At 41.7% G+C, this 123,489-nt stretch overlaps 6 protein-coding genes across 8 annotated transcripts in view; 3 read left to right on the forward strand and 3 right to left on the reverse strand.

The window, feature by feature from the left end:
- The window catches only part of LOC133650354 (uncharacterized), a 13,222-nt gene extending 11,555 nt beyond the window's left edge, over nt 1-1,667 (forward strand). Inside the window, exon 1 of the mRNA XM_062047503.1 lies at nt 1-1,667. This exon is cut by the window's left edge and continues 11,555 nt beyond it. The gene's annotated coding sequence lies outside the window, so the exon portion shown is untranslated.
- A 7,792-nt stretch (nt 1,668-9,459) lies between these two features.
- grm7 (glutamate metabotropic receptor 7) lies at nt 9,460-30,509 on the reverse strand. Its single transcript, XM_062047534.1, has 9 exons — nt 29,339-30,509; nt 27,135-27,351; nt 26,612-26,747; nt 26,381-26,535; nt 26,000-26,137; nt 25,591-25,791; nt 23,665-23,804; nt 10,416-11,351; nt 9,460-10,320 (listed from the first exon to the last, which is right to left on the reverse strand). Exons 1-9 carry the CDS (start codon nt 29,828-29,830, stop codon nt 9,919-9,921), a joined length of 2,817 nt encoding a protein of 938 aa, XP_061903518.1. The 5' UTR covers nt 29,831-30,509; the 3' UTR covers nt 9,460-9,918.
- A 2,053-nt stretch (nt 30,510-32,562) lies between these two features.
- Nucleotides 32,563-107,024, reverse strand: LOC133650363 (E3 ubiquitin-protein ligase RNF123). 2 transcript variants are annotated; one of them, XM_062047513.1, is made up of 41 exons: nt 106,888-107,024; nt 102,095-102,211; nt 101,933-102,017; nt 90,873-90,952; nt 90,687-90,784; nt 90,557-90,611; nt 89,304-89,389; nt 89,136-89,222; nt 88,998-89,065; nt 88,765-88,890; nt 88,562-88,676; nt 88,382-88,486; nt 88,124-88,249; nt 82,643-82,735; nt 82,498-82,573; nt 82,311-82,426; nt 81,870-81,969; nt 80,494-80,555; nt 79,998-80,069; nt 79,737-79,857; nt 74,669-74,770; nt 73,556-73,656; nt 70,087-70,279; nt 69,716-69,861; nt 66,816-66,899; nt 65,710-65,817; nt 65,466-65,643; nt 65,300-65,374; nt 65,021-65,108; nt 64,860-64,947; nt 64,702-64,786; nt 64,008-64,034; nt 63,332-63,471; nt 63,154-63,210; nt 62,897-63,028; nt 62,672-62,747; nt 62,490-62,574; nt 40,509-40,732; nt 36,412-36,506; nt 32,909-32,994; nt 32,563-32,825 (listed from the first exon to the last, which is right to left on the reverse strand). In XM_062047513.1, the coding sequence occupies exons 2-41, from the start codon at nt 102,174-102,176 to the stop codon at nt 32,726-32,728; spliced, it is 4,023 nt and encodes a 1,340-aa protein (XP_061903497.1). In that variant the 5' UTR covers nt 102,177-102,211; nt 106,888-107,024; the 3' UTR covers nt 32,563-32,725. The 2 variants fall into 2 exon arrangements, with proteins under 2 accessions (XP_061903497.1, XP_061903505.1); XM_062047521.1 differs by lacking the exon at nt 64,008-64,034.
- amigo3 (adhesion molecule with Ig-like domain 3) lies at nt 47,175-55,077 on the forward strand. 2 transcript variants are annotated; one of them, XM_062063168.1, is made up of 3 exons: nt 47,175-47,366; nt 47,474-49,141; nt 54,566-55,077. In XM_062063168.1, exons 2-3 carry the CDS (start codon nt 47,768-47,770, stop codon nt 54,644-54,646), a joined length of 1,455 nt encoding a protein of 484 aa, XP_061919152.1. In that variant the 5' UTR covers nt 47,175-47,366; nt 47,474-47,767; the 3' UTR covers nt 54,647-55,077. The 2 variants fall into 2 exon arrangements, with proteins under 2 accessions (XP_061919152.1, XP_061919062.1); XM_062063078.1 differs by lacking the exon at nt 54,566-55,077 and having other exon boundaries at nt 47,474-49,694.
- Nucleotides 107,025-110,797: 3,773 nt separating the features above from the next.
- Nucleotides 110,798-115,697, forward strand: aldh4a1 (aldehyde dehydrogenase 4 family, member A1). Its single transcript, XM_062063293.1, has 15 exons — nt 110,798-111,151; nt 112,036-112,129; nt 112,205-112,297; nt 112,413-112,460; nt 112,520-112,675; nt 113,557-113,706; nt 113,771-113,845; nt 113,910-114,097; nt 114,161-114,234; nt 114,291-114,487; nt 114,555-114,602; nt 114,667-114,819; nt 114,885-115,006; nt 115,070-115,188; nt 115,252-115,697. Exons 1-15 carry the CDS (start codon nt 111,111-111,113, stop codon nt 115,362-115,364), a joined length of 1,671 nt encoding a protein of 556 aa, XP_061919277.1. The 5' UTR covers nt 110,798-111,110; the 3' UTR covers nt 115,365-115,697.
- A 2,546-nt stretch (nt 115,698-118,243) lies between these two features.
- On the reverse strand, nt 118,244-121,406 carry LOC133650380 (protein phosphatase 1 regulatory subunit 15B-like). The gene is made up of 2 exons (XM_062047547.1): nt 119,235-121,406; nt 118,244-118,997 (listed from the first exon to the last, which is right to left on the reverse strand). Exon 1 carries the CDS (start codon nt 119,888-119,890, stop codon nt 119,399-119,401), a length of 492 nt encoding a protein of 163 aa, XP_061903531.1. The 5' UTR covers nt 119,891-121,406; the 3' UTR covers nt 118,244-118,997; nt 119,235-119,398.
- Between the last annotated feature and the right edge of the window lie 2,083 nt (nt 121,407-123,489).

Here is a 123,489-nt window from a genome sequence, read left to right on the forward strand (position 1 = left end):
TGTGGGAGCACAAACCGTTCTTACCAGCAGCAGACAGCAGCAGCAGACAGCAGCAAACCACAGCAGACAACAGCAACAGCAGGAGAACATCTGACACAATATCACTGCAATAATCCTTGGTATGTTTCATTCACCCTGCAAATTCGTTAATAAGTATGTATAAACTGGATTTCCGACGGGACCTCACTTCATATACAATGTTTGCTACTGCGTAGGATCACTCCCTCAAACCTGTTGAGTAATGACAATAAATTGGAACATTTGAAGGTGAAGATTGCCATTACAAACGTAACATATTATGGTAAGAGTCATTCATATAACTATAACATATAGAACATGCTATATACGTTTACCAAACAATCTGTCACTCCTAATCGCTAAATCCGATGAAATCTTATATTATTATTATATTATTTGATATTTTATGGTAATGTGTTAATACTTTCACACATAAGTCGCTCCTGAGTATAAGTCGCACCCCAGGCCAAACTTTGAAAAAAACTGCGATTTATAGTCCGAAAAATACAGTATTTGTGGGGGTTACGTTTCAAAACCCACAAGGGATGGTGCAGAATCCAAAATAAATTGTATCCTCTAATATGTGATAGTATTTATTCTATAATATGCCACTTACAGTTTTCAAATGCATTTTAAATTCAGTATTGGACATAGTCTGGACTGTATACAAATTCTTATTTTGAAAATGTAATTTTGTTTACAGATTATATGCAATCTGTTTTTGAAGTTCCCAAATTTTGAGTGTACATAAATGAAGGTGTGTGTTGCTGAGCCCGACCTGGACATAATCTGGACTGGACCTGGTTTTAAGAACCCTTTAAACAATCTAATTTCATTGACAACCAGGTCTGGTGAAGATAAGGTCCTTTTTAAAAAAAAATTCATAAAATAAAATAAGATAAATACATTAAAAACATTTTCTTGAATAAAAAAGAAAGTAAAACAATATAAAAACAGTTACATAGAAACTAGTAATTAATGAAAATGAGTAAAATTAACTGTTAAAGGTCAGTGCTATTAGTGGACCAGCAGCACGCACAATCATGTGTGCTTACGGACTGTATCCCTGCAGACTGTATTGATATATATTGAAATTAGGGACGGCGTGGCGAAGTTGGTAGAGTGGCTGTGCCAGCAATCAGATGGTTGCTGGTTACTGGGGTTCAATCCCCACCTTCTATCATCCTAGTCAAGTCCGTTGTGTCCTTGGGCAAGACACTTCACCCTTTGCCTCTGATGGCTGCTGGTTAGCGCCTTGCATGGCAGCTCCCGCCATCAGTGTGTGAATGTGTGTGTGAATGGGTGAATGTGGAAATACTGTCAAAGCGCTTTGAGTACCTTGAAGGTAGAAAAGCGCTATACAAGTATAACCCATTTATCATTATCATTTATATATAAAGTAGGAACCAGAATATTAATAACAGAAAGAAACAACCCTTTTGTGTGAATGAGTGTGAATGGGGGAGGGAGGTTTTTTGGGTTGGTGCACTAATTGTAAGTGTATCTTGTGTTTTTTATGTTGATTTAATAAAAAATAAAATTCCGTATTGTATTTCAAAAAAACGTCTTGTCAGAGCTTTTTCGTGCTGGAAAATGTTGAGTGAATTCTAACTACAGCACTCTTCTTTCCCTTCACATAGCGCCATCAAACCACTTTAAATTGAAGCTACTATAAAAAATGATTTACAATTTACAGCAGTGCAAAGGAATGCGTGAATATGCGGAGGAGCGAATGCCAAACCTCAAATATGTAGGCCTGTGATCTACTGTATTCACTGTGGAGCTCAGTTCAATGTATTATAAACATGTAATTATTCTCAGAATTATCTGAAATAAAAGTATGCAATGTTTATTTGTTGTTATGGAACCAAATAATGAAGTTATTGATAGCAATAATGTAGCAAAAAAAGTTGAATGTCATGTCATGTAATGACCAGTTGGCAGCAGTCATTGTTCGTGTCAGCGGTCACCTGGGATCAAAAATCTAATTCTGAAACTGGATGTGAAATACCTGGTTGGAAACCTAACAAACTATTGAGTATAAACCTGAAATCTGTATTGATTTACCCTAAGATGGGAAATAATGTTGGGTTTCACAACAGCTGATCTGAGTTTGTTCAATCAGACTTGAGTCTGTTGATTTGAGTTAAAACTACAATAAAAAAGCCATGATCAATAAAGCGCTGATTTTAGGTTTCACTATAGCAACCGGGGACAGAAAAGGCCTTTTATCTTCAGCTGGAATGGAAACGTGTTAATGTGTGTTTGTAGTGTGTATGAACACTTTTTTTTTTTTTTTTTTAAGAAACAAAATAATAAATAAAATAATATTGGACTGAAAAATACTTCTAGAGTCAATGCAAAAGTTTGAATGCAGTAGTTTTATTAATTTAACATTTCATCATATTTTCTTATTGGAACTCATTTTAATTTAGGTGCAATCCCACCAGTGAAAAACACATGTAGAGGCATCTGAAAATCTTTTAAAATTGTATGTATGTATGTATATATATGTATGTATATATATATATATATATATATATATATATATATATATGTATGTATATATATATGAATGTGAATATATGTGTGTGTGTGTGTGTATTTATATGTATATATATTTCCACTTACTTTTGTTAACATTTTCTATTAGTTGTGCACTCACTTTTGTTTACATTTTCATTTAGTAGTGCACTTTAGTTGGTAGTGTACTTTTGTTTACATTTTCATTCAGTAGTGCACTTTATTTGTAGCGTACACTTGTTTTTAAAGTTTCAATTAGTAGTCTAATCTTGTTTATATTTTTATCAGTAGTGTACTTCTGCTTACATTTTCATTTAGTAGTGTATTTTTATCAAATTTTACCTCCGTGTATTGATTATTGTTAAAATGTTCTCTTCGGTGTACTCACTTTTGTTTACATGTTCACTTAGTAGTGCACTTGTGTTTTCATTTTCAATTAGTAGTGTAGTCTTGTTGACATGGCTAGTGTACTTTCTACATTTTCAAGTGTACTCACTTCTGTTGCCAGTACATGAATGAAAGTGTGTACAGTGGACTTATTTTCAGAGTACAGTAAATGTAACTTTTATGCAACCTGCACACTATCAACTCATTTCTTCATTGTTGTCTTATAATAAAATTTATTTTATGAAATATGAGTGGCATACTATACTCTTGTGAGGTACTGTAGCTACTTATGAGAGAGAGTAACTTGTATTGACTCTGTGTGTTTGTGTGTGAGAGAGCGAAAACAACAACAACACACGAGAGTTGTTATCAAAAGTAACAAATATATTTGATCCATTCTCTGACAAGATCACAGGAAAGGCATTAAAGGTCATGGTCCCACCACAACATTGTGCACAAAAGCAGCGAGCAACACAAACACACGCATGCACACAACAAACACAAACGTATGCACTTGTGGTCTTCATGAGGACGTCCAACAAAGAGTAAATAAAATAAATCATGCAGCATCAGGTAACATGGTCTGCAGAGGTCACAAATGAAGACATGCATGATTTTTCCACGATTTTACAACACTGGAGACAAGGGCTGTGCTTCAATTAGCACACTTCCATACTTACACCTAGCATTTTGAATGCATAAGGATTTTTTTTTTTTTAACAGATATACCGTACTTAGACAAGTGAAAAACACTTAATTGAGTCACACTTTGTGAACACCCTCACTACAACTCAGTGAGCAACCACAACTCTCATGACTATTGAGCTTGTTAGCTTCCCTTGTTGCAAGCGAACGATGGCCAATTCAAGCGAAAAGGGGAGTGTTATAGCAGCTGGAACTAACCCATGCATTTTAGGAGGTGGGTTGAACGCCCCCTGAAGGAGTCACACACAGGAAACAAAGTACAAACCCCGTTTCCATATGAGTTGGGAAATTGTGTTAGATGTAAATATAAACGGAATACAATGATTTGCAAATCCTTTTCAACCCATATTCAGTTGAATATGCTACAAAGACAAGATATTTGATGTTCAAACTCATAACCTTTTTTTTTTTTTTGCAAATAATAATTAACTTAGAATTTCATGGCTGCAACACGTGCCAAAGTAGTTGGGAAAGGGCATGTTCACCACTGTGTTACATGGCCTTTCCTTTTAACAACACTCACGTTTGGGAACTGAGGAGACACATTTTTTAAGCTTCTCAGGTGGAATTCTTTCCCATTCTTGCTTGATGTACAGCTTAAGTTGTTCAACAGACCGGGGGTCTCCGTTGTGGTATTTTAGGCTTCATAATGCGCCAAACATTTTCAATGGGAGACAGGTCTGGACTACAGGCAGGCCAGTCTAGTACCCGCACTCTTTTACTATGAAGCCACATTGATGTAACACGTGGCTTGGCATTGTCTTGCTGAAATAAGCAGGGGCGTCCATGGTAACGTTGCTTGGACGCCAACATATGTTGCTCCAAAACCTGTATGTACCTTTCAGCATTAATGGCGCCTTCACAGATGTGTAAGTTACCCATGTCTTGGGCACTAATACACCCCCATACCATCACAGATGCTGGCTTTTCAACTTTGCGCCTATAACAATTCGGATGGTTCTTTTCCTCTTTGGTCCGGAGGACACGACGTCCACAGTTTCCAAAAAAAATTTGAAATGTGGACTCGTCAGACCACAGAACACTTTTCCACTTTGTATCAGTCCATCTTAGATGAGCTCAGGCCCAGCGAAGCCGACGGCGTTTCTGGGTGTTGTTGATAAACGGTTTTCGCCTTGCATAGGAGAGTTTTAACTTGCACTTACAGATGTAGCGACCAACTGTAGTTACTGACAGTGGGTTTCTGAAGTGTTCCTGAGCCCATGTGGTGATATCCTTTACACACTGATGTCGCTTGTTGATGCAGTACAGCCTGAGGGATCGAAGGTCACAGGCTTAGCTGCTTACGTGCAGTGATTTCTCCAGATTGTCTTAACCCTTTGATGATATTACGGACCGTAGATGGTGAAATCCCTAAATTCCTTGCAATAGCTGGTTGAGAAAGGTTTTTCTTAAACTGTTCAACAATTTGCTCACGTATTTGTTGACAAAATGTTGACCCTCGCCCCATCCTTGTTTGTGAATGACTGAGCATTTCATGGAATCTACTTTTATACCCAATCATGGCACCCACCTGTTCCCAATTTGCCTGTTCACCTGTGGGATGTTCCAAATAAGTGTTTGATGAGCATTCCTCAACTTTATCAGTATTTATTGCCACCTTTCCCAACTTCTTTGTCACGTGTTGCTGGCATCAAATTCTAAAGTTAATGATTATTTGCACAAAAAAAAATGTTTATCAGTTTGAACATCAAATATGTTGTCTTTGTAGCATATTCAACTAAATATGGGTTGAAAATGATTCGTAAATCATTGTATTCCGTTCATATTTACATGTAACACAATTTCCCAACTCATATGGAAACGGGGTATGTACTAAAAGCTGACTAATCACAGCCTTTATGCCATGTGAAGTTTTGAGGTTGACGCCACGCTACACAAGAAGGTTTGCAAGGAGAGAAGCTAGACGGTGAGTGAAAGTGACACAGGCAAATACAACACTATAACAGTAAAGCGTATTAAAGGGTCAAAATGCGTTTGCAGGTCGACACTCATAACGCCATAAATTATGGGGAATGCAAGAATCGCCCGTGTAGAGACTAACTTGAGTAGTCGCAATTCATCGTTGAAAAAGAGATAGGAAACAGACACGGTAAATATTGTGATGGTCATTTACACTACACCGTGAACGTGTGCACACTCAGGAGCTACAGTGTGACTTATTGAAGTGTGCTGACAGAAGGAAGTATTCCATTTGAGACACAGCCTGAGTGAAGGACATCATAGAATAACACATCTCACAAATGAAACACATGCTGCAAGTCTGAAGCAAACCAAACCAATATTCCTTCTTTGAAATAAATAGCCCTTAAATTGCTTTTTGTTTTTCATTTCTGACTTAACAAGCAGCTTGGAGGTGGTGGCAAGAAATTCTTTCAAAGGGAGGAAAAAAGCCCCGCCCACCACAGTGAGCATTCAGCCTGTCCTAGCTGTAACTGCAATCATGTATCACCTCAAAGAAGTCTCGCCCATATTTGGTCATGTGTCTACATTCGTCTACTGGATTTGTTTCTCTTGAAGTAAAAGTAAACAACAAAGCAATCATTCTTGTAGAAGACAAATGCTCAAACGACAACATAGCATGCTGACCAGCTGACTTTCATTCCCACTTCGGAATGTTTGTTGACTTATGTCAGACTTGGAGATGGTCCATATTTTAATGGGTGGTAAGCAATGGCTTCATTCCAAAAAAAAAAAAAAAGTTGACAAGAAGTTTGGAACCTTTCAGATCAAACTGTCTGTACCTGGACGTCAGAGTGAGACATCGCCGAAAAAAGCTTCCCCCCCCCCCTTCTCACAAAAGCAACAAGCTGATGGAAGATGGTGTCAGGTCAAGTCACCTGCTGACACACAAACGCGGTCATGGATGAGAGGTCATGTGATGCTAGAAGAAAAAATAAACAAGAATAAAAGCTGTCTTACCTGTCACAACAGAGGAAATTAGCCTGCCAAGAGAGGAAAAAGCACATTTAGTCAGGTGATTGTTTCAATTCTATTTCTACTTTCATACACTTGAACGCATCACAGATGACAAAACATGTAAACCAATTTCTATTTTCATCCACTTCATTGCATCACCGACGACAAAACAGGTAAACTAATTTCTATTTTCAAACTCTTGAATGCCTCATCAGAGACAAAACAAGTACACTCATTTATTTTTTCATACACCTGAATGCATCACCAAGGACAAAACATGTCAACTCAATTCTTTTTTCATACACGTGAACGCATCACTTACGAAAAAACATGTAAACTATTTTTTAATTATACACTTGAACGCATCACAGATGACAAAACATGGATACTTATTTTTATTTTGAAACACTTGAACATATCACTGGCGACAAAACATGTAAATATCTATTTTCATGCACTTGAACGCATCACTCACAGCAAAACTTGTACACTAATTTCCATTTTCATACACTTTAACGCATCACAGAACACAACATTTTAACTAATTTGTATTTTTTACACACTTGAACACATCGCTTATGACAAAAAATGTAAACTCATTTCTATTTTCATCACCGAAAACGAAACATTTAAACACATCACCGACCAAAAAACATGTAAGCTATTTTCTATTTTCATACACCTGAATGCATCACGACAAAACATGTAAACTGATTTTCATTAGACACTTGAACGCATCACCGATGACAGAACATGCAAACCAAGTTCTATTTTCATCCGCTTGATTGCATCACCGACAACAAAACAGGTAAACTAATATCTATTTTCAAACACTTAAATGCATCCTCAGAAACAAAACAAGTACACCAATTTCTTATTTCATACACCTGAACGCATCACCAAGGACAAAACATGTAAACTAAATTCTATTTTCAAACACTTGAATGCATCATCAGAGACAAAACAAGTACACTAATTTATTTTTTCATACACCTGAATGCATCACCAAGGACAAAACATGTAAACTCAATTCTTTTTTTCATACACGTGAACGCATCACTTACGAAAAAACATGTAAACTATTTTTTAATTATACACTTGAACGCATCACCGAGGACAAAACATGGATACTCATTATTATTTTGAAACACTTGACTGGCGACAAAACATGTAAATATCTATTTTCATACACTTGAACGCATCACAGAACACAACATTTTAACAAATTTGTATTTTTTTACACACTTGAACACATCGCTTATGACAAAAAATGTAAACTAATTTATTTTTTCATCACCGAAGACAAAACATTTAAACACATCACCGACAAAAAACCATGAAAGCTATTTTCTATTTTCATACACCTGAATGCATCACGACAAAACATGTAAACTAATTTTCATTAGACACATGAACGCATCACCGATGACAAAACATGTAAACCAAGTTCTATTTTCATCCACTTGATTGCATCACCGACAACAAAACAGGTAAACTAATATCTATTTTCAAACACTTAAATGCATCCTCAGAGACAAAACAAGTACACCAACTTCTTATTTCATACACCTGAACGCATCACCAAGGACAAAACATGTAAACTAAATTCCATTTTCAAACACTTGAACGCAGAATGTAAGCACATTTTTATTTTCATCCTGAGTTGGCCCTGCGATGAGGTGGCTACTTGTCCAGGGTGTACCCCACCTTCCATCCGAATGCAGCTGGGATAGGCTTTGGCCCCCCCCCCTCGACGCAGAGAGGGATGGATGGACATTCAAACATATCACTTCCGTGTAAACATGTAGACTAATTTATTTTAAAATATTTGAATGCATTACCAATGACAAACCATGGAAACTAGTTTCTCCTTTAATCAGTGGCGGGCCGTGGGTTTCCCACCTAGGCTTTCAGTGATGTCTTCCTTAGTCTGACTTCAATAAATACCTCAAAATACAATCATTTATGCCGCCACATGTCCATGGCTTGAAAAATACTATACAGAAACACACTTGCACACTACTGGCCATTGAATCACCTCAATTTGTCACTACAAAACGGGCTATTTTTTGGCGCATTTAAAAATCAATAAACCCGCATCGCACGTGGTACTGTCAAAACTAAAATAATTGTAAAAAAAAACATTTTGAATGTGAAAAAATATATCTGAACAATTTGTAAAACCATTGGTACCGCTCGTAGTTTGTTGATTATTGATTCGAGTGGAAGTGGCGGGAAAACCATTTCACCGCCAGAACAGCTTAACTCATTTCCGGGGTTGGTCAACCTCGTTTCACAAGATGTAGTTTCTCTTTAAACACCCTTCTTGAAAATGCCCTTGCAAATATATATCTGCCACCTAATCAACGATTTGCTCTGCTTCTTTGTTGGTTAAAAAAGTGAGTACCGCTGATTTCTCCGCTGGCCGGGCATGGCTCCGGTGCCAATTTATGCTTTCATAAATCACAACTTTTGATTGGATACTTGGGAGTGACAAGTGAGTATCCAATCACAGTCATGTTCAACGTAAGGCTACCTTGATGGGCTACTGTCAAAAAGTTGTGATCGGATCAGCTATCGCAACTGTCTGTTAACTGAATGTCCTCCGTTTGTTAAACTGCACAGCCGCCGCTAACGTTGGTTCAGAAGGCCTCCGGCAGAATTCACACAGCGCTGGTAACAAGCTAGCTGAATTCTGATTGGATAAAACCTGTAACTTAAAAACAGCAACACTGGAGCCTAATATGATATACATAGAATATGATGAATACTTTTATATATTTATGAAGAGTAAATAAAAAATAAAATGAACAACACACCACTGCCTTTAATACACTTGAACGGATCACCGACGACAAAACATGTAAACAAACTTATTTTTTCATACACTTGAACGCATCTATTACGACAAAACACGCAAACTAATTTATTTTATAGACAAGAACGCATCACCGATTACATAACATGTAAACTCATTTATTTTTTCATACACTTGAACGCATCACTAATGACAAAAATGTAAACTAATTTCTATTATACACTTGAACATATCATCGATGAAAAAATGTGTAAATATAAATGATTGACACGCATTGTTTGCATGAAGCCAACCATTTACATACTCACGTTTGAGCGCCATTGCTAACATTAAAGAGCTAGTAGCTAACTTGGACCCGGTTGTCCCAAGTGTGGTCCGGGGGCTATTTTCTGCCAAAAGCTTGATTTCTATTGTCTCTCGACATATTGTAAAAAATAAAACAAAGTTATTATTATTATTATATATGAAACTAATTTGTCTAAGTCAAAGCTAAAATGTGGATAATTTGTTCAGATAATTTAGCAGGGTTTTCATCCACTGTATTGGATTACTTTGAGCATCCTTAATTTACAAAATGTATCGAAGTGGTTCATTGCATCTTTACATTTTTCTGTACGTGGCCGTGTCGGAGAAAGTTTGGACACTCCATGTGTATGAAGCGTACACTTAAGAGGGCGTGACTCACTGCTGGCGTCCACGTTGTGGCACAGTTGAGTCTTGGCCTCGCCGTTGGGTCGCTCGCTGACCTTGTGAGCCAATCTTGAAGTTGCGGCGGCCGCCGTCACCACCGCCTTAAAGGACCGCCTCCTCTGGGTTACGTTGAGTTCCGGGTGGAAGATGATGACGTACACCTTGGGAAGAAAGAGCATTCCCAACGCCACCGAGGCGCTGAGGCTCATGGAGATGGTCAGAGCAGTTGTCTGGATGTGAAGCTGGAGGGCCGCAAACAATCGTTTTCTCAAAGGTTTGTAGTAAGCTAACTAGATAAATGCGTTGTCGTCTCAAGTGTGCCGGAGCTGCGACTCACCTTGTGGGCAGATCGCGGCGTTCCGAAGAAAATAGGAATGAAGGCGAGCCAGACGATGCAAGTGGTGTAGACAGTGAAGCTGATGGCTTTGGCTTCGTGGACGGCGTCATGCAGGCGGCGCGTCTTGATGGAGTAGGCCGCGCACACAACCATCAGCAGGATGGCGTAGCCCAGCGTGCAGATGGTCTGCAGGTCGCCCATGTCACACTTCAACACGCCACGCGCCAAACCCGGCTCCACGCTTTTCCGCTGGTCGTAGTCGACCAGGGCGCGGGATGGGGCGGCGGCGATCCAGAGCAGCGTGGCCAGCAGCTGGACGGCGACGAGGCCGCAGACCACGGCGAGCTGGGAAGCGGGACTGACGAGGCGGGGTGTCGCCACCGACACCTTGCTCCTTCCGGAGATAGCGTGGATGCGGTGTGTTTTGGCGAGCATGACGGCGTAGCTGATGCACATTCCCAGCCCCAAAAATATGCGCCTGAGCGAGCACACACCCGCGTCCGGCTTGGCGATCATTGGGAAAGTAACAACGTAGGACAGGAATATCCCCGTCAGGAGCATGTAGCTCAGCTCGCGGCCGGACGCACGAACCACGGCCGTGTGGTTGTAACGCAAGTAGGCGGCCGTGACAGCCAGCGTGGCAGCGATGCCCAGGATGGCGAGGAAGACGGGCACGAGCGCCCACGGGGAGCCCCATTCCAAGTGGATGACAGGGATGGGCTGACAGGAAGTGCGGTTAGCGTCGGGTCGCATGTTGAAGGCGCACAGCTTGCATGTGAACTCGTCGTGTCGATACTGGTAACCGTCGCAGCGCTCGCAGTGCCAGCAGCAGGCCACGCCCTTCGCCGCCTTCTTCCTCTCGCCCACCCGACACGGAAGGCTGCACACAGACGAAGGAACATCCTGTTTGCCGCGCCCCCATCGCATGTCCTCCACCTGCAGACAAAAAGCATGTCAGTTCGTCGTCGCTGTGCTTACGGTTGGTATATAGTGCCTGTTGCTACGGCAACATAACATTAATAATAAGGAAAGGTGTCATCAAATGAAACATGGGAGCAACCCTCAAACATGCTTGGCGGAGGATCTTCACTCGGTCAATTGTGAAAAGGATTCCCTGCTTCAACTAATAACAATAATAATAATAATAATGACAAAGATAATAAGGATAATAATAATAATAAGTGTACATGTCATTATAGGTGAGCCATTTTCCAAATTAAGTTGCTAATCTCACATGAAGAACATCCTCATCCACTCCCATCATTCCCACAAGTGGCAGATGGGATACGATTGGGATAATCCCACTTTTCCTCATTTCATCTGTTTTCATTCACTTGACTTGTGTGTACATAGCGTAGCATTTAGCAGCTAACAGACACAGTCATCAATATATGGAGCATGTAGCATAGCATTTAGCGGCTAACAGACACAGTGTTCAATCTATGGAGAATGTAGCATTTAGCAGCTAAAATACACAGTCATCAATATAATGGAGCATGTTGCAGTTTTTTCTTGCCCTGATGTGGGGTCTGAGCCGAGGATGTCGTTGGGGCTCGTGCAGCCCTTTGAGACACTTGTGATTAAGGGCTTTATAAATAAAATTTGATTGATTGATTGCATAGGATTTAGCATCTAACAGACACAATTATCAATATATGGAGCATGTAGCATAGTCTTAGCAGCTAACAGACACGGTCATCAATATAATTGAGCATATAGAATAGCATTTAGAAGCTAACCGACAGAGTGATCAATATAAGGAGCATGTAGTATAGCATTTAGCAGCTTGGCCTTAGCAGCTAACAAACACAGTTATCAATATATGGCGCATATTGCTTGGTTTTCAATGATGTAACATCCGGCTCACGTCCCACTCAATAAATATGCGTGGTGGTCAAGCCAGTGTCTGTTCTTAATGGGTACTAGGCGCCATTTAGCCTTTTTCAAAGAAAAATTCCCTATGCGTGCGTTGTTTTTGGCCGTACGAACTGTTTAAATCTCAGAAAGGATAAAAGTTTTTCAGAGTTCCTCGAAAGAGGTCTGGAAGTGGAAGTGGTGGGCCCCCCTGAGGGCTGTAAGGGCCCCCGTCCAACTGAGTTCACAAATCAATTCTTGTAGGAGGTTCATCAATCAATCAATCAATGTTTATTTATATAGCCCTAAATCACAAGTGTCTCAAAGGGCTGTACAAGCCACAACGACATCCTCGGTACAGAGCCCACATACGGGCAAGGAAAAACTCGCCACAGTGGGACGTCGGTGAATGACTATGAGAAACCTTGGAGAGGACCGCATATGTGGGTAACCCCCCCCCCCCCCCCCCCTCTAGGGGAGACCGAAAGCAATGGATGTCGAGTGGGTCTGACATAACATTGTGAAAGTCCAGTCCACAGTGGATCCAACACATCAGCGGGAGTCCAGTCCACAGCGGGGCCAACAGGAAACCATCCCGAGCGGAGATGGGTCAGCAGCGCAGAGATGTCCCCAACCGATGCACAGGCTAGTGGTCCACCCGGGGTCCCGACTCTGGACAGCCAGCACTTCATCCATGGCCACCGGACCTATGCAACTCCCCCTCGCAAGGGACAGGGGAGAAGAGAAGAGAAGAAAAGAAACGGCAGATCAACTGGTCTAAAAAAGGGGGGTCTATTTAAAGGCTAGATTATACAAATGAGTTTTAAGATGGGACTTAAATGCTTCTACTGAGGTAGCATCTCTAACTGTTACCGGGAGGGCATTCCAGAGTACTGGAGCCCGAATAGAAAACGCTCTATAGCCCGCAGACTTTTTTTTGGCTCTGGGAATCACTAATAAGCCGGAGTTCTTTGAACGCAGATTTCTTGTCGGGACATATGGTACAATACAATCGGCGAGATAGGCTGGAGCTAAACCGTGTAGTATTTTATACGTAAGTAGTAAAACCTTAAAGTCGCATCTTAAGTGCACAGGAAGCCAGTGCAAGTGAGCCAGTATAGGCGTAATATGATCAAACTTTCTTGTTTTTGTCAAAAGCCTTGCAGCCGCATTTTGTACCAACTGTAATCTTTTAATGCTAGACATAGGGAGACCCGAAAATAATACCTTACAGTAATCGAGACGAGACGTAACGAACGCATGAATAATGATCTCAGCGTCGCTAGCGGACAAGATGGAACAAATTTTAGCGATATTACGGAGATGAAAGAAGGCCGTTTTAGTAACACTCTTAATGTGTGACTCAAACGAGAGCGTTGGGTCGAAGATAATACCCAGATTCTTTACAGAGTCGCCTTGTTTAATTGTTTGGTTGTCAAATGTTAAGGTGGTATTATTAAATAGATGTTGGTGTCTAGCAGGACCGATAATCAGCATTTCCGTTTTCTTAGCGTTGAGTTGCAAAAAGTTAGCGGACATCCATTGTTTAATTTCATTAAGACACGCCTCCAGCTGACTACAGTCTGGCGTGTTGGTCAGTTTTAGGGGCATGTAGAGTTGAGTGTCATCAGCATAACAGTGAAAGCTAACACCGTACTTGCGTATGATGTCACCCTGCGGCAGCATGTAAATACTAAAGAGTGCAGGGCCAAGAACCGAACACTGGGGAACTCCGCACGTTACCTTGACATAGTCCGAGGTCACATTGTTATGGGAGACGCACTGCATCCTGTCAGTAAGATAAGAGTTAAACCAAGACAAGGCTAAGTCTGACATACCAATACGTGTTTTGATACGCTCTAATAAAATATTATGATCGACGGTATCGAAAGCGGCGCTAAGATCAAGAAGCAGCAACATAGATGACGCATCAGAATCCATCGTTAGCAATAGATCATTAGTCATTTTTGCGAGGGCTGTCTCCGTAGAGTGACTTGCCCTGAAACCGGATTGAAAAGGTTCACAGAGATTGTTAGTCACTAAGTGTTCATTTAGCTGCTGTGCAACAATTTTTTCGAGAATTTTGGAAATAAACGGAAGGTGGGAGACCGGTCGGTAGTTTACCATGAGGTCAGGATCGAGGTTAGGTCTTTTGAGCAGAGGATGAATAACCGCTTTTTTGAATGCTAGGGGAACAGTGCCGGTGGAAAGTGATAAGTTTATAATATTTAACACTGATGGACCTAATAATACAAACAGTTCCTTGATAAGTTTCCCAGGAAGTGGGTCAAGTAAACATGTTGTTTGTTTTATCCCACTTACACGCTGTAATAATTCCTCTAATGTTATTTCATCAAAAATAGAGAGACTATTTTGGAGGGCAGTGTCCGTCGTATATACAGTCGTATTTGTGTTAATAGAACCCAGTTGTAGCTGGGATGCGTTGTCTTTAATCTCCTTTCTAATGAGTTCAATTTTCTTATTAAAGAAATTCATAAAATCATCTGCCGAGTGGGTGGAGCTACTGGGAGGAGTCCCTTGTTGGGTTAGCGATGCTACTGTACTAAACAGAAATTTAGGATCGTTTTTGTTGAGGCGGATGAGATTTGAGTAGTATTTAGCTTTAGCTAAGGTAAGCATGCGTTTATAAGTTATTAAACTATCACTCCATGCTTGATGGAAAACCTCAAGTTTAGTCGCGCGCCATTTGCGTTCCAGTTTTCTACATGATAATTTATGAGCTCTAATTTCTTCTGTAAACCATGGGGTGCGCCTTTTAGGGGCCCTTTTTTGCTTTAGCGGTGCTATACTATCAATAATTTCGCGCAAGGCATCGTCAAAGTTGTTAGTGAGGTTATCAATAGAGCCGACATAATTTGGGAATGGTGCCATTACCGAAGGCAGTAGGTCAGCAAGAGTCATCGTTGTGGCAGCATTAATGTTGCGGCCGCTATAGCAGTTATTATTATTATTAGCTTGTTGACAATGAGTCAAAACTTCAAATTTTATAAGGTAATGATCGGACATTACTTTAGTACAGGGGTCACCAACCTTTTTGAAACCAAGGGCTACTTCTTGGGTACTGATTAATGCGAAGGGCTACCAGTTAGATACACACTTAAATAAATTGCCAGAAGTAGCCAATTTGCTCATTTTACCTTTAACTCTGTTATAATTAATGATATTTATCTTTGTGGAAACACTGATCATCTTAATGATTTCTCACAATAAATATATATAGAAACAGATAAATATCAATATGCAACACTTTATTTTTATATTTTCTCTAAGTGCACATTTTTCAAATTGAACATTTTCAAATGATCACTTCTAAGACAGTCTTGTGAAATCACAATATCCCATTTTAACTAGCTAGCCACTAACATTTTTTAACAAATCATGAATTACTTTGCACCATGTTTGTACAAATAATAACTCATGTAAAATACAAAAGTAAACTCTCAAATTTTTAAATCATGTCACACTTTGAACTGGACACCAAATCTGTTATCTGTTTCTTTGTCAGTTAGTGGGAAGCCTGGCATTGCATGCTGTTAACTAGTGTGTTGTACTCTGGTGTGTAACTTGACACTGCAACTCTGAGTGAGTCTTGCAGATGTGCATCAGTGAGGCGTGTTCTGTGTTTGTTCTTGATGAAGTTCATGTCAGAAAAGGCTGATTCACAAAGATAAGATTTTTCCTCATTGTTTGCGGAACCTTCTTAATCTTTTGGACATATTTTCACAGCAATCTGGCCTTAAGCTTAATTATGATAAATGTAAAATGTTAAGGATCGGAAATCTAAAGAGAACGTCCTTTCGAATGGAATGCAAAGTGCCTGTTTTGTGGAGAGATGGACCAGTTAACATACTTGGTGTTGTTGTCCCAGAAAATCTGGAAGATCTAGGCTCAGTAAATTATGATAATCGACTAAGAAAGCTGGACAAAATTATGCAATTATGGAAAGGGAAATCCCTAACCTTGTATGGTAAAATGTCTATTGCCAACTCGTTAATTATTCCTCAATTTATTTATTTGTTTTTGTCATTACCAGCTCCATCACAAAACTTTTTTAAGATTTATGAGCGGAGGGTCTTCGATTTTGTCTGGAACGGCAAACCAGAAAAGATTAAAAGAAAGGTTTTGTACAAAGAGTATGAATATGGGGGCCTGAAACTTCTCAACCTTGAAGCTATGTGTCTGTCTTTAAAAGCATCAATTGTTCCAAAGATGTATTTAAACATTGAGTGGTACACAAATGTCCTGTTGGACAAAAAACATGTCAAAATAAATTGTATCCTTTTTTACAAGTGATCCCCTCCCAGAGAGTCTGCTGGGAAACATGGCGGGGTTCATAAAGGAAACAATCCACTCATAGTGGTGTTTTCAATTTTATGTGCCAGAAAAAAGAGACGATATTTTGCAGCAGTTAATATGGATGAACTATAATATTGTAATAGATGGAAAGCCTTTCTTTTGGAAAAATATGTTTGAAAGAGGAATCATTTTTGTCAATGATATTATCAATGAGAATGGTAAAATTATGAAGTATGATGAATTTAGAGCTATGTATGGTGATGCTTGCTCAAGCTTTTCATTTTATCAACTAACTGGAGTAATTGGGAAAAGATGGAAACAAATAATTAATTATGGAACTACTAAATTATTAGTTTGTAAACCTCTAATAAGAAATTCTAGTTGGCAAAAAGGAAGTAAAATAAATAGAAAAATATATAATTTTTATTTAATAAAGAAATCTTTGAAGGCTGCCTCATACAACACAAATGGAAAATGGGAGGACTTTTTTGACTGCCCGTTGCCATGGGATGCCATATTCAAACTAATCTATAAAACCACTATCGATGTGCAAAATCGTTATTTTCAAATTAAAATTATTTATAACTTCTTACCCACAGGGAAAATGTTAAAATTATGGAATATGACAGAGTCAGATGATTGCCGATTTTGTTGTCAGGAACCTGAATCCACCCTGCATTTGTTTTGGTATTGTCATATTGTGTCTTTGTTTTGGGTGGAAGTTGAAAAAAATGTGTTTAAGGATTGGTTTGTTTATGAAGCTTAATGTGGTTTCTGTTATTTTAGGAGAGTTCATTGACAATCATGATTTAGTCAATTTAATTATAGTACTCGGTAAAATGTTTATTTTTAAGGCCAAAAACAGATATTCACTTAGTATTACTTTCTTTAAAACATTTATTCAGTATTTTCTAACTTTAGAAAGTTACATGGTTGAAAACGATAATGATGCCAAAAAACATTTAAAAAAAGATGAGAAGTCCTCAAAGGCTTATTTTGAAAGTATAATTATGTTTATAGATTATATGATATCTGTTGTTGTGTTCCCTAATTTGAGTGACCTGGACATAATCTGGACTGTACATAAATGCTTATTTTGAAAATGTAATTTTGTTTATAAATTATATGCAATCTGTTGTGTTCCCTAATTTTTTTCTGTGTACATGAATGAAGGTGTGTGTTGCTGAGTCCTACTTGGACATTATCTGGACTGGGCCTGGTTTAAAAAACCCTTTAAACAAATCTAATTTCATTGACAACCTGGTCTGTTGAAGATAAGGCCCTTTTTTAAAAAATAAAATAAAATAAGATAAATAAATAAAAAACATTTTCTTGGATAAAAAAGAAAGTAAAACAATATAAAAATAATTACATAAAAAATAGTAATTAATGAAAATGTTAGTGGACCAGCAGCCTATACAATCATGTGTGCTTCAGGGACTGTGTCCCTTGCAGATGTGTTGTCTATGTTGTGGGAACCAGAATATTGGTAGCAGAAAGAAATAACCCCTTTTGTGTGAGTGGGTGTGGATGAGTGTGCATGGGGGAGGTTGTTTGGGTTGATGCACTGATTGAAAGTGTATCTTGTGTTTTTTCTATGTAGATTTAATTCAAAAAAAAAAAAAAAAAAAAAAAAAAAATTTTTTTTTTTTTTAATTTTTAAATTTTATTTTTTTTAGAACAGGCCCGCGGGCGACTCATCTGGTCCTTACGGGCGACCTGTTGCCCGCGGGCACCACGTTGGTGACCCCTGCTTTAGTATATGGAAGTATCATAACTTTGGAGGTGGTGACACCCCTGACAAGCACTAGATCTATTGTATTACCGTTGCGATGCGTGGGTTCATGTATTATTTGTGTAAGACCACAGCTATCAATTATGGTTTGGAGCGCCACGCACTGAGGGTCCGATGGGGTATTCATATGGATATTAAAGTCCCCCATTATGATTATATTGTCGGCGTGCGTCACTAGATCAGCAACGAACTCTGAGAATTCACTGATAAAGTCCGAAAAGGGCCCAGGGGGGCGGTAGATAACAGCCAGGTCGAGAGGTAGCGGTGTGACAGACCTCATAGTAAGCACCTCAAACGATTTATATTTATTATTTAGGTTAGGGTGAGGTTGAAATTTTCATTGTATATTAGTGCGACACCCCCTCCCCTTTTAAGAGGACGGGCAACATGCGCATTCGTTCTGAAACTGGACGACGGGCCCATGTTGGACTGCGCCCACCGGACCCTAATTATGCAAACCTTCTTCTGCCAAGTGCAGGCGAGGCTTCTCTGCGATCCTATATAGGCAAGAGGATTTCAATTTTTCCCGACTTCACCCTGACTATGGCTCGGAAGCAAGCAGCCTTTGCTGCGGTGAAGAAGAGGCTTCATCCATGTCCCAGCGTGAGGTCTGGTCTTCTCTTTCCTGCGACGTTGCGGATCACTTTATCCAACGGCAAGACTCACAGATTCGATGATCCAACAAAGACAGCGGACTTTGTCGACAAAAATAATAAAATGGGAGTTGCCCAAGATTTGATCTAGGAGGCATTTTGGAGCTAAAGGACTACATTTAGGGGCGGCATGAAAGTATACATACAGCAACATACATTATCAAGTTTGGTGATGTAGAAAAGTTACAATCAAATCAAATGAGCTTCATGGCATGGCCTCTTAACTTCATGTGAGTGATTATGATTGACGACACCTGTTGACTTCTCTGAGCCCATTTAAATAGGGCTCGTGTGATGCAGTCATTACACTCGGTGCTAAAGGAATGGCTAGATCAGGCTAGAATTAAGGTTTTAGAATGGCCTTCCCAAAGTCCTGACATAAACATGTGGGCAATGCTGAAGAAACAAGTGCATGTCAAAAAACCAATGAATGTAGCTTAACTGCACCAATTTTGTCAAAGAGGAGTGGTCAAAAATTCAACCAGAAGTTTGCCAGAAGCTTGTGGGTGGCTACCAAAAGCGCATTATTGCAGTGAAACTTGCCAAGGGACATGTAACCAAATATTAACATTGCTGTATGTATACTTTTGACCCAGCAGACTTGGTCACATTTTCAGTAGACTCATAATAAATTCATAAAAGAACCAAACTTCATGAATGTTTTTTGTGACAAACAAGTATGTGCTCCAATCAATCTATCACAAAAAAATAAGAGTTGTAGAAATTATTGGAAACTCAAGACAGCCATGACATTATGTCCTTCACAAGTGTATGTAAACTTTTGACCATGACTGTATGTAATGTAGTGACAGGCACATTTATAATAACAATTAATATTTTCGTAGTTTGATCCTTTTAAGCATACGCAGCACATTAATTTAAAAAACGCATCTGTCCAGGTGAGATACATGATTTATGATCTAAAATTAATTACAGGGAGCAAGGAAGCGAGAAAGCAGCAGGCCACTCGATGATGTAAAAATAGGCACAGCTAGTGATCACATCGCCACTATAAATAGTTTGTCTGCGTTAGCGCTTATAATAACAATATCACTAATACTTGGTTAAAGTTCAAATCACAAAATGTAAATGGAGTATTGTTGGCAGTTGGATGGCGGTTTTTGAACGGTTATTTATTGGATTTTATGGGTGAAATAGAGGAGCTCCCATTAGATTCGCTGTAAGTGGACTTTTAATTACAAGTTAGAATGCATTAAAAAAAAATGTCATTGTGTCTTTCATAATGATTCTGAACGATAGGCAAAATTCCCAAAAAAGTGCAGTTTTCCCTTTAACTGTTGGCTCGATCCCCATCTTGATCGCTCATTACACAAAACTAAAAACCGCTATGGTAATTCAGCTGCGATGAGGTGGCGACTTGTCCAGGGTGTACCCCGCCTTCCGCTCAGCACCCCCGCGACTCCAAAAGGGACAAGCGGTAGAAAATGGATGGGGATGGATGGTAATTCCGTCTTTTATGGAATATTTTTCTGTTTCAGATGTCTGGCGCTTTTTTAATCCCTCTAGAAGGCAATATTCCTTCTTCTAACGTTCATCATAATTAAAACCCGCTTAGACTAATTTGAAGTTGAAAATAAATTACTTTCATCTATATCTATTTTCAAATATGATGCAATTGTTATCTCAGATCATGCTTCAATTTCAATGGATTTACTCTTTAAAAATCTGACAACCACACGTCTAAATATATGATTACTTTTAAATGAGGACTATGTGGATTTTGTTTCACGTCAAAATAGGTTTTTTTGTGCTCTTGAACAAGGCCGGGATGTCGGCCTCTGTATTCTGAGAGGCGTTGAAGGCATACATTAAGGGGGAGATAATATCCTCTGCAAGTTATAAGAAAAAACTCAGGAAGAATAAATTGCCTCGTGTGACACAATCTGTTAGATAAATTTTGTACTCCACCTCTCAAAACCCAGCCACTTATAAGGAAAGGCTCTCTTTACAGACAGAACTGGATGTCCTCGTGACAGACCTTGCTACTGAACAAATTCTCCATTCAAGATCTCACTTTTATGAACATGGCGATAAAGCTAAAAAACTATTAGCTCATCAATTACGCCAGATATCAGCATCCCATTATATTTTGCAGATTCAACCCGATTCAGGTATAGTTACGGATGATCTTGAGATCAATAATGTATTTAGGAATTTCTATGTGTCCCAATACTCATCTTCTCTTTTTAGCTAGCCCCTTTATTAATGGACATGTACAATGAATCGTTTGAATCTAGCTGCCTCCTGCAAACGCTCAACCAAGCTTCAATTCCTCGCCTATTTAAAAAAGGCAAGGACCCTTTGTGTACACTTCGTATCGCCCTATTAGTCTGCTAAATGTGGACTTTAAATTATTATACAAACTTCTAGCTTTATGTCTGAATACTATTCTTCCTTCTATTATTAATGCAGATTAAACCAGGTTCATTCGGAACAGGCGCTCCTTTTCTAATCGTCTTTTCAATATATTGTATGATGTGCCTGCTCTTAACACTGAAGAGGCAGTGATATCTATGGATGCTGAAAAGGCATTTGACAGAGTAGAGTGGAATTATCTATTTTATGTCCTGTCCTGGTTTTATTTCATGGATTAAAGCTCCTATATTCATCTCCTGAGGCCTCAGTCAGGACAAATAATGTTCAATTAGAATATTCAGTGGCCTAGTGGAGATCGGTGGGTTGTGAGTACGAACCCCAGCCGACTCATACCAAAGACTATAAAAATGGGACCCATTACCTCCCTGCTTGGCACTCAGCATCAAGGGTTGGAATTGGGGGCTAAATCACCAAAAATGATTCCCGGGCGCGGCCGCTGCTGCCCACTGCTGCCCACTGCTGCCCACTGCTCCCCACTGTTCCCCTCACCTCCCATGGGGTGAACAAGGGGATGGGTCAAATGCAGAGGACAAATTTCACCACACCTATTGTGTGTGTGACAATCATTGGTACTTTAACTTGAACTTAATTTTTGCAATCACTGTTCCACACGGCAGGGCTGCCCCCTGAGCCTATTGCTTTTTGCAATGCGTTTTGTACCAACCCGCTTATTACAGACATATGTAGACACAATGTGCAGGTGAATGTCTCTCTCTACGCAGATGACCTCCTTTTATATGTTTCGGACATGTCCACCTCGGTCTTGACTGCCTTGAGTACTCTCCAGATTTTTGGACATGTGTCTCGCTACATATTGAACTTGGGTTAAAGTGAAATATATCCTATAAATTCTGCTGCTAAGAAATATCCTTTCACAATTTTCCCTTTAAAATCTCCTCGCAAAGTTTCATAAACTTGGCGGGTGTCCAGGTCACACATACACTGGCAGAGTTTAGTAAAGCCAACTTTGCTCCATTGTTGTCCAGAATCCAGAGAGATTTTGATTGCTGGTCCTTAATATATCTAGAGTGGCTCTTGTCAACTCCATTAAAAATGAATGTACTTATGCATTTTTAAAATTTGTTCCAGTGTATATCACTTTTTCTCCCTCAGTCCTTCTTTCGTAAATTAAATGGTCAGATTTTAGACTTCATTTGGAATAAAAAGACTCAGAGATTTTGTAAACAATATTTACAGAGACCCAAATCGTCGGGAGGATTGGCATTACCAAACTTTATGTTTTTCTACTTGGCCACCGACATTAGAATTCTTAAATATTGGCTGCAATATGAAGCACTTGATTCCCCTCCATTATGGCTGGTTATGGAAGCTAACTGACATTAGCTAACATAACATTTAGCAGCCAACAAACACAGCTATCAAAATGTGGAGTACTAAGTGTAGCATTTAGCCACTAACAGAAAGAGTCATTAGTATGAAGCACATGCATTATAGCATTTAGCAGCTAACAGACACAGTTATCAATATGTGGAGTATAAAGCGTAACATTTAGCCGCTAACAGAAAGAGTCATCAACATGTAGAGCATGTAATGTAGCATTTAGCTGCTAACAGACCCAGTGGTCATTAGGTGGTGGATGTAGCATAGCATTTAGCAGCTAACAGTTACCAATATCAAAATATGGAGTTTATAGCATAGTATTTAGCAGCTAACAGACAAAGTCATAATATGTGGAGCACATAGTATAGCATTTAGCAGCTGACCAACACGGTTATCTACAGTTGATAGGGTTGTTTTTTTTTCCTCATTCCTGTGAGAATCCTGTGTGGGACTGAAGCATTAAGGAGTGGGCCTATCTAGGACTAGCTGCTGTGTGCTCAAACAACCACCAGGTGGCATCTGTGCGCAGATAATACTGTATCATCTCTTTCTCTTTCGAACTTACCAGGTCTCAACAGGTGTGGAGTACATTCTTCACATATTTTTCACTCACGCTTTAATTAAGGGCTGAAGCAAAAGCTAACCCAGACCCACTGTATGTGTGTAGCACGCAGTGTATCAATTAGCAGCTAACATTCAGAGTTATCAATTTTTGGAGGATGAATCGTAGCATTTAGCCGTCAACAGAAATAGTTGTCAACATGTATTGCATGTAGTGTAGCATTTAGCTGCAAACAGACACAGTGGTCATTATGTGATGGATGTAGCGTAGCATTTAGCAGCTTACCGATGTGTTGTCAGGACTCTCAGAAGTTTTAGATGAAAAACTCACGTTGAGCTGCAGAGTTTCTGTCCACTGTCCTATGACACGGTATCCTGGCCCGTTGACGTCGTTCCACTGGTACTGGAAGATGTCGTAGTGTCCCGGGGCGTCGCCGTTATGATTGAATGTGACTGAAGTACCTGCACTTCCTGTATGTGAAAGAATACAATAAATATGTTCTATAAGCCACTTTTGACATTGTTATTAACAGTGTTGGTGACGTTACTGTAACGCCGTTACTTTCGGCTGTAAATAGTAATCTAACGCGTTATTTTTTATATCCAGTAACTCAGTTACCGTTACTACATGATGTGTTACTGCGTTATTTTACGTTATTTTTTATGTAGTATCGGCTAGAAACTGAGAAGATCTGAGTGTTTTATTGGAGCGCTGCAGAAGAGGCGACGGAGAAGAGGCAACGGAGAAGAGGCAACGGAGAAGAGGCGCGCTCTGTGTGTGTGTGGGAGGGGGCGTGTCTGTGTTTACATCATGGCGGAGCCAGAAGTCGAGTTTCTTAACATGGAGATATTCTCACTAATTTTCTTTTGTCGACCACAAAGAAAAGAACATTTTAGTTAAATGTAAGTTGTGTCTTGGATCAAAGATCCTATCCTAGCAATTCAAATCTGCTGAAACAGCTACAAAAGCAACATGCTTCGACGAAGCTAGTAAAGAGAGACACGCTTCACCTCCTAAGCAACAGCGGCTGGATTTTAACGAGGCACTGCTAGCCAAGACAACAGTGAAAGAGCCATTGCAGCGTGTGTGCTAGAAGACATGCAGGCTATTTCTACAGTGGAGTCCCCCTGCTTTCAGGCAGCTAATGAGCATGATACCGGGTGTCAAATGGCACCTGCACAGTGAGTACATAAAAATGGAAAGCGAGCTAAAGAAAACACTCCAAACTCTGCCTTTGCTCATCATTCAGCACTGAAGGTACACACACTCTGTCAATTCTCTTATATACTGTTGCTCTTTCATTCTAGACTTCTAGAGTGTTTGATTATCACATCACTCTAAATGTATAGACTATAAAGTTCACAAACATAAAGAGGGATGCTAGTGGGCCAGGCCAATCTTTCCTTATCTCTAAACTAAAACTGGGGAAATGTGTAGAGTGTTCTGGGCTTCAGACATGATTTTATTTCAGAATTCCTTGAGAGAAAAAAACGCCTGGTTAGGCTTTGTGTATGTAGTGTGTGCCTTCCTTGGTTTACAGCTATGTTGTTATTGTGCTGTTTGTTACTTATGTATGTTATGTTGCAGCTATTTAAAATAGTTTTGTCAATTTGTTCTGGCCCAAAATAAATTGGCCCTTTGAAACATATCTTTGTCTTTGTGTGTTGTATGTAGACCACATTGCTTAGCAGAGTTCAGTGATGCAAATGCATGTCAAGTTGATCAACACATTATATTATTCTCCAGTGCAATAACAGTACTTAAATGAAGGCTGAAAGGGCATTAAAGGGGGCCTTAAAAGAATAAAAAAATATACTGTATATAAGTAACTAAATAGTTACTTTTCACAGTAACGCATTACTTTTTGGTGTAAGTAACTGAGTTAGTAACTCAGTTACTTTTTCAATTAAGTAACTAGTAAATGTAACTAGTTACTGGTTTTCAGTAACTAACCCAACACTGGTTATTAATAACACAATCTTAAAAAAAAAAAAAAAATGCACACTTTGAATTCATCGCTGTTGTTTTGACTTTTAGAAGTGTGGTTTGTGAATTTTTCATGTAAAATACGCACACGACTGTGTGTCATGCTACGAGTGGATGCATTTTATTAGCAGGGTGACGTAATTGTGATCTAGCAAACATTATGATGATTATGATGAATACAAAATGTATGGATTTGTACTGCTTTTAACTTGATTATTTCTACCTCGCATGTTACAGTCCCACTAATCTGGTGACAAGATGGCGGCTCACCGTTGAATTTGACAGCGCGGATGTACTTAAGCAGCTTCTTGCCGCCAGCCATCTCCATATTGGGACAGATGGCGGAGTTCGGGGGGCAAAGGTCAGCATGCATGTTGTGCAGCGCGTAGGCCATGGCGTACACGGCATCCATCACAAACTGCACTTTGGCCTCCTGCTCGTACCTGGAGTCCATGCCGATCCGCTCCTGACCTGAGAGACGTTTGGATCAGAACACATCAACCCCACCTTTGTATTACAGATGGCCACAGTTTGACCCTGGAACAGATTATTTACAAGACCTTCTAAGGCAGGAGTGTACAAACGTATTGCAGCGTGGGCCACAGACAAAAAAAATGAAGGATGAGGTCGTGCATTAAAAATGCAGACGCAGTCACAAACGTAGGATGTGCGTGCTCACCCGTGCACTTCCTGGCGGCGTGCCGTTGTGTGGGCGTGTTGGTCAGCTGACAGTGGAAGTTCTCCTCCCAGAACTCAGCAAACCAAACGTTTCTGCGGTTGTTCTCCAACGTGCGTGACATGAAGTATGCGTCAAAGCCTGCAATGTGCACACACACACACACACACACACACACACACACACACACACACACACACACACACACACACACACACACACACACACACACACACACACACACACACACACACACACTTGTTGAAACCATTTGCTGCTGATGTTGTTGCCATGGCAACCTCATCCCAGGAATAGGGTTATTCCCAGGCGGAAGACCAAATGAAAGCATCCATCCATTGATCTATTGATTGATTGGCATGTTACCTTTGATAGTGGCTCTTTTGGGCAAGATGGTGATGGCGCCGGCGGCGGTGTCTTCCAGCTGATGGACGGGAGCATTATTAGCGCCCCAGCTGTCGGAGCCGATCCACAGGAAGTGATCCACCTGCTGCGCCCGCTTGCTGGCACTCAGGACGCCTCTGGAACAAATACACATACACGCACACAGTGAGTCATGCGTTTGCACATATTGTCACATGACCTCCACGCGAGTACCTGATGTCATCATCAGAAGCGAAGAGGATGACGGCACGGGCGGCGGGCGTGTCCAGCAGGAGGCGGATGACTTTGTCAAAGAAGGATGTCGTGGGGTGGTGTGGAATCTTCACAGACTGAGCCACGCACGTTCCACCTGAGGACCAAAGGTATGCTAAAGTTAAAGTCGGCCAAAGACATCATCAGACCACGTGACTCATGCACAGTTAGCCGTCAATCACTTCGCTTGTTGGAGGTTCTTCCGCACCAAACTCCTTCAAGCATGTGAGGATCTAGAGCTGTGTCCCAATACTTTTTGTAAACAGTCAAATTAATAGGAACATGCGTATGTGTGATGAATGACAAGGTCAGTTTTGTCCAATCAGTCAGCGTCTTACTAAAACGTGTTGCAAGGTGTGGTCAAGGTGGTTGCCATGGCGACCCCATCGGCATATCAATCCCTTCAACTGCCAGCCAGGTTTTACCTTGAAAGAATGCCATTCTTGGCGAAACCGAAAGGTCGGACGTTAATGACAGATCTCACCTGCGTCTCTCGAAAGCTGCAGGAAGGCGTCCACGCCCCTTTCGCCGTAGCTGCCCTCCGACGCCACCGTGGACACGTACGTCCATCCGAGCGCCTTGAGAATGTCCAGCATGGCCTGAGCTTGAAAGCCGTCGGGGGGAACCACGCGAGAGAAGAAGTCGTAACGCCGCTCGTCGCTCAGCTCAGAAGCCGTCGACGCGTAGCTAATCTGTGGAATCTGAGCGTGAACACAACAATTGAAAACATTTTTTAAATATTTTTCTTTTTATTGATCATATTAGCTGACATCTAGTCACACAAGGAATATACTGAGAACCAATGATACTAACTGTGCTGACAACAACGCTAACAACTGTAGGTTTAGGATATGGGACGATGCTAACAGTAATGCTAACAATGCTAACATGACTAAAGGGATAAGCCCTGTCAAAGTAGGGCTAGGATATAGGACGATGCTAAGAGTGCTAACAATAATGCTAACATGACTAAAAGGACAAACTCTGTCAAAGTAGGGTTAGGATATGGGATGATGCTAACAGTAATGCTAACAAGACTAAAGGGACAAGCCCTGTCAAAGTAGGGTTAGGATATAGGATGATGCTAAGAGTGCTAACAATAATGCTGACATGACTAAAGGGACAAATGCTGTCAAAGTAGGGTTAGGATATGTGATGATGCTAACAGTGCTAACTATAATGCTGACATGACTAAAGAGACAAATGCTGTCAAAGTAGGGTTAGGATATGTGATGATGCTAACAGTGCTAATTATAATGCTGACATGACTAAATGGACGAATGTCTCAAAGTAGGGTTAGGATATGTGATGATGCTAACAGTGCTAACTATAATGCTGACATGACTAAAGGGACAAACTCTGTCAAAGTAGGGTTAGGATATGTGATGATGCTAACAATAATGCTAACATGATTAAAGGGACAAACGCTGTCAAAGTAGGGTTAGGATATGTGATGATGCTAACAATAATGCTAACATGACTAAAGGGACAAATGTTGTCAAAGTAGAGTTAGGATATGTGATGATGCTAACAATAATGCTAACATGACTAAAGAGACAAATGTTGTCAAAGTAGGGTTAGGATATGGGATGATGCTAACAGTGCTAACAATACTACTAACATGACTATCTAACATGACTTGTGCGCCTTACGCCCGAATGCAGCTGAGATAGCTAGGCTACACCCCCTGCGACCCCAAAAAAGGGACAAGCGGTAGAAAATGGATGGATGGATGACTAAAGGGACAAACGATGTTCATCTTAGAATTGATTTTAAAACCTTGCTGTTTGTTTTTAAAGCTTTACATGGACTGGCACCTCAGTATATCTCGGACCTCATCCAAATTTATAATCCTGCGCGCGCTCTGAGGTCCGAGAGCCAGCTCCAGCTCGTAGTGCCCAAGACCAGACTCAAAACCAGGGGAGACAGGGCCTTCTCTGTGGTCGGCCCTATGCTCTGGAACACCTCTGCCCCTCCATGTTCAAACTGCTCCCACAGTTGAGTGTTTTAAGTCTCGTCTTAAGACCCACGTTTATTCTCTGGCTTTTAACACTACGTGAGTTGTGTTGTCCTCTGTGTTTTTAAAATTTTGATTTCTATTCACTGTTTTAATTGGTTTTACCCTTTAAAATCATTTTTAATCGTATTTATTTTATATTGTTTTTATATGTGTTTATTTTTTGTTTTTATTCAGTCATTGGTGGAGCTAAGGATAATATTTGAATATTGTTTTTAATATTGTTGTGCAGCACTTTGGAAACATTTTGTTGTTTAAATGTGCTATATAAATAAAGTGGATTGGATTGGATTGGAAAGTAGGGTTAGGATATGTGACGGTGCTAACGGTGCTGGCAATAAAGCTAACAATGCTAACATGGGACAAGGGCTGTTTAAAAAAGGATATACTTTTTTAAATGTATACCACAATGGGGAAATTACATTGTTGTCATGAAGTTAGGATATGGATTGGATAAAGGTTAAATTTGGGTTTTCACTTTAAATAATGAATTATTCATTGTGCGTGTTAGCGCTAAGTACATGCTAACTATAAATGCTAACTATACAAGCTAACCATGTAAGCTAATGACACCTGCTGTCTCGTGAGAGCACTCAACACAGGCCCCGCCCACCCTGCTGACGTGACGTGGAGCCGGTCAACAGGTGGGCGGGAAGCGAAGGGGGCGTTACCTGGAAGAGCCGCAGAATGTTGGCCACCATGATGGACACGGCGCTGGCGGACGCGCCCACCACGCCCGCCACCTTCTCCGCCTCCACGAACACGGGCGCGTCCCCGTCGGTGCAGCGCACGTCCGACGTGTCCGTCTGCACGAGCGCTTGCACGAACGTCAGGGACTGCTCGAGCGCGTGCGTGTCCCGCGAGCATGTGTCGAGCACGCGCGCGCCCAGCGTGATGTTGGGCAGCAGGCGCTCGTCGCCGTTTATGACGTCGAGCGCGTACATCATGGCCTCCAGGCGCTGGATGCCGGTCTCCTTCTTCAGGTCCCCGCAGGGGGGACCGCCGGGCACCCCCTTGGCGTGCACGGGGAACAGCCCCCCGAGCGTGACATCACCCTCCACGCGGATGGAATGTGGCGCCAAGAACTCCTGGCAGCGTGCCAGCTGCACGCACGTGTGCACGAGCCACATGAAGCTGAGGGGCGTGGGTTCCGGGCTGCCCATGACTGGACCCCAAACCCCCCAACCCCCTGAACCAGCTGCGGAGTCCAAACCACTCAGGATACTTGGCGCCACTTCATCCTTATCAATTTGACAAGTAAAAAGCAAGAAAGGGAAAAAAACAAAAAAAACCGCCAAATGTTCGCGGGTTCTGCGCTCAGCGGAGGGCACTGCTGCGCGAGTGTGCGCCAGGGTGCTGCGGCTGCCGCACGCTCGCCCACATTGCGGGTCAGTGCGTGTGAGCGCGAGAAAAGGAGACGTGCACGCTGGCGACGAAGGAGCAGTGAGGGAATGGCGGGAGATTCCGCGCTCCGTCAGGCTCTCACGGCGCGCTCCCAATGGAGGGAGGAGAGGGGGCGTCCAGCTGACTGTTGTCGTGAATGAGGAGCTCTGCAGCAACCACCTGTCACCTCCTTTATCTTAACAGTCCGACACAATAATGACGTCATCGGTCCGATTTGTACTGTTTAGGTCTTTGGCAACAATCTATGTATTTTGTGTAAATGATGAAGGGCGTGGCCTAAGGGGACAAATGCCTTGCCCACATTATATACAGGTGTCCAGTTACTAAGACATCAGTGTTTTATTTCACAAATAATGTCCAAGGTGAGGACAAATGAAGTCCACCAACACTCAAGTGGAAAGGTCAAGAAAGAAGTGGGCGGAGTTATGTGATGGAGACAACACGACATCAACACCCCCCCGCCCCCCACTCAGCAGGTTTCTGTGGCGAAGACGACGACAACGGAGGTATAGATGACAACAAAAGGAATCAACAATTTGATCAATAACAAAAACATTGTTGACATAAGTGGGAAACAAGTTGTTGACACGTTAGCGCGAGAGCGGATTGGGAATTGCTTCACCCTGCAACTTGTTGCCATGGCAACGCTGCATCCTGGACTTCGGTAGTTAGCATTGATGGTTATCTCTAAAGCCGGTCGCTCGAGTCATACCAAAGACTTTAAAAATGGGACCATTACCTCCCTGCTTGACACTCAGCATCAAGGGTTGGAATTGGGGGTTAAATCACCAAAAATGATTCCGCTGCTGCACCACTGCTCCCCTCACCTCCCAGGGGGGTGAACAAGGGGATGGGTCAAATGCAGAGGACAAATTTCACCATACCTAGTGTGTGTGTGACAATCATTGGTACTTTAACTTAGTGTGTCTACGTGTGCACGTGTGCCAATTAGTTATTAATCAGAATATTAATCGCCGTGACGAGTGTGAATGTCAGCACGCAGACACTGCGCGTTTAAATGTCATGTTGGTGGAAGTTCGTAAGAAGGTTGTCATGGGGAAGTAAATGATCCTTTCAAAAAAAGTTTAGTTTTAAGGTGTTTTTTTTCTCTCAACCAAATTGCGGCTGGCGTCCAGGAGGTGGCAGCCGCGGCATGCGACGACAATGTCCACAACTAGTCAGTTTTATGGACTTAAAAAATTAAATCCTTCAGTATGACGTCATGTGACAACACAAAAACATATTTCGTCTGCCAACATTCATGTCATTTTGGCAGTGTTTTGTAGTCAGATGTGACCTTTGCCACGTACCACCTGACCTGTGTGCAGTGTGGGTCCATGATGACAAAAAATGGGTTGCTTGTTTGGGATAAATAATTTAATGCTCTCATGCACGCTCACACACACTAAAACAGTAAACATCACGCCCACACACACTTTATATGTACGTACCATGCACACACTCCAGTATGTAACTTCTATGACATTAAACGCTGAATTGTGTGCAACAAAAGTTGTCTGTGATTCCATCCATCCATCCATCTTCTTCCGCTTATCCGAGGTCGGGTCGCGGGGGCAGCAGCCTAAGCAGGGAAGCCCAGACTTCCCTCTCCCCAGCCACTTCGTCTAGCTCTTCCCGGGGGATCCCGAGGCGTTCCCAGGCCAGCCGGGAGACATAGTCTTCCCAACGTGTCCTGGGTCTTCCCCGTGGCCTCCTACCGGTCGGACGTGCCCTAAACACCTCCCTAGGGAGGCGTTCGGGTGGCATCCTGACCAGATGCCCGAACCACCTCATCTGGCTCCTCTCGATGTGGAGGAGCAGTGGCTTTACTTTGAGCTCCTCCCGGATGACAGAGCTTCTCACCCTATCTCTAAGGGAGAGACCCGCCACCCGGCGGAGGAAACTCATTTCGGCCGCTTGTACCCGTGATCTTGTCCTTTCGGTCATAACCCAAAGCTCATGACCATAGGTGAGGATGGGAACGTAGATCGACCGGTAAATTGAGAGCTTTGCCTTGCGGCTCAGCTCCTTCTTCACCACAACGGACCGATACAGCGCCCGCATTACTGAAGACGCCGCACCGATCCGCCTGTCTATCTCACGAACCACTCTTCCCTCACTCGTGAACAAGACTCCGAGGTACTTGAACTCCTCCACTTGGGGCAAGATCTCCTCCCCAACCCGGAGATGGCACTCCACCCTTTTCCGCAGGTTGAGTAAAAATGTGTCTCTCCAGTGAGGAGCATATTTGATCCTGGACGGAAACCATGTGTAATTTGTGTGTAAGGTAAGACAACTTAGCTAGATGTATAATTATCGTATTTAACGTTAATTTCAGCCTCTGTATAATCAATTAATTTTAAAAAATCCCATAGTGCATGATTATGTGAGCCCTTCAGTATGCAAACAGGATACCATCCTGCACTGTGCCTGATGTTGTGCATTATCTCACATGACACTTTACAGCCAGGTGGGGGCGCTGTTCTCCCAGTGACGGTGCAGTTCGTTTATTTAAAGGTTATAAGCTATACTGTTTTACGAGCGACGATAATTTTTCTTGAATTCAGAGCATCATAACACTGGTGTGAGAAACAAAACTAACAAAAAACAATGTTTGTGTAAACCGAAACTATGCATGTGTGTTTGTGTGTATGTTAGGAGGAGGTGGGCTTGCAGTAGTCGTCCACTGCAGTGATGGTGGCCTTGCAGAAGAAACAGTCCTTGTTGTTCATCAGGTGTTGGTTGATACAGGCTCTACACAACCACAAAACACAAGGTCAATCCCAGCATGCACTGGAACACCAACAAGATCAAACCAAGTTAAGTTTTGGACTGACTTGCAGGACTTGTGTGAGCAAGGTTTGAAGATGGCCGAGATGGAGTGAGCGTAGCAGATGGGGCAAAGGTCGTCCTCGCTGGTGGGCTGAGAGCAAAATGAGAAAAAAGCGTGTGTCTTATACCGAACATGCTTAAATGTCACACATGGAGCAGCAAGATTTTTTTTCACAACGGTTTCTGCGGCAACACAAGCAGTTGTCGAAAAGCAAACAGTTGCGCGAATGGCCGACAGCTTTTCAAACAGCATGAAGATTTACGATAAGCCGCAGATGGCGTCGGGTCCTGGTATGCCACCATAAACGTTTTGTCAGGATTTTATGATCAATGAATGCCAACGACCAGACCCACGTGAGCAGTTCAGCTAATGCAGAAACGCACGTGCCAGGAACTGTGGGCCTTTTCACAGAGTCGGTGCCATTTGCGTAAAATGTAAAAATGCATGATAAAATAAATTTAAAATATATGTTTTATGTCGCAAATTTACTAAATACAAGTCAAAAGATAAATTCAAACTACATTGATACATACATTCAGTCGTGGTCAAAAGTTTACATACACTTGTAAAGAACATAATGTCATGGCTGTCTTGAGTTTCCAATAATTTCTACAACTCTTATTTTTCTTGTGATAGAGTGATTGGAGCACATACTTGTTGGTCACAAAAAACATTCATGAAGTTTGGTTCTTTTAGGAATTTATCATGGGTCTACTGAAAATGTGACTACATCTGCTGGGTCAAAAGTATACATACAGCAATGTTAACATTTGGTTACATGTCCCTTGGCAAGTTTCACTGCAATAAGGCGCTTTTGTTAGCCATCCACAAGCTTCTGGTTGAATTTTTGACCACTCGTCTTGACAAAATTGGTGCAGTTCAGCTAAATGTGTTGGTTTTCTGACATGGACTTGTTTCTTCAGCATTGTCCACACGTTTAAGTCAGGACTTTGGGAAGGCCATTCTAAAACCTTAATTCCAGCCTGATTTAGCCATTCCTTTACCACCATCCTTTGACATGTGTTTGGGGTCATTGTCCTTTTGGAACACCCAACTGCGCCCAAGACCCAACCTGCGGGCGGATGATTTTAGGTTGTCCTGAAGAATTTGGAGGTAATCCTCTTTTTTCATTGTCCCATTTACTCTCTGTAAAGCACCAGTTCCATTGGCAGCAAAACAGGCTCAGAAGCATTATACTACCACCACCATGCATGACGGAAGGGATGGTGTTCCTGGGAATAAAGGCCTCACATTTTCTCCTCCAGACATATTGCTGGATATTGTGGACAAACAGCTGCAATTTGTTTCATCTGACATCACATGGACAAAGATAAGACCTTCTGGAGGAAAGTTCTGTGGTCAGATGAAACAAAAATTGAGCTGTTTGGCCACAAGCACGGTGGTGGTAGTATTATGTTGTGGGCCAAATTTAGCTGAACTGCACCAATTTTGTCAAGAGGAGTGGTCAAAAATTCAACCAGAAGCTTGCCAGAAGCTTGTGGATGGCTACCAAAAGCACCTTATTGCAGTGAAACTTGCCAAGGGACATGTAACCAAATATTAACATTGCTGTATGTATACTTTTGACCCAGCAGATTTGGTCACATTTTCAGTAGACCCATAATAAATTAACAACAGAACCAAACTTCATTAATGTTTTTGTGACCAACAAGTATGTGCTCCAATCACTCTAACACAAAAAAATAAGAGTTGTAGAAATGTTTGGAAACTCAAGACAGCCATGACATTATGTTCTGTACAGCCCTTTGAGACACTTGTGATTTAGGGCTATATAAATAAACATTGATTGATTTACAGGTGTATGTAAACTTTTGACCACGATTGTATACATACACATTTATATATATATATATACCTGTATACACACATATACGTATATGTACACACAGACACACACACACACACACGGCCGACTTAAAAGAACACATTTTTAAAACTAAATTTTTTAGGGCATATCCATGGAACCAGAAGGAGCTTTTCTAACCTGTAACCTGCTTTGAAAAAGTTTAATTAGAATTATTATACCAAATAATACATTGCTGGAATCAGTTTGAATTGATAATCGATTCTGAATCGAATAGTCACCGCAGGAATGGGAATCGGATCGAATCGTTAGGTGTCCAAAGATTCCCACCCCTAATATCTACACAATAATTAGTATTTTTATATTCTTCTTCTTGTTGACTATTAGCAGGACAACCTTTGATAGATATAAGATGACTTCAACATTTTATCGATGCCATTTGGTGCTGCGTACACATGGCTATGAAAGACTATAGTTACAAATATATATATATTAATAAGCCTTATATTTCGATTATGCCCACCTTGCTATATAACGGTGTTTACAGTGCATTTGGAAAGTATTCACAGCACTTCACTTTTTCCACATTTTGTTATGTCACAGACTTATTCCAAAATGGAATTTACATTATACACACAAAACCCCATAAAGACAATATGAACATTTTTATTTGTTTTAAAGTTGCAAATGTAATAAAAATAAACTAAGAAATCATATGTAGTACATAGTATTCACCGCCTTTGATCAATACTTTGTTGAAGCACCTTTGGCATAAATTACAGCCTGAAGTCTTTTTGAATACAATGCCACAAACTTGGCACACCAATCTTTGGGCAGTTTCGCCCATTCCTTTTCATCCAGGATGTCTCTGTACATTTCTGCTTTTATATTTCCCCTTATCCTGACTAGTCTCCCAGTTCCTGCCGCTGAAAACCATCCCCATAGCATGATGCTGCCACTACCATGCTTCACTGTAGGGATGGTATTGGCCTGGTGATGTGCGGTGCCTGATTTCTTCCAAACATGACGCCTGGCATTCACGTTAAAGAGTTCAATCTTTCAATCCAGATCATTTTGTTTCTCATGGTCTGAGAGTCTTTCATGTGCATTTTGGCAAACTTTTTACTAAGAAATGGCTTCCGTCTGATCACTCTACTATACAGGTCTGACTGGTGGATTGCTGTAGAGATGGTTGTCCTTCTGGAAGGTTCTTCCCTTTCCACAGATGGATGCTGTAGCTCTGACAAAGTGACCATCGGGTTTTTAGTCACCTCCATGACTGCATAGAGGACTGAGAGAAAATGCCCAAAGATATGTGGGCCAAACTTGTGGCATCATATTTAAAAAGACTGTGAATACCCCATAATGATGATTACGTTTCACAAATTTGAAAAAAAAATCACATTGCTATTATTTGGTATCATTTGTAGAATTTTGAAGACAAAAATGGAATTATTAAATTTTGGAATAAATCTGTAACATAACAAAATGTGGGGAAAAGTGAAGCACTGTCAATATCTTCCGGATGCACTGCATTTCCTTAAGCCACAACATCCCCCATTGTACAAAATCATCAGATAAATGACATTTAACGAGCATTCAACTTCACAATATAGTACCGATAAGCGCACTGTGATTCTGCAGCTGTTATTAACAGCAAAAGATGTGATAACATCACTGACCGCTGTGCTGGCCGCAGCCTGCTGGGATTCTTTGGTGAGGAATGCCAACATGAGCTCAACCTTTTGCTTCTCCTCCTTGCTGATGTAGTCACTGTCTGTTGGGGGCAAAGCACAAACATGAGCTCAAGCGACTGCTAACAAGAAACTATTAAATCACTCTGACTCCTTGGAAAACAAGACATCATTGTTGGTTTGCCAGAAAAGCGACCTCTGCAGGACGATGAGGATAATGATGCTATTATAGGAAGAGGACGTGTGAGTGACCCAAACGACTAGACGCTTCTTCAACAAAGATTATTGGCCGAAATTTGGTGTTGCGATCCCAGAAATGATCACAAAGGGGAAATGGGGCACTTTTAACATGTTTGACATAGCTTGTGGCTCTTATGCATATACCTGTCAACATTTCAATATCAGAATATGGGAGATTTCACAGAAAAATGAGTGGAGAAAGAGGGATTTTCAATGTCATCACAAACCACTGTTTAATCAACCAAAAAAATTATAATTATAATTCATGGCCTAGACGGGACTCACACTTACGTCACTTATAGGCGGATAAATAAAGGCTATTCTATTCTATCCTATCATAAAATATGCTGATTGTTCAGTCAGGTATGTCTGAAATCTGGACCAAATACAAACAAGATGGGAAGGTTGTAAAAGGCAAGCATAGTGGTAGAACAAGGAAAACATCAAAGGGTCAAGACCGAAAACTTCAAGCATTATGTCTTGAAAACAGAAAATGCATAGCAAAACAAATAAAGAACAAATTGGCGGGAACTGTAGTCGCCACCTGTGACCGATCTGTAAGAAAGCACCTCAAGGAAATGGGATTTAAATTCAGAAAAAAGCTCAACAAAAGCAGTCAATGATCTCTAACAAAAAAAACAATGTTCCAATGGGCTAAAGAAAAGCAATTGTGGACTATCCATGACTGAATGGAAGTCCTATTCAGTTATGAATCTTGAATCTGCATTGGGCAAAGTGATGATGTTTCAACTTTTGTTTGGTTGCTTTCTAATTAGATTTATGAAGACGACTGCCTGAAGAAAACATGCATTTCCACAGTAATTGATGATATGGGAATGTATGTCAAGTAATGGCACTGGGGATATGGCTGTCTTTACATCTTCAATACATACAAAAGTTTACATTGACATTTTGGACACTTTTCCTATTTCATCAATCTAAAGGATGTTTGGGGATGATGGACATCATTTTTATAGATACTAATGCATCTTTCCATAAAGCAAAAACTGTTGATTTTCCTTGAAGAAAGATAAATAAAGTCGATTTAATGGCCGGAAAAAAGTCTGGATCTCAACACAATTGAAAATATGTGATGGAAATTGAAGAAATTCATGACAAGACTGTAACCTGCAAAGCTTACTTAAAGTTGGAGCAAGATCGATGAAGAGTACTGTTTGTCATTCATTATGTCCATGCCTCAGAGACTGCAAGATGTTATAAAGGCAAGAGATGATGAAACAAAATACTTAGTGGTGTGATGTAGTGTTTTTGTTTTTCATGATTACATAACTCTTTGCTCAGAATGTGATTCCGTTATTTTTTTACTTTGCTTGATCTAAAATTAAACGGTTACAATTTATTTTTGATTCTGGATTTATTCTAGTGTTTCTGAAAGCAAGAAAGTTGCAATTTGAAATGACTATAGTTTTGTGTCATGTGTTATCGGCTTTTTGTATACAAAATTTTAAAAAAAATAAAAAAATAATGATCATCCCCCAAGACTGGTGAATCCATTTTTTCCCAAGGATTGAATATCCCAAATGGGCATCACTAATGAATACGCCAGCTAGTCTGATGAACACAATCAGCAGTTAGCGAGTGTAATAAAAGAGATCCTAGTAAGAAACATTAATATTGAGAAAATGAAAACAATTCTGAGTGCTTATAGACCTGTACCTGTACATGCACAATGACAATAAAGATCATTCATTCATTCATCATTCATTCATTATAGTCTAGACATTTCTCATGCTGGCTCACATCATTTCTTCCTTGATGTTACAGAAAGTAAGAGGAAGTGTGAGAAGCTGCCTGCTCTTCTTTTAGTCAAAATAATAAGTCTCCTATTTGTTTGAAACTTTGGTAGAGATGTCTTTTTTATTGTCTTCATGTGCATCCATCTGCCTCGTGTTGATTCAATTAAATCATGTAAACTTGCAACCCGCCGTACTCCTTTCACGCACTGAGGCTCGAGTCGAGCAGACCCCATTGCTGCAGTAGCGGCCGTATTAGTAAGGACATTTTTTTGGACAGCAAAATCTGGGAAAAAAGCAGGACTGGGAAGACGCCGGGAAAGAAGGATAAAAAGAAAAACTGGATTTCTTGGCAAAAACGGGAGGGTTGACAGGTATGCTCTTCAAGAGGCACTTTTTTTGGAATTTTTCACATTCATCATGAAATACGTGATAACGAATGTGTGCGTTTTTTTATAATACATTCTAAATAGTGAATAAATAACATCAAAAGTCTGCTTACAATTGAGCCTATGGGAGCCACGCAATTCTGTCTACAGAGCCCTTGAAAATAACATACAAACACTTCCATTAAGGTTTTATATACATAATGTAAGTATATATGTAATGTAGGAACAGGCACATTTATAATAACATTTAATATTTACGTATTTTGATCATTTTAAGCATATGCGGCACATTAATTAAAAAAACGCATCACATTTGCTTTTTTTCTTCTTCATCACTGATTATTACTCACTGCAGACTTCATGACAGCCAACAGACATAATAAAACATCACTTACTGTGCAACTCCGCCTTATTAGTGATTCCCAGAGCCCCAAAAAAGTCTGTGGGCTATAGACCCTTTTTCTATTCGGGCTACAGTACTTAGGAATGCCCTACCAGTAACAATTATAGATGCTACCTCAAAGCATTTAAGTCCCATCTTGAAACTCTTTTGTATACACTAACCTTTAAATAGACCCCTCTTTTAGACCAGTTGATCTGCCGTCTCTTTTCTGCTCTGCCCCCTGACCACAGATGAGGCGCCAGCTGTTCAAAGTCGGGACCCGGGGTGGACCACTCATTTCTGCATCAGTTGATGATGTCCCTGCGCTGCTGACTTGTCTCCACTCAAGATGATCCCCTGCTGGCCCCACTGTGGACTGGACTCTCACACTATTAACTAGATCCACTCGATGTCCATTGCACCGGTCGCCCAGGGGGGGCCCACATCTGCGGTCCCCTCCGAGGTTTCTCATTGTATCCCATTGGGTGGAGTTTTTTCTTGCCCTGATGTGGGATCTGAGCCGAGGATGTCATTGTGGCTTGTGCAGCCCTTTGAGACACTCGTGATTTAGGGCTATATAAATAAACTTTGATTGAAACTTTGATTGAATGTCTGCTGTCATTAGGACCCCAACTTCTAGAATGTTTATATAGTCTCATTTAGATGAAGAATGACTCATAATCTTCACAAAGAAACAGGGTGGAGGGTGGAGGGCGGAGGGACCAAGCGTCTTTTCGTGTCGTGCTTGCCAGTTTCGGGTCCTAAATAGCTGTCAAAGTTTACCAACTTGTCGGAGTACCTACTCACACTACTTCTGTCCAGGTGAGATGCATGATTTACGATCTACAACAAACGGGGAGCAAGGAAGTGAGGAAGTAGCAGGCCACTCGATGATGTAAGCATAGGGACACACGGGAGTGATCACAGCGCCGCTATAAATAGTTTGTCTATGTTAGCGCTTATAATAAAAATATTACTATCCATCCATAGATCCATCCATCCTTTTTGGATAGTTATTTATTGGGTTTTATTGGCGAAATAGTGGTGCTCCTATTGGCTCCACTGTAAGCAGACTTTTATTTACGTTTATTTTAAAGTGCATTACAAAAAAAATCTATCCGTCATCATGTCTTTCAAAATAATAATAATAATTGTAAACGATAGGCAAAATTCCAAAAAAAAGCTTAGTTCCCCTTTAAGTAGTTACAAAAGTAACATAATCTGCCAGCAGGAGGCGCTCATGCCTGACGCCAGACTTGTGATGAGTGTTGATGTTTATTATCGATGAAAGAAGTAAAAGAAAAAGTGTGTGTCACTCACATGCGTGCAGAGAGAAGTGTTTACGATCTAACGGACCAACGGCTCCAGGTGCTGAGGGAAGGGGCTGAGCCACAGAGGACGCCAGGGAGCTCACAACCGCCCGGGCGCTAGCGGTGGGCGGTGCAGCTGAGCCGCACGAGTCTACTCCATCCCCTAGAAGGTGCTGGATGGAGTGGAGCTGGAAACAGGGGTCTGACAGCAAGACGGACGCCGCCCGGCACGTCCTGTAGAAGGACAAACAAACAACATAAAAAAACGTGACATTCATTTGGTACATTTTCTAGCCTCATCCATGTGACTTTATCAGCGCTGTACTTCCTGTGAGCGATCATTTGACAACATAATTTGTTTTCCTTGCATTGCTTCCTGACCTATTCTTCCCAGCGGCCATGACACTTCCCGGGTTACGACGTCTGTCTTTATTTATTTATTTAGAGCAACAAAAAAACAACTGATACAAACACTGACATGAATGCAGGAAGTAAAAGGGAGTCAAAGGTTAGTCAGGGATTTAGGAGCTCATCAATGAAGTGACTTTTAGCCTTTTGCTGGCGGCGAAAAGATCCTGAGTCATGGTTTCAACTGACGCACGAGCACATTTAGGACGGGAAGGTGTCATGATCGGTTTCTGTTTGATTTTATGGAAACATCTTAGTCTTGTGCCTCTGCTGGAGCAACATCGTTTGGATCTTGTCTACGCCTGGTCTCGTTAGCCGCTCAGTTGCCTCCTTTTCCAGTTCTTTCTTGTCCTGTGATTTGTCTGTATTTAGCATCCAGGGGACAATAAAGTGAAAGTGTGTCGTTTTGGAGGCCAGTTAATAGCAAGGTTGGGTATCATTTACATATCATCTGATATCGTTGCCAAATCGGTACTTTTGAAAGGGTGCCGTTGCTAAAATAGTTAAACAGGTGCTGACATCAATTAAAACAAGTAAACCCTCTTGTCAGTCATCCACTCTTTTCTTTGTCTCTGTGGTTGGAGGTGGGCCATTAGTATACACACACACACAAAGAAGCGCAGTCTCATAATTATAAAAAATGGGAAAAATCATACATACTCCGATGCATTACAATTAAAACATGGGCAATTCATGAATATCCAAATGTCGATTATTTGCGTATGTTAAATGGAGTAATACAGACGGCTCAAAATTGTGGCATTAATGCTAATGTTCTCTAAACGTTAATTCTAGGTTTGGTTCTAACTAACTATGGGAGAACCATTAGCTAACATTCTTTTAATGTTATTTGTTGGCTGGGTTAGCACAAACATCCATGGGGGAGGAAAAGAAGAGGACAAGATACGCAAGCGGAGGGGCTAACATAGCTTAAATGTGAAGTAGTGAAACAAGAAAAGAATAAATGCTTTGTACACTCTGAACAGAAAGCTAATAAAACCACGTTACCGAAGAGAGTAATCCAGCTGGGAAGAGGAAATTAGCAGGTAGGTAAGTCAGTAGAGACAATAATATCCACACAGTGCAGCCACCGGCAGGCAACACTTTTAGCCATATACAGTGTATGAATGAGTCAATAGACAACACACATCTTTGAGCTGGAAGCTTATGGCTACTTGGGCCAAAGCGTCTGATCATTCTGTGGAAAGCACAAACATTAAATCAAAGATGCTTGCTCGCAAAGTAGGGACCTTTATTTATTTTTTCATCTGAACTACATACCCACAAACACACACACACACACATATATATATATATATATATATATATATATATATATATATATATATATATATATATATATATATATATATATATATATATATATATATATATATATATATATATATATATATATATATATATATATATATATATATATATATATATATAAAGAACATAATGTCATGGCTATCTTGAGTTTCCTATAATTACTACAACTCTTATTTTTTTGTGATAGAGATTGGAGCACATACTTGTTGGTCACAAAAAACATTCATGAAGTTTGGTTCTTTTATGAATTTATCATGGGTCTGCTGAAAATGTGACCGAATCTGCTGGGTCAAAAGTATACATACAGCAATGTAAATATTTGGCTACATGATAGGCTGATTGGCAACATGCAGCTGAGATAGGCTCCAGCATCTCCCGCGACCCCAAAAGGGACAAGCGGTAGAAAATGGATGGATGGATGGATAGATGTCCCTTGGCAAGTTTCACTGCAATAAGGCACTTTTGGTAGCCATGCACAAGCTTCTGGCAAGCTTCTGGTTGAATGTTTGACGGTAGGTTTGGTGTTCCTGGGATTAAGGCCTCACCTTTTCTCATCCAAACATATTGCTGGGTATTGTGGCCCAACAGCTCAATTTTTGTTTCATCCGACCACAGAACTTTCCTCCAGAAGGTCTTATCTTTGTCCATGTGATGTCAGATGAAACAAAAATTGAGCTGTTTGGCCACAATACCCAGCAATATTTTTGGATGAGAAAAGGTGAGGCCTTTAATCCCAGGAACACCACCCTACCGTCAAGCATGGTGGTGGTGGTGGTAGTATTATGCTCTGGGCCTGTTTTGCTGCCAATGGAACTGGTGCTTTACAGAGAGTAAATGGGACAATGAAAAAGGAGGAATACCTCCAAATTCTTCAGGACAACCTAAAATCATCAGCCCAGAGGTTGGGTCTTGGGCGCAGTTGAGTGTTCCAACAGGACAAAGACCCCAAACACACGTCAAAAGTGGTAAAACAATGGCTAAATCAGGCTAGAATTAAGGTTTTAGAATGGCCTTCCTAAAGTCCTGACTTAAACGTGTGGACAATGCTGAAGAAACAAGTCCATGTCAGAAAATCAACAAATTTAGCTGTACTGCACCAATTTTGTCAAGAGGAGACCCATAATAAATTCCTAAAAGAACCAAACTTCATGAATGTTTTTTGTGACTAACAAGTATGTACTCCAATCACTCTATCACAAAAAAATAAGAGTTGTAGAAATTATTGGAAACTCAAGACAGCCATGACATTATGTCCTTCACAGGTGTATGTAAACTTTTGACCACGACTGTAATATATATAATGTGTATATAGATATAAAAATATGTATCTGTATAAATATATGTATGTGTATAAATATATATGTGTATATATAACTATATATATATATATATATATATATAACTATATATATATATATATATATATATATATATATATATATAGTTATATATATATATATATATATATATATATATATATAAATATATTTTTATATAAATAAATGATAAATGGGTTATACTTGTATAGCGCTTTTCTACCTTCAAGGTACTCAAAGCGCTTTGACAGTATTTCCACATTTACCCATTCACACACACATTCTTGCCATGCAAGGCGCTAACCAGCAGCCATCAGAGGCAAAGGGTGAAGTGTCTTGCCCAAGGACACAACGGACGTGACTAGGAAGGTAGAAGGTGGGAATTGAACCCCAGTAACCAGCAACACTCCGATTGCTGGCACAGCCACTCTACCAACTTCGCCACGCCGTCCAAATCATATATATATATATATATATATATATATATATATATATATATATATATATATATATATATATATATATATATATATATATATATATATAAATAAATATGTGTGTGTGTATATATATATATATATATATATAACTATATGTGTATATATATATATATATATATATATGTGTATATATATATATATATATATATATATACATATATATATATATATATATATATATATATATATATATATATATATATATATATATATATATATATATATATATATATATATATATATATATATAATTAAATATGTGTGTATATATACTGTATATTTATTAAAATATTTGTGTATATATGTATATGTGTATATTTTGTCATGATCTGTTATCCGAGTCATGGCGCGATTTATGTTTAGTAGCTTGTTTCCTATGTTTTATAGTCTGTTTCCTGGCTGCACCCTTTCCTTTCGTTTACTGTTGGTTTCCATGGGCACTAATTCTTCACACCTGCCTTTGTTTAGTAATTAGTGTTCCCACCAGGTGATTTGGTTTATCACTCCTCTTTACAGTTTTCTGTCACCCGGCACAAGTGGCTGGGTCAATGCTCGCTTGACCATTTACATTACTTCTTGTTTTTCACCACGCTCCAGTTTTCCCTTGCTTCTAGAATTCCTAGCTGTTCACCCTTGGTGACAATTAGATTTTTTGCTCCACACTTGGTTAGCGTCTCAGTTTTTGTATTTTTTGTCCTTCCTTACATAATTAAAGGCTCAATCCTACCTGCATGCTGCTCCTGCTTGTCTTTCTGCATTGGAGGGAACAGGACAATCCCAGCCATGCGTTCCCAACGTATCATATGTGTATGTGTACATATGTATATGTATATATGTGTATACATGTATATATAAATATATATTTATGTATATGTGTGTATATATGTATATGTGTGGATATATGTACCGTATTTTTCGGACTATAAGTCACAGTTTTTTTCATAGTTTTACACTCAGGGGCGACTTATGTGTGAAATTATTAACACATTACCGTAAAATATCAAATAATATTATTTAGCTCGTTCACGTAAGAGACGTATAAGATTTCATGGGATTTAGCGATTAGGAGTGACAGATTGTTTGGTAAACGTATAGCATGTTCTATATGTTATAGTTATTTGAATGACTCTTACCATAATATGTTACGTTAACATACCAGGCACGTTCTCAGTTGGTTATTTATGCGTCATATAACGTACACTTATTCAGCCTGTTGTTCACTATTCTTCATTTATTTTAAATTGCCTTTCAAATGTCTATTCTTGGTGTTGGGTTTTATCAAATAAATTTCCCCAAAAAATGCGACTTATACTCCAGTGCGACTTATATATGCTTTTTTCCTTCTTTATTATGCATTTTCGGCAGGTGCGACTTATACTCCGGTGCAATTTATACTCCAAAAAATACGGTATGTGTATATATAAATACATATTTTTGTATATACAATGCACGCCAAAAGTTGGGACACACCTTCTCATTCAATGCGTTTTCTTTATTTTCATGTAGATTGTCACTGAAGGGATCAAAACAATGAATGAACACATGTGGAGTAATGTACTTAACAAAAAAAGGGGAAATAACTGAAAACATGTTTTATATTATAGTTTCTTCAAAATAGCCACCATGAAAATAGAGAAAACACATTGAATGAGGAGAAGGAGTCTGCTTACAATGGAGCCAATGGGAGTTGCTGTATTCTGCCTATAAAGCGCTCTAAAAAACATCCAAACTCCTCCATTAAGGTTTATACATGGTTTGAGTATATATGTAATGTAGTAACAGGCACATTCATAAGAACATGTCATATTTACACATTTCAATCATTTTAAGCATACACGGCACAATAATTTAAAAAACGCATCACACTGTTCGCTTTTTCCTTCAACAACATCACTGATTACTTATTACTCACTGCAGACTTCATGAGAGCCAACACACATAATACACATCACTTACTGTACAATGTCTGCTGTCCTTAGGATGCGGACTGCAAGGATGTTCATATTTCCCATTAAATGAAGAGTACTCATAATCCTCGAGAAGAAAAAAGGGGGGTAGAACCAAGTCTTTTCATGTCTTTCTCGCCAATTCTGGATCTAAATTGGATGCCATCTCGCTAGATTATGTGTACATCTTTCTACTCTTAAGGCGAGAGGCATTATTTATGAGCTACAATAAACATTTGCAAGCTCAGAGGCGTGAAAGCAGCCGCTGATGTCAATACACACCACAAACTTTGTCTGCGTTCGCGCTTATATTAACAATATCACTAATAGTTGGTTAATATTCAAGTCACAAAATGTAAATGGAGTATTGTTGGCGCTTTTTGGATGTTTTTTGTTAGAGAGATTCATGGGAGGAATCGAGGACCTCCCAGTGACTCTGTTGTAAGCAGACTGTTGTGTTTATTTACAAGTTAGAATGCATTATGGGGAAAAAAAAGCATCCATCGTCATGTTTTTCATGATTGTGAAATATTGTGGGGAAAAAAGTGCAGTTCTCCTTTTAGTGCATACGTTCCATTATTGATACACAAGTGTGTTTGCTACTGTAGTGAATCCTACATGCAAGAATAATTAATGTAGTTGTAGTGCAAGAATCGAGAAAAATGAAAGTAGCCTAACACCTGCTTGTGTTGTAATCTTGATATTCATAAATCCTGGGTTCCTGAATGCGCTGCACGTGAGTGTGATGTGGATGTGTTGTGTTGTAGGTGTTTAGAGCGACTGAGTTAAATGGTTTGTATTCATTTAGGCAGAAGCCTGTGGCATTTGAACTTTATTGGTGCTCAGAAAAGATGCCACCATCCCCATGGTTACACAACTCAGCTTCACGTCACCACGAAGACGTTTGTATCTTATAAAACATATCCAAACTGTACATGAAGAGTTCTAAGTCAAGCTACTTCTGTGTGTCAATTTAACCTTACAGCAAACTGTGCCACTGCTACCAGAAGAAAAACTACAAGAGGAGTAGAAGACACAAAGAGGAAAAAGCAGAAACGGAAGAAAGGAGGGTTCAGAGAGAGAGGAAGAGGCGGAGGAGCACGGGGAGGAGCTGAGTGCAAGCACACATCTGGAAGCATCCTGCTGCTCCAATGTATTCGTGTGGAGAGTTGGCAGCAGCAGCAGCAGCGGCAGCAGGAGAGTGTGGTCGCTGACGTCCGAGAACATGTGATGTCAGCGCTGGGTGGGCGCGGAGATTTCCCAAACACAAACATGCTCCCAGCAAGAGGAAGCAGACGCACAGGGACGAGCGGCACTGTTGGCATAGACCACTTAGGCTGGAAGATGACAGCAACGCACGACTGAAGTGAGTGAGACGTTTTTTTTAGTTGCTCTCAACTATTTACTACATCTTTAAGTCTCATGTCTATCGTCACTCTTTCACTAAACGCCGCTTTCTGCCGTCTACATCAGCGGGCTCCGTTCTGAGCGGTCCAGATGGCTGCGGCGCTGCCAGCAGGATGTTAACAGCAAGTTCTACATGAGCTGACAGCACGCTCAGACGCTGAGTTGAGTGTTTGTGGTGTCGGGAAGCATGAGGGACTGGGAGAGGATTTAAGCTTGTACCCTGGCGGAACCAGCGCATGGCTCATGTGGGTCGGGTCTGGTGCCAGAAAAAAGTGAAGTATGCACTGTTTGTTTTAGAGATGAAGAACATGGAAATGAGTGTGCAGTGAAAGGAAGCGGACCTGTGGTCCCGGGGGCATCATGTCAGCTCATCTGACAACATCGTGGAGGTATTTCCTGGTTCTGTTCGGGTGTCTCCAGCAGGTCTTGTCCATCCAGACCGGCATCTGCCAGTTGGGGCACAACTCCTCCCATGCAGACAGATGCCTGTGTGCAGCTGATATTCTGAGCTGCACCGGGCTGGGTCTGGAGCAAGTCCCAGTAGATATGCCCGGTTTTGTCGTCACTTTGGACCTAAGCCATAACCGCTTGCTTGAGCTAAGGCAGGGTAGCTTTGAAGGGCTGTTTCGTCTGCAGACATTACGCTTGACGCACAACCAGCTGACTACTGTCCAGCCAGGCACATTTGATAACTCCTCTGGAGTCCTATTGCGACACCTGGACCTATCGTCCAATAAGCTGAGGGCGCTGGAGCTTCACTACTTTCAGGACCTTCCAGGACTGGAGGAGCTGCTGCTCTTCAACAACCAGATGGTTAAGGTAGAGAGTGGCGCCCTGGCAGGACTGGGCAGCCTCCGCAGGGTCTACCTTAGCCACAACCGACTCACAGACTTCCCTTTCTTCTCCATCCAGGATCACAGGCACCTTCAGCTGGCCATACTGGACCTGTCCTCAAACCACCTGCGCAAGCTACCCCTGGAGTACATATCGAGCCTCCCCAGCAGGCTCCAGCAAGGACTCTACCTTCACAGTAACCTGCTAGTGTGCGACTGTGCCATGTACGGAATGTTCCGTCTCTGGGAGGAGAGAGGCTTTGCGTCTGTGACAGACTTCCGAAAAGAACACATTTGCCGGGTTTACGGGATGCATCAAGGCACAGTGCGCTTCTTCCAGCACGACGGCTTCTTCCAACGGTGCAACTTGACTGCCATTACAGCACCACTCAGAGAACAGCAGAGCAGTGTTGCTGTAAGCGAAGGGAAAGCGGCGCTGCTCCACTGCTCCACCACCCTGACCGGAAAAAATGTCACATTCTTCTGGGTTACTCCTAGTCAGGAGTATGTGGCGCCGCCGGGCAAAAACGGCTCACTAAAGATGTTTGCAAATGGCAGCCTGGAGATAATGGTGACCCGAGCTGAGGACTCTGGGATCTATTGGTGCATGGCTTTGGACCCAGAGCATCAGCGGAATCAGACGCATGAAGTTAATGTGACAGTGGTGGCGCAAGATTCCAGTGAGCCCCACGACTCTTTTAAGACCGGATACACCACCTTGCTGGGCTGCGTGGTCAGCCTGATTCTGGTGCTCATGTACCTCTACATGTCACCCTGCAGATGCTCCCCCTGCAACAAGGCGGCACACCCCGCCACCTCAAACGTGGCCGGGCCAGAAAGCGCCCAGTCCTCCATCCTGAGTCCCACCCCGCCTGCTACCACTGAGGGCCCGGGCCGCAAGGTAAGTACCAACAAACATGTGGTGTTTCTGGAGCCAATCAAAGAGCAGAAAAATGGCAGGCTCAGGGTGGGGGTGGGGCAAGGACATGTGGGGCCGGGTTTGCTTCTCGAACCTGAGCAACACCCAAAGCCAGACGTGTACCCAGACACGCCACTTATGCTGCCATAGCAACAGGACTCACAATGAAATACACTCCTATCCCTGCAATGCCGCCAACCCCCCCTGCACCTTTCCCCCCAGACACCTCCACCATCACGACCTCTGTGTCACCTGAACATAAGCAGCACCTTTGCTTTGCCTTTTGACTGTTTATCCAGCCAAGACCCATTGCACTGTGACGGGATGCAACACCAAAGATGGCCACACAAACAAGTCAGGGTGGGGGGACACGGACCTTTAAACCTTTACAACCAGCGTGTACCTTTAAGAAACATTGCTGCTGATACTTTCCTGTCGCACGCACACACACACACACACACACACACACACACACACACACACACACACACACACACACACACACACACACACACACACACACACACACACACATACACACACACATACACACACACATACACACGCACACACACACACACACACGCATAAACACACACACACACACACACACACACACACACACACACACACACACACACACACACACAATGTGTCACCACATTGAATGTTGTAGAGTAGAGGAGCTTTTAGTAAAAATAGAAGCTCCTGAAGGCTTAGCTTTGATTGTCAAAAGCAACTTGCATCACCAGAGGAACACAAGTGGGACATAAATAAATGAAGAAGAGTTTTTGTCTGTTTGGATGGTTTTCACTGTACTCACTGCATCTTTCCTGCACTACCTCCACTTCCTGTCTGTCTGTCTTCGTGTCCTAATAAAGTGCTATGGATGTCCCTTCACTTATTATTATTTTAGTAGGAGAGCATGCTTGACAATAACAACACAGACCATATTTCACATTATCACAATTATGAGTATGACGATATTTGGCTATCACAGTATTTCACCATATGATACTATAAACTGATATCGCCACGTTATTTTTTTTATTGCTATAAACCTATTTTATTGTTCCTCCTTCGTGAGTTGAGTCACTGTTGTGTGAGACGATATTCCAAAAATGCCTTTCCTTAATCCTATGCTTAACTGAAAACCTCCACAGGACTCTGAGGTAAACACTAATATAAGTAGTTTTCTTGTATTGTTCTTGTATTTGTATTTTACTTACAGGAATATTCTAAAGTAAGTTTTTCTGAAAAGCAAATAACTAATCCTGCATCAGCGCTCATCTGTGATGTGCACAAGAGACACCTTCTCTTAAAGAGACAGTAACATAAACATGGGAAAAGTCTATATTGTCATTTAATTCTAACTAATCGATAAACAGTGTTATGTATGTATTTATTCAACATGCCAGAGAATAATTTTTTTATCTAACACAACCCTTTCACATGTCATCCAGGGGGCACTCCTCCCGCAAGTGGCTGGTTAAAATCCAGTTTAAAGTTTAGTTGTTATTGTTTTTGTACTATTGCTGTTTGTACACCAGTCAAATTGTGCTGCAAATGATAAACAACTTTTTTGTGTCACTCCGACTGCACATCGCAATAATCCAGATATTACTGAGCCATGTATTCCATTTTGTATCTTGAGATTCCCAGGCCTAATCACAACTACCATGTCCAGGAATCTCCCATACACAAAATAACTCAAAAATAGGTATGTGCCAATCAGGGTCAGCCGATTTGAGGGGAAAAGTACATGGTCGCTCATTGCCAATTATTGCCGAACTCAAACGGCAATCCATTCTGGCTGACACTGACTATTTTTAGTCCCCCAGCTGTCAAGCTGCTAGCAGCTAATTATGTGTCTCCATACAGTGTGGAGCTACTCCTGTAAGCTAATAATAATCACTTCAATTACAGCAAATACACCGCATCCTCAGTATCTTAATTATCATTGTAAAGTATAATTATCACAGGATGAGGCTAAACATGTTACACACAGACAGGCAAGCCAGAAGTAGACATGCTAATAGCTAAGCTATTAGCTAAGCTAGCTTTAAACAACACAAAGTAATACAGTAATTGCTTAGTAAATGTTAAGAAGTGTAACTGGAACCATGTAAGCAGCCAATAAAGCAGCTAATAACAAAAAATAACAACTGTTGGTATGTCAGCTTTGTCTCAGCCAATACATACATAAAAAACGGCAGATCGATCCATACATTGGTGGTTTCTATACCAAGTGTTTTATCAGTATATGATCAATACTAATACCAATACCGATATTTTCATTTTCTCAAAATATTTTGTTGTGTTATTTGTTTTGTTTTTGTTTATGTTTACAAACAAAGAATAATTGCCTGGACACAGGAGGACTTTTGAGGGCAAAAAACAAATTATTTAAAAAAGTAGTAGAGGCTCCAGCACCCCCGGCGACTCCGAGAGAGACAAGCGGTAGAAAATGGATAGATAGATAGAAGTTCTGGATTTTGTTTAGTTATTGTGTACTATTGACTTTGTTTTGCTCTAACAATTGTATGTAATAAAAGAAAATGAGGAACTAGTGTAAATATTGTGTTGATATTGTTGAACGGTCAGTTGAACTCAACATAATTTTTTTTTTAACGTTTACAATGAATACATATGAACGGCGTCTGTATTGGCATCAGCCGATCCCACTCATGGATGATGATATCGGAATCGGCAACATAAAACCCTTATCTGTACTGTAAAGTTCCAATTTGAATGACAATAAAGGAAGTCTAAGTCTGATCAGAACACCCCAACTATTTTAATAAACTATAAACGTTATAATCATTTGTATGCTGATGTCATCCGATGTCATATGTATCATACAAAGACATTTAAAGGGTTAAATCTTCACGTAGCCTAAAAACCTTTTTATTTTCCATCAGCCAGACGCTGCTCGCTAAAATCCATCTCATCAAATATTCACCAGTTAGGAGAGTAAATATGAGTACACACAGCCACTACACTTTTTCAACACGTCAAGTCACGTGACGTGCTGCAGCTTGAGGCCTGATCACATGACCACATGCACGTCTCTGTTCGCCAACACCCAAAGTGTCCATCAGGTTTCCAGGAAGACACACTATTAATAGAAGTTGCTGCGTGTGCCCGACGCCATCATGTCCTCAGCAGTAACATAAGTAGGCAAAATGGTGAGTATGCAGCCATGGACAATAAATATACCGTATGCACTTGGCACTTAGTGCCTGGGTGACCAATTCTTGACAGTGTAGTGCTGTCCCAGATTCATTACGGTAGTGGCACACTTAAAGGAAATAATGTTCCTCTCAACCCACCCCAAATGGTGAGTTAGCAGGGATCCACCCCAACCAGCATCAATCATTGCCATCTTGGGAGGGGCGAGCTCAAGTGGTTGCAATTAAAAAATTAGAGAACAAACATGTGATTGTCTTTTTTGTATGAGTGCAATGACCGGAATGGCTTTGGGGCAGCACTACACTGTAAAAACTAGCATTGTCAGGAACTAAGTACACAGTGTATTTAGGATACATATTGAAGTGTCTAGTACAAGGCCACTTATAAGTCCATAATCCTTGCCACCTTGGCGGAAAATAAACGTTTCTTACAAATATCGTCCCTAAGGGACGAGGAATAGCTAAATATGAAACACTATAAACTGTAGGGAGATATGCTAGCCACAAGCTAGAGCTCGAGTGTAAACAAAGTGGCCAAATTGATACAAATATCAACAGTAACGATACAAAGTAATATAGTATTAAGTCAACACCACAGTGGTTAGATTAATATGTTTTTACTGTCCAAAAAATCTTTTGTTTTTATTGTTTACCCATCCATGCATTTTCTACCGCTTATCCCTTTCGGGTCGCTGGGGTGGCTGGAGCCTATCCCAGCTGCATTTGGGCAGAAGGCGGGGTACACCCTGGACAAGTCGCCACCTCATCACAGGGCCAACACAGATAAACAGACAACATTCACACACTAGGGACAATTTAGTGTTGCCAATCAACCAATCATTTAATGTAATTGATATTGTTACACTGCTTGTCAGATTATAATTGTGATCAAAAATGTAATCATTCAATGATCTTGGAAATTTCAAGTATCAGTACCAGCATTGGTATGATCAATACTGCCCCTGTAACTACTTGGTATTGGATCGATACCCAAATTTGTGGTATCGCCCAAAACTAATGTAAAGTATCCGAACAGAATAATAAGTGTTCATTACAGTTTAACAGGAGTGTAGGTAGAACCATGTTACACCATAAATAAACCAGATAATAACAGTAAATTAACAAGTAGATTAATAATAGTTTTGAGGAAATAATACTCCGGAATTAATGTAATATGTCACTGTGTATGTCAGCAGCCAAATTACGGCTCTTTGTAACCTGTTTTGAAACGATTCTATAATTATTTATATATACCAAATAATATATTGTGATATACATTGTTATCGCAGGAGGCTGCAATATATTGCGATATAGATTTTAGGCCATATCGCCCAACCGTAGATCTGACCAAAACATCAGGTATTTGCTAGCATTATTATTAGCTCAACTTTGACATAACTTAGTTCTTCCAACCACAGGAAGGAAGAAAGTGAGTGTCAAAGACAGTGCCGAGAATAATAATGAACGATATTCATTGAACCAAACAAAGGAATCAAAAACATAACAGACCGTGTAACCGACTTGGTGAAGCATTTGGAGCATAGCACTTGCTAGTCTGCACCATACTGAAGCAAAATGAGTCCAACGCTAGCCCAGAATGTAAAAATAATATATGAATGGCAGAAATGTGACCATGAAAATATGGTGAAACTCATGATGTGTTTGAGAAGCAGTTCGAAAGAGATATCGTAGAAGTCTATTCTTCATGATAAATTTTGTATCATTATATTACTTCAGAAAACTACTGTAGTTGTTTGTACAACATTCTATTGTATTGTTTATGAAGTTTTTGTTTTTAAAAGGCATGTTATATGTAAAAAAAATGTTGCCATTTTGAGGGACCAAGCGCCACTTAAACTGATTTCAATTTATTTCAATGGGCGACATTGATGTGAGGTACAAGTGTTTTGAGTTAAAAGCTCTGTCACGAGAACAAATAAAGCTCATAAGTTGAGGTACTACTACACAGTTGCACTTAACTAATCCACAAACACACACCCATCCAGCCAGTTTCAATCAAACATGGGCATGCCCATAGCTGCTGTCAATCAATGAAAGAGACACCCTTCATCTGATGTCAAACAAAAGCACATTCATCTAACTGCTATCAATCAAACATGGACACGCCCTACTGCAGTTCACTTTTCTTTATGTCAACGTCAGTCTTGATGTCATCATCCTTTTGGAGAGCATAACCTGCTGTGATGCCTTTCAGGTTCGTGGGCATGACCTCTACATGGTCTGCATGCCACACCACTCATCCGCCATCAATGCGAGTTCTTTCTCTTCATTCTGACTCTTGGCGTCCTCCGCCCACCCGTCGCTCTGCTCCCCTGTTTCCATGGAAACAGGACACAGTGGGACAAGACAGGAAATGTGCTTCATGGCCACAACAACATAAGTGACAAGTCACATGACCCATCACGTGCTCATCTTCCCATTAGAGAGAAATCAACCACAATTACAGTGAGTTCATGGGGAGGCAGGGGCCAAAGAAGTCTATGTCATTATCAATATTGATTGAATATCTTTGATCTGATTGATCATTAAGTATGTACTCACACTTTTAGCATGTCGTCACATCACATGACAAAAAAAGCTTATGCTTTGTTTACTGTGTCCGCCGCCTTTTATTATTTGCATGCACACTAACAGCAGAATCCGCTTCATGCTGTGCTGTTGTGATTTATAGCAGCCTCTCTTTCCTGTGCATGTGTGATATATGGTGACAGGCTAGGTGCTGAGTCAGTTTTGGCTGATGGCGTTTTCCAAAAAAAACTCTGGTGCACCATTAAAGGTCGGCTGACAGCGAAAGTGACACCTGAAGGATGAAACCCACCCAGCAGCAACACGAGCACTCGACTATTTTAAGTGTTAGTAGCTCGATAAGTTGTATTAATCAATAAAGTATCCGTTTCTGAATCGACTTTGGTATCAAAACTGAAGGGTAAGAATAGATCTAACGCTTGTATTATATTTACTATAGTATACCATCCTGTTCTCGCTGCTCTATTTGGTGACCATGTGAAGGGGAAGCCTTTCGGACGCACTGAGATCAGGCTACATCCTGAAAAAGGATCCTCCCCGTTGAGCGGGCTGAGCAGCCCCGGCACAAAGCAATAAAGAGATAGATAAAGCAATAAAGATCCCAGCAGCTGAGCTCATGTCCGCCAAAGACAACAAGAGGCTCTGAGCACTGCTAAGCTAATTAGCGAGGCCCACAATCCAATCTGGACTGACTGCTAGCGGCTCCTCTTGTCTTCCAGCCTCTAGTAATGGACAATAATTAGCACCATTGATTTTCACGCTGGGCTACGCGGGGGTGCTATGTGAGTGTGTGGTGGGGTCGTCGTTAATAGCTATGATGTGGACACAGACATGGGGGTGATGGACCGATGAAGCATGGCTATTAACAGTGTGTGTGTGTGTGTGTGTGTGTGTGTGTGTGTGTGTGTGTGTGTGTGTGTGTGTGTGTGTGTGTGTGTGTGTGTGTGTGTTTTGGATCACCGACGAGCCGTGAGATTGTTGGACTTTTATGGAATGCTGCTCTTCTACTAGATCATACGAGGAGGGAGATGAGGAGGAGGAGGAGTCCCCCTCACTAATGGACAGAGATATGAGCAGGTGCATTAAGGCAAAGGCAAGTAGAGGGAGTGGGGATGAGTGGAAAGAAAAGGAAGCTCGCAGAGATTATTAAGGTATTAATCACCACTGAAAGACACACTGATGACTGTGCTCAAATCAGCTGAGCTAACAGGACTATTGTTGCTACATGAGAATCATAAAACTCTGTGGAACTTTGCAAAATAGTCGCTTGCACACGTGACAACATTTTTATTATATAAAAAATCAGTACAGACCTGCCATCTTTGAAGAAATAATATAAGTCATGGTGTCAAACTCTGGCCCGCGGGCCAAATTTGGCCCGCCGTGTAATTTCATTTGGCCCTTGAGGCAATATCAAATTAACACTAGAGCTGACCCGCCGATTATATACAGCGGCGGTGCCGCGGTAACACCGCATTCACCGTTAATTCTCATACTTGCCAACCCTTCCGGGCCCCTCCCGAAAACCTTCCCCGAGCTGTCGTCACGTCCGCTTTTCATCCAGTCCAACGACGTGCTGGCCCAGTCACATAATATGTGCGGCTTCTGTACGCACCAACACAAGTGACTGCAAGACATACTTTGTTAACAGCCATACAGGTCACACTGAGGGTGGCCGTAAAAACAAGTTTAACACTGTTACAAATATGCGCCACACTGAACCCACACCAAACAAGAATGACAAACACATTTCGGGAGAACATCCGCACCGTAACACAACATAAACACAACAGAACAAATACCCAGAACCCTTTGCAGCACTAACTATTCCGGGATGCTACAAGGTGTGTGTGTGTGGGGGGGGGGGCGGGGTTTGGTGGTAGCGGGGGTGTATTTTTTTTTTGTATTTTTTTGTCCACAAAGCACATGTAGACTGGTTGGGCAAACTCCCATGCACCCTCAAGGACCCTGCCGAGAGTATAGAGTTGGTCCACAGTTCCACGACCAGAACGAAAACCACACTGTTCCTCCTGAATCCGAGGTTCGACTATCCGGCGTAGCCTCCTCTCCAGTACACCCGAATAGACCTTACCGGGAAGGCTGAGGAGTGTGATCCCACGATAGTTGGAACACACCCTCCGGTTCCCCTTCTTAAAGAGAGGAACCACCACCCCGGTCTGCCAATCCAGAGGTACCGCCGCCGATGTCCACGCGATGCTGCAGAGTCTTGTCAACCAAGACAGCCCCACAGCATCCAGAGCCTTAAGGAACTCCGGGCGGATCTCATCCACCCCCGGGGCCTTGCCACCGAGGAGCTTTTTAACTACCTCAGCAACCTCAGCCCCAGAAATAGGAGAGCCCACCACAGATTCCCCAGGCACTGCTTCCTCATAGGAAGACGTGTCGGTGGGATTGAGGAGGTCTTCGAAGTATTCCCTCCACCGATCCACAACATCCGCAGTCGAGGTCAGCAGAACACCATCCGCACCATACACGGTGTTGACAGTGCACTGCTTCCCCTTCCTGAGGCGGCGGATGGTGGTCCAAAATTGCTTCGAAGCCGTCCGGAAGTCGTTTTCCATGGCCTCGCCGAACTCCTCCCATGTCCGAGTTTTTGCCTCCGCGACCGCTGAAGCCGCACACCGCTTGGCCTGTCGGTACCTGTCCGCTGCCTCAGGAGTCCCATGAGCCAAAAGAACCCGATAGGACTCCTTCTTCAGCTTGACGGCATCCCTCACCGCCGGTGTCCACCAACGGGTTCTAGAATTACCGCCACGACAGGCACCAACTACCTTGCGGCCACAGCTCCAATCAGCCGCCTCGACAATAGAGGTGCGGATAATGGTCCACTCGGACTCAATGTCCAGCACCTCCCTCGTGACATGATCAAAGTTCTTCCGGAGGTGAGAATTGAAACTCCCTCTGACAGGAGACTGCCAGACGTTCCCAGCAGACCCTCACAATGCGTTTGGGCCTGCCAGGTCTGTCCGGCATCCTCCCCCACCATCGCAGCCAACTCACCACCAGGTGGTGATCGGTAGAAAGCTCCGCCCCTCTCTTCACCCGACTGTCCAAAACATGAGGCCGCAAATCCGATGACACAACTACAAAGTCGATCATGGAACTGCGGCTTAGGGTGTCCTGGTGCCAAGTGCACATTAGGACACCCTTATGCTTGAACATGGTGTTCGTTATGGACAATCTGTGACGAGCACAAAAGTCCAATAACAAAACACCACTCGGGTTCAGATCCGGGCGGCCATTCTTCCCAATCACACCTCTCCAGGTTTCACTGTCGTTGCCAACATGAGCGTTGAAGTCACCCAGTAGGACAAGGGAATCACCCGGGGGAGCACTCTCCAGTACTCCCTCGAGTGTATCCAAAAAGGGTGGGTACTCTGAACTGCTGTTTGGTGCGTAAGCACAAACAACAGTCAGGACCCGTCCCCCCACCCGAAGGCGGAGGGAGGCTACCCTCTCGTCCACCGGGTTGAACTCCAACGTGCAGGCTTTGAGTCGGGGGGCAACAAGAATTGCTACCCCAGCTCGTCGCCTCTCACTGCGTGCAACGCCAGTGTGGAAGAGAGTCCAGCCCCTCTCGAGAGAACTGGTTCCAGAGCCCTTGCTGTGCGTCGAGGTGAGTCCGACTATATCCAGCCGGAACTTCTCTACCTCGCGTACAAGCTCAGGCTCCTTCCCCCCCAGCGAGGTGACGTTCCACGTCCCAAGAGCTAGCTTATGTAGCCGAGGATCGGACCGCCAAGTGCCCTGCCTTCGGCTGCCGCTCAGCTCACAATGCACCCGACCTCTATGGCCCCTCCCATGAGTGGTGAGCCCATTGGAGGGGGGACCCACGTTGCCTCTTCGGGCTGTGCCCGGCCGGGACCCATGGGGACAGGCCCGGCCACCAGGCGCTCGCCATCGTGCCCCAACTCCGGGCCTGGCTCCGGAGGGGGGCCCCGGTGACCCGCGTCCGGGCGAGGGAAATCTGAATCCTTGTTGTTTCCTTTCCATAGAAGTCTTTGAGCTGCTCTTTGTCTGATCCCTCACCCAGGACCTGTTTGTCTTGGGAGACCCTACCAGGAGGCATGAAAGCCCCCGGACAACATAGCTCCTAGGATCATTGGGACACGCAAACTCCTCTACCACGGTAAGGTGGCAGCTCAGAGAGGAGGTCAATGCAAACAGTGCTAACTTTAAGAGTAACATTGAATTACTACAGTCAAGATTTTTTAATTATCCTAAATTTACTACACAAACCTAAAACTAAATTTGACTCTTAATTTCTGTCAGCAAAAATTGTACTTCAATAAATATTGAACATCTTGAAGTGCAGTTTTTCCCAGTTGGAAAAACAAAGTTGGATGATTTTTTTTTTTTTTTGTTGCCGTCACTTTCCAAAAAATTTGGCATACTTACTCGTTTGTCCGTGTTAATGGGCTCATCTTGCTCATTGGGTTTGAAGCTGACATATTCCCACACCAAACATTCGGCATTGCAATCATTGTTTTCCTCCAAATTTCTGTTACTTTGCGGTGCTTCTCACTGGCAATTGGCAAATCGCCAGGCTCTGTCCGTGCATCCTGTCTAAGCTAGTGGTTCCGCCTCCACCCACAGAGACAAAGATTGTCGGTGGCTGACAGGAGGGTTGTGCTATAGAATAAATGGAATAAACCCACACTGGTGCTAAGAGCGATGCACAAAAGTGAACCTTCTTGTACCCTGATTGGGAGCGTCAGACAAAGAAACAAACACACAAGGACATGGAAATTTATCGATACCAACAAAGTTATCGAGTTAATTTTAATTTATCGTTCGAGAGAGATGAATTGACCCTTTTATCGGTCCAGGCCTACAAAGGTGGCATCCTTGTTGCTACCCCGCTCTTTCCTCTCCGCTCATCGCTATCTTTGCCAACGTGTTTTCAATAAAAGGTAAAATCGATGTTACGATGTAAAATATATCCATGTCATTTGTTATTTATGTATTTATTGCATTGTTTTCTGCATGTAAAGCTATAATTCTTCTCTATAAAATGTGTTCTGTGTTTAAATTTGGGGTGCCTGAAATTGATTAATTAGATTCACATTGTTTGCTATTGGAAAAAAGGCTTCAGTTTTCCTATGATTCAGTTTTCGCCTGACCTTTTGGAACGTACAACTACCAAAAAAAGCTGAGGCACTGCTTTAATGCAAAAATTTCGACTAATCCCAACCTTTACGGCCCATGTCGGCGCATGCTAGTCCAGGTGCATGTGGCGTTGTCCTGGACCGCCACCTCACTAACTGATTACAAACAAACACTGCAGAACCTATTAGCAGAGCAGACTGCACGTATGCTGCGTTCTGACATTAACAAGACTCCGGGCTGTTCAGTGCACCACAAGCCCATATCTGCCTAATCAGTTTGGCGCTCGGGGCCGGATCGTTAATTTGTGTTTGTAAGTGGACATGTTTGGCGTGAAAAAAGTGCAGCAAAAATAATTAGTGTAATTAACATTGGCCCCCCTGCAGCTCGCTGCCATGGTAACAGCAATAATGGTGTGCCTGTGACTGCTTGGTGACAGACGGGATCAGAACATTCGGTCTGCTTTGCTCACACATCACCAGTGTGACAACAACTAACAGTCAATAACTATACAGATATGATATTACAGTGAAGCTCGTTAGCACACAAACACCAACACGTAGATTCAAGAAGACAGACTCGATCATTACGGTACTCGTTGCTGCCAGAGCTGAGTCAGCGGGACGGCCACAGTGTGCAAAGTCATGTTGCTGATGAATCTTCTCGTCCAGATCAATAAGTACATTACATGTGGGCATCCTGATGGGAGTCCAAAGGAGAGTCCTTGATGGACTTCGATCAGCCCAAAGTGGACAGTGCACGCCAGTAATGTGTGCTCACCAAGTGCCGGGGAAGCCAAAGATAATTTGAGCGGTCCTAAAAAGATCCACAATTAAATACCATGAAACAGTAAGTTGAGACTAAAGCAAATATAAATGAGTGTTAAAAGGAGGAGCACTGGCGCAAGAACTTAATTTCATGCTTTTGTAATGATCTCCAAAAAAGCAAGTTAAAAAATAAGTTCAATATTAGTCATTCTAATGATGAAGAAGTGCGGTATCAACGAGCTGAATTCTTCTCAATTGTCTCCATGTTCTGCTCATCACAATGCTGACACACACAATTTCTGGTCACGCACTGTCCATTAACGGACACAAAGTCTTCCTGTGGTATCCCATCATGCACTACACTACGCAACAATCGTCCATCTCAGCGAGCGCACTCTCTGATTCAAACATCACCACTTCACTTTGGCTCATCAAAGGTCCAACACAGTGGACCCATGACATCATCAGCAGTAATGTACAAAGAGAGGCGATCATGTATAAAATGTATTGTCAAAGATTTTTTATGAATATTTAGCAAAGAGCAGACAAGACCAGAAAAAAAACGAGACGTGAGGAGAGAGAGCAGCAAGTTGGCTTCACGGTCACACATAACAAGCACACACACGTTCTTCTCAAATTCGACGCCACAGAAGCTCCCAGCAAGTGTGACAAGCATACACTACGACAATACACCTCTCTTATCCCATACACATTAATGTGCTGTGAGTTGCCGGAAATTATGGTACGTGAATTACTTTTTATTCAATACAAATAACGTACCTTTGTTCATCTATCTATGCCAGCGATGTATAGTGACAGGCAGAACAATTAAATGCTCTTCCACTAAATATCAGGAGGAACATAGTTAACCATGTGTTAATTCACCAGAATAAAGTCGTGGTACGCTTGGTGCTGTGTCTTAATAAATGAAGGTTAGGAAAACTGACCATGTAAAAGACTAGACCTCCCATGTTTCTCCTTATGTCTTCATTTACATATGTCATTGCTCATGTCAACGTGCATCTCATCATGTTGAAGTCTTTATTTTGTACTAACTGAAATGCCGCCATGCTGCATGCCGTCAAAGCACTGTGCCCATGAAACGGGTTGTGTGTGTGTGTGTGTGTGTGTGTGTGTGTGTGTGTGTGTGTGTGTGTGTGTGTGTGTGTGTGTGTGTGTGTGTGTGTGTGTGTGTGTGTGAGACAGTGTCCCTACATAGCGAAACAATTTTAAAACTTCCCACATTTAAACTGTTAATATTTTTGTCACCATTCCACATGTCAACAGATGACAGTAGAAGGACAGCCATGTTAATGAAAGCATTAACAGTTGGAGCACGTGCTCAAGGCAGACTGGATGACAGTTAGTCACAAAATTGGACAGAAATCCAATATGGACCAGTGCCTGACTTGGAGCTCCATGGGGTTGACATTTAACACATTCACACACATTCGCACACATTCACTCACACACACACACACACACACACACACACACACACACACACACACACACACACACACACACACACACACACACACACACACACACACACACACACACACACACACACACACACACACACACACACACACAAGCACACACAAAACAACAACCATCACAGGAGGTTTACATGCCTGAACAACACTTCAGGAGAATTCTAAGTAAGAAAAAAAAATAATTCAAAACACATCTCACCCTTGACGGTCGCCATCCACCAGGACTCGAACTAAGATGCCTGTGACGGCCACCAGGATGGGGTAGTGATCAACGCTTTCCAAACCTGAAACACATACGCACACATTCCTTAAGCACAGCCTGATTGACAACAGACTGAGACCATTATATTGGCACCTGTGTGTGTGTGTCTGTTCGTGTACCTGGCAGTCTCAAGTTGACAACACGGTCAAAAAGGTTTTTCTCTGCAGTCACTCTATTTAACACCTGGTTCAGCAGCTGGAAAACAGAAGGAGGCTTGTTTATCTAATGTTATAATAAAATAAATAAAATGGCAACAAAGGAGTCTAGTCTAATCGTTTTTTCACTAAATGAACTTTGGCGTTTCAACTGTCTTACTTTGGGAATTACTGTGTCATCTGACTGACCTGAGCCAGGCGGCGCAACAGAAGCTCGGCAGACGGACGCGACCAGTCCAGAAAGATCTCTGGAACCAGAGTGACCGTCATCTCCAGGACCCTCAGCAGGCTGACGGACAGGTCGAAACAGGTCGCACACACCTTGAACGTACAAGAAGTCATTGAGCACAAGCAATTGAAAAGTGTTTTTTTTTCATCTTTGTCTTAAATGCAGTGTTTACATTCAGTAGAATAAATATCAATAAATGTGCGGTAACATGGGTTACTTTTAGCTGACGCGTGTCCACAAAGTTCCTCTCTGGACGCTCGGCTGCTTGCTGGATCTGCAAGAACGATGACAAGAAGGTGAGGAGAACCCAGGTGGGTCAGAATGTACTGTAAACCATCATTGGACCAGTAAGGGGACAACATCGTTAAAGTGACCATCACCAGGTGTGACCTCACCTCCTGGATCATGCCGATGAACTCGGAAAAAGCCCAGTTGAGCTGGTTGAGGACGCTGTTGAGGAAGGAGGCGGCCATGTCCTTGTCCGCGCTCAGCAGCTGGGCCATATGTCTCTGCAGCAGCAACGAAGGACACGGCTCTAAACCAATCAGACGGGAGAGGACAGATCACCTGAGCATGTTCCCAAACTAAAGCAGCATGATCGATCAGGGATGCTAAGTCGGGAGGTAAGGGGGCGGATAACTGAGGAGACAAATTCCACACCTTACGAAGACAGTTTAACAAAATCAAGTGTTGATTAAGTCTAATAGGCCGTGTATGTCCTCAGACTATGACACACATGAGCTGGTTAGCAGGAAAACCTCCTCACCTCTTACATTGTTTTGTACTAGCAGTCAACTTTTTTTGTACTTGTGCTACGGTTTACAAAATGCTAATGCTAAAATGCTACATATGTTTCGTTTTGTCAACTTCTTATACTGCAATGTGCTTTTTTCTTATGCGAGCATTCAAAGACGCCAGTTCAAGCCCAAAGTGTTTTGAAACTAAAGCTGACTTTGATGAATGGCGGCACACAGAGCAAGTTGCTTGGGAGCAAGAGAAGGGCTCAACACTTTTGGGATCGCAAGACTGCAAAGAAGAAACTAACGGATGGATGACAATAAAATTACTTACTCTGGAAGCTAGCAATGGACAAGTCCCCTGCATTGCATGCAAATGAGAATACATGTATCACCATGCAGCACCAGGAAATAAAACAGTAAACAACAACATGCATTAGCAACAATGTTAATGAATATTCACACAAGCGAATACATTTTACTTGTAAATCAAACACAGACACAAACCTCATGCAGTCGGCCTCATTGACTTAACTACTTCAAGTTAAAAGTCAAAGTACCAATGATTGTCACACCCACACTAGGTGTGGTGAAATGTGTCCTCTGCATTTGACCCATCCCCTTGTTCACTCCCTGGGAGGTGAGGAGAGCAGTGAGCAGCAGCGGTGGCCGCGCCCGGGAATCATTTTGGTGATTTAACCCCCAATTCCCACCCTTGATGCTGAGTGCCAAGCAGGGAGGTAATGGGTCCCATTTTTATAGTCTTTGGTATGACTCGGCCGGGGTTTTGAACTCACAACCTACCGATCTCAGGGCGGACACTCTAACCACTAGGCCACTGAGTAGATATGTGCTTATGTGCTCTTTGAGTATGTGTTTCTTGAAGTAGCTGTAGCATCTTCATGACAACATTACTAATTCATCAAATCAATCACCAATTAAGGGGAGGAGGAGGCATAATGGATTACTTTAAGGGTTATTGATCAAGAACATCAATCGTCACCATGGCAACACAGTGGGGAACATACTCTGGAGGCTGGGAAGATTGGCGTCTTCGGGTTTGGTCTTCAGCAGGTGAGGCAGGCGAGTGTACCTGTATCCAAAACCACAGCCCTGCAAGGCACACCTTGAATTATCATCCGTGTCCTGCTCTCACATGCGATTTGGAAGGAAGTCTGATGCTTACCCTCCAGAGCCTGACCAGGATCCAGTTGGTCTGAGCCCAAGGTCTCTGCTCGTACGGTGCCAAAAGGTTCCTCATCATGGCGACACGTCTGAAACACACCACAAGGTGACGTCGTCAAGAAGTCACTAAACACACCTGACAACCATCTGGCCGGCACTCACTGCTCCTCGGGAATCCTCTCGACCGCCCTGAGGGATTGTGGGTAGCAGACGTAGCTGGCGAGCGCCTGCATCAGAGAGTCTTTGATGTCTGCAGGAACATCGCTCATGTGAGTTCATTTCAAGGTCTATGAACATTCGGGCAGCCTTGGTCATAAATATGTTTTAGAAGCTGACTTTTCACGTGCTAATAAAACAACATAGAAGGGAAGCTTTTGACCAGATTGAAAGGACAGAAATATCAAGAACATGCTGTTACACTTCCTGTTTAGACTCTGTCACCTGTTCCAACAATGCGTGGGTCTGCAAAGTGTTTGGAGAGAATGGCTGCCAGTTGAGTCAAAGTCTCTTCGTAGCCTGCCGGAACAACGTGTTGTCGTGACAAACTGTTATAGCAGTGCCACGTGCGATGTGTGACAGGTGACAAACGGGAAGCGGAGGGTGTCACCTGGTAGTTCGTCCATGCTGCAGGATGGACTGAAGTAATTCTTCAGAGCGCTGTAAGCGTTCATGGCCACATTGAGGTACAACTCCGGTGTGAAGGCGAACAATGATCCTGTGTTGTCTGCGTGTTCGATGGTGCGTATACACACACACAGCAGCCAGTAGACATCCAGCATCTTCTCCTGGACGCACAACACAAGAGCAGCAGGCTAATCATCTACCGTGTTCTTAAACAACACACTACTCACCTTGGAGTAGATGGTGGCGTTGATCCAGGCCAGTCTCCTGCTCAGGTGGTTCAACTTCTCAGCAAACACCTTCTGACTTTTGTGCAGCTCCTCCATGATGTCTGCTCTCTGCAAAAACAACACCACAAAATTAAAAGGGCAAACATGGTATATTTAGTTCCTCCAGGATTTCGCTGGCTTTTTATGTAATTGTTGCTTTTTCAAAAATGTGCGGCAAATGCAGCAATGTTTTGAAGATTTCTTTTTTCAATAACATTGAAATAACTTATGATTTTATGAATTTGGTTGTGTTCCTTGTAACCTCAAAAGGCACCGGATTTCAACAAAAATTGGAAAAACAAATATTGTATTTATGTTTTACTCTTTTTATACCACATACTTAAAAGATACTGTACTGTCTAACTATCAAAAGCAAAAATTATAATCATAGAAAGAAACCACCAAATGCTTCCTTGTTGTCCACTTCTCTGTTGTCCACAAGTTACTGATGTTTTCAATGCGTGATTTATGCTTGTTTGTCCATCTTAAAAACATTAATTTATGGTTCAACACATTTACTCCTGCACGTTAAGCGCATTTGTGAACTGTTGAGTGCGATCAATAGCACTAACTCCTGCTGGTAAATGAGAGACGATAAAAAATGATCATCACACTTCAACAACTGTAACATGTAAATGCTGCCTCTTTGCTGGGTCAGTATTGCAAATGAAAGTATGTTCTTAATTGTCTTACCTTGTATAAAGAAAGGTTAAATAAATATTTAAATACATATTGCTAACCGTTTGTATAAACCACAATACCCAGAAGGCTTAGAGTCGTAGACTGAACCGGAAGGAAGTCTGAGCTACACGGCAAAGCAACTATTGTGCCATTTGAGCAAAAAAGAGTTGATATATTGTTACACGTTGTTGTTCCTGCTTCGTCTATTACACGAAACCAACATAAGCTTTGCTCTTAGACAAATTCGATTGGCTAAAATGTTTGGGTAAGTTGCGCCATTGGACAGTGTTGTGAGGTTGCACATAATTTGCAAGGATCGTTTGAATTTGTGTGATTTCTTTGAGGGACTGCATATTTGCCCACCAAGCACACATAAGGAGCCTTACTCCGGCAGGGCATCGAGCAATCTTCTCCTCTGTATCTTTTAGTGCTGCTGCATATTCATGAACATCATCAGCGACCACCACCATCTACAAAAATACACACACACAATCTTGAATAATTGACATGTCACTTGGTACTGTACATTCTTACAGGAAAAAATGCAGCATTAGGTGTGATGCAATACAAGAGCCATAGGAACAAGATGATATGTGTCAGGGACTTAATTAAACAGTATGTTTATGATTATGCTTGTCCAAATGTATTGAAAATTATATAAAGCCATTTCAGTACACAGTTTTTCAGGTAGGTGGATGGCAATGTGTCGCTAAAGGCTTGCGCAAACAGCGAACAAGAGGTGACGTTCTGACCTCCCTCCCTTTTTCCATTCCAGTCTCACCATTTCTCATTTGAGGCAGGCAGTGTCATCACCCCCATATAAAGGGAGTGCGCGTCATGGCTTCCAAGTAGGATAAGGCGAGCGGGATAAAAGCTGCGCTGCTGGAGTCGTGGCGGGTTGGAATGAAAAAAAATGTGTCCAATATCAAAGAGGTCAAGAAGGCAATTTGTCTGAGAGAAGCCGGGTGGATTAGGAGACGATGAGACAGGAAATAGGAGTAACGAACATTAATACCGGAAAAAAAAAATCTTTGTGCGTCTCTATGTCATCATGGAAACACAAAAAAAGACGACTCAAAGCGATGTCAGAGAAATGGTAATGTGCGTGTCAAAAATAGCCGATAACGACGTCGTCACATAATTTTTCTACAGAAGCAACAACGTTAAAGGTGCTGTTATCAACTTCCTCACAGTAACATTTTTCAAAGCAAAAAATATAACAAGAACACCACAAGCTAGCTTAAGTCACCATTAGTGGTTTAACAGAACACATTTGTTTGACAATTGTCTATATTTTTCACAATTACAAAGTTGTCAACACGTACGCGCATGGAGCGCGTGCACACATACAAAAGCAGTCCAAGGGAAGCTACAAACAATTTGCAGTCATGTAATTGTTATGATATACACAAATATACATACATATACACATATACATATATATATACATACATATACATACATATATATATACATACATACATATATATATACATACACATACATACATACATACATACATACATACATACATACATACATACATACATACATACATACATACATACATACATATATATATATATACACACACACACACATATTTATATATATATACACATATAAACACATATATACACACTCACACACATATGTATATACATATTTATATATACACACACATATATATATATATACACATATACACACATATATACACACACTCACACACATATATATATATACATATACATATTTATATATACACATACACATATGTATATACATATATACACATTTGTATATAAATATATACACAAGTGTATATAGATATTTATATATACATGTGTGTATATAAATATATACACAAGTGTATATAGATATATATATATATACACATGTGTGTATATATATATGCACATAAATAATAAATAATAAATGGGTTATACTTGTATAGCGCTTTTCTACATTCAAGGTACTCAAAGCGCTTTGACAGTATTTCCACATTTACCCATTCACACACACATTCACACACTGATGGCGGGAGCTGCCATGCAAGGCGCTAACCAGCAGCCATCAGAGGCAAAGGGTGAAGTGTCTTGCCCAAGGACACAACGGACGTGACTAGGAAGGTAGAAGGTGGGAATTGAACCCCAGTAACCAGCAACACTCCGATTGCTGGCACAGTCACTCTACCAACTTCTGGATGTCGTCTTTATCACTAACTTAAAACTTATCTGCGGGAGAGAATCTCTCTGTCATTTTCAAGAAGGTTTCTTTTTTTTGAGTCGTCAGCTTCGAGCGACCCTCTGTCTTGGATTCCCTCGTCGTCATGTGACTTCAGTGCGTGTCTGTTATTAGTTTGCTTCCTGGTTTCGCTGATCCGCCTTATCTTGCCTCTAATTGGCCAGCCCGTAACGTTTCACCCTAAGCTTAGCCAATTGTGACTCATCATAAGAATACCAACCAATCATCATGGATTTTCTCCGGATGTATTGATGTTCTCATTTATCCAGGTCATTGTATTTTCTCTGTATTTTTTTTGGCCTCGATTCGCAATCCATTTCCTCTCTTTGTAGCTTGGAGCTTTGATGTAAGCTACCTCACTAGATAGTTTTAAAAAAAGGTAAGCTATAGGAATCGTTACCCATTCTAAAAGTAGTGAAGCTGCTGTGAAATGTAGTTAAGCTTCGCTACATGTATCTTGTTATTGCCCATCACTGTGAGTCACGTACATACATAATTACATCATTATATAGGAAAAACAGTGAGAGGGCGGGATATACTGTGTAAAATACATTGGAAAGTTGGTGCCCTCTCGGCATGTGTGTAAATGTTGCAAACTACTCCTTTAAGTGAGAGCATTTAGCAACTTAGTCAAGAAATCCGGTGTCTTCTTCTTTTTAGACACAACAGAATACAGTACAAAAAAGGTCTACAGTCCGTATATGCGCTTATAGAAAACTTTATTGGGTGTTGGGCTGCGTGGGTCATAAATATTGTCAATAAATGCGTATGAATGAAATATGCAACATTAACCTTTTATTTTCCTATCCTGGCCTATGTGCATATGATTTGATACTGTGAGTGTGCTCATTCATATGCAGCCACAGGTACACTGGGGACGTTAATGGAAAACAGTAGAGCTCTTCTTTAGAGGAGCAGACAATATTTTTACTCAATGTGTGTGCAGTGTAAACAGATAGTTAAAATGAATGCTAGGTAACAGAGTGTAAAAAACACCATTATATCCTTATTATTTTTCTTATGAAACAAACTAACATACCTTCCCTAGCTGCTGATGAACGCTCAGGTTGTACATCATCACAATGCCATCAATAATCTCCAGCAGGGACTTATCTGCCATTGGCTGATCCGACTCTTCCAGGGGTCGTCCGAGCAACAAGCCGTCGTTACCATGGCTACCCTCGACTTGAGGCGGCGGACAAAAGAGACAAAGAGGAGACGCGTAATTGTTATTTCTCCAGGAGGCATCTTGCCACTCTGTGTCCTCACACCTTTGTCGGCTTCCTGTCTAGACAGGAAGCGTTGGTAACAAATCATTATCACATAGAGAAAAATAGAGAAAAATGATGCCATGCTGACAAATTAATAAACGAGAGACCGGCTGTGTGCTGAAAATGTGAAATGACTCACTGTCCTCTTCGGTCCTATGCTCCACAGCAAGGGTGCGAATTTTGACCTTCTCGGGCTGGCTGAGGGGTCGCCTAGGGGTCATGAGGCTGACGGCGGCTGTGCTGAGGAAGCGATTGGCTCGACCCAGGGTGGGCGAGCTCAGCCAGCTGGGTCTCGCCAGAGCTCCACCCATCGCCACCGCACCAAACGGCCTCTGATGGTCAGCAAGTGGCAAAAAGAGATACAACACAAACACAGAGAAATGGTTGCGGTGTCTCAATTGGCGCATTTCTGTACTTAAAGGGGACCTATGATGGTTAAAATCTCCATTTAAAAAACTTCCTTGTTGTCCAGATAACATGTATTTGATATGCTTTGGTGTAAATTTTGTCCCACAGTCACTTTTACAACACGTTTGCAAGATATTCAATTCTCGAGGCGTTCCCAGACTGCAAATGAAACCACACCCCACCTTCTTTAGAAGTATCATCATTTATATTTTGAAAATGTACACTATTTACATATATATATTGAAGTGGTCACCGCTATTTTTTCCACAAGACATGGTCGAAAATAAACTTAAAATAAAAAATACATAGATTTACTCAGTCACATCATGCATATTCGCTGATCCATTCAGACTGCATATAAAAAGCATTTATGTCACTGTTGCACGTCAGTGTTATTATGTACATGCTATGATTAGATGAAAATAATACTTTACCCTAACCTTTTTGTTGTGTTTCCTCACATCCTGAAGGAGAAGAAGCTCCTTTCCTTCTCATTGAAAGCTTTACTTAAAGGGGAACTGCACTTTTTTGGAATTTTGCCTATCATTCACAATTCTTATGAGACAAGAACACATATGTCATTTTTAATTTATTCTAACTTGTAAATAAAAGTCAGTTAACAATGGAGCTAATTGTAGCCATGACGCCATTGCATCTAGTGCGCCCATAAAACCCACTAAAAATATCTAAAAAGCACCAACAATACTCCATTTACATTTTGTGACCTGAATATCAACCAAGTATTAGTAATATTGTTATTGAAAGTGCTAACATTAAGAACTTACTTTTAGCGGCGTATTAGTCACAGAGAGGTAACGATCTTATGCTACTTTATTGACATCATGAGCCAGTAAGCTGCTTTCTCCCCTCTGAGCTGGTGAAAGTTAATTATAGACCATAAATCATGTTTCTCACCTGGATAGTAGAAGGATGTAGCTATAAACCGAGATGTTGGTCAACTTTGACTAGACCCGAGGACGGCATGAAAGACACAAAAAGACGCTGGTTTTGCACCCAACTTTTTTTTTTGCCTGTCACGAGGACTAGGATTCATTCTTCATCTAAACAAGAAGATATGAACATCCCATCAGTCTGCATCCCAGTGAGAACAGACCTTGTACAATAAGTGTTTGTTTTATTAAGTTTGTTGTCTCTCTCAAAGTCTGCTGTGAGTAGTAGTCAGTGTTGTTGTTTATGGAAAAAGTGAACGTTGTGATGAGTCTATGGAATTTATGCGCCGCCTTATGTTTAACATCACCAAATATTATATGAATGTGCCTGTTATTACAATAAGATATATACTGTACTTACAGCATGTATATAAAACCCTGATGGAGGTGTTTGAAAATGTCTTAAAACACCTTAAAGGTGGGATAGAGCGATTCCAATTGACTCCTTTGCAAGCTGACTTTTGCCAGCGTTTACTTCATGTTAGAAGGCATAAAAAAAGAAATACAAATGTGTTCTTGTCTTACATAAGGACTGTGAATGGTAGGCAAAATTCCAAAAAAGTGAACAACGATGGATGTTAGTTTTTTAATGCATTCTAAATATTAAATAAATGCGATCAAAAGTCTGCTTATAATGGAGCCTTTCAATTCTGCCTATTAAGCCCCCAAAAGAACATCCAAACACCTCCATTAGGGTTGTATATACATGATGTAAGTATATATGTAATGTAGTAACACGTACATTTATAATAACATTTGTTATTTACGTATTTGGATCATTTTAACCATACGTGGCGCATTAATTTAAAAAACGCATCACGTTTGCTTTTTTTCTCTTCTTCATAACTGATTTCTCACTGCAGGCTTTTTGAGAGCCAACAAACATAAAAAAAACATCACTTACTGAATAAGATCTGCTCTCATTAGGATGCCTACTGCTAAGATGTTCATATATTTAGATGAAGAATGTCTCATAATCCTCGCGAAGAAACGGTGTGAAAGAGTGGGGGGGGGGGGGGGGAACAAGTTTTTCTCGTGTCATTCTGGCCAGTTCCAGGTCTTAAATAGCTGTCAAAGTGTCCCAACTTGTCGGATTATATCGTCAGCCATCTACTTCGTAGGTGAGATGCATGATTTATGATCTATAATAAAATTGCAAGGAGCAGGAGAGCGATCCGATATGAATCTTGATACATGGGTTACAATACGATTCACTAACAATACTTTTTAAAACTATACGATTCGATACGATGTGATTCGATGCCATACGATGCAGATGGAAGCTTTGCATGGTGAAAAGAAAATTAAACGTATCATGTCAGAACAATGTCATGTGTTTATTTTTTAAATAGACACATATACAAAACAGACGAGGCAGTTCCTGTATTAATTTTGAGCAAATAGAACTATCAACTTCAAGGCATTGCAATCCATAAACTAAAAAATATATGTTTTTTCTTTTGATTCTTAGGTTAGTTGTATTTTTCTTTGTTCTACATTGTTAAACTTGAACTTGTATCAAACTTGAACAAAAGAATGAATCGTTGTGGTATTCACAAACGAAGCAAGTCTATTGACTGTCTCATTGACATGAACTATTGACTGTCTCATTGACATGAACGATGTTTTTTTTTGTTTTTTTTAAGACCGTGATAAAATACTTACATCTCAACCAACCCAGAAACAGTGGCTCCTCTCTGCTCTGACGAGAATGGAATGGACTTTATTGTGATTGCATTTAAAAGTACAACGAAACGTGTTTTCAATACAAGCTGTCTAAAAGTAGACATTCAGTAGACAGGGCCCGAGAGCAAAGGCTCAAGGCAGCATCGCTTGTACGTTCAAGACATTAGAGTGTTACGTGCTTTCATGTCTCCAAACTAGTCGCTTTTGAGAAAGAAAGTCACTAAGAGGAGTTGGAAAGATACTAGATTTAGCAAGCAAGTCGCCAAGTTGACAACACTGCGCTGAGGTGCGTGTAAAAAATAAAGACACAAATACCCGCCTTACGTTGCTTCTGATTAGTTTACATTGCATGGTGCCTTCTGTAGTTGGCTAAATGTAGGCACAAGAATGTATGGATTGGTCTGTGATTGTTTTTTTCCGTAAGTCTATCAGAATGTGATTCTCCTGATCTTGTTTAATCACATCTGATCGAAAAAAGTTAGTACAACTGCTTTCTCTTAAAAAGACATGAACGCATTATTTACTGTGCAATAATAGCTTTAGCAAAGAATGTAAGGATTTAACCTGAGCCGCTCCGCTCTCTTCGTCCTCGTCCAGGTCGTCCATGGACGTAGCCTGGATCTCTGCAGGGTCGATGATTATGTTTGCTTTACTCGCCAAATCATCTGGAGGAAAACAAAAAACATCTTCACATCGCAGAGATTCATGATGCTGTCCAAGGGCCCAATTTAAAAAACCATTAACCCATAATATGTGTGTGGGTCCAAACTGTAATAACATACATATTGGGAAAGCTACAGGAAGTGAAAAGTGGAGAAAATGTGGAATTTTAGAGCTTCCACTCTTCTGGGAAGAAAAAACTACTCCTTGTCTCTCTTTCTGATAGTGCCAATTGACCTTTTCCTACAACAGCCAGACCAATTCTAAATCAATACATCTCCTCAAGTAACACACCTATCAGTAAGGCAAAGTGTGGGTGACAAACATTTGTTTGCTTCTACAAGTCATGCGGTGAATGGCACTTCTATGGCACTACAACGCCTGACGTGCTCGTTAGCCAGCTGGTCCGGTTCCTACTTTTGACGATGCGTGTGGCGCTCAATCACACTGAAAAGTAGGCTAATCAATAAACGAGCTCAGGCCAAGTTAGCAGTAGGTTCAGAACGCCACTGCGGTGATGAACGAGCCGCTGATTTACACCGCTTAACGGCGGGATGTTAATCAGGAGCTGATTCCTGCAGCGCCAAAACTGATGAGACACAGTGAGGAAAAACATCTTCCTGGAGAGGATGATAAGGAGCTCTCAAACAACACCAACTGTGAGGAATCAACAGTGACTTTACCATCTATCCTGTATAATAATAATAATAAAATCAAAGTTTGCTGTGACTGGTCCTTAAAGATAAAGACAACATCAGAACCACCACAGTCACCTAATTTCCAAATCTTCCGATCTTTCATGTAAAAATGAAAACCCCATTATCAGGATTACTGCAGTCAATTGTCATTGTCACCCGAGTTTGTTCTTACATGGACACAAAGCAACTGCGCCCTCTAGCGGAAAAATGTGTCACTTATCAGGGTTCTCTTAAAAAAAAAAGGTGATGATTTGTCTCGTTTGGACCTCGTGGTCTTGCTGTATATGTTTCTTGACTTTGGCTGTGATTACAAACTGACCTTTAAGTGTTTTCTTGAGGTGGGAAAGGAGCCCCCCGAGCCTCTGCAGATCGAAGTAGTCCACCTTCCCATTGTAGAAGATCTGGGGAGGGACGTAGGCGGCTGAAGCAGGAAGACATGGGAGGAATATTTGAAGGGGAGACATGAAGAGAATAGGAAATGAGACAAAGGTGACATGTAAGGAGCACCATGGGAACTCACAAACCCAAACAGCGTTAGTTAACATTCAGGAGCAGATCAAGCAAATTACTTAGTCTGGTTTGCTCTCTGCTCTTGAGAAGGTCCTCAGACACCAATGTTTCCATACATTCAGTTATCCATACTAGACCGCCAAAATTCAATTAGGGCTGCCACAGAAAGACTTGCCGTCCTTTTTTTTTTTTTAAAGATTTGTTGTGTATCGCCTCTTGCTTATAGGCGGTCGGTGACTGTGGACATGTACATTATACTTACTGTACATGGAACCTAGGTAACATTATGAATGTTTTTTTTAAAATCGCCTTTGCTTATTATAAAACGCACGCACAAGCTTCTGTCGCTGTGCGAAATGAAACCAATGACAATAGGTAGGGATGTAAATCGTTAGGATTTTATCGATACTAATACAATTTTCTTTACCGGTACGGATATTCATCAGTACTTAAAGTAATTTGGTGTTCATAAAGATGTTATTTGGGTTGCCACAGAAAGACTTGTTTTCATTCTGAGATTATAAAATTTAGTCCCCACTCCACCACCAAATTATAGCTGACATCAACAACATGCGCAGTAAGGATAATTCCAACCTGATATTTGGAAGATGTGTTTTCATGCTCTACAATCTGAATGACTATTGGCATAAACAACCCGTCTCGATCAGAATTGAAATTTTGATCTGAACGTGTGTGATCGAATGGCCTGTTTACATGAAGCATTTTTATTCCGGTTAGGTTTTTAATCCGATTAAATGCGTCCATGTGCACATAGCTAATGACAGAAACTTATATTAGCGGAGCAAATAACTACATACAGTACTTAACATTGTTCACCATGACTTGCCATTGTCAAAGCATTGTAGGAAATTTGTTTGAATTAAGCCGTCAAACATGCTGCTGTCCTTCAGCTTTTATGGAAGTAATATTGTAGCAAAATTATCCAGTCATCCAATTCGCGTGTCTGTGAACTAATGTTTGATTCTGTATCTCATCGTGTGTAACCAGGCCCTCGCGTGTGTTTTAAGTTGACTGCTGTAGTATGATAAGTGGCCTGAGGGTGGGGGAAAAAAAATCTGTCCGTATTTCATCGATTTGCTGTCTTTTTACATGTGACTTCTTACTACGTTTCTGCCATGAAAGAGTTGTGAGCGTAATCATAGTGGTGTCCGTATACAGATGTTATTTTTGGCTGAATGCACTGCAGCAAATCAGTATTGCAGTCGGCCTTAAATTGAATGCGCAGCACCTCCCGTTGTTGTAGAGTGCGAATTACAGATGCTGCCGTTTGGAAGCGAAGAATCGTGCTAAAGTGGAAAAACAGTGCCAAAAGAAAATTGTTTTTATCTTCAAGAAAATTGTTTTTTTACTTTCAAATTCTTTTTAACTTGAAGAAAATGTTTTATTCTTGCGAATCCTTTTGTGTGTTTGTGTAACATTTTTGTGTTTGAGGAGTTTTGGCAGTAATTTCACTCCATAGCTACGCATTTGCTAATACTTACAATAGCACTTGCATAGCTTCTATGTTGTTTTCTCCCTTGCACACAACTAATTTGGGACAAATATTGCTTCGAGCTGAGTTTTCAGTCTTTTAGGTAAGTGAGCACACACATTTAAACATATAAGCCCTCAAGCGGCAAACAAGCATCACCTTCTGACGACGGCGGTGTCATAACTAAGACCGTTAGCTAGATAAAAAATCCCGATAGCCATATTATTTGTCAAAAATCTTTTAACGGCCCTTCTGTACCAACCCAATTTGAATCTAGTACCAAAAAATACATTCCAACCCGAAAATCAATAATGTTGTTAAATAAGGCTTAAAAACATGAGCTAATGTCGCACATTTCTGATACAAGCATTATATTTTGCATCATTGCAATTTAGAGTAAATCCCAAACGACCACATTGCGGTGCTGTGCAAAATATTGCACATACAGACAAACTAAAAAGAGCTTTACAAAGGTTGTTAGACAACAAGAAGACACTGAGGTATGGTCCGGACCCTTTTGTGTGTTTTGTTTTTCCTCTCAAAGTTCTTTCGTTATTTTGCCTGTCATCAAAAACTGCAATAGGCAATAAACTAAGTGTCAGTGGTGTACTCAATACAATTATATTACTTTTCTTTCAAATTAACAGTTATTAAACAACACTTTGAAATAGTAAATGGCCTTTTATTCCTTGATTACTTTATACATCAGGGCTATTTACCACTAAGTTTTTTACAACTCAAATACTGTAGGTTATATTTAATGAAAATACATGAATGTACACTTTGAATTCAAGGTAGTGTAAAAATAAAGTGTACTGACACAAAAAAAGTTTAATGATCATTTTAGTAATAAAAATATTTTGTCCAAAAACTCAAAAATGATTTGAACAAATAGTGTCAGTAGAGTTTTTCAGTGCATGCTACATTTGAGGAGTTGATTCAGAACAAGCAAAAACAAAAAGTGTGATATAAAAATATTTAGACATTAAAAAAAAAATTCTTACAATAAACTTAGACGGTATGTACTGTATGTTCTCTCGATTCTTCCTGCCCTGCAAGTCCACATTGAGGGCGGAATTTCCGCACACACCACAACGTGTTCTAGCAGTCAGTAAAACGCTGTGTCTCACTGAAGTTGCTGTTCCTTCATAATCTTGTAGTTTAACTTCTACGCTCGCAATACCAATATCGATATTCCTTATTGATACCTGTAATAATCGGTATTCTTGTCGGTACTAACATATTTTTCAGACGATAAGGCACACTTAAAATCCTTTCATTTTCTCAAAAATCAATAGTGCACCTTATAACCCGGTGCGCCTAATGTACGTATTAATTCTGGTTGTGCTGACCAACCATGGTGTAATGATACGTGTGACCGGTAGATGGCAGTCACATATAAAAGATAAGTTTGGACTGCAAGATGATGCTGGCAAGCAAGCCTAATTTTTTGATGTTTCATTGAGAATAATAGAACATTACACACAGCCCTCAAAAATCTCTAAATATGTTTTAGTATGACTTTGATAAGCTACTATGAATTGTCGGCGCATTACGGCTACCGTAGTCATACATGCTGTGCTTCAACATACGGGTATTATTATGGTGTGTATATCCATCCATCCATCCATATTCTACCGCTTGTCCCTCTCAGGGTCCTGGGGGTGCTGGAGCCAATCCCAGCTGCATTTGGGCAGAAGGCAGGGTACTCCCTGGACAAGTCGCCACCTTGTCACAGGGCCATGAGGATCCCAAAATGGCACCTATTAGGAGACATTATCAGGTGCTTAGCTCTTGCGCTTGTTAGCCGTTAGCTAGCGACTAACGTCCATTTGCAGTTGGTAGTGTTTTAGCCACTTCTAAATTACTAATCCTCACCGCCATGGCGACAAATAAACTACGTTTTTTACAAGTATCATCCCTACAGGACGAGGAATGGCAAAACACACCATAGGAGCATACAATAGCTAACCGCTAACAGCAAATAGCGCTCTGAATGTAAACAAATGCCATTGGTGGGTCTACATACACAGACATTGACTGTAACGGTACGATACTACTACGATAGTACATAGTCGATACTACAATGATTACATCAATATTTTTTATTATCACAAAATCCTTTGTCTTTTTTATTGTTTATAAAGTCAGGAAATACGTCCCTAGACACAGAAGAACTTTAAATATGACCAATTTAAGACCCTGTAACTACTTGGTCTTGGATTAATAATAACATTTGTAGTATCACCCAACACTTATTTAGAGTATCAAACAACAGAAGAATCAGTGATTATTGCATTTTAACAAAAGTGTAGATAAAACATATTAAAACAGAAAGTAAGCTGATATTAACCGTAAATGAACAAGTAAATCAATAATCCATTTTCTAATCATGTTGCAAGTCTTGTGGTTTCTGTGTAAAATGTTTATGTGTGCTTATTGGCTGTCAAGTTTTTTTTAGGCCCTAGTGTACAACGCGCCCCCCCCATAGGCGGGCAGTCTGAGATTGACTTTTTTTGGTTTACTTATCTTTCCTCAGCGTCTACCTTTTTCCCCACCTTTTACGGGGCGCCGTTAAGTGGCGACCCATCACCGTTCCTTCTGTCTACCTGTACAATGTTTGTTTGTCTAATCTTGAAGGGGTTTGCTGTAAAAATTAAATTTCGTTGTACTTGTGCAATGACAATAAAGAGCATATCATACCATACCGCTTTTCCCTCATAATTGTGATGAAATAATAATGTGGGAAATGGCAAGATATGTTCCTGCATACGTCAGCAGCCAAATTAGGAGCCTTTATTTGCTTACTTACTACCTTAAGACAAGTTGTTTCGTTTGTTCACTATCTTGTTTAATGCTAAAATTCTTCTTTGATTGCAATAAGAAACATATGTTTAATATATCATACCATGTTATGTTAAAATATAGCCAATAATTAAATTTTTTGTGGTGCTTTATTTTAAAAAGTATTAAAATACTTTTCGGTACAGGTACCAAAATATTGATATCGGGACAACCCTACTCTGAATGTATCCCTACCGTGGACAGGCACACGCGCACCCACCCACCCACCCACCCCCACCCACACACACACACAAACGCACGCACGCACGCACGCGCGCGCACGCACGCACGCACGCACACACACACACACACACACACACACACACACACACACACACACACACACACACACACACACACACACACACACACACACACACACACACACACACACACACACACACACACACACACATATTCAGTGCCACGGTCCAAAGGGGCAGATTGTACCGTGCATGGCAGATCGAACGGTCCGGTATGACACCTGAGTACATATACATCCCTACTGAGGACATGCCAATATTTAAAGGGTGGTTCTTACCCTCACTGTTGGTGCTACCTAGACTCTTCCTACTGCCTTCATCCCAGCATGCACGCACAGCTGTGATGAGCCGGTGCAGGAAACACACCATGTACTCTGGAGGGCACAGAGCTGTAGGATGCTGTACAAACACACACAGACACAGACACAAAAATGTTTTATGCAGGATTCATCATCTCCAGGTCACATAAATCTCCCAAGAGAAGTATGAGGTTAGCCTGATGATTAGAGTGACTTAATAGCGCCAAATGCTCATCATACCCCTCTGTTGCTGGCATTCTCTTGCAGAAACTTGCGGAACTTATTCAGGAAAATGTAGCGTGAGGCTTGGCCCTGGCAGCGAGCAAACACACACAATTAGCTGACATTGTCATAGGCTGATTGGCAACAGTAAACTGGCCCAGCAAACTGGCCCTCGTTTGTAAATGTGAGTGTGAAAGTTGTCTGTCTATCTCTGTTGGTCCTGCGATGAGGTGGCGACTTATTCAGAGTCTACCATGCCTTCCGTCTAAGTGCAGTTGGGATAGGCTCCAAACCTCTCCCTCCCCCCAAACAGATGCTTACTGAAAGTTACGTGAAAACAAAAGGACCTCCACATATTTTCTTCGGGCATGTGGAATAAGATTCCACATGAAGTGAAAAACAAGATCTTTTTTTTTCTTAATCATTGGAAGATAATTTTGCGAGAGTGACTTGGAAAATTCAAGGTAACATTTACAATACTTAGACGACATAACAGTGACAAACATGCACGTACCGTCGTTTTGTCCTTGTTATTAAGCAGCAGTCTCAGAATCTGCACTTGCAGCTCCTCCACCACTAGGAGGAGAGAAGCGCTCATCACATTTGAGCAGAACAATAAGAGAGCAAACATGATTTATTATACTTGTTAGAAAGAATAACGACCACCAACGTTCCCTCTAAGGTGCGTGCCTGTGCAATTGCGCACTGCTCAAGCGTCCTCTGCGCACGACAAATCTATGCCACGCATAAAATCAAATAAAAAAATAAGAGCATAACAATTTTCGACACGACACGGACACGACAGAGAAAACAGTTTTCGTCATCATTGTTCAAATATTGTAACGTCTGTCGAGACGCTTTGAGGACATGAATCCCATCGATCACTTTACTGAGCAAAACTCTTTATTGTCTGCCATAAACTCATCACCAAAACATTAGTAAAAAAAATTATATCTAGCAAAACTGGTCATTTTCTGCAGTACAAACCAGACCAAAACCAACTTTGTTATATCAACAGCAGCCGCTCGCTGCGCCAACACATGCACATACGGCACTTAGCCAGTGATGCGTTTACAGCCACACAAAAAGTTGGACAACTCCAACACCACACATAAAGTGTCATTCCAGGTCGTTACACTATGATTTACCAATCAAATGTGTGCTTATTCTAGTGTCATTTATTAGGAATCTTAATTTATAAATATTAATCATGAAATGCTGTTAGTATATTAAATAAATACTAATAAAAATATATTTTTTACAAACAGTAAGTTGCAGGAATGTACACATGATCCCCTGCTTACATCTCATTGTGCAACATGTGAATGTTTTAATGGGAACTAAATGCAATGTCTGAAAGGGGTACAAATTATTTCCAAAACAGGACCTCCACCCAGACAAACAATACAAGTACACAGTTCATGACAAACAATATTTTTTGTTATTGTCATTGTAAGAGGGCCTAAACACTTATATTAGAAAATAACCTCATGGAAATGACTGCTGTCATTTGATTATAATAATAAGAGAATGTTGTCTGTCTATCTGTGTTGGCCCTGCGATGAGGTGGGGATTTGTCCAGGGTGTACCCCGCCTTCCGCCCAAATGCAGCTGAGATAAGACTCCAGCACCCCCCGCGACTCCGAAAGGGACAAGCGGTAGTAAATGGATGGATGGATGGAGATTTAACTTGTTATTTAGTCAGGTTGGAACAGGTGTGCTGCTGGTGTAGCCACAGTGTGCACGTCTGATGTTGCTCACATGGGCTCCACTGAATGCTCAGGGAGTTTTTGCGTTTGCTCCCACACATGAAAAATTAGAGCGAACATTGACGACCACTGCCATATTTTCAACCAAAAACATCCAAACATGAGAAACTGATGGTCACACCTTCAATTCTCTTTTTCAGCCTCTGACAACCTCGCTCATAAGCTCGCCGCCTCAAACGTTCATCTGAACTTTCATCCTTGGGGTCCCGCTCATCTTTGCCCTGAAAGGGAAAAAAGACAAAAAGTGTTGTCACATACACGCAACAAGCTCCTATATTTTCAGCTTGCACTCTTTTTAGAATACTTTCTACAAGATTATTGGAGTGTATGCATTTGTGAGGTCACTAATGTTTGACATGCTCTAGTTCTACTGGGGAAAATTCATACAATCGTTCTGTTATGGACCTTGCTTTGCGCACTGAGAACCGAAAGGGTTCTTCCCCAAAGTGTTCCACCAAAAATTGGAATAATACAAATGATTCAATGACTGGTTAAGACTGTCTCCCAACACTTTTGGCCAAATAGTTCATGTGGAATGAAGCATTAGATGCGTTACACACACCTCCTTATCAAAGTGCGTTGGCCACCAGGTGGTAGGGATGAGCTCCTCTAGGCCCGCCTCCTTCACTCTGAGTGGCGTCTTAATATAAAAAAAGACAACGGAGCGCAGCACATCGAATGTGAAGTTGTGTTAAGGAAAGTGGAAGCGAGTGACTAAATGACGCCAGCTTGACCTTATCACAAAGGATATAAGACATTACTGAGCAGATACTTCCTGGACTTCTCATGACGCAGGATGGCCGTGGTCAGGCGCAGGTAGTGGATCTAAAAGAGCAACAGGAACCTTGTGAACAACTTCCATCACCCTTACCGGCCACCGGATACACTTCCTACCTGAAAGCCCAGGTCAGGGATGATTGGGGAGAAGCGGTAGGCCCTCAACAGTGACATCATCAGCTGCTTCAGACACTCGTTCACTTCATAGTCCTGCACACAAATAAACACATGCTCACAATGATGATGTCATATGATCCCATGTCATTGTACACATTTTTTTATTTACAAACCACAGCCTGGATTAATATAATGCTTTGCTGTACGAGACTTGCCTCCATGTACAAACGTTGCATCCACCCATTGTGTGTCTGCAGCTAAGCCATTTTGTGCTAATTTTGGGCAGGCTGATCTATCGCCGGTGCTCATTAAAGGGGCCCTACTACGCAAAACCAACTTTTCTTTCCTGTTTGTATTTTTTTTTGTGTATTTGGGATCCCCGTACGTCCTGAAAATTTGAAATGAAAACATGAAGACATGGCAGAGATCTTTATAAAATAATTTTGCCTTCTTCCAAATGAGCCATTTGTAATTTGAGACTTTAGTGACGTAGTTTGCCTTAGTTACGTTAGCGAAAATCTCCATACATGGTAGCTGTTTACACGAAGAGCTTTGAGCGAGTCAGCCATTTTATTCAGTTGTAGTCAAAATAAGTTCCTTCTTTTCCTCCATCCTCTTGTGGGGCAGACTGGCTCGTACACGCACATACATGCATGCTAAAATTCTCCTCTGTTGCCATTTTTAAGAAAAAAGGATAGTATAATTCTAACCTATATCTGTCAATAGATGCAATATGTTAGCACTAAAAACTAGAAAATTGCGAACGGGGAGAAGATGCACTCGAAGAGGGCTCAAATTCTGAAGAGACAGTCAGAAAACAGCTTGAAGATGGCCTGTAAAACAATCTATGCACAATTTGGATCAAAGCACCACCATTACATGTTATGTAGACCACAAGGAAGTGTTTAAAACAGACCTGGGCATTCTGCGGCCCGCGGGCCGCATCCGGCCCTTTGTACGTCCCTGTCCGGCCCGCGTGAGGCCAATTATAAATTACAAAATAAATTTAAAAAAGTATCTATTTCGAGTGTGCAATACAACGGTGCTGCTTTTGTTTTGAAAAGCGTTATTTGTATTACTTCCGTGTGGACGTATGCTCGTGCGCGCAGCGGCAATCACAAATTACAAAATAAATTTAAAAAAACATGTTTGTCGTGCGTGCAATACAACTGTGCTGCTTTTATTTTGAAAAGTGTTATATGTGCGTATGTCCTGTGAGTGAAGGCGCATAGCGACAAGTGATGCCCGGTTATCCCCGAGACGCTAAAAAGAGAAAAGTTGATGACGAATGGCGTGTTTTCAACAAGACATGGACTGCCAAGTAAAGGTAAATCCGTTGTGCTTAATTGTGGTACACACGTTGCTGTGTTTAAAGAATATAGTGTAACGACCTGCTGAAGTAGATGTTGTCTTCTTGAGTTGCGTAAATGAGAAGTGAGGAGACGTGCGTGTGGAAGGAACGAGATATGTTGAGCTGTGTTAGTATAGCTTGCTCAATAAAAGTTTAAAAAGAGCGTCAGACTTGGTGTGCACTTCTTCTGGACGCTACAATTGGTGTCAGAAGTAAAACTTTGCGCATACTGCGCTGTTTGTGTGCTACGTCATCGGGAGGTACGTGCCACGTGAGGAGCTCGCCGCAAAGAGAGAGAGACAGAGAGAGACAGAGAGAGAGAGAGAGAGAGACAGAGACAGCGTTTACAGGTGCAGCCACGCTGCTTGCCACGGGGGGAATTCCGCCCTCAATGAAGACTCCCAGGTTTGATGGCAAGGCGAACTGGGAGGCATTTCATCCCACTTCTGACATCAATTGTAGCGTCCAGAATAAGTGCACACCAAGTCTGATGCTCTTTTTAAACTTTTATTGAGCATGCTATACTAACACAGCTCAACTTATCTCGTTCTTTCCAAAAGGAAAACCAATCCTCACACCTAATTTCCGCAACAGCAACGCTTCCTCCTTCTTCGCCAATCACCTTACAGGCGTGCTACGTTCACAACAAAGAGGATGCAGTATAAAGTGACAGAAATTGAAATTTTTGTATTGTAATATACATCAGGAAGTGTTGTGTAAGAAAGTGTTAAAAATAAAACCATCAAAAGCCATCTGCTTTTGTATAAAGATAAGTTAGGTTAAATGAAAATGTTATTATTATTATTATCTATCTTACGGTATATCAAAAATAATTTGAGCAAAATTTAATTGAAATATTGTCGGTGTGGCCCTCCAGCAGTGCTCGGGTTGCTCATGCGGCCCCCGGTAAAAATTAATTGCCCACCCCTGGTTTAAAATGTAGAAAATAACCCTAATATGACCCCTTTAGGTCAGCAGAGCAGGGATGTCGTTAGCTACTATGTACCTAGGTGTATTTTTTTTACTTTGTTTTTCGCTATTTTACAGCATTGTCCTAATTTTACTAGCTCAAAATGAGTAAAAAGAAAGCAATGGACAAAAGATGTGCGGTGTCAAACAGTCAGGAAGTAAATGGTAAATGGGTTATACTTGTATAGTGCTTTTCTACCTATTTAAGGAACTCAAAGCGCTTTGACACTATTTCCACATTCACCCATTCACACACACATTCACACACTGATGGCGGGAGCTGCCATGCAAGGCGCTAACCAGGACCCATCAGGAGCAAGGATGAAGTGTCTTGCTCAAGGACACAACGGACGTGACTAGGATGGTAGAAGGTGGGGATTGAACCAGTAACCCTCTGATTGCTGGCACGGCCACTCTCCCAACTTCGCCACGCCGTCCTCTATCCGTATCCACAGCTTTGTCAACACTGCCTCCACCCCCTGTCCCCTTTTCTTTGGCTGCACACCAAGAAAATTTACAAACAAGGTGAAGTAGATTCCATTTTTCGTTCCTAATAATCATACACTGGCTGTTAAGGTTAAGGAGTTTTGTGATTTCAAATTGTGGATGCACCACAGGGCTAGTGACTGCATGGGTGCGTGTCTGCCTCTTGTGAAGACATAACGGCGCATAGACGCAGCGACTCATGGCTCTCCAGTCTCGGTGCTTAGTATAGTGTTTTTGTATGCTTTGTGTTAAGGTTAAGGAGTTTTGTGATTTCAAATTGTGGATGCACCACTGTTAAGGTTAAGGAGTTTTGTGATTTCAAATTGTGGATGCACCACAGGGCTAGTGACTGCATGGGTGCGTGTCTGCCTCTTGTGAAGACATAACGGCGCATAGACGCAGCGACTCATGGCTCTCCAGTCTCGGTGCTTAGTATAGTGTTTTTGTATGCTTTGTTTTGTGGGTTTTTGTGTGGAAACACCAAAGTATGTTGGGCGAATCCTACATATAGTCGCCAGGAATTACAACCTTTGAAACCGACGCTTCCCAGCATTCTTCTCTCCAACGCCAGATCCATTGGGAATAAGATCGACGAGCTGAGACTACAGATGGCAGCCGACAAGAGTTTCCGTGACTGCAGTGTTTTGCTAATAACTACAACCTTCCATACCAAACTCGGCTATCGGGCTAGGAGGCCACACGCTCCACCGAGATGCAGACCCTTCTATTTACCCCGTGAGTTTACCACTGTCATGGTAATGGAAGTCTACATACCACCCAATGCTAATGCTAACATAGCTTTGGGGGAACTATATAGAGCAGTTAGCAGCCGGCAGAGCTCTTATACTGATGCAGTGCACATCGTAGCGGGAGACTTTAACCATGTTGAACTGAAGACAGTACTCCCCAGATTCAGTCAGCATGTCAAGTGTGCCACAAGAGGAGCAAACACATTGGACAAATCCTACAGCAATATCCAAAAAGACTATAGAGCAAGACAACTACCACATCTGGGTCTTTCAGATCACATGTCCATGCTGCTGATTCCTGCATACACCCTCCTCAGGAAGAGAGAACCCCCAACCATAAAAACTGTGAAAACATGGGCAGAAGGTGCACTACACCTGCTGCTAGACTGCTTTGAGAGCACAAATTGGAGTGTGTTTGAACACCAGGACCTAGAGGAGTACACCACATCTGTGATCGCCTACATCACCTTCTGCATTGATAGTGTCAGTGTTGACAAACGTCTCCGGGAAAACTCCAACCAGAAACCCTGGATGACTAAAGAGGTGAAGGCACTGCTGAGGCACAGGCACTGTTTCAGAGAATTCCTCTCGGACCGGGTGAAGAGAGTCAGAGTTGGGCCTCGTCTCTCCACAGCCCTCAGCCTTAACATTGGCTCGCCACAAGCTTGTGGAATCTCTGCACTCTGTACACCCACGACTGCATCACCTCTCACCCAGACAATGCCATCGTCAAATTTGCAGACAAGACTACTTTAGTGGGACTGATCTCTGGAGGTGATGAGACAGTGTAGAGGGAGGGGGTTCAGAGACTGGTATGGTGGTGTGCTGGTAATAACCTGGACCTCAACATCTCTAAGACAAAGGAGGTGATTGTGGACTACAGAAAAAGGAAGGCTGATACGACTTCATCCACATAAACGGGGAGTGTGTGGAGAGGGTGCCAAGCTTAAAGTTCCTAGGCGTGCACATGGATGAAGACTTCAAATGGAGCTCCAACACCTCTGCGGTCGTGAAGAGAGGCCAAAAGCGGCTCTACTGCCTGAGGATCCTCAGGAGGATCAACTTGAAGAGGGTGCTGCTGACTTCTACCGCTGCTCCGTTGATAGTCTGCTGACGTATTGTATATCTGTGTGGTTCGCCAGCTGCACCATGGCACACAAAAAGGCACTACAGAGGATCATCAACACCGCCCAAAAAATAATTGGGCGCCCTCTCCCCTCCCTAAAGGACCTCTATAGCACCCGTTGTCTCAAGAGAACACGAAGCATTTTAAAAGACAGTACACAACCAGGAAACCGGATGTTTCAGCTGTTGCCCTCAGGCAGAAGATTCACAGTACTGAAAACACGAACAAATAAACTGAGGGACAATTTTTATAACCGGGCCAAAGTCCTGTTAAATACAAACATGTGACTTTGAAATTGTGTCATTTCATGCACAAGAGCAATCAGCAACATTGATAATATAACTTGTTTTAATGCGTGCAATAACATGCTTGCAATGTAAAGTTTTTATAATGAGTGGATACAATTCCAGTTTATTTATTTATTTATTTTCTAAATTTTCTTCAGCACTGAGGAGAAATTCTGTGCCCAAAATTTAATTGAACTGGTGTACTGTGTTTGCTTGTGCAAGGACAATAAATATTCTCATCTTATCTTAGCAGCACGAGGAGGGACAGTTCAGCTGGTTGCTGTTGTTTTGACTTTGTTATTAATTACCCTAGCTATGTTTGATTAATATACAGTACTCTATGACTCTTTCTATTGTATTCAAAGTGTGCAAACGTTTACCTACATATGATCTTTTGTCAAGGCTGGAAAAAATTATTCATATTTTCATTTTTTCTGATGGAGAAACTTTTCTACTTACAAAACGAGTTTAAGAACAAATTTAGTCCATAAATCGAGGTTCCACTGTATTTACCTCCATGAGAAGCCAGAAGAGGTCCAGCAGCTGCTGAATGAGCGGGTGTTCATCCACGGAACCTCCACCCTCCAGAATCCCCAACAGGAAGTTCATGAGCACGTCCTCCACCAGGTAAACTTTACACTAGGCATGTAAAGAGAAGGTGACATCAGTGTGCTATAGTAAATGTTTAAGAGCAGGAAGATGATACTAATGAATGAGTGGACAATAGACCAATGAGAGGCTGCTCTCAAATATATAGGAAGAGGTTTTTACCATGAGAGGAGCAAAGTGGTTGAAGATGTGAGCAAGCGTGATGAGGACTGTTGGTTCTCCGTTAAGCCTCCAAAGAGAACAATCCTTCTCGAGCAAGCGCTCTTCCTGCAAGGAACATTAGCTTTAGTTTAAAAGACCGCCGCATGGACCAGAGAGGTCTTGGATGTGACATGGTCCGACCTGTATGTCGATGGCAGTGGAAAGGACGTTTTTGATGTAGCCAAGCAGTTTGTGAGCTTTGGTCAGGTCTGCAGTGGGGGGGTCCTGCAGGGGCAGATAGCCTTCCACGGGATACGTGCACCACATTAAGGATAATGCAGCATAGAGCTTAAAAAAGTCAACACCAAATAAAGCATGCAGTGTTTTTTTTACTTCCAGGATATCTGAGAGGTCTGCTCCCGAAGTTGAACGCCACCGACTCCTTAAAGGAGAGGCTGATTGCGGGAAAATATGCTACGCCTGGACCTATCTTGATGTCGCTGAACGCTGTGCCCAGAGACTGACCGTTCCTGGGGTTAAATTGTCAAAGCATCTTTTCAGCTGTGGTACATTTATACAACTGCAATATTTTAGATCACATTAAACCGGGCAGGCAAAGACAACAGGGGTCACCAACAGGCAGAAGGTGATGGTAGCTTCGTCCAGGTCGATCAGACAGCTGACGATGTCCCCGGCCGCCCATGACTAAGACGACAAACTAACATCAGAGACAACAACATTAACAAAAGTTGCATGACCTCAGAGATCACTTTACCTTCCCATAGTTGGTGGTGGTCACGTTCCACTTGCGCACCCGGTTTCCGTCGTAGGCGTAAGAATCGGGGGTGTCACCAACGCCTTCCTATAGAAGAAGTCACAGCAACACCATCACGGGCTTTGTGGTTCTACAGATGATGCTAACACTGCTGCGAGGACCAGTTACCTCCTGGTTGAAGCGACAGTTGAGTGTGCACCATCCGATCTGCATGAGACCCTGCGAGGAGATCAGCACCTCGTAGGCCCATTTCCCTGTAGATGCCACACAATAAGAGGTCACTGTTCAACCCAAATAAAGCGTCACATGCAGCTAGCTGAAGACTAACAGCAATGAGACGTCGAATAAATAGGAGGGAATCGGTAAATTGTAATCCGATATGTTCGGAGCGGAACCTTCGGTTTGCCACAGAGCACACCAAGTTCCTACACGGTGGGCACCTCACGATTTGATACATTTTTGGTATATAAATTATAATAAAACTTTTTCAAAACAGGTTACAGACTACAAGAGCGCCTCTTGGCTGTTGATGATGGCCCATAAAACTTGTTTTTAAAATTTTATTTACAAAAATCACAGAATGCTAATCAATATAAGAAAAGAAAAGAAAGTAACAATGACTCCAACCCAATACCAGCTTTACAATACTTAAAATAGAAATATAAAAAGCAATTGAGAAGATATACAAATTAAATACTCAAGTACAATCCTAAAAATAGGAAAATCTAAAATTATTATAAGCAACAGTATAACTGATATTAATATCAATAATAGTTGTATATGGTTTTCAATCTAAAAATTTATTATTAAAGCTGGGGTACCTAAGTTTTATTCTTTAACTTAAAAAAAATCATATTAGCATCATAACAGTAATAATTTAGGAAAAAAATCATACGTCTGTGTGAGCAAAACTGTTTATATTCGGACATAACCACACCAAAAACATGAGTAAAACACTACTATCTCGAAAAACTAGTCATTTTCTGCCGTACAAACCAGGCCAAAACCAACTTGTCATCTGTCACCAACACGCATACCACCAAACCACTGGTGCGTTTATGGCCACACAAAAAGTCGGACAACTCAAACACCACACAAAGTTACACTATGACTCCTCAGTCATACGTGTGCTTATTTTACTGTCATTTATTATTAATGTTAATTTATTTATATTAGTCATGGAATGCTGTTACACACACTATGTTGAAGTATTACTATTATTATTAATTATTATTATTATTATTATTATTATTATTATTTATCTTACGGTATATATCAAAAATAATATTGAGCAAAATTTAATTGAAATATTGTCGATGTGGCCCTCCAGCAGTGCTCGGGTTGCTCATGCGGCCCCCGGTAAAAATTAATTGCCCGCCCCTGGTCTACACGATGCTTCCCTAACATGGATCAGCACATACCTTTGTAAACACAAGTGGTGGCTCGGATGGAGCTGAAGTTACTATGACCGATGACCTGAGGTGAGAATGTGACATGTCAATCATCATCTAGCATTCAAGAAAACATCATGAATAAAAAACGGTTTTATACCCCGAGCAGGTCGTCGTCTACAAACAGAAGCCCCTCGAAGCCGCTAGTATGGTCCAGAACCACCGGCTGAGGGCCCAGACGACCTTCAACGGGCTGGTCTGGACAAGGCGGGAAAGATAAGATAGTCAACAATAACTATAATTTACATTTTAGACCAACACTTTTTATCCTTTTCATCCAATATACCTCGACTGTCCTCAGTGCTTTCTCCCTCAGACAACAACGTTTCTAAGTGAGCACCAAGATCCTGGAAAGCCAAAGACTTCCTAAAGACAAGGGACAAGAAGAGGACAGTCAGACAAGTCCCTCATAGGTATGGGCGATATGGCCTAAAATCTATATCACGATATACAGTATATATATTGCAGCCTCCTGCGATAACGATATATACATTATATATTATTAGGTATGAAAATAGAACAGTTTCACAAAGCACTTGTTCTTCTGTTGTTTGGATACTTTACATTAGTTCTGGGCGAGACTACAAATTTGGATATCGATCCAACACCAAGTAGTTACAAGGGCATTATTGGTCATACCAATGTTTATACTGATACATCAAAGTTTCAAGATCGTTGAACAATTACATTTTTGCTCACAATTATAATCAGACAAAAACACAGGATGGGGGAGTAACAATATCAAATAATATGACAACAATTTTCTTATTCCCTGTTGTTACAAATCATATTTGAGAAAAATAAAGTAGATAGAGCAAAATAACTCACACAAGCAAAAACTAATGTTGGCTCCGATTTAAATTAAAATCAACCATATACTGATACTAGGGTTGCATGATATAGACGATAAACAATATATATACCGTAATATCCATTTGGCTGCCAATAGAGTTTTTAATACTATCGGCATAGCGTGATAATGCATGTTGATGACTTATTCTCGCTCTGTCATTTAAATTTGACAGCAACAATGTAGTGTCCTCGCTAGCCAGATAGCGGCTAACTAATCTTTGCCTCGATGGCGGAGAGTAAACTACGTTGATGATCACTGGAGGACTAGAGGATAAGGAATATTTAAACATGCTGCACTGCAAACCATTGGAAGATACAAGAAGACATGCTAACTGCTAAGCGAGAGAGCTCTTGAATGTTAATAGGGGTGGGCAGATTGAGATAAATATGGACAGTTACAATACCAAGTATAGTATCTGTATATGGTCAACACCGCAGTGATTAGATAAATATTTTTCACGATCAAATCAAAAATAATTTTTTGCAGGACTTTAGGACTTTAATTCAGAGCCAACAGTAGTTTTTGCTTATGTTTAGTTATTTTGCACCATTGAGTTTATTTAGCACAAAATATTGTATGTATTAAAAAAAAAAAAACACATAAATGTAATATTTAATTGATATTGTTAGACCACCATTCTGTGTACTGTTCTTATATTTGTCAGATATTACCAGTGAATTAGCGAGGAGCTTAATAATAGTTTTGATAAAATAATACAATGCAAAAGGTCAGAAGCTAAATTAGGACACTTGGTAACCAATTGAAATGCTTCATTTATCATTTAAATGCCAAATAATATATTGTGATCATTATCGCAGGAGGCTACAATGTACAGTATATAGCAATATAGAATTTAGGCCATATCACCAATCCCTAACTGATACTATACTTGGTATCGTTACTGTCAATATTTGTATCTATCCGCCCAGCTCTGTTTACATTTAACAGCTCTTGCTTTGGTGTTAGCCTGGCTTCTTGTATACTCCTATGTTGTATAGTGTGGCATGTTTAGCTAGTCCTCATCCTCCAGTAATGATACTTGTAAGAAAGGTTTACTTGCCACCATGGAGGCAAGGACTAGTGACTTAGTAACGGCTTCGCATTGTAGAGAGACTTTAGCTGCTACCTGGTTAGTGGGGACGCTACATTGCGTTGAGGACGCTTTTAATCGCTTGTCGCTGTCAAATTTTCAGGACACAGCTATAATTTGTCATCAACATACACTATTACGACGTGGTATTAAAAGCTCTATAATCGGCCAAGTTTATTTTGAAAATTGTGTAAGTATGTGACGATAAATGGTAATAATGATAATTGCAGTAAATCTAACGAAGGTTAGTATTACCATTTTAAATGAAAATGATTGAATAACCGTGATTGTTACAACTGCACTTTGATAAACTCATGGACTGACTGGCGCCAGCTCGCTAGCTTAAATGCTAGCATTAAAACAAGAGACATTAATGTCTTTCCGCATTAAAAACAACATACCCCAATCAAAACTTGTATAAACACATACAGTACAGTACAAACACAACACTGTCTGAGCAACAAAGATATTCAATTAGGCACATTGAACTAAGGCTGCAGCTAACGATTATTTTTCTATCGATTAATCGGTTAATCTATATATTATTTTTTCGATTCATCTATAGATTAGATTATTTTTTTATTTAAAATGAAGATGAAAAAATAAATGTAGGCCTGTTTTTTCAAAAGCCATGGCTTTTATTTACAAAAAAAAACAAGTATGGCCACTCAGTCAACATTGACCACAACATGACAAAATATTCTGTAACAATGTAAACATTTAAAACTTTTAACATTTAACAAAATTAAAAGTAGCTTATTTGCTTTTTAATGTGCAAATATAAAGGTAAACATCCAGTGCAAATCTTAATATTCTGCGATAGTATATGCAGTTCAAAAGTAAAAGTATTGCTTATTTTGCTTTAAAATGTGCAAAAATAAAGATAAACATCCAATACAAAAAAGTGCAAAACGAAATATTCTGTAACAACAGTGTAAACATTTCAACAAAAGTGAAAGTATTGCTTATTTGCTAAAATGTGCAAAAATAAAGATAAACATCCAATACAAAAAAGTGCCAATCTAAATATTCTGGAGCACTGTAAACATTAAGTATTGCTTTTAAAATGTGCAAAAAAAACATCCAGTCCAACACAGTACACAATAACCAATTCTACTCATTCCAGTGAGTGGCTAACAGTTGTAATGAAGAAAGGTTAGCATGTCTACATTCTCTGGTTCTTTTCATGTTTACAATATTCCCAGCAGCTGAAAATAGGCGCTCAGAAGGGGTCGATGTGGCTGGAACCATCATGTTTTAAGACGGCCACAATCATCCCAGTGCCTAAAAACCCCACAATCTCCTCCCTCAATGATTACCGCCCCGTTGCGCTCACCCCCATCATAATGAAGTGCTTCGAGACGCTGGTAAAGGAATATATTGTCTCTAGACTTCCCCCCACATTCGACCCATACCAGTTTGCTTATCGCCCTAACCGCTCCACAGAGGACGCCATTTCCTCTGCACTCCACCTGAGCTTAGAACATCTGGAAGGAAAGGACACACACAAGCGGATGTTGTTCCTGGACTTCAGCTCAGCATTCAACACCATCATCCCGCAACACTTGGTGAGCAAACTGGCCCCCCTTGGATTCAGTACCCCCCTATGCAACGGCTGCTTGACTTCGTCACAGACAGACCCCAATCTGTGAAAGTGGGCAACAACACCTCCAGTGCCATCTCCCTGAGCACCGGCTCCCCCCAGGGCTGCGTCCTGAATCCGCTGCTGTTCACGTTGATGACCCATGACTGCTGCGCCAGGTCCACTACTAACCACATTGTGAAGTATGCGGACGACACGACAGTAGTGGGCCTCATCCGTGACAACAATGACATGGACTGCAGGGAGGAGGTGAAACATCTGGTTGACTGGTGCAGAACCAACAACCTGGTCCTGAATGTCAACAAGACCAAGGAGATCATCGTTGACTTCAGGAAGCACCAGTCCAGCCACGCTCCACTCTACATCAACGGCACGGCGGTGGAGATAGTAAGTAGCACCAAGTTCCTGGGGGTGCAGATAACTGACAATATGACCTGGTCCCTACACACCGGAGCTCTTGTAAAAAGAGCTCAGCAGCGCATGCACTTTTTGCGTCGGATGAAAAGAGCACAGTTCCCTCCCCCCATTCTCACCACATTAACAATGTCTGTTAGTCCGGGTGAGGAGTCAGTTAAGCTAGAACTAGCCAGCGCCAGGCTGGATAATCCATGTACGCATAGCAATTCTCTTAGAATAATACACAATTCACATAATGTTTTTTCTGTTGTGTCTGTGTCAGAGGTGGACATGCATTCTACTGAGGTGGCAAATTATGATATGTCCAGTCTATTGCAGCACCAAGCAAACAATCAGAAAATTCCCGTCATATCAATTCCTAGATATGGTCGAAACTATTTAAAGTGCACTACGCATAATAAACGCAACATTGTTAATATTGCCACTACGGATAATCTTAACAAAAACTCGTCAAAACAGCCCAATACCTATAATATGGGCTTTTTAAACATAAGATCATTGTCTCCCAAGGCGTTATTAGTTAATGAGGTCATTAGAGACAACAATCTTAACGTCATTGGTCTTAGCGAAACCTGGCTCAAACCAGACGAATTTTTTGCGCTCAATGAGGCATCTCCTCCTAACTATACGAATGCGCATGTTGCCCGTCCTCTTAAAAGGGGAGGGGGTGTCGCACTAATATACAATGAAAATTTCAACCTTACCCCTAACCTAAATAATAAATATAAATCGTTTGAGGTGCTTACTATGAGGTCTGTCACACCGCTACCTCTCGACCTGGCTGTTATCTACCGCCCCCCTGGGCCCTATTCGGACTTTATCAGTGAATTCTCAGAGTTTGTTGCTGATCTAGTGACGCACGCCGACAATATAATCATAATGGGGGACTTTAATATCCATATGAATACCCCATCGGACCCTCAGTGCGTGGCGCTCCAAACCATAATTGATAGCTGTGGTCTTACACAAATAATACATGAACCCACGCATCGCAACGGTGATACAATAGATCTAGTGCTTGTCAGGGGTGTCACCACCTCCAAAGTTATGATACTTCCATGTACTAAAGTAATGTCCGATCATTACCTTATAAAATTTGAAGTTTTGACTCATTGTCAACAAGCTAATAATAATAATAACTGCTATAGCGGCCGCAACATTAATGCTGCCACAACGATGACTCTTGCTGACCTACTGCCTTCGGTAATGGCACCATTCCCAAATTATGTCGGCTCTATTAATAACCTCATTAACAACTTTGACGATGCCTTGCGCAAAATTATTGATAGTATAGCACCGCTAAAGCAAAAAAGGGCCCCTAAAAGGCGAACCCCATGGTTTACAGAAGAAATTAGAGCTCATAAATTATCATGTAGAAAACTGGAACGCAAATGGCGCGCGACTAAACTTGAGGTTTTCCATCAAGCATGGAGTGATAGTTTAATAACTTATAAACGCATGCTTACCTTAGCTAAAGCTAAATACTACTCAAATCTCATCCGCCTCAACAAAAACGATCCTAAATTTCTGTTTAGTACAGTAGCATCGCTAACCCAACAAGGGACTCCTCCCAGTAGCTCCACCCACTCGGCAGATGATTTTATGAATTTCTTTAATAAGAAAATTGAACTCATTAGAAAGGAGATTAAAGACAACGCAACTGGGTTCTATTAACACAAATACGACTGTATATACGACGGACACTGCCCTCCAAAATAGTCTCTCTATTTTTGATGAAATAACATTAGAGGAATTATTACAGCGTGTAAGTGGGATAAAACAAACAACATGTTTACTTGACCCACTTCCTGGGAAACTTATCAAGGAACTGTTTGTATTATTAGGTCCATCAGTGTTAAATATTATAAACTTATCACTTTCCTCCGGCACTGTTCCCCTAGCATTCAAAAAAGCGGTTATTCATCCTCTGCTCAAAAGACCTAACCTCGATCCTGACCTCATGGTAAACTACCGACCGGTCTCCCACCTTCCGTTTATTTCCAAAATTCTCGAAAAAATTGTTGCACAGCAGCTAAATGAACACTTAGTGACTAACAATCTCTGTGAACCTTTTCAATCCGGTTTCAGGGCAAATCACTCTACGGAGACAGCCCTCGCAAAAATGACTAATGATCTATTGCTAACGATGGATTCTGATGCGTCATCTATGTTGCTGCTTCTGGATCTTAGCGCCGCTTTTGATACCGTCGATCATAATATTTTATTAGAGCGTATCAAAACACGTATTGGTATGTCAGACTTAGCCTTGTCTTGGTTTAACTCTTATCTTACTGACAGGATGCAGTGCGTCTCCCATAACAATGTGACCTCGGACTATGTCAAGGTAACGTGCGGAGTTCCCCAGGGTTCGGTTCTTGGCCCTGCACTCTTTAGTATTTACATGCTGCAGCTGGGTGACATCATACGCAAGTACAGTGTTAGCTTTCACTGTTATGCTGATGACACTCAACTCTACATGCCCCTAAAGCTGACCAACACGCCGGATTGTAGTCAGCTGGAGGCGTGTCTTAATGAAATTAAACAATGGATGTCCGCTAACTTTTTGCAACTCAACGCTAAGAAAACGGAAATGCTGATTATCGGTCCTGCTAGACACCAACATCTATTTAATAATACCACCTTAACATTTGACAACCAAACAATTAAACAAGGCGACTCGGTAAAGAATCTGGGTATTATCTTCGACCCAACTCACACATTAAGAGTGTTACTAAAACGGCCTTCTTTCATCTCCGTAATATCGCTAAAATTCATTCCATCTTGTCCACTAGCGACGCTGAGATCATTATTCATGCGTTCGTTACGTCTCGTCTCGATTACTGTAACGTTTTATTTTCGGGTCTCCCTATGTCTAGCATTAAAAGATTACAGTTGGTACAAAATGCGGCTGCAAGGCTTTTGACAAAAACAAGAAAGTTTGATCATATTACGCCTATACTGGCTCACTTGCACTGGCTTCCTGTGCACTTAAGATGCGACTTTAAGGTTTTACTACTTACGTATAAAATACTACACGGTTTAGCTCCAGCCTATCTCGCCGATTGTATTGTACCATATGTCCCGACAAGAAATCTGCGTTCAAAGAACTCCAGCTTATTAGTGATTCCCAGAGCCAAAAAAAAGTCTGCGGGCTATAGAGCGTTTTCTATTCGGGCTCCAGTACTCTGGAATGCCCTCCCGGTAACAGTTAGAGATGCTACCTCAGTAGAAGCATTTAAGTCCCATCTCAAAACTCATTTGTATAATCTAGCCTTTAAATAGACCCCCTTTTTTTAGACCAGTTGATCTGCCGTTTCTTTTCTTCTCTCCTCTTCTCCCCTGTCCCTTGCGAGGGGGAGTTGCATAGGTCCGGTGGCCATGGATGAAGTGCTGGCTGTCCAGAGTCGGGACCCCGGGTGGACCACTAGCCTGTGCATCGGTTGGGGACATCTCTGCGCTGCTGACCCGTCTCCGCTCGGGATGGTTTCCTGTTGGCCCCGCTGTGGACTGGACTCCCGCTGATGTGTTGGATCCACTGTGGACTGGACTTTCACAATGTTATGTCAGACCCACTCGACATCCATTGCTTTCGGTCTCCCCTAGAGGGGGGGGGGGGTTACCCACATATGCGGTCCTCTCCAAGGTTTCTCATAGTCATTCACCGACATCCCACTGGGGTGAGTTTTTCCTTGCCCGTATGTGGGCTCTGTACCGAGGATGTCGTTGTGGCTTGTACAGCCCTTTGAGACACTTGTGATTTAGGGCTATATAAATAAACATTGATTGATTGATTGATTGACATTCTACAGAGGCACTATAGATAGCCTGCTGACCAACAGCATCTCTGTCTGGACTGGAGCCTGCAATGCCTCAGACTGGAAGTCTCTGCAGAAAGTTGTGAGGACAGCGGAAAAGATCATCAGGACTCCTCTTCCTCCTATCCGGGAGATGGCAAAAAGCCGCTGCCTGACCAGGGCTCAGAAAATCTGCAAAGATTCCTCCCACCCCCACCAAGGACTGTTTTCACTGCTGGACTCTAGAAAGAGGTTCCGCAGCCTACGAAGCAGAACCTCCAGGTTCTGTAACAGCTTCTTCCCTCAGGCCGTAAGACTCTTGAACGCATCATAATTATCCCCTCAACTCCCCCCAAAATGGATTAACTCGCTGGAATAAAAAAGACAATAAAACATACATCCATAAACGTGGACACATGTGAAAAAGTGCAATATATTTATCTGTACAGTAATCTATTTATTTATTTATATATATATTTATATATTATTTATATATATTTATTTATTTATATATGCACCTTATTGCTTTTTTATCCTGCACTACCATGAGCTTATGTAACGAAATTTCGTTCTTATCTGTGCTGTAAAGTTCAAATTTGAATGACAATAAAAAGGAAGTCTAAGTCTAAGTCTATATCGAGCAACACTGGTCTTTCACTGACCATGTTGACTTTTATTTTTATCATGTTGTGACATCTGCAAAGCTTTGTGTGTGAAACGCAACCTGTTATAAGACAAAAGCCCAGCCCCTTCCCCAAAACAACAACAATCAGAAAACACAAAGACACCATTTACCAAAATAAGAGCTTATGGATCCAAAAATCTTCAGTGTGTGTAAGGCACAAGAAGCGAACAACATGATGAAGTACCAGTGAGGCAATAGTGTGTGTATGTGTGTGTCTATGAATAGAAGTGTTGGTAACATAACACTGGAGAATCGAGGTCAACACGCGAACAAACTTGAGCCTCTTCAGTACAGGAATCGAATCTATTTTTTGTGGGTGTTCTGCGTCAACACTACTTGTGTGTACGGATATGACGTTGAACACCTCACACTCACTTATGCTTCCCAGCTGTGTTGAAATCAATTGTTTATGTCAGTGTTTACTTAATGTATTCGTCACACATCTAGTTAAATCTGACTGCAGGAAGCAGAATTCCTCGTGTCTAAACACATACACACGGGATTCTAATACTAAGAAGCCCAGAACATTGCCAGGTATGGCCGGGCGAAATTATATCAATATATATCGCGATGGACACGTAATCAATATCAATAGAAAATGCGTTTGATAAAACGTTCAATAGGTTTTTTTCTTCCTCGTCAGAAGAAACCGGAAGTTGCAAGCAAGGTTGGTTGCATGGATAAGTGCAGCAATGCAGGAAGTGATCACTGATTAGTGGGAGTGACACTTGGACAGTCAATCAGGTAACAGTATCAACTGTCAAGCTTGGTTGCACCATCTTGTTGTCTCGCGGTTGGTTCTTGAGTGAGAAGAAAAACTAAAAATGAATGCTGCAGAGTGAAACAATTGTGGATAAAACAGTAAAAGTCACCTCGACAGCATGGCAGTTTTTTTATTTTTTCAAATGGACCGTAGTCAGACCACTGTGATCTGGAAATTATGCAAGGTGCTTGTCTCCACCAGGATTGGTAATACCACACCACCCTGCACTAAACCATCAGACAATGGTTCTTCTCAGATTTGTCTATGTTTACATGTCTACACTGTTAGTATTCTTTATTTATGCACCTTAACTTTAAGAGGTTATTGTAAAAGGGGTTGTTTGCAACATATTTTAAAGCAATAAATATAACAAGAATACCATTGGCTAGCTTATGTAACCATTAGTGGTTTAACAGAAAACATTTGTGTTAAAACTGTCTATATTTTTCACAATTACTATGTTTTGTGTAATACATTTTTTTACCAGCCCGAATTAAATGATTGGTGTTTACGGGGGTTACTCACCCGGTCTTGTCCACACGTACACGCACAAAAACAGCCCAAGAGAACCAACAAACAGTTTGTAGTCATGTTGTTGTTATGATAGAATATACATTCAATGATCGCTAACTATCCAAATTGCTATCGTTAGTTAACAACACCCAAAGCTGATGCATGTGCATGCGTTACGTACGAATGTAGCTAAGTCATTATGCTCTAGAGGCCCTGTAAGGTGGATATAAAGCTTATAATACGTTGGAAAGTTAGCACCCTCTAGACATCTGTGTAAACGTTACAAACAGCTCTTTTAAGTGATCAATGTGATTTTAGAATTTTGTTTACGTTGATTATTTTTCATGGTTGCGTTGACATTGTCTTTTCTTTCTGCAATCACGGTCAAAACCCTGTAGTCCCCTCCCAAAAACCACGTTACGCATAAATCATACAGCCTACTACCATGTCAATACACAAAGTAGAAAATCATTACATGTAATGCATTATATTGTGCCAAGCAAATACCACTCCATATGTGTTTGATGCACATACAGTACCAGAAACCGCAATTGGTCGTGCTAATGTTGGAACCCCCTTTCCTCAGCATATTTGCATATTGAGAATGAAATAGGCACTGACACTACCCACATCTACGTAGGTTTTATTTGTCGAAAATATACTTTTCACTGTCAGTTGGATGACAGATCGACAAACAGGCTAACAGGCAAATATTTCCCCCGTTAGCCTATTTGTCGATGTGTCGTTGTCCGGGCGGGCATGCTAAGCATTCGTTGCACGAAATACTCGCTTTGTTAGATAAGATCATAGACCGTATTGGACAATATAGTTTACATACGAAATGTCCATTTCCATTTATTATAAGTAATAAGAAAAAGTAAATGCCTTACTTACCTATCAAGGAGGAAATTAGCAAGTTTGGCGTCAGATGAAAAAATCTTCTCCGCCTTCAATCGTCTCCATCTTTCAAAGGCATCCCCGATACAAATCCTTGTTTTGTTCCTGGCTTTGTCATGAATAATTTGAGAATCGTAACGACGCCTTTTAGATTTACTAAAGTCTGACATGTTTAGTAACTTTACCAGTGGCAGTAGCCAGACGAAGGTGGCGGTGCGTAACTGGCAACCTGGATGTAACACACTCGCGGACTTTCTAATTGGTCAAACGGTAGAAGGCGGGACATCGAAATTAAAACAATAACAACATTTCAGGGCTGTTAATCTAATTTTGAAATGAGCATATCCCTGCTGAACTACTGTTATCAGTTATAGAGGTATTCGAAAAGAACATGAATTATTAATGCCTTTTGACATATCAGGGCCATTTAATGATGATTTGACATGAAATTATTACATACGGCACCTTTAAATAAAAATGTTTACATTTAATATATTTTTCGCCTGGTCCTTATTTTCGGTAGGTCATAAAAAAGATCAATAATTATCGATATCGATCGATATAAAACACTTATATTGTAATAACATTTTCAACCATATCGCCCAGCCCTGTTGCCAGGTCTTTTAATCCCATTTATTTTCACAGAGAACAGTAACATGAGTGAAAAAGGCGTCTTTCTTTCATTGCACAGTTAAATTTGGTGTTTTCAAGAAGATGAGAGATGAAGCTACCTGAGGGAGGCCAGTGCAGGTCCCTGTTTGCTAGAAGGGAACACATGATGCAAATAGTCACTCAGCAGCTTCTCATTCACGATCCCTGATGGACAAAAAGAACAAAATGACTTGCGACACTGAATACAGACTGCAGACGGTGTCAATGACGTCGGCACACACCAGTAGATTTAGGCTTGTCTGTGTCAGAATACAGTCGGTAGTTGCGACGGCTCAGAGCGGTGCCACCACCTTTGGAGCTCATGCTGCCTGCTTGGAGTCAGCTGGTCCTCCCAACCACTGAAAACGAAACATGATTTCACATACGGCTCCATACAAACAAACTAAATCGCAATCACGCTTCTTTGCATTAACGTGCAATTTTATTTCCTCATGAGGACGATTTTCTAAAAATTCCCCAAGGTGCTGCATTACAGGGTAAGTTGGCTCACCTGCCCAGGTCTACCAAAATTATTCAGTTCAGTTCAGTTTCAGTTTCAGTCTATTTCGAACATGCATTCGATACAATGTAATGCATCACACAATTCCAGTTGTTTCATTACAGCACGTCCGAAAAGGAGTAGGAAGAAGCAGAGCTTATTTAATCCTACCCCTTTTCATACCATAGCAATTTTATCCAATTTCCTTGATCTCTGTAACAGAACAGTGAACAAATAAATAATATACCATAGTAAGCATACGAATATTAAATACATAAATAATATTTGCCTCAATAAAAAAAAGGAAAAAAAAGGGTTCAAGATGTTCATCATAATTATTGTTCTGTGTACTCTGTGAACACTTGTAGTTTGAACCATCTCTTAAACTGAATCATATTGGTGCTTTGTTTGATTTCTTTGGTTAATCCGTTCCATAATTGAATTCCACATGCTGATATACTAAAGGTTTTAAGTGTTGTACGAGCCTACAAATGTTTTAAATTAGATTTTCCTCTAAGGTTATATTTCTCCCCTTTTGTTGAGAAGAATTGTTGTACATTCTTGGGTAGCAGGTTACAGTTTGCTTTGTACATCATTTTAGCTGTTTGCAAATGCACCGAATCGTTGAATTTCAGTAATTGTGATTTAATAAATGAAGGGTTTGTATGTTCTCTATAGCAGGGGTCACCAACGCGGTGCCCGCGGGCACCAGGTCGCCCGTAAGGACCAGATGAGTCGCCCGCGGGCCTGTTCTAAAAAAAAAAAAAAAAATTTTTTTTTTTTTTTTTTTAAATTAAATCTACATAGAAAAAACACAAGATACACTTTCAATCAGTGCATCGACCCAACAACAAAAATCCTTAAACACATTTTTTCAACTTCCCCCCAAAACAAAGACACAATATGACAATACCAAAACAAACGCAGGGTGGATTCAGGCTCCTGACAACAAAATTGGCAATCATCTGACTCTGTCATATTCCATAATTTTAACATTTTCCCTGTGGGTAAAGTTATAAATAATTTTAATTTGAAAATAATGATTTTGCACATCGATAGTGGTTTTATAGATTAGTTTGAATATGGCATCCCATGGCAACGGGCAGTCAAAAAAGTCCTCCCATTTTCCATTTGTGTTGTATGAGGCAGCCTTCAAAGATTTCTTTATTAAATAAAAATTATATATTTTTCTATTTATTTTAGTTCCTTTTTGCCAACTAGAATTTCTTATTAGAGGTTTACAAACTAATAATTTAGTAGTTCCATAATTAATTATTTGTTTCCATCTTTTCCCAATTACTCCAGTTAGTTGATAACATGAAAAGCTTGAGCAAGCATCACCATACATAGCTCTAAATTCATCATACTTCATAATTTTACCATTCTCATTGATAATATCATTGACAAAAATGATTCCTCTTTCAAACACATTTTTCCAAAAGAAAGGCTTTCCATCTATTACAATATTAGAGTTCATCCATATTAACTGCTGCAAAATATCGTCTCTTTTTTCTGGCACATAAAATTGAAAACACCACTATGAGTGGATTGTTTCCTTTATGAACCCCGCCATGTTTCCCAGCAGACTCTCTGGGAGGGGATCACTTGTAAAAAAAGGATACAATTTCTTTTGATACAGTACATGTTTTTTGTCCAACAGGACATTTGTGTACCACTCAATGTTTAAATACATCTTTGGAACAATTTATGCTTTTAAAGACAGACACATAGCTTCAAGGTTGAGAAGTTTCAGGCCCCCATATTCATACTCTTTGTACAAAACCTTTCTTTTAATCTTTTCTGGTTTGCCGTTCCAGACAAAATCGAAGACCCTCCGCTCATAAATCTTAAAAAAGTTTTGTGATGGAGCTGGTAATGACAAAAACAAATAAATAAATTGAGGAATAATTAACGAGTTGGCAATAGACATTTTACCCTACAAGGTTAGGGATTTCCCTTTCCATAATTGCATAATTTTGTCCAGCTTTCTTAGTCGATTATCATAATTTACTGAGCCAAGATCTTCCAGATTTTCTGGGACAACAACACCAAGTATGTTAACTGGTCCATCTGTCCACAAAACAGGCACTTTGCATTCCATTCGAAAGGACGTTCCCTTTAGATTTCCGATCCTTAACATTTTACATTTATCATAATTAAGCTTAAGGCCAGATTGCTGTGAAAATATGTCCAAAAGATTAAGAAGGTTCCGCAAACAATGAGGAAAAATCTTATCTTTGTGAATCAGCCTTTTCTGACATGAACTTCATCAAGAACAAACACAGAACACGCCTCACTGATGCACATCTGCAAGACTCACTGAGAGTTGCAGTGTCAAGTTACACACCAGAGTACAACACACTAGTTAACAGCATGCAATGCCAGGCTTCCCACTAACTGACAAAGAAACAGATAACAGATTTGGTGTCCAGTTCAAAGTGTGACATGATTTAAAAATTTGAGAGTTTACTTTTGTATTTTACATGAGTTATTATTTGTACAAACATGGTGCAAAGTAATTCATGATTTGTTAAAAAATGTTAGTGGCTAGCTAGTTAAAATGGGATATTGTGATTTCACAAGACTGTCTTAGAAGTGATCATTTGAAAATGTTCAATTTGAAAAATGTGCACTTAGAGAAAATATAAAAATAAAGTGTTGCATATTGATATTTATCTGTTTCTATATATATTTATTGTGAGAAATCATTAAGATGATCAGTGTTTCCACAAAGATAAATATCATTAATTATTAATAATAACAGAGTTAAAGGTAAATTGAGCAAATTGGCTACTTCTGGCAATTTATTTAAGTGTGTATCTAACTGGTAGCCCTTCGCAGTAATCAGTACCCAAGAAGTAGCCCTTGGTTTCAAAAAGGTTGGTGACCCCTGCTCTATAGCCAACATTATCCAACAGTTTGCGGGAGGATCGATTGCAATAATTCATCATTTTTCTTTGTAGTAAAATATATTTTTAAAGGGTCTTTATCATGTGCATGACTATACTGTCGATGGCGTGGGTATGCTATGTTTTTTACTTATTTTTCTTTCTTTCTGTATTTCTTATCTCTTTTATTGAGAAAGTCGTCGGTTGACAGTTAAAGTTAAAAGTTAAAGTACCAATGATTGTCACACACACATAAGGTGGGGTGAAATTATTCTCTGCATTTGACCCATCACCCTTGATCACCCCCTGGGAGGTTAGGGGAGCAGTGAGCAGCAGCGGTGGCCGTGCCCGGGAATCATTTTTGGTGATTTAACCCCCAATTCCAACCCTTGATTTTTATAGTCTTTGGCATGACTCGGCCGTGGTTTGAACTTACAACCTACCGATTTCAGGGCGGACACTCTACGAAGTTGGTAGAGTGGCCGTGCCAGCAATCGGAGGGTTGCTGGTTACTGGGGTTCAATCCCCACCTTCTACCATCCTAGTCATGTCCGTTGTGTCCTTGGGCAAGACACTTCACCCTTGCTCCTGATGGGTGCTGGTAGCGCCTTGCATGGCAGCTCCCTCCATCAGTGTGTGAATGTGTGTGTGAATGGGTGAATGTGGAAATACTCTCAAAGCGCTTTGAGTACCTTGAAGGTAGAAAAGCGCTATACAAGTATAACCCATTTATTTATTTATTTAGTCTGTTAAAAACGGCAAAGGCCATTGGAAGTTTATTTAAAGCTGAATAGGACAACAAGAAAATGATTCTGGATAATAACGATACACCGTGCGATTTCTTTAAAAAAATTGCACCAGATAAATACAATTCCGATTCAAAACAAGAGATTCACTTTTTCTTTCGCAGAAACGTGCAGCCTTAATTACGCGTCATTAGTTGTATTATGGGCAGCACGGTGGAATATGTGCCTCACAATACGAAGGTCCTGAGTTCAATCCCGAGCTCGGGATCTTTCTGTGTGGAGTTTGCATGTTCTCCCCATGACTGCATGGGACTGACTCTCCGGCTTCCTCCCACCTCCAAAAACATGCACCTGGGGATAGGTTGATTGGCAACACTAAATTGGCCCTAGTGTGTGAATGTTGTCTGTCTATCTGTGTTGGCCCTGTGATGAGGTAGCGACTTGTCCAGGGTGTACCCCGCCTTCCACCCAAATGCAGCTGAGATAGGCTCCAGCACCCTCGCCCCCCACCGCGACCCCGAAAGGGACAAGCGCTAGGAAATGGATGGATAGTTGTATTAGCTTCAACGACATCTGTCCGTTAGCTATATGGTACGAATTTAGGTGGCATTTGACATTTACCTACAACGAGAGCCAAATTGCGATTCTAATTAAGTGTGAGGGTGACTATAGCCAGGTTGGATGACATGGTGGGGAATTCCAGCCTTCAGCTCACCTGGCCCGGCACACCTCCAGCACTCACATGGGGAACAACACTGTGTCAGTTTAAAAGACACATAAAAACAAAAAAAGGACTGCAGTGTCTTCTTCAAAGTCGCTCTTAGCTAGCAAGCTAGCTACCCGGAGTACAAACAGCTAGTTCGCTATCGCCACAAAATGACACATTGGACGGTGAAACTTACCACTATGTCCGGTTCCGCCGATCCAGTCCGGTGTCAACAGTTTATTCAGTTTTTTAATTTTATTTTGTATCCAAATTTCCGAATGTGTGTCGTGCAGGTTGATTTCTGCCACAACAGTGTTGGCAACGCCTCTGAAGCTACGGAGCATAAACTGGGTCAAAAAGGCTTCACACGAAAGGCGAAAGCAATAATCAATGTCAGAAGGTTGAGATTGAAAGATACAAAGAAAGAAGAATGAACATCGTTATTATTTGTGTTATTATTAGTATCCAGGAGAGCCAGCAATTTAGTATGGACGACGTATAATGTAAATTATTATCTCCAAAAATGCTAATTTGATTGTTAACGTCTACCAGTTGGACTGCTGGGTGTTTAAAGAATGGTTCAAAATAATTAACAAAGTCATATTTTTTCCAATTCTATTTTACATATTTTACGTATTACTGAATTGTATTTAATACCGATCCTTAACTAAATACTGACATTACAGACCCTATTGATTTTATGTCTCCATCTTGTGGGCATAGATGGCATGGCACTTTGTGGAGTGGTTTGATTGATTGATTGAAACTTGTTTTAGTAGGTTGCACAGTACAGTACATATTCTGTACAATTGACCACTAAATGGTAACACACGAATACTTTTTTCAACTCGTTTAAGTCGGGGTCCACGTCTCAGGCGAGCCATCTGCTCCTTAATGTGGACAAGACCAAGGAGCTGGTCATTGACTTCAAGAAGAGAATAACCCCTGTGGAGCCCATCAACACCCAGGGGCGGGAGGTGGCAGTACAAGTACCTGGGAGTCCACTTGAACAGCAGACTGGACTGGAAGGACAACAGCAAAGCTGCATACAAGAAGGGCATGAGCAGAGTCTTTTTCCTGAGGAAGCTTAGGTCCTTTAATGTGTGCAGAAAGTTGTTGGAGATTTTTTATCAGTCTGTTGTGGCCAGTGCCCTGTACTTTGCAGTGGTTTGTTGGGGGAGCAGCACCAGCAAAAGGGACTTAAACCGGATTGACAAACTGATCCGGAAAGCCGGCAAAACTATTGGCACGCAGTTGGAGGCGTTTGTGTCAGAGAGGGACAGGAGGACACTGGACAAACTGCTCGCCATCATGGACAATCCTGCCCACACACTCCACCAGACAGCGGAGCTCATACTCCAACAGGCTCCTTCAGCTTCGTTCCCACAGTGTTCGATTCAAGAACTCCTTCATTCCGCTCTCCATCCAGCTGTATAACTGTAACCGGTGGTCTTTTCCTCTGCGTCGTGTGTCTTTAATGGAACACGACCGACACCATGGATTGCTCAGCTGCACTTTACTGACAATACAGAACATACAATTGTCGTCAATAACTTTGTTTCCATCGTCAAGTCCCTCTCCCGTTATCGTGGACAAAAGGCAGTACAACAGTGAAATAAACATACCTGACAATACAGAACATACAATTGTCGTCAATAACTTTGTTTCCATCGTCAAGTCCCTACACAAATATAATACAGAAAAAGATAGTGAACTTAAATTCTTAACATGACAATGTTTCTGTCGTCGCATGCACGCCTACCTCTCCCGTTATCGTGGACAAAAGGGAAGTTGGAAGGCGTGCCACCTCATCGCAGGGCCTGTTATATATTGTATATTATATAAAAATACAATATAATATAATATATCAGTATATATCATATACTGTATATCCATCCATCCATTTTCTACCGCTTATCCCTTTCGGGATCGCGGGGGGTGCTGGAGCCTATCTCAGCTGCATTTGGGCGGAAGGCGGGGTACACCCTGGACAAGTCGCTACCTCATCGCAGGGCCAACACAGATAGACAGACAACATTCACAGTCACATTCACACACTAGGGCCAATTTAGTGTTGCCAATCAACCTATCCCCAGGTGCATGTTTTTGGAGGTGGTAGGAAGCCGGAGTACCCGGAGGGAACCCACGCAGTCACGGGGAGAACATGCAAACTCCACACAGAAAGACCCCGAGCGCAGGATCGAACCCAGGACCTTCGTATTGTGAGGCAGACGCACTAACCCCTCTTCCACCGTGCTGCTATACTGTATATATAATGTGTAAATATTACATATATGTTATATTTTATATTGCTACTACGGTATATTTTTAGTCGATACTTTATACCTACATTATCCTTTCCATCATTACGCTTTCCATTCTTTGTAACTGAGCTACTGCGTGGAACAATTTCCATTGTGGATCATTAAAGTTTGCCTAAGTCTAAGTCTAGATGGCATGACTTGTCAGAAAATGTATATAGTATTGGAATCATAATGTGTATAATATTATATATTTTCATTTACATGCAAGTATGTAATTAAGCATGACGTATTCCAAACGTCACCTTTGGGGTTTTACATTACATTTATTACTAATTAAGAACTACTACTTTTTGATGGGCTGAAAGTAGGGGTGTGGTAAAAAATCAATTCCAATTCGAATCGCGATTCTCACGTTGTGCGATTCAGAATCGATTCTCTTTTTTTTTTTTTTATCGATTTTTTTAACATTTATTTATTTAATGTTTTTATCAATCCAACAAAACAATACATAGCAATACCATAACAATGCAATCCAATTCCAAAACCAAACCCAACACAACAACACTCAGAACTGCAATAAACAGAGCAATTGAGAGGAGACACAAACACGACACAGAACAAACCAAAATTAGTGAAACAAAAATGAATATTATCAACAACAGTATCAATATTAGTTACAATTTCAACATAGCAGTGATTAAAAATCCCTCATTGACATCATCATTAGACATTTATAAAAATTAAAAAAAAGAACAATAGTGTCGCAGTGGCTTACACTTGCATCGCATCTCATAAGCTTGACAACACACTGTGTCCAATATTTTCACAATGATAAAATAAGTCATATTTTTGGTTCATTTAATAGTTAAAACAAATTTACATGATTGCAATCAGTTGATAAAACATTGTCCTTTACAATTATAAAAGCTTTTTACAAAAATCTACTACTCTGCTTGCATGTCAGCAGACTGGGGTAGATCCTGTTGAAATCCTATTTATTGAATGAATAGAGAATCGCTTTGAATCGGGAATAAAAACGTTTTTGAATCCAGAATCGTGTTGAATTGAAAAAAAAAAAATCGATTTTGAATCGAATCGTGACCCCAAGAATCGATATTGAATCGAATCGTGGAACACCCAACGATTCACAGCCCTAGCTGAAAGATGACATATTCCAAACATCACGTTTGGGGTTTTACATTACATTTATTACTAATTAAGAACTACTACTTTTTAATGGGCTGAAAGTAGGGGTGTGGTTAAAAAATCGATTCAAATTCGAATCGCGATTCTCACGTTGTGCGATTCAGAATCGATTCTCATTTTTTAAAAATCTATTTTTTTTACATTTATTTTTAAATTTTTTTACATATTATTTAAAAAAATAAAAAATAAAATAAAACATTTTAAACCTTTTTTTTTAATTTTTTTTATTAATTAATCCAACAAAACAATACATAGCAATACCATAACAATGCAATACAATTCCAAAACCGAAGCCGACACAACAACACTGGAGAATCGTTTTGAATCGGGAAAAAAATCGTTTTTGAATCCAGAATCGTGTTGAATTGGAAAAAAAAAATCGATTTTGAATCGAATCGTGACCCCAAGAATCGATATTGAATCGAATCGTGGGACACCCAGATTCACAGAATCGATATTGAATCGAATCGTGGGACACCCAGATTCACAGCCCTAGCTGAAAGTATTGAACCAGCCAATCAGTGACGACAATAGTAATTTAAAACAGTCCCGCCTTTTTAAATGTCGCTTGTGATTGGCCAGTTATGAACTCTGGGATGTATAACTTCTATCATTAGAAACAGATGTTTTTCAAATGTTATCATCTCTTAACATAAAACAAAGTATTGCATCTATTTATTGATATCAGGACAGACAACAGGTGGAACTCAACAACGAGCCCGCCCACTGTTACGTCGAAACCTTGAAGTCCTCCGGAACAGACCCCCGTACAATTTGAGAGGCGGTACTCGTCCATAACGGGTCCAGGCCTTAGTCGCCTGGAGGCGGTACCATAAGTGGTCGAGAAAGGGGAGGCTTTTATGTCTGTTTCCACAGGTTTTTTATTATTATTTAGTGTGCCTGTCCTCCTTCCTCTGTGGCGTGTGTCCTGGTGCGGAACGTGGGAAACATGCTGCGCGTGACAGCGGCGGCGCGTCAGTCGTGGAGGGGGTAGGTGGCACCGTGGTGACCCGTTACCGGCCCGAGTGGACCGGAGAGGCTCGGTCACCTCTGCTGGAAGTGGCTAAGCTAACGCTAACCTGGCTAACTTAGCTTGACGTGAGCCTGGCTAACCCTCGTGTTACGTCATGCTAGCTTGTATAGCTTCACCAATACATGACGTTGGTTATGTATTCTTATCAGCACGTTTTACTCTTTAAAAAAAAGGCGCTGTGAAATTGTCTCATGGAGCTATTTGTTTACCTTTTTTAAAGACCACATGACTTATTGGGACGGCACTGACAGGTGCTGATGCAGTTCACGTCTGTGTAAAGCGGTTAAGCTAATTAACTAGTTTCGTCTGCGATTAAGTGAACTTTTAAGTGCAATTAATGCGACGTTTATTATGTTTTATCATTGTCATTATCACAGCACAATATTACTATGTTATTTGTAATGGAATGTTCCCTGCTACAGGAATTCTTCAAGTAGGGAACATTCCATGTTCCATGAAGACTTCAACATGTCTGTGTGTTGACTTTCTCTGCAGGGGTTTGTGAGCCACACTGGGAAACAAGGACAAACAGCTCCAGATTATACTGGGCAACATTACATAATGGGACACATTCAACACACATACTGGGACGCATTAGTAACCGAATAAACAAACACATTCTGGGACAAGCAGTTGCACGTTAACCTTCACAGGTTATGTTGGACAAGTTAATCATAAGTCATGAAGCTAAAAGGACAAGGTTCACTCGACAAGAGAACATATTCATGTATGAAAAGGACCACCGTTGAAACATTGAACTTGAAAGATAGTCAGTCACAACTATTATCTGGAATTGACAAGCGGGGAACTTTCAAAATAAGGGCTCATTTTGTCCTTTCAGGTTAAAAAGTTCTGCGTGTGCGGCGGTGACGGTGAAAAACGAGCCCATCCTCTCCTTCAAGCATGGAAGTGTGGAAAGAAAGGAACTGCTACAGGTTGCTACCTCTCCCAGCTCACCCTGAAAGTAAATGAATGATTATAGGTGAATTATCACAACCTGTGTGTGTTAGGCACTGGAGCATGTGAAGGCGAGCACTGAAGAGATTCCTTGCGTAGTTGGAGATGAACACGTGTGGACCAGCGACATCAGATATCAGCTATGTGTGAGTGTGTAATCTATTACTGTTATCTACTCCTGTAATATATTATCTTATCTGTCGCTCTACTACATTATTGTAATCCATGAGTGTTATCTATAACTTGTGTGTTTCCTTCCAGCCGTACAATCACGCTCACAAGGTGGCCAAGTTCTGTTACGCCGACAAGGTGAGTCACGCGTTCCCCGCACGTTTAGCATACGCCACCACTAATCAGCATGAGTGCAGGAGCTGATCAACAAAGCCATCATGGCGTCGTTGGCGGCGCGGCGAGAGTGGGATCTGAAACCCGTCCAGGACCGAGCTCAGGTCCTCTTCAAGGCCGCTGATGTCATCAGTGGACCTAAACGAGCGGAGGTCCTAGCAAAGACTATGGTTGGACAGGTAAGGTAAAGATTAGAGATGTCCGATAATATCGGACTGCCGATATCGGCCGATAAATGCTTTAAAATGTAATATCGGAAATTATCGGTATCTGTTTCAAAAAGTAAAATTTATGGCTTTTTAAAACGCCGCTGTACGGAGTGGTACACGGACGTAGGGGGAAGTACAGAGCGCCAATAAACCTTAAAGGCACTGCCTTTGCGTGCCGGCCCAATCACATAATATCTACGGCTTTTCACACGCACAAGTGAATGCAAGGCATACTTGGTCAACAGCCATACAGGTCACACTGAGGGTAGCCGTATAAACAACTTTAACACTGTTACAAATATGCGCCACAATGTGAACCCATACCAAACAAGAATGACAGACACATTTCGTGAGAACATCCGCACCGTAACACAACATAAACACAACAGAACAAATACCCAGAACCCCTTGCAGCACTAACTCTTCCAGGACGCTACAATATACACCCCCGCCCCCGCTACCCCCCGTCCCCCCAACCCCGCCCACCTCAACCTCCTCATGCATGCCCCAAATTCCAAGCTGCTGTTTTGAGGCATGTTAAAAAAAATAATGCACTTTGTGACTTCAATAATAAATATGGCTGTGCCATGTTGCCATTTTTTTTCCATAACTTGAGTTGATTTATTTTGGAAAACCTTGTTACATTGTTTAATGCATCCAGCGGGGCATCACAACAAAATTAGGCATAATAATGTGTTAATTCCACGACTGTATATATCTGTATCGGTTGATATCGGAATCGGTAATTAAGAGTTGGACAATATCGGATATCGGCAAAAAAGCCATTATCGGACATCTCTAGTAAAGATGCTAAAATAATTAGCGCCCCGTAATCACCAAGCATCTTTCAGGGCAAAACGGTGATGCAGGCAGAGATTGATGCGGCTGCTGAGCTCATCGACTTTTTCCGATTCAACGCCAAACACGCCGTGGAGCTGGAGTCGCAGCAGCCGCTGGACGCAGAGGGAAGCACCAACACATCCCTCTACCGTGGACTAGAGGTACTGCACGTGTGCGTCGCCGCCTGTCAGGTCTGATTTAACTCGTTTGTTTTTCCTCTGTCAGGGCTTCATCGCCGCTGTGGCGCCGTTCAACTTCACCGCTATCGGCGGGAATCTGGCTGGAACGCCAGCCGTGATGGTAAGTTCCACGGGAGGACGTCTTCAAACCAAGGTTTTGTCGCTGAGGCGTTGACCTCTTACAGGGAAACGTGGTCCTGTGGAAGCCCAGCGACACCGCCATGTTGGCTAGCTACGCCGTCTACAACATCCTGAGGGAGTGCGGCCTACCCCCCAACATCGTCCAGTTTTTGCCGGCAGATGGCCCCGTGTTTGGAGACGCCGTCACGGCGTCGGAGCACCTGGCAGGAATCAACTTCACCGGCAGCGTTCCGTAAGGACCGAGCAGGACGCCGTGTCTGCGTGGTAACGAGCTGACGTTTGGACATTTTTGCAGGACTTTCAAGCGGCTGTGGAAGCAAGTGGCCCAGAACTTGGACGTCTACAGAAGCTTCCCTCGGCTGGCCGGAGGTGAGGACCACTTTGCTTGACGGACATTCCCTGCCTCACCGTCCTCTCGTCCTCAGAGTGCGGCGGGAAGAACTTCCATTTTGTCCACAAGTCAGCGGATGTGCCGAGCGTGGTCAACGGGACGATTCGCTCTGCATTTGAGTACAGCGGTCAGAAGTGTTCGGCGTGCTCCAGGATGTACGTGCCACACAGCCTGTGGCCGCGGATCCAACAGCAGCTTGTGGATATCCTCAAAGAAGTCAGAGTTGGAGATGTGAGTGCTTTCGTCAAGTTGCTGCTGCGGCGGAACAAGAACCTTCTAACGTCTTGTTATTGTTCAGCCTGTAGAAGACTTTAACACCTTCTTCTCTGCCGTCATCGACAACAAGGTGCCGCCATCTTTGCTTTTGCATTTCTCCCATGTGCACACTTATTAACTGTTTGCTTCTGCAGTCTTTCTGCCGCATCAAGTCATGGTTGGACCGGGCCAAGACCTCCCCCAATTTAGAAATCATCGCCGGGGGGAAATGTGACGATTCCAAAGGCTACTTTGTAGAGCCCACTGTAATCCAGACCAAAGACCCTCATGATGACGTCATGGAGGAGGTTCAGTCTTGTCTCATTCTGTGTCGTCCCGCTTTGCCACCGCCTCACATTTTTGTGTGTTGCAGGAGATCTTTGGACCCGTTTTGTCCGTTTACGTCTACCCTGACGACGACTACAAGGAGATATTGCGACTGATTGACAGCACGTCGCCGTACGCGCTCACAGGCGCTGTTTTCGCTCTAGACCGGTAAGAACGCTCGCTTTAGCCGCGACACTCGTCGATCTTTCACTTACCGACATGTCACCGCAGGAGCGTCGTCGACGAGGCGTCAAAGGTTCTGAGGAACGCTGCTGGAAACTTCTACATCAACGACAAGTCCACCGGCTCCGTTGTGGGGCAGCAGCCATTTGGGGGTGCCAGAGCTTCAGGTGAGACTACTACCCTTTTTTGAAGCGGTGTGAGTGATCTTGACACGGCTTCCCCTCCGTCAGGCACCAACGACAAACCCGGCGGTCCGCACTACGTCCTCCGCTGGACGTCGCCGCAGGTAGTCAAGGAAACGCACGTCCCGCTCACAGAGTGGAAGTATCCTTACATGGGATAATCGCAGGCTTGGCTCTGCCCCTCGCCGTCCACTCTGCACTGAACTGTGACATGAATGTAAACAAGTGGCATACACGTCTTCCAAAGCACACACGTGTGTGCACGTGAGCTTTTTAAGTGAAGTCAACTTTTTACATTTTTATCGTGTAATTTACCAATACTAAAAGATTAATAAGTATAAGTGTAATAGTTGTCATTTGATAATAAAATAGGTATGTAACAATATGATGGTTCATGACTGCTGAAATTTTGATTGATTTTATCAAATGTTTGTGATTTGACATGTTTGTACAGTAGAAAATACAGATTATTAATAAAAAAAACAAATTGTGTTCTTTCTTCTTTTCAGTTCAAACTTTAAATCTAAAGTACCCACATCTTTCTCAAAGTTCCCTTTTAAATTAAAAAAAAATGCATAAGTTATTTAACCATGTCCATCCATCCATCTTCAACCCCTTATCGGGAATCGGGTCGCGGGGACAACAGCTCTAGTAGAGACCCCCAGACTCCCCACTCCAGAGCAACATTAGCAACTTCCTCCTGGGGAAGGCTGAAGCGTTCCCAGGCCACAGAGGAGATGTAATCCCCCCCCCATCTGGTCCTTGGCCTGCCACGGGGTCTCCTCCCAGTGGGACGTGCAACGAGGACCTCCCTAGGGAGACGCTCGTGAGGCATCCGCACGAGATGCCTGAACCTCCTCAGCTGGCTCCTTTCCAAGCGAAGGAGCAGCGGTTCTACTCCGAGTCTCTCTCGGGTGACTGAACTTCTCACCCTAAGGGAGATGCCAGCCACCCTTCTGAGGGAACTCATTTTGGCCGCGTGTACCCGCGATCTTATTCTTTCGGTCATGACCCACACTTCATGACCATAGGTGAGAGTAGAAATGTAGATAGCTCGGTAGACCGATTATAAATTAAAGTATTTCTTATATATATATATATACCGTATATAGTACAGTAATGAAAACACAGTTTTACTAACTGTACTGTACTTGCTGCTTACTTTAAAAAAAAAAAAAGCACTTTCACTATTTGAGTAGCTTTTGTTCTGCCATTTGAGTACTGGCGAGCGATCTCTGAATCCAGGAACATATCCTTCACGGATTTGTTGAAAACATCCGCAAATGAGAACGGGATGTTGCTTGCAAGGTGGCCCATAATACTGCGTTGCCGCCGACTTGTGCTTCTCTGACCGTTCATGAGTGACTATATCCATTCGGCCACCGTGTTATGGGTTATAGATAAACTTATGGATAACGGAGACATATATAATAGTCTCCTTTTCAGGTGAGAGGACGCTAAACGCAGCGCCTTTAAGGCACGCCCCCAATATTGTTTGTCCGGCTGGAAATTGCCGTAGTTTTGAAGCAATGCATGATGGGAATCCGGATGTTGTGTGTCAGTGTATTAACGTGCCGACTGGAATAAACACGCTGAGAAATAGTTCCGTGCCTGCCTACTTTATGGGTTATAGATAAACCTATGGATAACGGAGACATATATAATAGTCTCCTTTTCAGGTGAGAGACGACGCTAAAGGCAGTGCCTTTAAGGCACGCCCCCAATATAGTTGTCCGGCTGGAAATCGGGATATTTTCGGGAGAATGGTTGTCCCGGCACTGAAATTCGGGAGTCTCCCGAAAAATTCGGGAGTCTCCCGGAAAATTTGTGATGGTTGGCAAGTATGAGTTAAACGCTGTAAGTTTCCTTCAAAAGTCAAAGGACAACACAACAGGCGAGTCATTACAGAGCATCCTAAATAATATACGTAATTTCTCACAACTTTATCTGATGGTGAAAATGCACTAACTTGCATACATTTTAAAAACCTAAATTGTGTAGAAGTAACTAATTCATATACAGTGTGGTTACATTATCAAATATTTAGATGCAGTTTATATGCAAATTATGTATATAGGCATCAATATGAAGAAGACACATTGAGGTCCCTTCTCAACTTGTCCTGGACATGTTGTCTCCATCTGCTGGTCCCTGCGAGGACAGCAGCCTCCCTCTACCCCAGCAGGCATGGACCTCTCTAAAGCAGTGTTCCCCAACCACTGGTCCGAGGACCGGTACCGGTCCGTAACGCATTTTCTACTGGGCCGCAGAGAAAAATTCAATAATTTATAAACGACTGCATTTTCTCCGACTTAACTTTTGCCTTTCCCACTAGACACACCAATAAGCTTGTTTATAGATGCACAATACAACTCCTCATAGGAAGTTGCCATTTGTTATAACTTTGTGACATGATACAATGCACATTAAAGAACATATAAAATATAAATGTAACAGATTTTTCATGCACTTATTTTTGCTGTATTCATCTTGCACAAGAGGAAAGCCGGTCCCTGAAAATAATGCCTAAATTGAACCGGCCTGTGGTGCAAAAAAGGTTGGGGACTACTGCTCTAAAGGGCCCCTGACTGCCTCGCCCTCTGATCTCCGACCCTTCACCAGGCAGACCTGGGAGTTTTCATGTGTCTTTTGGAGGTCCTAGGCCATCCCATTGGATCCTGCTTTTGTCCGGAGACGCAACGAGCGTGAGGGGGATGAGAGTGGAGTGCGTCAACGGGGGCTCCACAAGGCTGAGAGAGTACCTGCCAGGCATCAGCACCACCAAGAGGCTCAATAAAGTAGATACGCTGTAAGCGTCCATCAGCTACATCAAGTACCTGCGGGACCTGGTGGTGACGCGAGAGGACGAGTCAATGGGTGCCAACTGACCAAGTACTTCAACTTGCGAAATAATACAGTTAGCCAGTTGAGGTAGTCACCTGTTGCTGTCTCTTCTGCTATTGGCCAAAACTCCTAAGGGCAAGCGATTAATCACAGGTGCATGTTGCTTGCTAGAGGAAGGAATAAAGCGGCATGTGCTCATTATATATTTATTTGTGAGCAAAACACCAAGCACAGGAAAATGATGCCTTACAAAAATAAAAGCTTTTCAGATTAATATGGTAGTCATTTTCCTTTAGAAGTCCCTTGAAGAGTCTTTAAGTGTTTACTTCCTGTCGCACGAGTAAACCAATCGTGACACAGGGTCAAATAAATGTAATTTACAACTCTTCAATCACTTTAATATGCATACATGTATGTATACATGTATATGTGTTGGTAAAATACAAACCAAAAGCTTCTTCCTGTTAAACCTTGTGATTTAATACTATTTCAATACTACTGGTGAGCGTGTGTCATGTGATCAAGCACGTCCAAGACACCTCCCACGTCCCCGTACATGAGGTACATCCACTTCGGCTGTCCAGAAATTAGCGGAAAGGTTAAAGTTGAAGCTTGCAAATGAGAAATTATCCTCAAGCGGGTCCTCAGAGGTGGGGGTGGGTTCTACTCGCCAAGGTGCCAAGTTGCAGACACATGCAAAGTTAAAAAAGAACAGGCAAATAAAACGTGAGCCCTGTGCGGTCCTCTCATGCGTCCTGGGCGGTGAGGCGGCGATAAACCAAGCTGCGGTGCTGTGGCTGCAGGCAGTAGGCGATGCTAAGCTCCACCTCCTGACAGCGCCGCCGGAAGCGCTCGTGGTCCCGGGCCAGCTCCTCCCATGGTCCCTTGCGGTCTTCTTCCTCCTCGCCGCAGTTGGCGAAGAACACTTCCACGCGATCAGAGAAGCGCACCTGCCCAGGAAGTAAAAGGAATTTCAGAATAAAATCTGTTCTAGTCCAATCTGACCACAAGGAGGCGACAAAGCTTCAAAGTTAGATTTATTTGAATTAAATTAGTCCCGCCCACACCAGCAAGGTGACAGGTAGAAACAGGAAGTGTTTGAGTATGGCTTATGAACCTTCACTACATCATGAGAGACAATAAATTGGACATATTTGAAAAGAGTGTGAATGAAAGTTCAAACTGACCTTTTTGGAAGTTCTGAGGGATGAAACAGAACAGGCGGACAGTTCTGAGACACTGTCTGTTTTTTCCACGTCCTTTTTCCTGTACGCAGACCGCAATGGCGCCTTGGACCGTGAGGGCCGACTGGGGGCCTTTGGGGGGTGTCCTGGCCGGGGATGCGACCTGTTCAGAAGCTGGCTTTCCAAGTGGGGCCTGAAAGTTGAAAAGGCTGTAGGGGTCCGACGAGGTGAAGGAGCTGAGCAGGCGGAGGCTTTCTGCCTCGTCCCACCTCGCTGGCCGACGTCGAGTCATCCCACGTGTCCTGTCCAGAGGGAGGCGAGGATGTCAGGGGGAGAATGGCGAGAGGGCTGACATCAGGGGAGGAGGCCGGCGTAGACTGAGTGGAGGAAGGAGGCGAAGTGGGGATGGAGCGTGCCGGCGTGCTGCCCGTGTGCAGGGCGGCGGTGAAGTTTCGGAGATTGTAGGGGTCACGATTCGGACACAGGGAAGTGAGGAGACGCTCCGCTTCCGGATCGAGTGGGCCGTCTGAGTCTGAAGCTTCGTCATCTTCGTCGGTGGTGTCAGAAAAGAAAGACGATCCCTCGCTGTCAAAGCCGTCGTCGTCGTCCTCGGATTGGCTGCTGCTGTCATCGTCGTCGTCACTGCAGGGGCAGCCCATGATGAAGGCGATGCTCTTGTTTTGGCAACGGGGGGACGCCACGTCGGTCGCGCTTTCTTCGTTCTCACCCTGTGTCACGCGTCCCTCAGACTCTGCCTCCTCCGTCGTATCAGAGGGTCCCTGCTGGTGCCTGCGTGGTCAACAAGTGACAAATGTGCGCTTGCTCCTCCTCCAAGCTGGAGTAGCCATTATCCTGATCCGAGTCAGCAGGCTCACCGCCGAGCAAGCTGCACCGATGTTGACTTGGTGGTCTGCAGCGGTACAGTTTCTGTCATTGTTAGCGGCTTCCTCCCCATAAAGTCCAGCGTGTTCGCCCAGCGACAACATGCCGTGTGATTCTTTTGTGTCCAGCGTGGTTCTGTTGTTGGAAGCCAACAACACTGTGTGGGCAATGTCCCCTCCAAAGAAGCTGCTCAACCAACTCTTGCTCCTCATACAGTCCGTCCCCTGCTCCGGGTTGCATGTCCTGACTGGGCCAGGAGAAGTTTCCGGAAGAAGACCAATATGTGGCTTCAGATTGAATGCCGACTTCTTGAAGTGAGTCGGTGCTCAGCCAGGACAAAGTTGTATCCGTCCTTGGCTCCTGGAGGCCAGCAGGACAAGCTGCGTGCTGACTGAGCGGCATCATGACGTCCAGGTGTTGTAGAAACTCTCCTTGCTCAACCAGACTATTGTTCATATCTCCGCCGTCTGGCAGAAAAGGGGTTCGGGCCAGGCCCGGCATGTATTTGTGCAAAAATGACACCGCGGGCCTGGACCACACGGAGAACAGGCCGATCCACGAACTTTCCTGACTGTCGAGGCCCGGAGAGGCGACGGTGAGGCCGGCAGAAGAGGGCAGGCTCTTCCCGCACGGTAACTGTCCCTCACTACTCCTGTTTCCAAACATATTCTACAAACTACAAAGGTGCCAAAACACAACACTGAATTTTCAAAAAAACGTGAGCTTTCGCGGGTTAGCAAGGAATGTGACAGCTGTCAGCGATATGAGCAAAACTATGTCAAATGTCTACGGACACATGCTTCTTACACGGGACTGGACAAGGTAGGGGCCGTTGGAACAGAGAAGAACCCAAGAAATGTCGTCGTTTCCCAGTTGAGCTCCGCCGCGGTTCGTTGAGAGCGATGATTGGACCTCTTTCTAGCCGGCAACTTGGAGAAGGCGTTGGGAGAACCGGACATAGTAGATAAACGGAGCACTCCAGATTTTGAAGACAAAAATCGAGCCATGGCGATATTTTGCTATCCGACGGAAGGCGAGCAGGTTAGCTTAGCAGCTAGCAACGGCCGAGCCACCGAGCTTCGATGATTCACTCAAAAAAAACAAAAACCTCGCCCACCAAGACTAGTTGTTAGTTTTTTTGTGTCGTCAACGAAACAATACTCCTTATTCTGTATAAAACACGGACTAGAGTTTTCGTCCAGAGCAAAGTTTCACCGCAAGAGTCGTTTCCGTCTGTCGAGAGAGATATTTCATCAGAAAGTTTAGGGAGCGTCTGCCAAATCCAGGCACACTGAAAAGCGAAAAAAGACATCCGGGGAGCGTCGCTGTGTTACTGGACTGGCTGCTGTTATACAACCACGAAATAGAATATATTCTTTTTTTACTTGTTTGCCGACCAAGAGCATTTTCTTATTATTATTTCTACCATATGCATTAACATACACACTTGTGGTTATAAAATAGTCCAACCTTGCGCGCTGGCTCATAGGGGCATGTGTCAAGTTGACGACAGACCTTGTCAGAATCTACCCAAATTTGTCCCAATCGTTTGAGCCACGTTTGCGCAGTAAACGTTTTCGTTTGTGCTGTTATGGGTTTTTTTATTCTAAAAATACATTTTCTGACTATTAACGTCATCCAGTCCCCCCCTAGTCAAAATCACCCAAAACATGTCCCATTTGTTTGTGCTGAAAAAAATAAATAATATATATATATATATATATATATATATATATATATATATATATATATATATATATATATATATATATATATATATATATATATATATATTGCTAAAAGTTTGGACATACCTTCTCATTTCAATGCGTTTTCTTTATTTTCATGACTATTTACATTGTAGATTGTCACTGAAGGCATCAAAACTATATGACACCTGTGAAGTTTAGTTTATTATTTCTTTGGTCAGTGGTCAAAAAAATAAACAAACAGTTTTACATAAACAAACAGTTGTACATTCATAAATTGAAAATGTTGCAGACCGAAAGTGAAAACCATTTCAGGTGACCAAGGGCGCCGCTAGGGATTTTGGGCCCCATGAAAAGAATCTTTACAGGGCCCCCTGTATTATAATTTCATCATCATTAGGGGCCACTCTGGGCCCCCCTCCATCATGGGTCCCTAGAATCCGTCTCCTTTACCCCCCCCCCCCCCCTTTTCGGCGCCCCTGCAGGTGACTACTTCTTGAAGCTCATCGAGAGAATGCCAAGAGTGTGCAAAGCAGTAATCAGAGCAAAGGGTGGCAATTTTGAAGAAACTAGAATAAAAAACATGTTTTCAGTTATTGCACCTTTTTTTGTTAAGTACATACAGTAACTCCACATGCGTTCATTCAATACTCATGAAAATAAAGAAAAGGCATTGAATGAGAAGGTGTGTCCAAACTGTTGGCCTGTACTGTATATATATATATATATATATATATATACAGTCAAGAAAATAAGTATTTGAACACCCTGCTATTTTGCAAGTTCTCCCACTTAGAAATCATGGAGGGGTCTGAAATTTTCACGGAAGGTGCATGTCCACTGTATGAGAGATAACCTAAAAAAAATCCAGAAATCACAATCTATGATTTTTTAACAATTTATTCGTGTGATGCAGCTGAAAATAAGTATTTGAACACCTGTCTATCAGCTAGAATTCTGACCCTCAAAGACCTGTTAGTCCGCCTTTAAAAGTCCTCAACCACTCCATTGTATTATCCTGAATCAGATGCACTTGTGTGAGGTTGTTAGCTGCGTAAAGACACCTGTCCACCCCATACAATCAGTAAGACCCAAACATTCAGCATGGCTAAGAGCAAAGAGCTGTCCAAAGACACCAGAGACACAATTGTACAACTCCACAAGGATGGAAAGGCCTACGGAGAAATTGCCAAGCAGCTTGGTGAAAAAAGGTCCACTGTTGGAGCAATCATTAGAAAATGGAAGAAGCTAAACATGACGGTCAATCTCAATGGGAGTGAAGCCCCATGCAAGATATCACCTCGTGGGGTCTCAATGATGCTAAGAAAGGTGAGGAATCAGCCCAGGACTACACGGCAGGACTTGGCCAATGACCTGAAAAGAGCTGGGACCACTGTTTCCATGCTCACTGTTGGTAGTACACTAAGACGTCATGGTTTGAAATCATGCATGGCACGGAAGGTTCCCCTGCTTAAACCAGCACATGTTAAAGACCGTTTTAAGTTTGCCAATGACCATTTGGATGATCCAGAGGAGTCATGGGAGAAAGTTTTGTGGACAAATGAGACCAAAATTTACCTTTTTGGTCATAATTCCACTATGCGTGTTTGGAGGAAGAAGAATGATGCGTACCATCCCAAGAACACCATCCCTACTGTGAAGCATGG

Source organism: Entelurus aequoreus, linkage group LG01, assembly GCF_033978785.1.
Source record: "Entelurus aequoreus isolate RoL-2023_Sb linkage group LG01, RoL_Eaeq_v1.1, whole genome shotgun sequence".
In the NCBI taxonomy this organism is placed as follows: Eukaryota; Metazoa; Chordata; class Actinopteri; order Syngnathiformes; family Syngnathidae; genus Entelurus; species Entelurus aequoreus.

Coding starts and splice junctions, on each gene's coding strand:
- LOC133650363 (XM_062047513.1), bottom strand. CDS start 102,176: ATGAGCTCCAAAGGTGGTGGCACCGCTCTGAGCCGTCGCAACTACCGA. Junction 88,487..88,561: donor CCACTGCCATCGACATACAG/GTCGGACCATGT, acceptor TGTTCCTTGCAG/GAAGAGCGCTTGCTCGAGAA. Junction 65,644..65,709: donor ACGCCACCATCTACTCCAAG/GTGAGTAGTGTG, acceptor TTGTGCGTCCAG/GAGAAGATGCTGGATGTCTA.
- grm7 (XM_062047534.1), bottom strand. CDS start 29,830: ATGGGCAGCCCGGAACCCACGCCCCTCAGCTTCATGTGGCTCGTGCAC. Junction 25,792..25,999: donor CGCCGCCAGGAAGTGCACGG/GTGAGCACGCAC, acceptor AACGTCTCTCAG/GTCAGGAGCGGATCGGCATG. Junction 23,805..25,590: donor CCGCGCTGTCAAATTCAACG/GTGAGCCGCCAT, acceptor TTTCACATACAG/GAAGTGCAGGTACTTCAGTC.
- aldh4a1 (XM_062063293.1), top strand. CDS start 111,111: ATGCTGCGCGTGACAGCGGCGGCGCGTCAGTCGTGGAGGGG. Junction 113,846..113,909: donor CTGGAACGCCAGCCGTGATG/GTAAGTTCCACG, acceptor GACCTCTTACAG/GGAAACGTGGTCCTGTGGAA. Junction 114,098..114,160: donor AACTTCACCGGCAGCGTTCC/GTAAGGACCGAG, acceptor ACATTTTTGCAG/GACTTTCAAGCGGCTGTGGA.
- amigo3 (XM_062063078.1), top strand. CDS start 47,768: ATGTCAGCTCATCTGACAACATCGTGGAGGTATTTCCTGGTTCTGTTC.
- LOC133650380 (XM_062047547.1), bottom strand. CDS start 119,890: ATGGGCTGCCCCTGCAGTGACGACGACGATGACAGCAGCAGCCAATCC.